The sequence below is a fragment of the Artibeus jamaicensis genome, unplaced genomic scaffold (assembly GCF_021234435.1).
Source record: "Artibeus jamaicensis isolate MK-2021 breed Jamaican fruit bat unplaced genomic scaffold, CSHL_Jam_final contig_233, whole genome shotgun sequence".
Taxonomy (NCBI): domain Eukaryota; kingdom Metazoa; phylum Chordata; class Mammalia; order Chiroptera; family Phyllostomidae; genus Artibeus; species Artibeus jamaicensis.
This window is the reverse complement of record NW_026521486.1, coordinates 22,903,459-23,025,410: the sequence shown is the minus strand read 5'-3', so window position 1 is coordinate 23,025,410 and position 121,952 is coordinate 22,903,459. Positions and strand designations below refer to the sequence as shown.

General features: G+C 36.3%; 2 protein-coding genes across 3 annotated transcripts; both read left to right on the top strand.

Moving 5' to 3' along the window:
* Positions 1-13,503: 13,503 nt before the first annotated feature.
* On the top strand, positions 13,504-56,285 carry LOC119065753 (pregnancy zone protein-like). Its single transcript, XM_037167909.2, has 36 exons — positions 13,504-13,653; positions 17,569-17,752; positions 18,417-18,570; positions 18,733-18,785; positions 19,353-19,373; positions 19,833-20,001; positions 20,733-20,817; positions 22,880-23,000; positions 24,873-24,987; positions 25,385-25,494; positions 26,948-27,109; positions 27,848-28,075; positions 29,179-29,242; positions 33,462-33,604; positions 36,500-36,649; positions 38,864-39,040; positions 40,693-40,798; positions 42,746-42,887; positions 43,299-43,527; positions 43,980-44,106; positions 44,250-44,371; positions 44,572-44,623; positions 45,741-45,824; positions 46,375-46,551; positions 46,841-46,928; positions 47,551-47,707; positions 48,091-48,165; positions 48,448-48,625; positions 49,133-49,356; positions 52,156-52,374; positions 52,764-52,894; positions 53,268-53,358; positions 53,917-53,985; positions 54,582-54,684; positions 55,510-55,551; positions 56,138-56,285. Exons 1-36 carry the CDS (start codon positions 13,571-13,573, stop codon positions 56,158-56,160), a joined length of 4,458 nt encoding a protein of 1,485 aa, XP_037023804.2. The 5' UTR covers positions 13,504-13,570; the 3' UTR covers positions 56,161-56,285.
* Positions 56,286-68,267: 11,982 nt separating this feature from the next.
* LOC119065691 (pregnancy zone protein-like) lies at positions 68,268-112,405 on the top strand. 2 transcript variants are annotated; one of them, XM_053661624.1, is made up of 36 exons: positions 68,268-68,413; positions 72,887-73,070; positions 73,867-74,026; positions 74,192-74,244; positions 75,540-75,560; positions 75,830-75,998; positions 76,439-76,523; positions 79,190-79,298; positions 79,604-79,718; positions 79,869-79,978; positions 80,905-81,066; positions 82,347-82,574; positions 82,844-82,907; positions 83,328-83,464; positions 84,017-84,166; positions 86,820-86,963; positions 87,313-87,424; positions 91,680-91,827; positions 92,495-92,723; positions 93,554-93,680; positions 94,026-94,147; positions 94,645-94,696; positions 95,819-95,902; positions 96,163-96,339; positions 96,631-96,718; positions 97,903-98,059; positions 100,196-100,270; positions 100,613-100,793; positions 103,500-103,723; positions 105,052-105,270; positions 105,378-105,505; positions 106,927-107,017; positions 107,737-107,805; positions 108,844-108,946; positions 110,330-110,371; positions 110,920-112,405. In XM_053661624.1, the coding sequence occupies exons 1-36, from the start codon at positions 68,328-68,330 to the stop codon at positions 110,940-110,942; spliced, it is 4,428 nt and encodes a 1,475-aa protein (XP_053517599.1). In that variant the 5' UTR covers positions 68,268-68,327; the 3' UTR covers positions 110,943-112,405. The 2 variants fall into 2 exon arrangements, with proteins under 2 accessions (XP_053517599.1, XP_053517600.1); XM_053661625.1 differs by lacking the exons at positions 68,268-68,413; positions 73,867-74,026 and having other exon boundaries at positions 72,982-73,070; positions 74,085-74,244.
* The last annotated feature ends 9,547 nt before the right edge of the window (positions 112,406-121,952 follow it).

Sequence of the window (121,952 nt, the reverse complement as noted above, 5' to 3'; positions counted from 1 at the left end):
CAGGCGTGGGATTGCAAAGGGCCAACCCAGTGAGCGACCGGAGGATCCGCTGAGGGTGAAGGGCAGCGGGTTGACTGTGCTGGTGCATTCCTGTGCAGATAGACGGGTGAGGGAGTGGGCAGTGAGACAGGACCAAGTGGGCCCCATGGAGAGAGGCAGCAGAGAGGGCTGCCATTTCCCTGATCTGACCCTGCCCCCACATACAGCATCACAAACCAGCGACCCCACCCTGGTGGCCCCGCCCTGCCCCTAAGGCTCTGCTCCTCATACTGAACAGGAGTGAACAGACCAAAAATGGCTCAAGATCTCAAAGCCCCAGAGCCCATAACTCTAAGTGATGAAGAAATAGCAAAACTTTCAGATGCACAGTTCAAAACACTGGTGATCAGGATGCTCACAGAACTGGTTGATTTTAGTCACAAATTAGAGGAACATATGAAGGCTAAACTAATTGAAATGAATGGAAATGCACAGGAAACCAATAGTAATGGAAAGGAAACTGGGACTCAAATCAATGGAGTGGACCAGAAGGAAGAAAAAAATGACCAAACAGAAAAATATGAAGAAACAAGAATTCAAAAAAAATGAGGAGAGACTTAAGAACCTCCAGGACATCTTTAAATGCTCCAACATCCAAATTATAGGGGTACCAAAAGGAGGAAAGGAACAGCCACCAGTGGAAACCTTATTTGAACAAATAATTAAGGAGAATTTCCCCAATCTGGCAAAGGAAATAGACTTCCAGGAAACCCAGGAAGCACAGAGAGTCCCAAAGAAGGTGGACCCAAGAAGGAACACACCAAGGCACATCATCATTACATTAGCCAAGATTAAAATGAAGGAGAGAATCCTAGAAGCAGCAAGAGATAAGGGGACAGTCACCTATGAAGGAGTTCCCATCAGACTCTCAGCGGATTTCTCAAAAGAGACCTTACAGGCAAGAAGGGGCTGGAAAGAGGTATTCCAGGTCTTGAAATCCAAAGACCTACAACCAAGATTGCTCTATTCAGCAAAGCTTTCATTTATAATGGAAGGGCAGATAAAGTGCTTCTCAGATAAGATCAAATTCAAGGAGTTCATCATCACCAAGCCCTTATTATATGAAATGTTAAAGGGACTTACCTAAGAAAAAGAAGATAAAAAAGATGAACAGTGAAAGGACAGCAAATTCACAGTTATTAACAACCACATCTAAAACAAAAGCAAATTAAAAAGACAGCTAGATCAGGAGTGGAAACATAGAAATGAAGATCTCAGGGAGGGTTAGCAACAGGGGAGTGGGAGAAGGAGAAGGGGAGAGAAGGTACAGAAAATAAGTAGCATAGACGGTAGGTAGAAAATAGATAGGGGGAGGGCAAGAATAGTATGGGAAATACAGAATCTAAAGAACTTGAGACACATGGTCATAAATTAAAGAGGGGGAATGGTGGGGGTGGGGGTGCAGGGTGGAAGGGAATGAAGGGGGGAATAGAACAACTGTAATAGCATAATCAGTAAAATAAAATTTTTTTAAAAAGTAAATTTTCCGGTTTTAGAGTGAAAAAATTTTAGAAAAACAGTGTCATAGACTCTATCAATATTCAACAAATTTAAAAAATAGTGTCTTCATAGATGTTTAGACATTTATTTTTGTAACCTTTCTGCCAGTATATACTTTAAATAATACCTAAATTACAATTGGCCCTTAATAAATCTTTATTCATTGGTTTCTCACAGATGAACTGTGAAGCTCAAGTCTACACCTGGTGCTACAAATGTTTATTTCACTGTGTTAATATCTTCGTGCCATCTTAACTCTCTTATTTTATGCAAATATGATGCATCACATGTGTAGATAAGATACCAGTATTCGTATTTTTTAAAAACACCCCATCTCTGTATCTATTCAAGTATTCAACTCAAGGAAAATGTGACTCTTCTAGTACAGTTTTTGCTAAAGGGTCAAGAAAAATGAAGGAAATTTACTTTGTGATAAATAAGTTCTCTTAGTAGGAAGCTTTTCTTTTGCCAAAGTAAGTAATTAGTTCTTAGCCCTCGTTTTACCTGACATGTATTCAGTATAAGTCTGCTCAGATAATAAAATTAGTTCTCAAATTATAAGCAGGCAAGGAGGGTATGCAGAGTCAACTATTTGCTATACCTCAAGACACAGAGAAAGTCCGGGACTTATTGTTTATTATATTTGCAAATTTTCATGGTGCCACAATGAATATTGGAGGTAAAAGGAACTGAGATCGAAATATCTTTGAAAGAATTGAAGACTGTGGATGAATAATACAGCTCTTTTACTTAACCTTTTCATTGAAATCCCTCTTCACTGTTTTTGGACAAAAGAAAATAGTCATTGCCCTGGTTCAAATTTTAACAGAAAATTGGTCATAAAGTACATTCCAGTCTAGAAGTGCTGCATAAGAAATGCCAAGCTTCAATGTGATTTTGTGTGTTCGCACTTAAGAAGAAGTCTTTAGCAAATTAGACCACCATGTAATATTTCATGGAGTATTTATGGTTCTGATTCAGAAGAGGCTTGTGCTATCAAAGCATCATCTGGTACTTGTTCCTCTTCTTCTTCACACAAAAGTACTTTGGACAATGGAAATTCATTCCATCTGTCATGTTCTGACATAATAATCACACTGTTTTGCATTTTGAAATAATTTATACATATGTTTAATATCTGAAATACTTAGCATTCCTTTTACTGTCTTCTAGAAATCCCATTCTCTGACCTCTTCATTTAATTTCATCAATTTTGTCTTCTTTCTCTTTTCTTTAGTCTCAGTTTCTTTTCCTTTACTTTTTCTTCCCTCATCACTTAAAGACTTTTCTTTCTTTCCCATAATATACACATTTTGCTTCTCACTTTCTGTAAACTTGTTAATAGTTTTGGTTCCACCTTTTTCCAAAACATTCAGAAAGACCTCTGCTACATTGTTCCTGAAAAATATTGCTTTGCTTGTCTTGCATATGTTCATAAAGAAAATATAGCAATGCTATTTATAATAACCAAGTGATAGAAACAGCCCAAGTGTCTATCAGATAAGTGGATTAAAAAACTGTGGTACATTTACACAATGGAATACTACACAACAGAAAGAAAGAAGGAGCTCCTACCCTTCATGACAGCATGGATGGAACTGCAGACTATTATGCTAAGTGAAAGAAGACAGTGGGCAAATGACAAATACCATATGATCTCACTTACAAATAGAACCTAACAAACGAAATAAGAAAAATAGAACCAGAGACATGGAAACATAGAACAGACTAACAGCTATAGAAGGGGAGGTGAGAAGCAGGGAATGGTGGAAGGAAGGAGAAGGGATCAGTCAAAGAACATGTATGAATGAATGGTCCACAGAGTGGCCTATGAATGCAATTGACTGTGAGAGGGAAGGGTGGGCTGGGTGGGGTAGGGCAAAAGGGAAAAAATTGGGACAACTGTAATAGAATAAACACTAAAAAATTGTAACATAAAAAATAATAAACTTAAACTTGAAAATGAAGAAAAAAGTAAATTTGGGTGGAGTGAATCCTTTGTGGCTCATGGTTTTCAGTGTTTGTTTGAACCTAAGGTCACAGTTGCTCATCAAGTCAAATAAACACTGCAAAAGAAACACAAAAGGGTATTGGGAAGTGAGAATGATTCCATGACTACAGGGCAGATAGAGAAACAGTATTCACGTAGCTCTTCCCTTTTTTTTCATTATTTCATGCAGCATTTTCAGATGTCTTTTCCCTTTTTTATGGAGCAGGGACATCTTCATTAAAATACATTTAATTTTATTTACTAATAATCCTATATTTTAAAAGTTAGAACATTGTATTACTTTAATGTTCATTTTTAAATCACTGAAAAATTGTCATGTTTGTGTACTCTCTGGTTAGCAGAACTTTGGGAAATTTCAAGTATTACAACTATCTTTTACTTCTTAAATGTTACCAAGTTGAGAAAATTTTTTTCAAGGGCACCTCTTCTGACATAGAAATAGATGTAGATTTTAAGAGATGCCTCTGGCTCACAAATTGCTGTTGGCCTTGCCTCTTTTCTAGAACAGTGGCAGGTTTTCCTTACTATCTACTCTGTTCTTGGCTCATTCACTCCATCTTGGTCACTCCCAGAATGCAAAAACGTCTTTTTCACCTCTTGGTTTTCCAGCATCAAGTGTGACTCATGAACAAAAAGCCCTAAAGGGGAAATCTCAAGTGTCAGTTTTTTCCTTACTCAGTGATATTTGAGATCAAGACCCATACATACAGGAATATATATATGCATGACCGACTTAATTGATAGAGGCTAGAAACCTGAAATGGGTTCAAATAAAAACCGGAAACCCAGAACAAAATGCATTGTCTCTCACATTCCATCTAGACCATTTTACCCCAACCCAAATGTCCTTCAAAACCTCTTGTAGAGTGAGCTAAACTGGGTGAAATAGCTTCAGGGACATCAATCACTGCTGCCATTTCTTTGCCTCCATTTGTTGGCATCCCCAGTAACATTGGACTATCTTCTTGAATTTCATGGTTTGGTAACAACTTTTCCAAAAATTAATAGGCAAGGACAAATTTTCCTGATAAGAGGGAAAAAATGCTGGAAACTGGAGACTTCTAAGTAAGTATATTTCACCAAAGATTATATCTCATACTCAACATGCAATAATTCCCCCTCCCCGTCATAAATTAGAGCTATGGTACCAATGGGGTGGAATGGGGAACAAAGGAGTAAAACAAAAAGAGGAAGGAGAATTAAGTTTTTTAAAAGAGAGAGCGAAAGATTGCTGGGCATAACCTGAGAGAGATGAAAGGCACAGGAATCCAGATCTTAGAATAAAACAAATGTAGCAAGGATTTAAATTCACACAAGGCTAAAAACTCTTTTTTAAATCATTTATTTGTTTGTTTTTATTTATTGTTAAAATTGTCTGAAAACTCTTAAAATTAAAAGATATACACTTGTCTTCACTTTGATTTTTAACCTTTTCCTTAACCAGAATAGAAAAATGTTGAAAAAGTCAGAAGTCAAATACTAAGAATTCTAAAGGCAACAGCTAAAACAATAATAACCACAAATTCTGAAAAGAGAAGCAAACTCTCACAGAAGGTATCTCCTCCTTCATGTGGATTTAAATAAATGCCCCATGAATGATTCTGGAAGATGAAATTTAGGAGACTTTTACTTTGATGAGTTTTTGAGCATAACGTTGCCATTCAGATTTATTGCCATGGTAGATAACTAAATCTGGTATTTGCATGAGACTCTTTTTTTTTTTTTTGCTAAACACTGTTGCCCAGAAGATAAAGTAAAACTAAGGCTACAGTTATCCCCACAGATTTAACAGTGTGGTGATGGCGCAGGGCACAGGTAGGGGGTATAAATGGTCATGGAAAATGCGATCAAAAATAAACTACTTAAAATAAAAAGAAAAAGTAAATAAATAAATGTTATCCAGTAATTTTCAGTTGGAATATAGACAAACAGCTAGATTATAGCAGTTCAGCTGGAGAGTTTTATAGTCTGTGTCTTTCCCTCAATCCCTCAGTGGTCTTGGTGCCTACCTAGTATTGGGCTCATGATAAATCCAAAATGGCTGCAGTAAACTCCTGCTTTATTCTTATACTATTGTAGTCCTCACAAGTCCATTTACAGTTACACTCATCCAGATATTAGGTAGCAAAGAAATTCACACAACTAACATTTTCTTCCTGCAATATTTCTTTTATCTAAAGCTTGCCCTGAACATAGTTACTAGCACTTTTATCATCCAATGTGAATTTTCTGTTGGCATCTCATGGATGCTTGTTTGCCCCTAAAAGAATTATACAACCTTGATAATAGCTTTCTGCTAATCCAACATACCTCTTGTTTTGGGGGTATAGGATAACTTACCTAGGATGGCAAGCATTGTATTTCCAAAATCGAGGAAAGGAGACTTCCACCAGGAGGTTGTGCTTTTTAAGGGCAGCAAATTAAATCAATGCAAATGGAGAGATTAAATCAGATGTAATCAAGTAATTGAAATCAGGCATGCTCAGCTCACACAGCCCTGATAATCCAATGAAAGTTTCAGACATTTAAAAATTTCATGTGAGTACCTAAATTTTCTAGAGGCTTATATAATTCCTGAAGCTAATTTATGGAACAAATGTTCAAAATCCCTGGATAATTGAATTTCCCCTAGAGAACCTAGTATCTACACTCAGTCATGTTTATCCTGCACCAAAAATTTAGGAAGACCTGTACTGGTGCAGAAGATCGAGGGATTAGCCAAAAAAAGAGGTCTTCCATTTAAACTCTATGTTTTTCGCTTCTAGAATTTGAATTTGAAAAATAGAATATAAATTTTACCTCCTTCCTTTCCCTCACTCTGTACATTAGGAACTGTTGGTATTTGGAAGATTCATTAATCTTAGTATCCTATTCTCAACCTTTAAGTTACAGTGAGAAATTACTAGTATGTATTTTTATTAAGCCTTAAAACTCTTTTATGTGTATTTGGTGCATTTTTTCAGAGCTACACAAGAAACAACAAACCTGTACTCAAATCACAATGTGATCTTGATACAAACTTTTTAAAATTTTCATAAGGCACAATTTGGTATAATAGTTGTTTATAATTATATCCAATAGTAGCAAGCATTCAGTGATTATTTGTTGAGAATCATGTGCCCTCAAGACACGACATCACTTCTCATTGAGAAGGACAAAGGTTTAAGGTGAAGATGTTAGCTATCTATGTGAACATTTAAGGGTAAAGAAATGCTGGAAAAGGGAACAGAAAGCATAATGTCTTTAAGGCAGGAAGTTTCCCAGCACTGCAGTAAAGCAAGGAGTTCAGTATGGCTGAAACAGACAAAGTCAAGGGGTGAGCAGGTTGGTGGTATAGGGAGTGGAGATCATTGTGGGGAAGGCAGACAAACTTTCCACTGATGACTCAGAGGAAGAACATTAGGCTGGATAGAACATTATTTTGCAGTTTTTAGTGATGTATCTGAATAAAATATTACTGCGGCCTGAACAACTCAGCTGAAAAGCCCACTTGCGTTCTTTTCTATCACTGTCCTGACTCTCAGCATTTGTTCCAGGAAATTTTTAAAAAGCGAAGATGTGTTTCCTCAAGTCCCAGAATTTTCGAGCCTGCTCTCTACCAGGCCAAGTATTGAAAAGGAGAAAACATATACAGAAAATCAGCAATTTATCATGAAAGACAAATTATCAAAACCAGAATTCCTTCTTCTTTTACTTATTAAAAACATTACTATAAATATCTCATGTTAATATGAACTTTAATTTCATTCTACATATGTTAATGATTCTAACTCTACCTCCCCCAATGTACACAGAAGTGGCAAGGACACATTCATTCTTCCCACTAACAGTTGCTCAATTCTCTGTAAACATATTTTTTTTTGGAAGTACCATTGGTTTAGAAATATGTTCAAAGGTAATGATGTCTTTCATAGTTTTTTTAAATAGCTATATTTAGAATTTTTTTAATTTTTCATACAATTAACATTGTATAAGAATTATCAGCAACTATAAAGTCAAGTCTTCCACATTTCATTATTCCCTAGTCTTTGTAAGCACTATTATTAAAGTCAGAATTTAGATTTTGGTCTGTTTTTTTCATAGAGCAGTAAGTAAAGCTTTTGATGTTGTGAAAAATCTTCATGTTTATCACTTTTAATAGATTTATAATATTTTACCAAGGCAATATACAACATGTATTTTAATTGTAATTAAACATTTCTGCTCATCTAAAATTTACTAGTATTAAATTTTGCTTTAATAATGATTTAATATGTTCATTTTTATACGTTGTGTAGGAATTTCTTTACTGAGTCCATTATACTTGGTGCTCAAAACCATGGATCTCACATATCAATTATGTATAGCAGATATCTCCCACACAAAGAAGAGTTTCTAAGTTAAAAATCAATAATAACTGGCACTTGTATAACACTCAACACCAGAAAGTACCTTACAAACTCAACATCAAAAAAAAAAATGGGCAAAGGACCTCAGTAGACACTGCTCCAAAGAGGACATACTGGTGGCCAATAGACATATGAAAAGATGCTCAATGTCACTAATCTTTAGAGGAATGCAAATTAAAATCACAGTGAGCTATCACCTCATACCTCTCAGAATGGCTATCATCAATAAATCAACAAACAACAAGTGTTGGTGAGGATGTGAAAAAAGGGAACTTTTTTGCACTGTTGGTGGGAATGTAGACTGGTACAACACTTGGAAAGCAATATGGGAATATTTCAAAAAAATAAAAATGGATCTTCCTTTTGACCCAGAGATCCCACTTCTGGGAATATATCCAATGGAACTCAAAACACTAATTCAAAAAAAACCATAAGCACCGTTCACTGCAGCGTTATTCACAATCATCAAGATACAGAAGCAGGCCAGGTATCCATCAATAGATGAGTGGATAAAACAACTATGGAACATTTACCCATTTGAATTCTACTCAGCCATGAAAAAGAAGAAAAGTTACCCTTTGAGACAGCATGGATGGACCTGGAGAACATTATGCTAAGTGAAATAAACCAGTCAGAGAAAGGCAAATACCATATGACTTCACTTTTATGTGGACTCTAAAGAACAAACTGAACTAACAAGCAAAACACAGAGACAGAGTCACAGACGGAGAACAGATGACTAGTTCTAACAGAAGCTAGTGGCATAGGAAGATTAGAGGGTGGAGGAATTGAGCAAAAAAGAAAAACTACTCATGGACATGAACAAGAGGGTATTGATGGCTGGGAGGAGGGGAAAAAGGGGGACTAAATGGTAGTGGAAAAATGTAATAAAGATTTTATATATATGGCCCTGGCTGGTGTAGCTCAGTGGATTGAGCTCGGGCCTGTGAACCAGACAATCGAGGTTCGATTCCCAGTCAGGGTACATGCCTCGGTTGCAGGCCGGTTCCCTGCAGGCCAGCTCCCAGCAGGGGACGCACGAAAGGCAACCATACATTGATGTTTCTCTCCCTCTCTCCTTCCCTTCCCCTCTAAAGATAAATAAAATTTGTAAAAAAAAAAAATTAAAAAAAAAAACAAACAAAAAAAAGATTTTATATATATGTGTGTGTGTATATTTTTAAAGTATGGCATTATAAATGGGTACTCTTGACCCATTTTGGAATATTCTGCATTTTTGTATGTTGTAGGGGTGGATAGCAGAAATAACAATTATTTAAATCACCTTCCAGACTGCTAGAGACATGTCTCCATGGGGACCATATGTGACTCCCTGGTGTGCCCTTATTTATAGTTCCAGATGTGAGAGGAACTCTAAGATGAGGGTGGATGGGGAGCTGGTGCAAGGCCATAGGGAAGTTTGATGACATGGGATGTTTCATGTTCTTCCTGGTGAAGCCGTCTTCCCTCTAACTAGGTATCTAGGAATCATTAACACAACAGTAGAAGAGTTTGAATCCATTGAAAGAAAACCCAAAACAACCTACCTATTGCCTTGAGATAGTGGACCAAGGTGTAAGCTCAAACACTAAGTGGTGTGGGGGGATCTCTGGATAAACCACCCCCTCACATCCTAATGCCATTAGCCTTCCATGGATATATGGTTTCCCCTCCTGGGACTACTGCTGCTAATGCCCAATGCCTCCTTTTCACTTCAGCCTTAGAGTATTGTTCTTCAGTCTTTTCTTGAAATACCTTAATTGCTTTCCCTTGAGAGCTGTCAACAAAAAACAAAAAGTCCTATGCTCTACGGAAGGATTTGGTACCCTCTGAGCCGCCTCATTTCTGCCATCCAAACCCTAGGCCAGATCTGACACAGAGATCTCTGCCTTTCATTCACAAGGAACTGGGTTTGGTCTTCACAAGCTGGTTTTTCTTGTGAATTGTTTCCTTTTTTACGCATTAGCCATAAGTCTAGGCCTTTGTTCTTCAACAAGGATGTAGACAGTTCCCTTCACAAGCTACACTCTTTCTATCAAAAAAATTTTTGCCAGGCCCACTTGTTGGGGTTATTCAAATCCTTCAGACGTCTTACTTTATTTATGTCAGTGGGGAGAAAAGATGTTTGAGAATCTTGGGTGCTTAGGTTTGAATTATTTAATATCTAAAGAGCCATTCTAAAATACCAGCTTTATATAAGTGACTATTGACTCTGGTCTGCTTCTGACACCTTTGTAGAAAAAAGTCAGTTGCTCAAGTACACCTAAGGGAAAGAAAAGTTTGCGTAGGCCACCTTTTAGAAAGCTTTACAGAGCCTCTGGACCAGATTCACAGTTTCCAGAGTTTGAGACTTTAGGCCAGGAAATTAAGTGGTTTGGCAGCGAAGTCTCAACTGGGGCCAATTCTATGATATTTGCCAGCAAAGATAATGGGCTGACAAGAGTCGTGTTGCGTTGATCTGCCAGGCAAAATTTCTTCCGTGGCACATTGAAGGCATCTGACCACAGTTTTGTCAACCCGACAGTTTTCCCCTTTCAAATGCCCTGCTGACTTTGGAGCCAAGAAATGCTCATTCTCTGTGACTCTATCAAATAATTTCTGTCTCCGTTCTTCAAGTGGTTGTTTCTAAGAAAGTTATATGGAATTCAGAGCACTTTTCCTCTTTAAAAAAATGTTATAAATGGGAATGAGCTTTCAAGCCCAAATACACTGACTGGCTTAACTGAAATTTTCTAATGATAGAAGTGAACTACTACTTATAACTATGTTGAGATTTTTTGTTTTTGTTTTTGTTTTTGTCTTTCAATATACAAGATAAATAATTTATAAATTCAAAATTAGATTGTCAAGAATTCTGACATTTATTTCAGTGCTAGCCCTTGTGGCTTTATCACCCCCTCTCACTGTCAGCCAATTAGAAGAGCTCTCTGGTTCTGTCCACTGGCAGGAGTTCTGAAGTGTAGACAGGGAAACCAAAGGTGGGAAGAGAATCCAGGAGGAAGGAGGAAACCATGAGTTCTGGGCAGCAATGGCAAAACTCCCTGCCTTAGCTTCCCACTCATCTTTCCCCCAACTCTTTTCCCCTTCACTGAGGCTGTAGGAGTGGCTTTAAAGTATACTCTATACATCAGAGAATGCTGGTATTCAGAAGATTCATTAATCTTAGCCTCCTACTCTGAAATTTTAAGCTGTGTTGAGAAATTTCTATATTTTTATTAAGCCTTAAAACTTGTTATGTGGACTTCCGCCAAGATGGAGGCGTAGGTGGGAACACTTTGCATCCTCCCACAACCAAATCTAAAAGCAATAAAGTTTTAACAACAATAAACGCAACCACATCTTGGCTATTGCAGATGATGCTCCAGTGAACATATGAGTATTTCAATGCTTTACTTTCAACAAAATTCAAAAAGATGTATTTGATTTATCAGCTGATAGATAATTACCATTACTTTTTATGATGATTATAATATAACTTTGCCTGATAACTTAGGTGCCTAAATAATTAAATGATACATAATAGTGGATCTCTTCCTGTGTGCCTACTCTTTGTATTTGTGCAACTCATAAAATAGTGTTGTTGTCTCATAACTTTGTATTTTTTATTACTCACATATTACATGTTCACTGTGGTGAATCAGGAAATGCAGTTAAAAAATAATTTCACTCTCCAGAGGTAATCACATTAATATTTAAGCAAATTTTCTCAGATTTTTTGCAGGTAGAAATATGTAAATGCAATAAAAAATATATTACATCATATATAGCTGCTCTATCTTATTTTCACTTAATATTTTCACCTCTTTATCTACACACACAAGAAATATGTAATATATTTTTGTAATTCATACTATTTCACTGAATGATTAACCCAAAATCAACTTCTTCATAATGGAAATTTAGGACGTTTTCAACTCATGAAAACTGGATAATCACCCTCCTATGCATATCTTTATGCAGTTAACCTCCCTTTATTTTGACTAAGGTTGACCTGACCATCATTTTGACTTTTAATTGATTTATTCCCAACTGCCTGTTCCCACCCAGGGAACATATATACACATATATAAATGGGCTCAAATCTAAGAAAATCTTCTGTACGTCCCTTTACACCATCACCTCCATTCACAATCACATTCAGATTCACACAGAAATCCAATAAGCCTAGGGGTTCATATATACACTTTTCTCTTTCACCCAAACAAAGGGGGAGGCTGGGATGGGGCTAGGGGTGAGTGGAGAAGGGAGTGAGGAAGGAAAGGAGTTCTGAAGGCTTGGGAGGAATGAAAGTCAGGTTGGGATTCGTCAGAGACATAAGAAAGTAATAATGGGTTTAAGAAAGTGGCACCTCCAGTTATGGGAAAAGAAATCGGTATTACAGCCATCGGCTAGGAAAGGTGCCGAGACTGGGAGGCTGGCAGTGATATTTGTGCCCCGAGGGTATCATGCAGGCAGGAGGAGGGGCCACATCATAACCTTGCACAGCCCCGGCTGAGGCCGTGAGAACATGGCCTCTGAGGGATGTTGAAGGAGAACAGAATACTAGATGGAGGAGAAAAGCACAGGCTGCTGAAGAGAGACAGGATTTGATCCCTGCGAACGGATTTGCTCAAATGGCCAATCAATGCACATGCTGCTGCTGCCCAGCATCTCTCGATGACTCGAAGCAAATACGGACACAACCAGCAGATATTTATTCTGCACTCATCTATTTTCAGAAATGTGCTCTGGTAATGTCTGCAGCATCACGGTCCTTCTTGGATATCGCACCATGTCCCAGTGCCATCCCAACCCCTGAGAAGCATCCACATACCCACCGAATCTAGTTCCCCGTGTCTCTAAATCCTACCATCGCTGTCTCCAACTGAACTCCCTCCCTGCCACTCACGTTCACCCTCCATGTATCCTCATGAAATTTCCTTTCTCTTCACTTCTGTATCCATGTCTCTGTGAAATGGTCATAAAACAGCATGTGCCTCATCGCGCTGCTGTGAGGTTAAGTGAATGACCACATGTGAAAGGACTTAGAACTTTGACATACTGTGAAAGCTCAAAAATGCCAATTTTATTAAAATTATTTCCTCATTTATAAATAAAATTGCATATCCCTGATTCTTTCATTCCTCATCGCTTACTTTACCAAATTCTGAGAAGCCAGTTTCCTTCTGCCTGACAAATAGTACCAAGTAACCGATTTCAGTGGCTACATTCACAACTGAGACCTGTTTCGACTGCTCCTCTTCTAGTGCCCAGGTGTGTATTTAATTTAATAGTTCTTATTTTAAAAAAAGAAAGAGAAATCAAAATTACTGATTTCATCAAGTTATGTAATGTATTTCATTTTGCCTCAAAAATATTTAAACTAAGGATTAATAACCAGAGCCAGTGTAGCCTCAAAGCACTATTTTTCAAATTTCTAAAAAATTTTGTGGAAGAAGGTGAAAGAATATTGATAGTTGTGGAAATTGATTTTTTTATACTGGAAGCAGTTAATATGTTACAAAAAATAAATGGTTACCAATTTACTTTCCTTGAGCATCAGGTAAAATAAAAACCAGTGATTCTGGAACAGCAGCAGAGTTCACGGCGTCAAGGGCTCAGACTCTCTTGATTTCCTTTTCCTCTCCACACCATGAGGGGAGGTGATTTGCCCAATCCCGCCTTAATTCTGTTTCTCCTGCTCCTTCCCAGAGATGCCTCAGCTACTGCAAAACCGTAAGCAACATTTCCAGAACAATCTACTGTCCTTCTTTTTCCCATTTCGTTATCTGCTTCTTAATGTCTATCTTTTTATTTTCTGATTCCCTGTGAGATGATCTGTTGTCAGAAGGGCTTGGAAGGGTCACTAAGCTGTTATGACATTCCACTTACATGTGGAATCTAATGAATGAGATAAACAAGCTAGAAACAGATTTATAGATACAGAGAACTGACTGACACCTGTCAGAAGAGAGGAAGATTTGGGGGCTAGGTGAAAAGTTGAAGAAATTTTTTTAAATCTCACAGACAAGAGTATGATGATTACCAGAGAGAAAAGGAGGAAGTAGATAGAAGTAATGGAGGAATAAATGGTGATGGAAGGAGACTTGACCTGGGGTGGTGAACACACAATACCATGTGCAGATGGTGTATTACAGAATTGTACACGTGAAACCTATAGAATTTTATTAACCAATGTCACCCCAATAAATTCAATGAAAGTTTTTTTTCAAAGTTCTTATTGCACATGTGGAAAAAGTATAGTCTAATTTTAGAAAACTCAGGCATAGGGCAGTAACATTTATGAAATATTCACCAAATAAAAATTTAAATTTTTTAAAAACTAAAAATTAAAAACTATAGAATTCTATAGCACTCATAAAATATAGAAAACATAGAATTCTGAACTCTTCACCCCCCCAAAAAAATAAATTTAATATTGGCTCATGAAAAGGGCTGCAGTGTCATGGTCATTGAGAAGTGACTCGATTGTTTGCCTTTCCTCAAGTCAGGGCTTGAGAAGATGGATGCAAACCTACAGACAAGCCAGGATTTGTGTATCAGTTCACTCAATCCTTCAGCAAAACTTTCGTGGCTAGCATTAGATGTTGGTACTAACAAAGATTAACGAAATTTGGATTCTCTACAGTAGAGATAAGAGAGTTGGTGCACAGAATGAAATGCAGTGCAAAACCAGAAATAGGCCTTGCAGGATTCTGGAGAATATTTACAAAAGAAACTTAACTCGTTATGGGAGCTGGAATAAGGGAAGGGGCATCACTGAAGACTGCATAGAGACAATTGTTTTCAAGATAAGTTTTATGAAACAAATATAAGTTTTACAGATAGACAAGGGGCCCCCAGAGTATGTTCACAATAAAGTCTTTCCTGTAAGTCAGCCGGGCAACTGCTGGGCTAGTTGCCTGCTGAGCAACCCAACACCAAGGAAGAGACAAGAGCCACACAAGGTAACTATGCTATTCACTCAGCTTTTATTGAATGCAGGTGCACTCAAAGTAGAACATCAACATACATTAATATCCTACTCATACCCGAACAATCTAAAAGAAATATAACATACACACAGCAGTCAATGTGTAACATACACACACAGAATCCAAGAATCTCAATCAACAGAAGAGGGAGACAGTACGGTGGACAAGGGATCCATCAGTGTCTTGCAAGGAAGGATCTCTGGAGCCAGGTGGGCAGCAGGGCAGATAAAGTCTTCAGTCCATCAGGGCAAAACCTACAGCAGCTGATGCCAAGGTAGATCAGCATGGTGTGGAACAGCACTCTAGTGTGTGGAGCTCAGCTGTCTCAGCAGTAGTCTGGAACTTGCCTCATTTATTCCCTTGAGGGTGGTGTACCACCCTTCTGGGTCTCTTGATAAGTGTCTGGGCACCCTTGAGCCAAGTAGGGAATTTCTCTAGGAACCTATCTATAGGTGGTCCCGCTCTGCAGACACAGCTGTTCTCACCACATGTGCAGATATCTTAGGTGTGTCTCCTTGACAGATATGTCTAGCATGACTTAGGTAGTTTCCTCTTGAACCTAAGTGTCATGGCTGACTGGCAGCCATCTTGGTTGACATAAGTAACTCCATTTTGTTTTATATACTTTATGCTATTTTCACCAGACCAATGACATTTTATTGGTCTGCTCTTCATACAAGGACCCTCTCAGAAGGACAAAAGGCATGAGCAAGCAGAGCTTCTGAAAATGCAGCATATTTGGGTGATTATAAATAATAAGCAAAGAGCCACAAGAGAGTGATATTTTATTCTGGGTATATGTGATAATGTGGTAATTAGGCTAGCTTGTCATGGCTTTTCTTTAATTACCAGAGAATGAAAGATAGAAAAGAGCTAAAGTTGCTTCTAAAATAGTAATAAAAAACAAAAGCAAGGGTTGAGAAATGGGGACATCTGTAATAGTGTAAACAATAAAAATAAAGTAAAATAAATAAATAAACAAAGGTAGTGAAAAGCAATTCAAGTCTTCCTTATGTATTAAATGGTATCTTTTTATTATTCCCTGGAACAATGAAATTTCTTGATATCTTCCATATGAAACAAGCCCAAGACTACAAGAAGAGAGGTTTTTATGCTGTCAGTGATGATTAATTAATTAATCACATTTTGTTTTTGTTAAAGAAAATAGTGTTTTTTCTGCTTTGTTGACAATCGATGAAAAAATTATAAGATATTGAAAGTAGCCAGTGTGATGATTTGATATATGTATATATTATGAAAGTAATCCCCTTGTTGAGTTAATTAACACATGCCTTTTTCACATATTTACTATTTTTTTTTCTGGTGACATCATTAAGTACTACTCTCTTAGCAAATTTAGGTTATACAAAAGAGTATTATCAACTATGGCCACCATGTTTTATAGTAGATCCTGAGGCCTTATTCATCTTATAACTGAAAGTCTGTACCCTCTTACCAGCATATCTCTATTCCTCCCACATCCTACCCTGGCAACCATTTGTTTATTCTGTTGCTATTAATTTGATTTTCTTTCATTCTTTTTTTATATTTTACTTAATTAATTTTAATAGTTTTTTATTGTATTTTTTCCATTAGTATTTTTCTGCCTATACCCTCTTCTCCCTCCATCCACCTTCCACCATTACCATGCAATTGTCAGCGTCCATAGCATCCATGGCTTCTTTATCTTTTTTGCTCAATCCTTCCGCCACCCAAGTCCCCTGCTCAGAGCTTTCAGCCTGATCTCTATCTATGAATCTGTATTTATTTATTTTTAGATTTCACATGTAAGTGTTATCATGCAGAGTTATTCTTCCCTGGCTTATTTCATTAAGCATAATGTACTCAACGTGGATGGCCATTGTTGTCACAAATGGCAGGATTTCCTTCCTTTTTTAAAATATATTTTATTAATTATGCCATTACAGTTGTTCTATTCCCCCCTTCATTCCCCTCCACCCTGTACATCCCCTCCTTTAGTTTATGACCACGTGTCTCAAGTTCTTTAGATTCTATATTTCCCATACTATTCTTGCCCTTCCCCCTATCTATTTTCTACCTACCATCTATGCTACTTATTTTCTGTACCTTCTCCCACCTTCTCCTTCTCCCACTCCCCTATTGCTAACCCTCCATGCGATCTTCATTTCTATGGTTCTGCTCCTGATTTAGCTGTCCTCTTAGTTTGCTTTTGTTTTAGGTGTGGCTGTTAATAACTGTGAGTTTGCTGTTCTTTCACTGTTCATCTTTTTTATCTTCTTTTTCTTAGGTAAGTCTCTTTAACATTTCATATTTAAGGCTGAATAATATTTCACTATATAATCACATTTTCTTGATCTATTTCTAAAGTTGTAAATTATTTGTCCAAAATACATAATATTCATGGATTGCTTATCCATAGCTTATAAATAGGTTTACAAATATCCAGGGCAGATGTTTCTAAAAGAGAGGGATATACATGTTTAGCTTATTGGGTTTCTGAGTTTCTAAAATCTTTTGAATAGGCTTTGGATCGAAGAATATGCTCCTCTACACTCCTGATGAAATCTGGCTTTGTTCTGATTGGTGACAATAACAAAGATTATCTTGGAAGCAGCCACAATAATGATGTCTTTGTAACCCCTCCATGCTTGAGCCGGACTCTCCTTCTCCACAGGCAGTACCTGGTGGTGGTCCCATCACAACTGTACAGTGGAGTTCCTGAGAAAGCCTGCATCATGCTTAATCATCTGAATGAGACCGTGACACTGAACATGATTCTGGAGTATGGAGTACACACCCAGGCCCTCCTGTCAGACCTGGTGACAGAGAAGGACTCCTTCTACTGCAGCCCCTTCACTGTCAGCATCACTCTTCGGGATAAGGGAGATTGTTAATGAAAGCACAGATCAGTTGAAGCCTTGTGTTCTGACCCCCAGCAATAGAAATGCATGATGAAATGCTACTGAATGTGCTTAGATAATATTTACAAACAGATCTAGTGGAATATACAAAAGCTAACTGTAGACATAGGAAAGATTTTGTTTGCTCTTAAACTTCTAAGACAATATTTATGCCACCAGACATATAAATACTAAGACTGGTCAGCTTAAGGGACTTATCTAAGATCTCACAGGTGGCTGATGGCTAATGTATTGCCCTAGTTACCTTCTATTACTTAAGGAATTAAATATTTAGTTAATCATACTGTCTTACTACCAATATAAGATATAATTGCTGTGAAAATACAAGCATGTTATTTCCTCACTGTCATTGCTGGTTGAATGTGATCGCTGATTGAAGATTGTTTTTTTGCCATGCTATTTCCCTTTAATTGAACCAATGAATTGTTACTGTACTGTTATACAATCATAATAATCTATAAAACAGGGGAAATAATCCTTTACCATATCCCCTACTAATTCTCTTGGAACTAACCAGAAAAATGAGAATATCATAAAGGCTGAAACACTCAGAAGCGAGTCAATCTGGGCAGATCCCTCAGCTCATATTTCCGTTTTACAGATTCCAGAGTTGCCAACTTCCTCAGCATTCATCACTGTGCAGGTGAAAGGACCGACCCAGGAGTTCAAAAAGAGGAAGGCAATGCAAATAATGAAAGTAGAGAGTCTAGTCTTTGTCCAGACAGACAAACCTGTCTACAAACCAGGACAAACAGGTATAAGGAACCAAATGAACAAGGGCACCTTAAGCAGCTGGGGATTGGGAGGCGAGATTCTTTGCTACTTTATTCTGCAGTCGTGGAAGTCCTGGCATGTTGTTATCTGTGTTATTACTTTGGTTTCCCCTGAGGGTTTCATGAGGAAAATCTCTGTTTCAGTGAGATTCCGCATCGTCTCTGTGGATGTCAATTTTCTCCCTTTGAATGAAACGGTGAGTCTCATAATGATGGGTGGGGTTTGGAGAAGCATGCAGAAAGTTAAAAGCCTATTCTTTTGGGGAACCTAAGACCAATATGAGATACTTAACCCTATCACAGAAAACGTTCACAAAAGTACAACTTCTGAAGGATAAGTCAGTTCATCAATTACATTCTTAAAATAAATCAAAGACTGTTTAAATGATATTCTTAAAGATACCAATTACTTTTATTGAAAAAAGGAAAAATAACTGTATTTGAATATTGTCTTAGAGAAATGGAGAATTTCTTAGAGATAAATATCATCTGCAAAATAAACTTACTATTCGGGCTTTTTAAAATCTAAGTATAAGTTTCCTCAACTTTACATTATTTCATAAAGGGAAAGGTATGACTTCCTAAGAGATGTATATCCCAAACTAAATATGTAGAGTCCTGTGAGGCAAATTGGGGCACAATTCCTTGCCTGGACAAGGAATACACAGATTCACTTCCTCTGACCCAGACACTCTATTAACACTGATATTGCAGTTTTCTCTTTGTAGACTCTATCTCACACCCTATTATTTCTTTCTTTTCAGTTCCCAGTGGTTTATATTGAGGTAGGTAATATATCATTGTACCTTAATTGGGATGAGGACTTACTACAAGTTATGTTCAATTGACTCTCTCCGCCTCTTCTGTACCCACTGGCATTTCACCAAAACTAAATAAGCACTGTTTTTTTCTGTTTTTTCTTAAATCTTTTGAAGAGTGGTTAAGATGTAAATGAAGGAACAAAATTCTCTGGGGTGATGCAATTTAGTGACTCTTCCAATATTTTTGACCACAATAAATATGGCTACTCTCAAAAGGAGATACTATAATCTGTAATATCTCATAGCTGATAAATTTATTGCCCTTTTCTCACTCTAGAATTCTCATAAAACCTTGCTAATGCCTTTGGTGCCAATTTACCCACCATCAATTATCCAACTCTCAACATCACACTCCCCAAAGTCTATTTATCAAAAGTCTGCATATTCATTGTTTCTATGAACTCGTAATATTTTTACCTATAGAATCCTAAGAGGAACCGAATTTTCCAATGGAAAAGCCTCGAATTGCCAGGGGGACTCAACCAGCTCTCTTTCCCACTCTCAGTGGAGCCCACACTGGGTCCCTATAAGGTCATCGTGCAGAAGGAGTCGGGGAGAAAAGTAGAGCATTCCTTTGAGGTGGACGAATATGGTAAGAATTTTGCACGTGCCCTAGACATTTATAACATTAGAGTATTTAAGCTCAGCTAGCAGGGATTTATTATCTGAATAACTAACTTTATACAACTGTGGAAAGGGCCAGAAAAGTAAGTGTCCAGCAGGAATTGATGGATCAGAGGAAATTGCTAATAGTTCTCCCAAAGCAATGATGGGGACAAATAAATCAGACCTGGCAAGGGCACGTTCAGCTGCCAGAGTGAACCACGAAGAAAAACTGATAGAGCCATCTTATGAAAGGCTGTTACCGCTTCATTGCAACCACTTCAGTGTTTCTGTAGCCGAATGTCTGGGGTGGCTCTAGGGCCTGTCAGCAGGGCTAGCAGTTCAGGAGAAGAACTGGACACTGAGGGAAAGAATAAGAACAAATGGAACCTACCGACCTCACTGTACCTGTTACCACATCTAACCACGACAATCTTCAGAAACCTAAGGTGCTGCTTTTCTTCTACCTTTGAAATACTGAACAAATTCAGGACAAGAAGATTCTAGGAAATGTAGTGCCAGCTTAACCAAATTAATGTGACACCAGCTGTCCATGATTGTGAATGACATCTCCTTTCTCAGTAGTGTCCCTGCTGTTCCAACTTATAAATGAAATCATTTCATGTAATCTTACGATAAAGGTTCTCTAATACAATTATTAGTAACACCTGCAAGATCTCCTGCCCATGCTCACCTCTTTTTTTCTTCTACTGACAACAGTTTTGCCCAAATTTGAGGTCCAACTGAAAATGCCCAAGACTATTGGTTTTCTAGATGAAGCATTTGAGGTAACCGCGTGCGGCCTGTAAGTTACATTTCTCATCTCCTTTCTACTTTCCTCCTTCACTTGTATTGCAAATAATTGTTAATGGACTTGGAAGTATTTTAACTACAGAAGGAGCGACTCTCTTTCCCACTTGGCTGAGCCCTGATTAGGGAGCAGGAATGGTAGCATATGGCACTTTTACTAGTAATATTAAAATCATTTACTGAGCACTTAAAATGTGCTACACAATGATTAAAGTGCCTTGCACTTATTAACATTTTTAGTCTTACATTAACCCTGTGTGATGGGGATAGTTAGCCACAATTTACAGATGAGGAAACTCTAACACATAAAGGATTTTAAAAAAAAACTTGCTCAAGCTCCAACAAGTGGTAAATGGCAGACTGGAATTTAAATTCGATAGTCTGGCTGCAGACACTAAACTCATCACCAACATTCTCTCCTCTGCAATTAAAAATAAATCTAGCTTTATAAGCATTTATGGTTCCTAGGCACTGTGCTAACTTGGGCCTAGACTGTCCAACCCTGGAGCTCATGCTCATGACTTCTGTGTTATTCTGTGTTCTGCCAGCCCCATTGTTTTTATTGCTCCGGAATTCTTAAACTACCGAAATTTAGAAGAAGCTAAACTGGCCCTTTATTTTAAATGCTGGATACATAATGTAGAATTCAAAATATGTGTCATAGTTATTTCTTCCCAGATTGCCTTTTGGTGCAGTAGGACATCCCCACACGCACCAAGGAGAGACATCGCCCCTTGCTTTTGAAAACAGAATGAGAAACATGTTTTCAATCTTCTTACTAGTTTTGATGCTTTAAATTTTTCCAGCATAGGAAATACCTTTTGATTCAGACTTAACCATGAGATTCAACAAAGTGATCAAAATGTACTAAATAACTTACTATTTTATTAGTACTTATAGAAACTGGGGGAAATTTTATTTTTTAAAAAAGAGAAGTTTGGGGACACTGAGCCCAAATCTCCTCTTCCTCACAGTTTGGCCAATAGGTTTCAAACTTAAATGTGCATTAGAGTTTGTGGAGGTGCTTAGTTAAAATGTAAATTCCTGAGCCTCATCTACAGAGAGATTCTAATCATGAATCTTAAGAGAGATTCGGGATTCCGAATCTCAATACGTATATCTCAAGTGGTTTCAACATAGGTGGTGTGTACAGCACAGTTTGAGAAACAATAAACTAAATTTGACTTCACATCATGTCTTAGTCCATTCAGGAGGCTGTATTAAAATACCACAGGCTGGGTAGCTTACAAACAACAGGAATTTATTGCCCACTGTTCTAGAGGCTGGGAAATCCAGGATTGAGGTGAGAGCATAATCAGGTTCTGGTGAAGGTCCTCTTTTTGGTTCCAAGTTGGTGCTTTCCCCCCTCGTCCTCACATGGTGAAAGAGGCCAGGGATCTCTCTGGCACCTCTTGTATAAGAGCACTAACCCCACTCATGAAGGTTCCGCCCTCTTGATTTAAGCACCTCCCAAAGGCCTTACACCCTAATGCTATCCTCTTTGGAGATTAGAATTTCCAGATATGAATTTGGACACACACAAACCTGCAGACCATACCACATTATATCCTTCTTTCTGATTTGGCAGAACCAGAATTAGTCATTATGATAATATTTACTGATAACACTTTTGTTTTATAGCTAGTGCTTTCCCATTTAACTTCTCTTTTATCCCCTTAAAATACATAAAAGTTAAGAGGTATTTTTCAAAGCTGGAATCATAACCTAGGTAGTCTGACATCAGAGAAAAACAGAAATAAAATCAGCTTATAATAAAACCTCACCTTGGGGAGGAAAGATCTGAGCAAAACCACATTGTCAATTTTTTATGTGGAGGTGTTTCAAAAGATTCAGTATTTTCTCCATATATTTTATAGATGTATGCTTACTCAGATAATTGTGACCGTTTCAGAATAAGTGCTTTTAAAGTACAAATGCTGTAGAAGGAAATACAACTGCTCTCAATGAACGAGATGGATATATGAATGGATCAAGTCATGGGAAAAACAAGTTATTTATATTAAATGTATTTTTGTATGACTGCTTTATTGTTATAGATACACATATGGAAAGCCTGTCCCTGGTCTGGTGACAATTAATGTATGCAGAAAATATCCACATTCCTATTCCTGTACAGGAGGACATTCACAAAGTATCTGTGAAGAATTCAGTCAACAGGTATATGAAAACCATTCTCCCCAGGATATTAAAACCAGATCTTTATGGGGGGGGGAGGTGGGCTGGGATGGGAGTAAAAGACAGAAAACTATAGTTGAAAAATAATTAAATTAAAAAGAAAGAAAGAAAGAAGGAAAGAAAGAAAGAAAGAAAGAAAAAGAAAGAAAGAAAGAAAGAAAGGAAGGAAGGAAGGAAGGAAGGAAGGAAGGAAGGAAGGAAGGAAGGAAGAAAGAAAGAAAGAAAGAAAGAAAGAAAGAAAGAAAGAAAGAAAGAAAGAAAGAAAGAGAAACAGGTCTTTGTTTTCTCCTAGATTATAATATTATTAGGAATACAGTAGAATACTGTGCTCTGAATATGATACAATAGAGAGTAGTGTTTGAAATAGTCACTTTGAAAAATTGTGAAGTAAGGGAAACATCATAAAATTGTGTGGTAACATTCAGACCCCACTTGAGGGTTAGGCTCATTAATTTATAGTGATATTTGTTTAACTAATTTTATAATTTTCTTCCAACTGCAATCAACACGCCAGGTATAAGGCCATAAAAGGATGTAGAAGTATCTAAAATTTGCTAGATAAGTATGAGAGAAACCTAGCAGCCAAAATCTTTAATATATCAGAGAAACTAAGATTAATTTTTATTTCCAAGTGAGTCATGACCTCAACATATAATTAAATATAATTAAATTTGATTATGCAGCAATTATTTTCATGTAACTACAAAAACAAAAATAAATCTTTATTAAAGCATGGCTCTCAGTGTTTAGTTTAGAAATCTGATTATAGTCACGTGCTGCATTAAGATGCTATAGCCAATAATAGGCCTGGTCCACTCCTCTCTGTAATATCTCACTGCAACACATTACTTACCTGTTGTGGTGATTCTGGTGTAATCCATCCTAATGCTCTACCAGTCCCATAAAAGTATAGCACATGCAGTTAGGTACAATTCATAATATTCGGTAATCAATGACTATGTTGCTGGTATAGGTATTTACTATGCTATATTTTTTATCATTATTTTAGAGTGTACTCTTTCTACTTATAAAAAAATTGTATTTTTTAAAGCCATCTACCACATCATGCCAGCAGCGCCTCATACAGCTCGCGTTTACTATGTCTCTCTTAATTGCAGCATTTTCTCTTATGTTGATTTACCCTCATGTTGTTTCGTACAGTAACATGCTATACAGGCTTGTAGCCTTGGAACAATGGTCTACCCCATACAGCCTGGGTGTGTACTAGGCTATGCCATCTAGGCATGTTTAGATACACTCCACTCTATGATGTTTGCACAACTACCTCAAGATGCATTTCTCTGAATGTATCCCCATTGTTAAGTGATGCATGACTATGTTATAATAATTCATCTACTCAGTGAATATATTTGTTTTTATTAATTTTTGAGACTGAGGAAATGCAGTTCAGAAAATATAATCCTTAGCCAATATTTAGGTGGAGATGGTTACAGAGGCTTGTTAGTTGTTGTATCTGGGTTGTGTTTGGAAGAGTAATAACTGTTGACCAAGAAATGAATGGGAGAAAGAATGTTATCAAATGAGGAACGACACATGCAAAAATTTAATTGAAAAATACTGTGTCAAATTTGGACAATCCAGGAAGTTTAAAAAGGCGAAAATGAGGTAGGCTCTCAAGAAAAGAAAGGAGGCAAAGATTGGCAAGAGTAACTGAATGATTAATGAAGACATTTTATGACATTTTGGGGCTTAAAAAAGGGTAAGTGACTAAAAGATGATCAGAATATTTATGAAATTTTCTTCCATAGCCAACAAAAAAACTTCCATAGGTTAATAGCTAACTCTTTTGCTAGCAAATCACAAGATCTAGGAATTCTCTTTCTCTCTCTTCAGGCAGACAAGAAAGGCTGTTTTACACAACTCGTAAAGACTAAAGTATTTCAGCTGCAACTGAAAAGGTATGGCATGGAGTTAAAAGTGGAAGCCAAGATCAGAGAAGAAGGAACAGGTTAGTATTATTTCTAAGTATTAATTCTTCATTTATTAATTTTTTAACTTTTGTCAAAATTTTATTCCATATAAAATACTTTATTGTTTGTAGGGACTGTGAAAATAGCAAGATCCCAGTTCTCGAGAAATTAGAAATCTAAAAAGAATTTATACGTGTGTGTGTGCATGCGTGCACAAAACCTGGCACAAAACACAGCCATGTGCCCTGACTTGTAATCAAACCAGTGACCTTTTGGGTTAATATCCAATTGCATGTACTTTGTATGTGCAAAAAACCCGGAAAGATTAAGAAAAAAAGATATGGATGGTATTTTATTGTGATGGAGTGAAGCGGGGATGAAGGTAGGAGGTGAATTGAATACATAGAACTATTCAAATGCGCTTATTTTTTTCAGGGTTGAAATTAACTGGGCATGGATCATGTAAAATCACCAATACCTTAAGCAAACTGGTATTTAAAAAAGTGGATTCATATTATAGACGTGGGCTCCCTTTCTTTGGGCAGGTAAAATATCTTTAATATAAGCATAATTTGGGGGTGTGGCTTTTAATAAAATGAATTTTCATATCACAAAATCAAAATGTATTATGTAAATTAATATTTATGTGTAGTAAGAAAATAAATTATAGCAAATTACAAACTTAAAAGGCAATGTCATCACAAAACCCAGAAAATCGAAGCACAATTTTATCAATCAACTTTCTAACATATCTCTATATTAATTTCTTCTGAGTAGTTTAGGCTGCATATTCTTTTAAACAATAATTTTATAATATAATTTTCTAAATAAAAAATAAAGTCTTTCAACTAGATGATTAATTTTTTAAATTATTGATAGTTTTTAATCTTTCTCAAAAAATATTTTTATTTGTTTCAAGTCTCAATACTGCTAGTAATATTGATAAATTTTAGGACCAAGATGCAATTTAGTAAATAATCAATTTTCTTTTATATAAGAAATGCAAGATTTCTGGGCATATTTGCTTTGTAGTCACTAATCTTTGAACTGACAGTATATAGCCAGTTTCCTCATTTCGGTGGCATAATATGAATTTTATATTGTCTTCATTTATTCCAGTATTTCATATTAAATTGACAAACTAATCAATACATAGATATGATTAAACAAGATCATTTCAGTTTGGTAGAAAAGCATGAGGAAACTGAAGACCTGAAAGATTAGTGTGACTTGGCCAGAAATTTAAGAAAGGTGGGAGAATGTCCAAAGCTCTAACTGTGAAACAGCTTTTCAAGAGCAAAGAATTAAGAAGTAGCCAGTGTGACTGGCTGACTTAGAAGGTATAACTATATTGACTGACTAGCTATAGGTAAGCTAAAATGAGCTTTAAGGGGCTTTGTAGTATATGTTTAGAATTTTGAGTTGAGAAATTACTGAAGATTTTAAGAATAACATGATTTAAAGCAAGGAGGAAGCAGCAAGAAGATGGACTGCATAAGATTAAATAGAAAGCTAATGGAAACCATCTGGGGAGAAATGTTGTGTTTTTAACTGGAATGGAAGCAATAGATTTGGAGAGAAGTAAATAGCAATAAAATATGTTTTACAAGGGAAGAGATAGAATTTGGCAATGGGTTAGATATAGGCAGTAATAGAGAAAATGACAGGAAAAAAAGACCTCAATATTTCTGCATAAACTACAGGATGGATAGAAGTATCATGTACTAAGATAGAGAACACCAGACATGAAGAAAATTTAGAAAGGTAACACCATGAGTCCACTTTGGAATATTTTCAGTTGAATGCCCATGAATTATCTAAATTGACATATCAAAAGTAGCAATAATTCAGAGGCCAGAAAGCAAATCTTATTTCTAGATTCTAAGATCTGCAGTAAATGACAGTGACCAAGATGTCAATGGTGAACACAACAAAGAATGGATGATGATGTTATAACTGTATTACACTAGAAACCACCTATCACTTTCTTATTTCCAGGTTCTTCTAGTTGATGAGAAGGATCAGCCACTCCCTAATAAAACTCTAACTGTCCTTTTGGATAACACTGAATACCATTCCCACTTTACTACGAATGAGCATGGGTTGGCAACTATTTCCATTGATACCACCAACCTCACATCTTCTTCTATTACAGTCACAGTAAGTGGAAAGCGCATCGGGAACCAAAAAGATAGAGATCACTAGGGCTACATAATTCGAGGACATGTGAGAAGCACGAGTCGAGGAATAAAACAAAAGATGATAAAGAGTAAAATGGAAGTTCAGCAATGTAGAGACTTAAATTTTAAGAAACAAAAAAATTCTTTGTTTTATTGTTGTCCAATTAAAGTTGTCCCAATTTTCCCCCGTTGCTCTCTCTCCACCCACCCCACACTCCCACAGAAACAAAAAGATTTTTGTCAGAATTTTATAGATTGGCTCTGTTAGGTTGGCTTTGTTAAATTGACTCTGTTTATAACATCATCTAGTTTCAGGAGATATTTATTAGATCACTTTGATATTCTCTTGAAAATTTTAATATTTTTACAATTTTATAATAAAATTACATTTTTCTTGGCTTCTTCGGTATACTACTTTTTGTCTTGTATTGAGTGTTCAAATGATCCTGTGTGATTTACAGCCATAAGGGTATTAAGAAAAACTAATTGGTCTTGATCGTGAGTGAATAATATCTACTAAATCAGTACAGTATAATCTAAAATAAACTTAAGGGAAAGTCATTCATAGATTATGTTTTATTTGGGAAAGAAGCCTGTAATAGAACAAAGCAAACATGGTTTATATAAAATTTTCAGCAAATTATAGAAAGTGACTAACAAATACAATATATAATACATATTAAAATAGACTATGTAAGACTTTTATTCCTTCCATTAGGTCATTTACAAAAAGGATTCCAGCTGTTCTAATAGCCATTGGCTTGAAGAAATTCATTCACGAGCACATCAAACTGTAAAGCATGTTTTTTCTCCGAGCAAGAGTTATGTTCACCTTGAACTTGTTGCTGGTACCATAGCCTGCGGGAAAACCCAAGAGATCCGGGTGCACTACATTCTGAATGGACAGACTATCAAAGATGAAAAGGAGTTAACCTTCTATTATTTGGTGAGAATGAAAGCCACTGTAGCTCTTCTCAATTGTGTAGATCCCAAAAGATTGAGTTCCTATCTAAGTAATGCCCTTTATCAAATACCAACATAAATATGTATATTTTTTGTTTTTATGCTTGAAGAGAAATTTTTAGTATATAAGTAAACACAAGATAAGAATCAAGAATACGTTCAGCAAGATATAAAATGTTAGACAATAATCTGGAAAAATAAATTTTGACAATAGTGGGAGAAGTAAAAATTAAAACAATAAAGTAGTAGCATTGCATACTTATAAAAGTTTGAATAATTGATGAAGTTTATGACTGGTATAAGTCCAGGGAAAAGTACCTTCACAGACATATTATAAATTAGTGTGATATTTTTAAGGCCAATATACCTATTTATGTCCCCAAATTAACATACTCAAAGCTAGTAGTTACCCAAGTAAGTCTTTACTACAAGAAAAATGTTATGTATAGAAAGTTCTGTATAGAAATATTAACTATAACATTCTCTAAAATTTTAGTAAAAAATTAAAAGTTGACAGTAAGTTACAATCTTAGCTTTATTGTTTCCTGCTTCTGTAGCTTGGTCAATGTACCAACTCTCATCTATGAAGAGAAAAGTCAGTCATCTCACTCTAATACTGGAGTTGGCATTTGTAAGACTTTATAAGATTACTATGTAAATTAAATATAATCCTAAAACTATTGAGTTCAGTGCATGGAACCCAGAGAGTGTCAATACATTTAGTTTTGTGGCTTTCTAAATGAAGACTATAGACAATGTTATATATATTTTACATCTGCCTTCATTATAGGTTGCTTTGCATATAATAGATGTTAAAATATTTTTTAAAGAATATGTAAAGTTGAGATAATACTTATAATGCAAAGTAAATATTAAGAAAAATACAAAAACCTTGTATAAGTATATGTTTGTCACTTAAAGCACATTAATTATATGTATAGGAATATATTAGAAGGGATATTTGAAGATCAAAAATAACTTCTGGGTTAAAGTAGTGAAATTTTTGTTTATTTATATGTTACCATTTTGATTATATTTAATATGTGCCCTTCAGAATAATATTGAGCACATTTCTCTCTGTCTCAGATTAAAGCAAGAGGAAGCATTTCTCAGTCTGGTATCCATGTGTTGTCCATTGAACAAGGGAACAGTGAGTACTCTCAGGATTTCCTAGTTTTTCTCTCATATTGTCAAAGCAAGATTTTATCAAGAATAAGTTATTTTTACATTAGGGAAAATTGTCTGCAATTCTCTTTCATAAACCAAACATGAGAAAACTTACACAAAAGTTTCATTTTAGTCTACTTAGTATTTTTCTTCTTTTTTATAGCATGTCTATATTTTATTTTAGAAATAAAATCTCTAAATTTTATTTAGAAATTTTCCTAAATCATAGGAAAGTTTCTATTATAAAGTGAGTATAATCCTAAAATAAAACATACTCACTTTATAATGATTTTTAAAATTCAGAAGATAATTGAAATGCAGAAAATCACCAAAGGAAAGTTTTACTCTGTATGTCTTTGTATTAGTTTCCTATTTCTTCTGTAATAGGCTACCATACACTTTATGACTTAAAACCATGCAAATTTATCATTTTATAGCTCTGTAGGTCACAAGTCTCACTGGGCTAATATCAAGGTGTTAGCAAGACAACTTTCATTCTAGAGCTTTAGATGATTATCTGTTTCTTTGCCTTTTCCAGCTTCTAAAGAACTTTCTCTCTCTCTCTCTCTCTCTCTCTCTCTCTCTCTCTCTCTCTCTCCCTCTCTCTCTCTCGGTTTAAAGGTAAATATTTATTAAAGTGGGAAATCGGATCAAGATAAATTGCCAATGCCATAAAACTATGTATACTAACTTTATTGGGATGATCACTTAGTACGTTATATAATATCTGATCACTAAGTTGTACACCTGAAACTAATATTGTATGTCAACTATAATTTAAAAGTTTAAAAATTATATAAAATATTGTATAGAAGAAAATAAAGTATTTCTAGTTCCTCATCCTTGCCTTTCTCTTTTAAACATTATTGTGATTATACTGGGTCCGCTTAATAAACCAATATAATCTCCCCATCTCAAGGGAAGATTATATTGAGTTAATCACATTTGCAAAGTCCCTTTTTCTATATAACATACGTAACATATACACGTATTTTTGAGATTATGACATGAATATCTTGGGGGATACATTGTTCTGCCTCTGGTCCACCCTCTGGTCTGAAAGGTTCACATCCATCTCACAGGTTAATTGCATGCACCTCATTCCAACATACCTAAATGTCTCAATACCTTATACCATTAACCCAAGCCCAAAATCTCATATAAATCTCATGAACTCAAAAGTCCCGAATGTCATCATCTGCATCATCTACATTAGATGTCAGTGGGGCCTTAAGTGTAATCAATTCTAGGACAAAAAGTGTTATCAACTCTCAAGAAAGTATGAAAGCTGCACAAACACTAGTTTTCAAGATTTAGTAAAAATCTTGGGTTCCTATTTCCACCCTCTGAGCTCAAGGCTTTACTCACAGAATCGTTCTTTCTCAGGAAGTATAGCATATGTTTGCAACTTAATATTTTAATCAGCTGGTTTCTTGTCTATAGAATTTGATGAGTCAAATATCCTTCTTTCATTTTATGCTGCCTTTGTCCTTTTTGGCCCACGCTGGTGGTGTTTACCTGCTGATACAAATTTCTCAGAAATTCTGAGGCTCTCCCATGTGTCATGTGGACTCACTCCTTTAAACAAGAATCTTCTCCACAGATTTTTCTTGAATAATTTTATCTCCCTGTTCAGCTCTTGGTGAGATAACTTAAGGGATCTGTGGTCTTTCTCTTCAATTTTCTGGAAGAATTTATTCAGACTTGTTTTTTGATTCCTCTAAATATTTGATAGAATTTATTAGTGCATCGCTCTGGGCATCAAATTTTTTCTGTGAGAAGGTTTTAGCTAGGAATTCATTTTTAAGTGAGTTGGTGCTTCTTTATTTAAAATAACAGCTAATCAAGTGAAAGCTAAAATCTGTTGTCTTTTCACATTTTTCCCCATAAGACACAACAGTGATAAACATAGCTAAATTAAAATGATGCTATGTTCTCTGTCAGAGCAGTTTTTAGCCCTAGTGTGAAATTGGAGATTATCATCTCAACTTTGTTCTTTAACAATTTTAAAATGTTATATTTTGCTATTTTTAATACTGGAAAACTGCATATGATTGATTTTTTTAAAGTCTCCATGCATGGTATCTCTTGACTAAAAGGAATCTGAATTGGTAAGTGCCCAAATACTAATATAGAGCCAAATAAAGAAAGATTCACTCACTTGAAGCTAGGGGTAACCACTTAGGAGTGTACAGTTTATATACATATGTGTGTGTACACATATATATATATATATAATTTTATTGTTGTTCAAGTACAATTGTCTCTATTTTCCCCCACCCCACAGATCCCCACCTCCCACCCTCAGCTTTGTCTGTGGGTCTTTTATACATGTTCCTTGATGACCCTTCTCCTTCTTCCCTCTGTTATCTCTCTCTCTCCTTTCCTCTGATTACTGTCAGTTTGTTCTTTATTTTCATGTCTCTTGTTCTATTTAGTACACTTGTTTGTTTCATTGATTAGGTTCCACTTATAGGTGAGATTACATGGTATTTGTCTTTTACTTCTTGGCTTATTTCACTTAGCACAATGCTCTCCAGTTCCATCCATGCTGTCACAAAGGAAATTCATTTGCTTTAATAGATTCAGTACAGTATAGGTTAGCTATTACTTCTTGAGTGAGATTTGATGGTATATACCATTCAATGACTTTGTCTACTTGTCTAAATTGTCTACTTTATTGTCATAAAACAGTCCACAATATTTCTTATACTTTTAATGGCTGTAATATCTATAGAAATAATACCTCTTTAAGTCAAGATATTGATCATTTCTATCTTCTCTATTTCTTAATCAGTCATGTTACAGGTGTATCAATTATGTTGATTTTTCTTAAACAAGTGGCTTTGGTTGAATTGATTTCTCTCTGTTTTTCTACATTTATGTCATGATATCCACTGATTTTTGTTATTTATTTTTTTCTTACTTAGCATATAATATACTCTTCTCAGTTTCTTCATGTGTAAGCTGAAGTAATTGATTGAGACCTTTCTTCCTTTCTAATATAATTATTGGTGCTATTCATTTTCCTCAAAATACTGCTTTAAATACATTCTACAAATGCTTACATGTGAATTTAAGATTGTTGCTAAGAGCATATCAAAGCCCAAAGTGCCTCATAAAGCAATTTCTTCCAAATTATTTGTTGTAATAGAGTTTGATTTGTGTAGGCAGTAAGTACCCAGAGGGGTGGAATGATAAAAAAAAGTATTTCTTTAAGAAAATAAGTATTTCATTTTATTTAATTGTATGAATGGTTGTTTTTTAATTTTCTGTTACTTGTAAAAAAACTCAATGCTAAATTTAAGTACTTTAGTGTATAACCATTTGTTAATAAAATTATTAATAAAATTAATTTCTGCCTATGTTTAATCTGGCTCCAGAAATCCACCTTCATACAGTTTCAGTATTATTATTTCAAATTTATATTGACCCTGCTGTTTTTTATATTTTCACTGCCAGCTGCCTTCGAATCTTTTGGAAGGCTATATTTTGTAAAGAATATTGTGCTACAAAAATCAAACTTAAAACATTATTTGAGAAAATTAAGCAGATACATTATATAAGTACTATGCAATTCACACAGAAAACAACCACTAAGATAAATGCAGAGAATTCTTTTATAAAGATGAGAGGCACAGTTTGTTTTATATGTGATTATTTGTACCTGTATCTCTGCTCCTTTGTAAATGATCTGAGGGTAGCGACTGTATTTCATTCTTTGAATTGTCCTCATGCATATGACAAGAATTGTGCTGATTTAGGCCATAGACAGCGATAATTAAAGATATCTAGAAGTTCTCTCTTAGCTTCTTTCTTAATAAATATTTTCTAATTTAAAAACTGAGACATGCACTAAATGTTTTTTTCTACCTAAGCAGAAAAAATGAACAAATTAACCTAAATCTTTAAGGAAAAATGTCGTTAGTTCAATGTATATCTATTGAACACCACTACATGCACGATGGTATAAATGCAAGTCTTTTCTTACTTTAGTATACTCCAAATATAAATAAGCTAAATTATTGGAGAAACTCTTCTTTACAAAAGTGAGAACTCTTCCCTCTTCCTAATCTATTTTCTTTTTTAAATTTATTTAATTATTGTTCAAGTACAGTTTTCTGTTTTTTACTCCCACCCCAGCCTACTTCCCCCCAGTGCTCCCCACTAATCTATTTTCTTGAACTTCCTTTATTCTCCAGTGAATGGAGTATTTTCCTTCTCCTTTCAAGTGGAGTCAGACATTGCTCCTACTGCTCAGTTGTTTGTTTATACTATTTTACCCGATGGAGAAATTGTTGCAGATACACAGGAACTTGAGATTGAAAACTGTTTTGCCAATAAGGTAGGTGTTTTGCTTAAGCCCTGTCCTTTTATCCAACTCTCTTTTTGAAGTGTGTAAAATAAGAACAATTGTACATTAAAAGACCGTCATATAGTGCTCCTAAAACTTGCCTCCAAAGGTCCTCTAAAGGCAGGGAATGATGCCATACCTTGAGAGATCTAGTGGGGTAGTCCAAATCAGATTGCCATTAGTGCAATTTTTTAAGTCTCTTGTTTTATCCTAAAACTTACATGAAATTAAGAATGTATTTTATTATAAACTTTTAATACCTTTAATTTTGAAATGTTTTGTTCCACATTTTTTAATTAAAATTGATGTTTCACAAGGATGTATCAATTTTATCTCATCATGCCAGCTTGACACACCTCCATGTACTACTACAGAAACCAGTAACTTGTGAGTTTAAATTTAGTTTGATAATACAGAACAAGGGGACATGTATGTACCCCATTTTGAGAAACACAGCCTGAGCACTCTAATAATGACTACAGAATAAAAACAACAGCTGCAAGTGAGATCTTCATATATTTCATAAAAACACATAGCTTTAAAGAGAAGCGTACTGAGGTATAAATAAGCACTATCCCAACAGACTGTGGCACTGTAATCTTAACATTAACAATCACACAGGATCCACCAACTTGAGGTATCTTTTAAAATATATATCTAGAAGGGCTTTTTAACATGGTTTTTTGGAGATTAAAACAATATGCATTTATAGCAAGTGAACATTTCTGTAATCAGAACTGTAGTTCATCTATATCTTAATATATATACTATGATCTAAAAAATACAGAAGGGATTCTGGTATAAATGTTCAATTCCACCTGCCTCGGAGAATGGAAGAAAGGATTCTATACTCAATTTGGAGGGTGGGGCGGTGGTCAGTCCCAGCCATCCTACAAAGGATGCCATTAAACCAGAACAGGTGTCCAAGAGCATAGTTTCTGTCCTGTTTAGATGTTCTGTGTGTTTTATATGAGCCAGAAGAAATTTCTGCTTTGAATTTCAATGCCCTCATTGATAATTATAGACAGTTAGTTGTTAAACCTTAGAAGGTCTGCGTTATGCTACAATTTCCAACACTCATGGTCTCTCTAGCAATGGTCTCTCTGTGGTGCAAGTCACATGAAAACTCTTCTGTAAAACCACAAACTTCCACGTAGAAGCTAAACTCCATACACATTTTATTCAATCACTTATGTCAAAAGTCTTTTAACTTATCATTGATCAGACATGGAGATCAGTTATGAAAAATAAGTAATTATAGATGAATATTTTATACTAAATATTTATACTAAATAGATGAGTATTTAGAAGAAAGTATAGCTTTTTTATTCACCACAAAAAAATTCTAAAAAGAGAACTATTAAAGTTAACAATTGAGGCCCCTACAAGTCAGACACTGACAGGACAAAGAGCAGAGTAAAGAGCGGGCTGAGAATGTGAAGAAGGATCCAGGTCAGTGTGAGACACCTGTTCCACCAAACCAATATACTTTCAATATTTTTTTCAATTTTGGTGGAGTAAAGAAAAACTGTTTTCTATTCAAAATATTTACCTTTTTTACCTCTATTCATATACCCCTTTTTTACTTTAAAAATAACAGATTTAGTATAAACATTACTTAATATGTAACAGTTTAAATTGCCTGTCATTTTTAGCTAGATGTAATTATTCATTGAGGATAACATTACTTAGTATAGGTTGGTACAGACTCTCAAAATATAAAGTCTTTTTTGGTTCTCATGTCCACAAAACATCTTATGTTTTCTAACATATCCACTTCTTAGCAAAATGTTTTTCAGTTGATTATAACTCTAAATAACTGACTTCATATGAGCATCCAAACATATTTTAATGAACTTAAGTTTTATAAAAATAAAAACACATGTTTAAAACAGAATTCCCCATAAGTAGCATTTTCATAAATAATGAACTATAGAGATGACTACTATAGCATCTTGAGGAAAAATCTGTTGCTTATTTTTTCATATATGTTTCATAATACATAAATCCCAACTATTACATTAATTCAGTAGATGGCATAACAGGATTATCATAGTTAAATTCAGCAACACAAGTCAAATATTATTCCATTAGATACACTGACTTTTTATTCCAATCCAAATCAGCTTTGAGTTCAAGAACCTAGGTTACCTGATGCCACTTAGTAACTATATTTTTAATTATTTTATGTTTTGACTATAAAAATCAGATTTTACCCAAACATAAGGAACCAACAGATTCACTTACCAATGAATCTCTTCCAGCCAGAGCAGAATCAAATATCTGAAAAAAAATTGTGTATGGACTTCCCATTATTTTATAGTTCTCATTCTTTATTCACTGTTCTTTGGATTTCTCAACCAATTAACTCTAAGGATAAATATTAGATGTTTCAGTTTTAAGACTCAATAAACCTCTAACCCTGATAAACATTATTACACTTCTTTAGAATGTCAGATGACTAAGACTGTCAGTGAGGGAAGACTTGAGTTGGCTGATCTCAGAGGTAAAGTGCAATTTTTCCCAGCATCTGCAAAATACACATATTCATCACAAAAACATTGCATAGAGAAAAGTCATCTGCAAGGTATTTTCTTTGGCATGTGTATTCTTGTCCCCATTCAGGATTCTAGTTCATTGTGATCAAAACCAATTTCTATTTCACCGGTTATATACGGAGTGGGAAACCTGCCTTAACTAGAGCCACATTTTCGGTTTACTCCAGAGATGCTTAACTGGTCATCCCTAGGTGGATTCACTTCTTAATCCTGCTCTAAAAAGGATGAATAGGAAGGAAGTATAGAGAGGACTAGGCCTAGCCTGAGGTAGAAGAGAGTTTGGGATTGTAATGGAAAATTTGCTGCTATAACCATATTCTCTTGACAGGTAAATTTGGGCTTCTCCTCAGCCCAGAGCCTGCCAGCCTCAGACACCAATCTGAAGGTCACAGCCACCCCTCAGTCCCTCTGTGCCCTTCGTGCAATAGACCAGAGTATGCTGCTCATGAAGCCTGAAGCTGAGCTCTCACCTCAATCAGTGAGTCCTATTTCTGTCTTGAATATTAGAAAATGCACATATGATAAGACCATTTTTGGAATTTGGAAGTTATAATTGCAAAGGACAAGTCCTTCAGCATGTCAGGTATAATGTATTGTTATGAATGAGTTGAAATTCATGCAGTTCCACAAAAGATAGTGCACAAGGGGCTCATGTATCATCTCATTTCATTCTCTATTATAATATATTCTCAGTGAAGGAACAGTCTTGCTCACCACTATATTCCCTGTGCCCAGCACAGGCCCTTATATATGAAAGATGCTCAACATATTTTAATGAATGAATAAATATATAATAGTTCTTTAAAGTAGGTTTTATTACCTCAATTTTATAAATGAAAAACAAAGCTAGGATCAACTAAGCAACTGTAGAAAGAATATGCCACAAACATATTTTAAAGGTGGAATTCAGACCTAATTTCACTCAGTGCCATTTTCACTGCACCACATTTCAAGTTCATATGTGAAATACCAGCTTTTTAAGCTTCCTCTAAAATGCAGGCACTTACTCACTGGTTTTAATTATGGACAAAAGAGAGTTTTCACTAAAACTTGTCTTTTAAAGATGTCTTTCATAATAAAACATTTTCAAAAGGGCCCTACAATTTCCAGGTCTCACGGTCCAATTTATTTAATTAACAGATATTCATGACATCTTGACTATAGGGTGGATAATGTGTTAGAAATCGTTCTAATGGTAAACAATCAGATGTTGTCTTTTACCATTTTAGACTTACAGTCTTGTGAGGTATTAACCAAACAAACAAGCCAACCACAAAAACATATAGAGATACCCAGTTTTGATAAGAATAATAAAAAAGAAAGAAACAGGATATTGAGATAAAGGAAAAAAGAGCTGAACAATTTTTGACATAGTGACTAAGGGTGTCTTCTTAGATGGTCAGATAATGAAAGGACTGGGGCAAGCATTACACTGAATGAAAGTAGTATGCCTGAAAGTGTTCCAAAACAGGATATGGCAGTCACTTGTCATGTAGTTGTGACAGAGGGGGATGGTAGAGACCATAGGTGGAATGGAAAGTAAGGAAGAACGTGACAAGTTCTGTCCTTGGAGTGCAGATTGGCATCAACAATAAAAGCAGTAGTAAATTACTGAAAAGTTCCAAGCAGGAGAGTGACAATTTACATTTATCTATTAAGAAGATCCTGTTTGCTGCTGAAAGTATGAGAATGAAAGAATAAAAAAATTGAAGAGGTTGTAGCTCAAATAAGAAATGACAGTGACCAGAGTAGAAGGTCCACATGGGGTCCAGCATGTGTTTAATGGCCTTTACACTATATACCTGCACAGGTGGCCTTATCTGGGGCAAAAGCTGAACTGAATTGATTTATTTCAGAGACAATAAGATGCACTTATTTTTTTTCTCAATTTAAATGTGGTCCTAAAATAGTAGGCTTTAAAGATTTTTTTTAAAAACTTGGTAAGAACTTAATCATATAAAGTGGGAAAGAAAAATAAATCAAGTATTTACAGACATTATTCCTGGATGATGGAATTATAAGTGGCTTTTGTTCTCTTGTCACACTTCTCGGTACTCGCCATATTTTCTGCTTTTTTTTAAAAGGAAGCATCTGGACTGTCAGACAGGTGACCTGGTTGTATTGTGACACAACCAAAATGGGATCTGAGACTGATCGATTAATTTGGTTTCTTTTTATATTAATTTCTTTTTTCTTTTTTATACTCATATATTTGTTTTTCTATTATATTTTGTTGCTTATGCTATTACAGTTGTCCCAATTTTTCTTCCTTTGCCTCCCTCCACCTTTGCCCCCACCCCACACTCCCACTGTCAGTCCCCACACCATTGTCCATGTCCATGGTCATACATACACATTCTTTGTCTAATCCTTCACCTTCTTTCATCCAGTCCTCCCCTCCCCTCTCCTCTCTGACAGCTGTCAGTCTGTTCCGTATTTCTATGCCCCTGATGCTATTTTGCTCATTTGTTTATTTTGTTCATTAGATTCCATGTAAGATCAAATGCAATTAGTTTTTTACAAAAGGCTTAGGATCCATAACCTTTAATATCTCTCCATGATTCTTTGTATTGTTTTTCATAATGTTTTCATGGGAGTGTTAAACACTACGATCTTTTAAATCCCAGACTGAATAGTATCAATTTAAAATTTTAAAAAACTACACAAAAGTTTTCTTTTCTCAATTTTTCAGGTCTATAATTTGTTACCAGTAAAGAAGCACTTTAATGCTGGATACGAAAGTAACGCGGATGGAGAGGCTGAAGGATGCATCAGTGTGAAAGACATAATTCACAATGGAATCCTTTACTCTCCAAGGCAGGTCTTGGATGGCGGCTGGGATGACGATGATGTTCACAGTATCTTTCAGGTAATTCTTTGTCCTAAAAACATAACCAAAATTGTTCTCTAGATCCTCATAAGCTGGAGAGCAAATAGACTTCTGAGCTGTAGAATCTGATCCTGAACCTGCCCCTGTTCCCAAACAAAACAATGATTAACTGAAAAACATTAAAACCTCAAATACATAGCCAACTTTGTATGGATACAGATATTTAATCATGAATTTTGGGGCACTTTAAATAGTGTATGGTATACTTTTAGGGCCCACAGCTTTAATTAAGTTGATCCCAAAGCTAATTTCTCACCACATGTGAGGAAGACATTTTCCATGGTGCCTCTGATACCTCTGGAAAGGTGAATACTCAATGGAAGCCATTATAGGAGTCATTTGCACAATAAAGGCATGTGGGATGAATGAATACACAAACTACAATACTTGAGCCATCGCCCTTGGTGCAGTAAAATTTCAGGAAACCGAAAGTAACCTTTCGTGAAGAAAAGATCTACAATACTTGGGGTAGAGATGTTAGCATGCTTTAGGGATATTAGATAAAATGAATGTCTTTGGGATTAACTATAAGTAGGTAGAGTTATAAAAGGGAGTTTATTCAGGTTGTGAGACTAAATTTGATCACTTCCAAAAAGGAATAAAAGGTCTCATTATGCCTGGAGGGAAACATGTTATTGATCCGTAGAGGCACAACCTAGCTGTGACCAATTTCAGCTTCCTCCTTCCGTAATCTTCAGAATCATAAGGTGGTGGAAGAATACAAAGAGGACTCTAGATTGATTAGCTCATTGTTTCATCTTTAACATTTATTTCTTTCTCCTTGTTCATATTGCTACCACCACTGGCCACTGTGCCTCAGAGTCCCACAGTTTCCAATATATTCTAAGACAGGACAGCTAGTAATATTTAACTGTGGCTACTATTGAAGAAAGAGGAAGTTGGAGACAGGTGGACTCTACAAATAAGGCTACTGCAGGCATGTGTGTTTTGGATGCAGAGGTTCAAGACAGTTTAAAAAATTGAGAAAGAAAGGAGGAAAAAATGAATTAAAGAAGGGATGAGTAAAGCAGAACCATTCAGGGAAAGCTATATTTCCCAATAAAACATAAACAAAGCAAAGTTTACTAAGACTGAAAAAAATCTCCAATCCTACAAATTAAAAAAATTAAAAATTACTCTCTGCAATGAAGCTATCAGGTGTGTATGTTTGTATACATATACACATAAATGACACATATATGTGCATGTGTTATACATATATAAACACATGCCTGTGTGTTCATTTGTATGTATATGTTATATACATATATATGTTATATTTGTTTGGGGAGGGAGGGAAGAAAACAACCAAGGCTAAAATACTCAGTTTCCTGTATACAAAAGATAATTAAAGAGGCATCAGCTGAGAGTACACAAAAATTTAGAAATAAGAATCAGAAGAAGTGGTTTCTAATTCTAATTTCCATTCATGAACTGGATACTCTGAAGTTTTTGTATCTTTATTTTTACTTATAAAATAGCTCTCTTCTCTATTATGTAGAATTTTCATGATCCTATGAGCTATATATATATAAATATATATATATATTAGTGAAAGTATACTGCAAACTTAAGAAAATATTCCAGTCTTAGGACTGGATTAGCAATATGCTCTAATAATTTTCTTCTAGTCTGCAGGATTAAATATTTTTACCAACTCAAAAATCCACAAGCCATATTTGTGTCAGCAGCTTGAAGGATTTCCAGTCTCATATTTGACCAATGTATATTATTCAGGTAAGATTTACTTGTCTGCTAGAATAACAGAACATTTTGTTATGTTATATTGTTCTTATAAAATAATAGAAAACAAAACAACAAAAAAGAAAAATGATTCTTCACTAGGTTGAGTGGGCATAAAAATTGTAACTAGTTTTCTTTTTTTCATTATTAGAAAATTTTATTATTCACTTTTCCTTTAAACATGTGGAATACCATAAATCACGTAAAAATAATCTTTAAAGTAGATGATCAGTTATATATATAAACTATCTTTAAATATTCTATTTCATTCTCCCCAACCACATTATTTTCTATTGTCATTCATTTACAGTTGTCCCAGTTCTTCCCCTTTTGCTCTCCTGTGTCCTGCCCATGCACCCCCTCCTACAGTCAACACCCACTGTGTTGTCTCTGTCTATGGGTCCTTTATATATGTTCCTTGACTTGGCCCTTCCTCATCCTTCCCCCATTATGCCCTTCCCCTCTCCTCTGGTCACTGTCAGTTCGTTATATATTTCCATATCTCTGGTTCTGTTTTGCTGTTGTTTTGTTGATTAGGTTCCACTTATAGGTGAGATCATTATCTTTCACCACGTGATTTATTTCACTTAGCATAATGCTCTCCAGGCCCATCCATGCTGTCATGAAAGATAGAAATTCCTTCTTTTGTTCTACTGTGTAGTACTCCATTGTGTAAATGCACCACTATTTTTTGATCCACTCATTTACTGATGGGCACCAAGGCTGCTTCCGGCACTTGGCTATTGTAAATCGGAGAACCATCGTTCCATTTTTACCCCAAATACTCAGCAATACTCTATACAAATTTTACATTTTGGTATTTATTACTTATTCTTTAATTCTCAGTTATACCACCTTACTCCTGTACCTTATTATTCTATAACTAAATTATTACTTATAAACCACATTAATTTACTTTCTTTGCCTCTGGTCTTTCTCTACTTTGGTCTGTTCCATTTACTGTGAAGGGATTTGATCCTTGAACACTGCTTTTATCATGTCACTTATCTCTCTATACATAGTACCTACTTCCAGGATTTGCAGAACTATTATACTTAAGGTTTTAAAAGGCCATGTCTAGCTCTATTTTATATATAACATATATTTTACATTTTATATATATTATACATATTATCTTTATACATCTTCTGATCTATGGAATAACACTTTTTAATCAAGCTAATGTCTGCCCTAACAAATCTAATTTATTTGTCCTAATCTTCATGGTATTTTATTATATAATTATACCTACTATTTACTCAACTATGTTAAACACAATCCCAAAACAGACATTTCTACTCCTAGGGGTAAGTTGTTTGGACCATCCCTTTATATTTCTGTGTGCATACTGGGATAGCCATTGCCTTGGAACACCTTCTCCATCCTCCTGTTTCTCCTCCTTCAATGATCATTCCAATGTCTGCTTTGAAAAAGTCTTTTTTGGCCAATCTAAAGACCATTTTCTGTCCTTTATTGAGTCTTTGTTGTCTATAAAATACTGCAGTATATCCTATTTTTATGTCTCCATATCTCATTCACTGTTGCTTTTTTTTAATCATCCCTAAAATCCTCTTGCAGAAGCTACTATCAAGCCTTCTAGTTTGAGTCTTACCACAAATGGAGAACATGCGATCATCAGTTCAGTGTAAAAGCAATGTTTGGTGTATTAAATTACTTGTTATTCTTCCCTCCACCAGTTGAGTAATCAGCTCAAGGAAATATATATTTGTTTTCATATCTAGAGAAAAATACATTCACCTCTATACTGAGGAAGTAATAGGATAAGCCTTCCTGTATAAGCAACAAGTTTGTAGGTTAAATTGTTCCAGTAATAAATATTCACTGAGCAGCTGCCCTTATTCCATTTGATTATTAGGCAACTATAAAAAACTAATGATAAAATGAGGTTTACATTGGGCCCTGAATGTTGTCTTTTCATAGCGCCTTCACCAAGCATTTCTGTAAGCTATGATGCTCCAATTTACCCTGTGATGGTAGGAGGAGCCCCTCCAGCAGAGGGAGTACAAAAGACAGTCCGGAAGTATTTCCCAGAGACCTGGATCTGGGACTTGGTGCCACTTGAGTAAGTTGAGCATTGCCTGGAATTTAGTTTAAGAGAAGATCTGCATTTTCCTCTGTGATTCCAGTGTTATCATTTGTTCCCGATCCTTTTAGTTCTACTGTGTTCCTTTCTGATAAATATTTAGGTTAATTGTTCGTTGCTCTTGTGGTGAAACAACGCAACTTTTTGTCTAATTTGGTCTTGAGGTACCTAAAATAATAGAAAGCAGGAAGCTAGTCTCATGCCTAAAAAGAAACAAAAAACTTTCAGAGACTTCAGTAATAGTGACAAAATTTATATAGTTTAATATTTACCACACTAGGTTTCTAAGTTATCATGCTTTAGGATCAGCCATGGTACATGCAAAAAAAAAAAAAAAAAAGGAGGGGGTGGGGATTCATTCACTGTCCTCCTCTTTTTATTTTCATTTAGTTCATCAGGTAACAGTGAGCTGGCAGTAAAGGTCCCTGACACCATCACACAGTGGAAGGCCAGTGCACTGTGCTTGTCTGGAAAAACAGGTCTTGGCCTCTCCCCCATCATCTCTCTTCAAGTCTTCCAGCCCTTCTTCCTAGAACTCACTCTCCCCTACTCTGTGGTGCGAGGAGAAGCCTTTACACTTAAAGCCACTGTGTTCAACTACTTGTCCCACTGCATCCGGGTAAGAACACTTCTCAGGAGATGAGCAAAATTAAAAGGAAGGAACACAATCACCTAGGTCTCCTAGGTAATATCTGTAAATCATAAATGAATGTGATGGAACTTAATTTTGGAATGGAACTAAGAGCAAACTACCTGACAGGTCCACGGCAGTAAGGTTATATTCATTTGGGGTTCTATATTATCTGTGTATTCCTAATTTCAGGTATTATTTCCACTTGATTACTCCATTTTTCACTCTACTAAAAAAATATTTTCCTTGTGTTGGTACAACATTTATCCTAATTCCTGTCAGTTTTTAATTCCATTATTGTAAACATCTAAATGACAAAGTATTTGACAGGATTTCCCATTTGAGCAATTTCTCAAAGCCTCTCGATTAGTATGCATTGTCCTTTTAGGCTTCAGTCCCCTATTACTGACCCCCTGCTTGTGGGTGGGTGTGGGGGACAGGTCAGCATAGAGCTGGAGGAGTCTCCTGCCTTCTTGGCTGTCCCAGTAAACAAGAATGAAGAATCTCACTGTATCTGTGGAGATGAGCAGAAAACTATATCCTGGGCTGTGACCCTCAAGTCACTGGGTAAGTGGTAATAATTTGCTTTCCTCTCTGACCCAAATAAATGTCTTTTTTCTTTAACAATGATCAGTTGAAATAAAAACATTATGTATATTGAGGAAATTGAAAAACAAAAGAACATTCACTATAGTGTATGTTCTCCCCAGGAAAAGTGAATTTCACAGCAACTGCGGAAGCCCTGCAGTCTGCGGAATTGTGCGGCAATGAGTTGCCTCAAGTCCCAGCGCTTGGACACAAGGACACAGTAGTCAAGCCCTTATTAGTTGAGGTATGCAGGTATACTTTCTCAGATGTTTATTATGTAATAGCATACTATCTAATATGTATGTGACAGTGACATTTAATTCCCATACGGATGTATCCACAACTCAATTTTATACTAAGATTTTCTCCTCTCCTAAAGGGTGACTGATTTTTCTCTTATATATCCAGTGTCACTTAATCTTCTTTATTTTTTTTCATGTAAAGCCTGAGGGAATAGAAAAGGAGGAAACTTTCAACTCACTCCTCTGTGCAACTGGTAAGTGTCAAAAATAAACAAAATTCTCATGTTTCACCACTTGCCAAAGTATGCGGTTATAGAATGCCCTTGGGAGAATGTTGTCCGTTGGGGAAGAAAACTGTATACTTTTCCATGTACAAATCTAAGGACATTTGATGAAAAACAACTTTTTTCCTGATGAAAGCATAGGGAAGTTAAAAGGCCCAAAAGGTCTTGGCTAATATTAAGGACAAAAGCTGACGTGTGTGGGACAGGATTTCTGCCAATACAAAACTGTGTCTTCCATACTTCTCTCTAAACGATTTTCAAAATACTGAAATATCTGTGTGACATTAACACTATTATTCAATTAATTGTTTAAACGTACTCAGATTTTTGTTAATTTAAACACTAATTATAAGAAAACCTTTAGGTCTACTCTGCTTTTGGAGCACATCCAGCACACTCTATTCTCTGGAGTCTTTTCACTTTTTGTTTCTTTTTCCTGGAAGTCTTTTCCCCAGATAGCTATAAATCTTACTCAATGAGTTACTTTAAGTCTCCAGTCACCTATGATTTTTTTTAATCAATGAGCTTTTTAGTAGGCAGTCCCCTCCCTCTACCCTGCACTTCCTGATTTGACTTTTCTTATTAGCTTACCCATATAAACACTCTACTTTAATTTTCTCTTTAATAAAACTTAACATCTACCATATTAAATATTGATTTGTTATTGCTCCCATTAAAATAAAAATTCCAGGAATTCAGGAGATTTGTTTTGAAAATTGCTGTATCATACTTAAAACAGAACCTATATTTGACACACACTTCCTACATATCTATGGCATAAATGTATTTTTTCTAAAAACTAACAATATTAGAAATTAACATAAACAATGAAGAAAAGGGAATAACTATACCATATGATATATGCATCAGAAATCTATAGAAATTTAGCACAAATATATATGCTTAATATGAACTACACTATGAGAAGAATCGTGGCTTTAGGAGAAATTTGGATTGCATCAAAGAAATTATGTAAGAAACAAGAGAAATGAGAGTTTAGATCTTGATATATAGAAGGAAAATATTCAAACAAAAACAGAACATATCTCTCATGTTTAACTCCCTTATATATGTCTTTTTTCATTAGAAACTGGAGCACCTGAAAAGTTGTCACTAAAAGTTCCTTCAAATGTGGTTGAAGGATCTGCCAGGGCCACGTATTCAGTTTTGGGTGAGTCTCCCAGCCCAAAGGAAGCGGCTGTCTATCTCCGTAATTCTACTGCATGGGGCCTCACCATCCGTGGTTAATGAGATTACTGTCTCTAGTCACTGGAGTGAGAAAAAAAGCACTAAACTAAGTATTGCATTGTGTATTCATCAGAAAGGGGATGGAATAGATGTTGTGATATATATATCTTGATATATTTTTAAAAGTATGAAGGGTCACCTCTCTGTGTCCTTATTGTCAAAGGATTGAGTATGTGGTGGTGCTTCTTAATATATTGGAACATAGTTGGTTTATACCAGACACGTCTGTCATCAGGAAAGATGTATCCTGTTATTCAGTTTTCCTTGTTTTATTCCTCCGTTCAACCATCTACTTTACTTTTCCTCCTCCTCTCTTTTCTTTCTACTTCTTGTGTTTCTTCACCTCCTATGCTTTTGTGTCCTCCCCTCCATTAAGTGAGTTGATCTCTCACTTAGCTAGTATCTATCTTCCCATACAAAAAAAAAAACAAACTTGAAGTTCTTTTGATTTTTCTACACCTTTCATTCCCCAGGTGATATACTAGGCTCTGCAATGCAAAATCTTCAGAATCTCCTCCAGATGCCTTATGGTTGTGGGGAGCAAAATATGGTCCTTTTTGTCCCTAACATCTATGTTTTGAACTATCTGAATGAGACACAACAGCTGACAGAGAAGATCAAGTCCAAAGCCGTTAGCTACCTCATTAGTGGTAAGAGATTACCCCAACACGAGAAATGTTAATTGAGTCCCAAAATATCTCCTTTAGGGAACTCAAATCTGTATTTCTTTGGTTAAGATTTGATCATTATCATTGCTGTAATATCCAATAAAATGTCCCACTATAGAATCAGAAAATTCATTAGCATCATTAAGTCTTAGAAATATCTTGATAAAAATAACAGTTGAGTCCCTATGACTCCTCAACAAGTATTGAGAAAAAAACAGTAATCCCCCATTGTCTCTGCTGTTTCACAAATCTATGAAAACTTCTTTTTCAGGGTATCAAAGACAGTTGAATTATAAACACAGCGATGGTTCATACAGCGCCTTTGGGGATCATGACGGTACAAGTCAGGGAAATACTTGGTAAGACAATTATTTCTATGTGCTCTTTGTAGATCCATAATATTTCAGAATTATGGAAATAGTTTTTCTCTGGTACTTGGAATTCTTTTTACGGAAATCTGTTATCCTTTAAAGACCTGTATGTGTGTTATCACACTGGGTGATCTCACCATTCATCTGTGAAAGCTTACCTGATCTGACAGCACAGTACATAGCAGTGAAATAAGGATCCCCCACAATGGCAATGTAAGGCAGAAAGTGTCATAATGAGAAGTGATCAAGGAAGAAGCTTCTACATTATATAGTAAGAAAGGGGACCCTGGAGAAGACAAAAGATTGTAATGTAGTAAAATCATTCAGAAAATGGGAGTTTGGGTGGTGAGAAGGCTTGGAGTCTCCAACAAATATTTCATGAGAAAAAGATAAGGAAAAAGCATCAACTCTGGAGAAACCAACAAAATTGAGAGATTTACAAAAAAAGACTTCGAGTTTTGGGAACCAACAAGAGAATATTCAGTGTTCTAGTATCATTTTGTCCCCAAATCGCCCCCATTGATCTCCTTCACTGAATTATGAAAATCGGTGTCTGGAGGCAGTGCACAGAGTGAGCTGGTCCTGATGGCTCGTCTTCTTTGCTGAACAGGCTCACTGCATTTGTGCTTAAGTCCTTTTCTCAAGCTCGGTCATACATCTTTGTGGAGGACTCACACATCACGGATTCCCTCACCTGGCTCTCACAGAAGCAAAAGGAAAATGGCTGTTTCCAGCACTCTGGATCACTGCTAAATAATGCCATTAAGGTGACGCCTTTAACATTGTTTCAGTCCTAACGATAGTAACATGTCAGAGGAATTATGCTCTATTCATTCCTCAAGTCTTGGAGACAGAGCTTTGAGGGAGGATGGTAGGCTCTAAAGCTTCTTAAATCTAGCAATTAATTAGCAGCTTTTTTATTGAGTAAGAACAGTGTGCAAAAAAAACCCCAATATATTACTAAAAGTTAGGGAAAAGGATTCAGGGCAGATCTGAGAATTTTAGGGAGGGAGGAGAAGGTGAAAAATCAATAATATTACTCAAATAAAGATACTTTCTAGTGAAGATGCCCAAGATGAAATATAGAGTTAGCTGACTCTGGCTACTTAATATTGAAGTGCTTCAGTGTCTCTGCCTCTGACTCTTACAGGGTGGAGTAGATGACGAGGTGACACTCTCTGCCTACATCACCATTGCTCTGCTGGAGATGCCACTGCCTGTCACTGTATGTACTAGCACACACCCTGTACCTGCTTCTCACAAATGTTAAGGGGGAATAATCATAAATCTCTGAGAAAAATGAGTTGTGGTTTTGTGTTACTTAATTTTGGTATATTGCACTGGAACATAAAGAACTACATCCATTTGGATGCTGCAGAGGAAATTATTCTCTGGTCCAAACTGTGAGGTTGCACGGCACGTTTGGGCTTTTAATCAGGGATTAGCCTGGGAACAGTTCATTATCCTAGTTCTGCTATCTTAAGATGTCCTTTCATCTTCTTCACAGCACCCAGTTGTCCGCAGTGCTCTATTCTGCCTGGAAAGTGCATGGGCATCCACTTCAGAAGCCCAAGGAAGTTTTGTCTATACCAAGGCATTATTGGCCTATGCCTTTGCCCTAGCAGGAAACCAGGCCAAGCGAAGTGAGCTGCTTCAATCACTGGACAAAGAGGCTGTAAAAGAAGGTGAGAGCCACTCCTGAAAAATTTACTTCCAAAAATCACCAGTTATCAGAAGAAGGGAGAGGACCTATTGAACTCACACTTATTATTCTATATTATTCTAATTATATTATATTTAGTATATTATAGTATATTATTTATCATATATGTGATGTTATATTCATTACATTATATTATATTACATTGTGATATAACAAGAATAATTATCATTGATCAAAAATAATTCTCTAGGTAACATGAATCATTCTGCCAATTCATACCTTATTGACTTTATACAGCCCCAATTCTAATATCATACAAGTATGTAATGAACAGAAAAGCACAATGGGATTTACTGGGAACTTAATTTACTTTCTTGGCAAAGATTTGATAGATCAGTGATTACTTACTGATTTTTTTTACTTCATTTATATCAGTTCACTAGGTAAGCTCTATAATGATTTCACTAATTAGATTCTGAAACCATTCTCTAAGCTTATGATTCTTTTTTTTTTTTTTTTCATTTCAAAGAGGACTCAATCCACTTGCAACGTCCTAGGAAACTTCAAGAAGCTCAGACATTCTATTATCAACCTCGGGCTCCTTCTGCTGAAGTGGAGATGACATCTTACTTGCTCCTTGCCTATCTTACCTCCCAGCCTGCCCCATCTTCAGAAGACCTGTCTGTAGCCTCACGTATTGTAAAATGGATAACCAAGCAACAAAACCCCAATGGAGGCTTCTCTTCCACTCAGGTCTGTGGAGAGACTCTAGGAAGAAAAGATACCTATATAGATACAAACATATTCTGAGTTGAAAAATTGTAGAGTGTTTCTGATTCATACTTTCTTTATTTCTCCATCACCACAAAGGTTCAAGCCTCGTTATTATATATATGGATTACTGCTCTGTCCTCCATACAGTCCCCTATCTTTTCTTTTTGGTTGGACCCTTAACTGTAAAATAGACCAATCTTCCTAATGTAATGTTTTTATAACATTACTTTCCTGATAACATAAATATTTTTTATTTTTTATTTTAATTGTAGTTCAAGTACAGTTTTCTGCCTTTTCCCCCACCCCAGACCACCCTTCCAGCCTTCCCCACTTCCCTCCTGTTTCTACCCCACCCTGTTATTGTCCATCTGTCCTTTATACTTGTTCCTGTAAACCCTTCCCCTTTTCCCCTGAAATTCCCTCCCCTCTCCCCTCTGGTCACTGTCAGCCTTTTCTCTATTTCAGTATCTTTGGTTATATTTTGCTTGTTTGTTTGTTTTTGTTGATTAGGTTCCTGTTAAAGGTGAGATCATATGGTATTTGTCTTTCACTGCCTGGCTTATTTCACTTAGCATAATGCTCTCCAGTTCTATCCATGCTGTCATGAAGGGTGGGAGCTCCTTCTTTCTTTCTGCTGTGTAGTATTCCATTGTGTAAATGTACCATGGTTTTTTGATCCATTCATTTACTGATGGGCACATAGGTTGCTTCCAGCACTTGGCTATTGTAAATTTTGGTGCTATGAACATTGGGGTGCATAGCTTATTTCGAATTGGTGTTTCAGGGTTTTTAGGATATAATCCTAGCAGTGGAATTGCTGGGTCAAAAGGCAGATCCATTTTTAGTTTTCTGAGGAAATTCCATACTGTTTTCCATAGTGGTTGCACCAGTCTGCAATCCCACCAACAATGCATTAGGTTCCCTTTTCTCTGCAACCTCTCCAATACTTGTTGTTTGTTGCTTTTTTATGATGGCCATTCTGACCAGTATAAAGTGGTATCTCAGTGTGGTTTTAATTTGCATCTCTCTGATGGCTAGTGGTACTGAGCATCTTTTCATGTGTCTCTGGAGCCTCTGTATGTCCTCCTTGGAGAAGTGTCTGTTCAAGTCTTTAGCCTTTTTTTAAAAGATTTTATTTATTTAATTATTTAGAGGGAAAGGGAAGGAGAGAAGGAGAAAAATATCAATGTGTGGTTGCCTCTCATGTGTCCCTTTCTGGGAACTGGCCTGCAACCTAGGCATCTGCCCTAATTGGGAATCGACCCCTGATCCTCTGGTTTGCTGGCCCACACAGACCCACACAGGCTCAATCCACTGAGCTACACCAGCCAGCCTTTGCCCATTTTTTTAATTGGGTTGCTTGTCTTCTTAGAGTGGAGTCATGTGAATTCTTTATATATTTTGGAAATTAAACCCTTGTCTGTGGTATCATTGACAAATGTTTTCCCATACAGTTGGTCCTCTTTTTATTTTAATACTGTTTTCTTTAGCCGTGCAGAAGCTTTTTAATTTGGTGAGGTCCCATTTGTTTATTCTTTCCTTTATGTCCCTTGCTTTAGGGGAAATATCAGTGAAGATGTTGCTGCATGGAGTGTCTGAGATTTTCCTGCCTATGTTTTCCTCTAGGACTTTTATGGTGTCACAACTTATATTTAAGTCTTTTATCCACCTTGAATTTATTTTTTGTATAGTGTAAGTTGGTGGTCGAATTTCATTTTTTTTGCATGTAGCAGCCTAGATCTCCCAATGCCATTTGTTGAAGAGGCTATTTTTACTCCATTTTATGCTGCTGCCCCCTTTGTCAAAAATTAATTGACTGTAGAGATTTAGGTTTATTTCTGGGCTCTGTTCTGTCCCATTGGTCTATGTGCCTGTTCTTATGCCAGTACCAGACTCTTGATTACAGTGTCCTTGCAATACAGTTTGGTATCAGGTATTGTGATCCTTCCTACTTTGCTCTTCTTTCTCAAAATTGCAACAGCTATTCGGGGCTGTTTATGGTTCCATATAAATTTTTGAAGTGTTTGTTGTATAGCTGTGAAATATGCCATTGGTACTTTAATAGGTATTGCATTGAATCTATAAATTGCTTTTGGTAGTATGGACATTTTGATGTTAATTCTTCCAATCCATGAACATGGTATACGTTTCCATTTGTTTGTGTCTTCCTTGATTTCTTTCTTCAGTTGATAACATAAATATTTTTATCCAAAGACTAAAATTATGTAATGCTTTACCTAAAATATTTCTTCTTTTTGGTGACATGAGCATTTCTTTCTCCTTAGGCTGACCCCTTTACTTTTTCTGGAATTGGCTCACTCCCTTTTCTGTGTCTTCACTTAGAACACTTCCCACACTTGATGCTCCTCTTCTGTCTATATAAACTTTTCTTCTTATTTTATATAATCATATTTCTTGCCTTCTTTATAGTTTTGTTAGTATTGTAGCCCCAATTTCTTCAGCCTTCTCTGAATTTTTACAACAAATGTTGTTATATAAGTTTATAAACTTTTGAAATAACCTCTGCTTTGTGTCAAATATTCGAGTCTTATTTCTATATGTACATTGCAAGTTATTGAATGAGGACTCTTCTTCATTTTCCCCCAGATTACCTAGAATAACTCATGATTAATACCATGACTGAGCTAAATTGAAATTCAGTTAATGAACTGTGTTTATAAATGAATAACTATGAGAGAGAGTAATATTGGTATGATTTACTTCTAGTATAATGTTGTAACCTTCCTCTCCAGTGATTTCTACACCCATTTTTTTCAGGATACAGTGGTAGCTCTTCAAGCCCTTTCCAAATATGGAGCAGCAACTTTCACTAAAAGGGAGAAAGCAGCTACAGTTACCGTCAAGTCTTCAGAGACCTTCTCAGAAGAACTTCAAGTAGATGAAGGCAATCGCCTATTGCTGCAGGAGGTTGCATTGCCAGAGATTCCAGGGGAGTACAGCACAACAGTGTCAGGGTCAGGATGTGTGTACCTCCAGGTGAGACTGCCAGGGTTTAGGGGATGTTACAAATGGGGAAAAAAGTCTCAAGAATTAGGTTTGAATTGAAAAATAGAAAGGAAATGTGTGCTAAGGGAAAGTATGAATCACATGGAAGAGATAGACTATTTGAGTGCAAAAATAAATAATTCTCTTTTTTATTTTATTTAATTTTTATTTATTTATCTTTAGAGGGGAAGGGAAGGAGAGAGGGAGAGAATGTATCAATGTATGGTTGACTCTCGTGCATCCCCTGCCGGGAACTGGCCTGCAACCCAGGCATGTGCCCTGACTGGGAATCGAACCGCAATCCTCTGGTTCGCAGGCCCACACTCAATCCACTGAGCTACACCAGCCAGGGCTAAATAATTCTTTTCAATTTGTTGTAGACATCCCTGAGATACAATGTCCTGCCCAAGAAAGAAGGGAAAGTTCCCTTCACCCTGAATGTTGATACTTTCCCCAAGAATTGTGATGGAGTAGATGCTCGCAAGAAATTCTGGATTCACATCAACATTAGGTAAATTCTAAATCACTACCACAATTTTTGTAGAATATGATCAATTGATTTTCTTGCGTGGGAGAATGCTATTATCCAATGGCATACGTGATGTAGATGGAATTCTTGCAATATATATTAATGAGAAAATATTCTTCATTCTTACTGAAAAGATTTAACATTGAGAATAAAATGTTGCCATAGCTGCAGAGTGCAATTTCATAAAGATGGGTTTTTCAAGCAACCATAGCAGAGGAAAATAAAATAGATGGAGAAGCTGAGTGGTTGGTAGGTATAGGGAACACTAGAAATAAAGGAGAAGGAAAGATTTCTATCTTGATGAATTCTGAAGAATTTTATTTGAATACCTTGTCCCTGTGCTTTCACTCCACAGTTATACTGGGGAACGACCCAGCTCCAACATGGTCATCATCGATGTAAAGATGGTATCCGGCTTCATACCTGTGAAACCATCAGTGAAAAAGGTAAACCCTAAGTCCCTTATGGATAGAAGAGTCATGATAAATGTTGCCATTTATGCTTATCAATTTTCTTTTATTGATTCAGTTTTCAAGAGGTTTACTCCCTTTAACTTGCTTTTCTAGAAGATGTTTCCATCATTTTAATAGTGGATATCATTGTTATGTGGTCTCAAATATAAGACGTAGTTCATAAATATGGTTTATAGTATTCCAGCAGGCCCTGAGACACTAGGGGTCTGTGGAAAGGTATCAAATTACCTTCCACATATTATATATGTATATGCATACACAGTGGGGCAAAAGTGGGTTTGCAGTTATGAATACATGAAACAGTTTATTCTTATGTTATTAATTATTAATTATTATATTATTTTCCATAAAAACAACAGTAAACCAACTTTTGCCCCACCCTCTGTACTATATATGAAATAATATATTCTGAAGAAATCAAAATGAGTAGTTGGGTGTTTCTGAGCAACCATTTGGATTTTAAAAACCTGAAAACTGTGGTCAGGCTAAAATTTCTTCATCCTGTGCCTGTCTTATCCTCCTGGTCAACAGCTCCAAGAAAAACCTCAGATTCAAAGGACCGAAGTGAGCATCAACCATGTCCTGATATACTTGGAAGAGGTAAGATTTCGCTGTAACTCTGCTAGATCTGGGAGAACCACTGGAGGTTCCAACAAGCTGGTACAGAGTCCAAATAGTGTTTTTCAAATACACAGATGAAGGAGAACATAATTACTTATGGAGATGAAGATAGGAGTGGTCAACAAGGCTCAATTTACTACATTGGACTGTCCATAGAATTGTCTCTTTTGCCCTTCTTTTATCTGTCACTGAGTGTGTTTTGCAAGTCCCCAAATGTCCCATTCTTTCCACAGTTTTCGTTACAAATAAATAACATAATCATAGGGTTTGACAATATGTTAAGAAGAGAAGATGATACTCTAGCTGGTGTGATTCAGTGGATTGAGCACCAGCCTGCAAACCAAATGGTCACTGGTTGGATTCCCAATCAGGGCACATGCCTGGGTTGCAGGTCAGGTCACCAGTAGAGGGCATGTGAGAGACAACCATACACTGGTGTTTCTCCCCCTCTCTTTCTTCCTCCCTTCCCCCTCTCTGAAAATAAATAAGTAGAACCTTTTTTTTTTTAAGAAAAGAGGATGATAATTGGTAACTAAGTAATTCTTCAACTGTAATTAGCTTTTCTGTTTCTCCAGCTAACCAAACAAGCCCTGAGTTTCTCCTTCTCAGTGGACCAAGACATCCAAGTAGAGAATTTAAAACCAGCCACGGTAAAAGCCTATGATTATTATGAGACAGGTGAGTGAGATTCACACATGCTACACTTTGATTTAAAAAAATAGACTAAACTAGCTAGCAAAGGGTTATTATAATGAAAACAAAACTCCTCAGTTTGTCACCGTAAGAAAAAGTGAGTTCATGGTCATCAGACAATCATGTTCTTATGTATTAACCTTTCATTTTTCTCCCTAAACAAGTCTTGGAGCTATATAAATTGATCTTGGATCAATAAGGGGTTGATTCTAAATTCCTTTCTAAATTCCTTTCTAAATAAGTTGTTTGCTCTGGAATGAATTATTCCAGGAAGACAAGAAGAATAACAATAACTGAAAGACCACATCTCAGCACTGATTATGTGATATAAGATCTAAAATTGGATCTGTTTTTGACTCGGGCCTTGGATAGTCTCACAAAATCTGGTGAATTTGTAAACATATCTAGAAATTCTTTCATTTACTCATACCTTTGAACTAGAAACTTACCAACATTTCAGCATGCTAGTAGTGTTAAAACTTTACTCTTCTTAGATTAAGTGAAGGTTCAGAGAGGAAGGAACTATAACTCAAATGACAAAAACACAGCTGTGATAAAAGGTGGTACAGTGTTCTATAAATAGAAAGTTTTCCATCTGTGAAACCTGTGCCTTCATTCTGATCCAAGCCGAACTTTCTCTTACTCACCCCTCCAAATGCTTTTGTACAGAAGGCCATCACTTTTACTGGCTCCGTGACTGTTTTTATACTTTCTTTCTTAGCTTCCATTGAACATTTTGCTTACAATTCACTGCTCATGTGCCTGTTACTGAATATCTTCACTCTCTGTTTCATCATTTTTGTGTTTCAGATGAATTCACCATTGAAGAGTACGGCGCTCCCTGCAGTGCAGGTAAAGTATAAATGGAAAAATCTAATGCCAACGGAAAGCAAATAAATAAATATCTGTTGTCTGCATGAGGCAGCTTCTTGAATATATCCTTATCATATTATAAAACTTCTTGGGTTATTATTTATGAATTAAGAAATTTCAAGTGTATTGTAGAATTTCTCAGTAGAAAAAAATGCAAGTCAAATAGAATTACTGGCGTCTGGGGTAGCTTCTTTGAAGATGAGTTCAGTAATTTGCCACATATAAAAAACAAATCATCTAACATTTTGTTTTATTCCGTACCTAGTGGTAATACATTTATCACCTATGACATTTCTAGAATGCTTCTAAACCTATACTAGTTAAGATGAGGAAACTTTTCACTGTAATTATGCATATAGCATAGCATGAAAGATGTTATGTACAAAACCTTCCTCTGGACTGTCCTTTCCACTTTAAAAGTTATTTTTTAAAAACCGAGAACAGCTCTATCATTAAAAATAATTTAAATACATTAAGTTCAAATATTTACAATTAAAATATGAGAAATTTTTACTTTAGATCACAGAATTTCCCAAGTATTTCTACCTTTCCTTTTACTGTTTAGAATCTAAACTTGGAAATGCTTGAAAATGGAAACTTATGGACCTCATCAGATGAAATTCTCCAAAAATGAAGAACAAAGACCTATAGGAGAGAAGACAGTGGGAGAGGGGACCAAAATTGGAAATAGATAATATTTGTATGTTGAATAAATTTATAACATTTACAACTCTGTTGTTTCTTTTGTACTTTTTAAAAATATATATTTTATTGATTATGCCATTACAGTTGTCCTATCCCCCCTTCATTCCCCTCCACCCTGCACACCCCTCCCCCACCATTCCCCCTTTTAGTTTATGTCCATGTGTCACAAGTTCTTTAGATTCTATATTTCCCATACTATTCTTGCCCTCCCCCCTATCTATTTTCTTTCTACCATCTTTGCTACTTATTCTCTGTACCTTCTCCCCCTTCTCCTCCTCCCATTTCCCTGTTGCTAACCCTCCATGTGATCTTCATTTCTATGGTTCTTGCTCCTGATCTAGCTGTTCTCTTAGTTTGCTTTTGTTTTAGGTGTGGTTGTTAATAACTGTGAGTTTCTGTCCTTTCACCGTTCGTCTTTTTTATCTTCTTTTTCTTAGATAAGTCCCTTTAATATTTCATATAATAAGGGCTTGGTGATGATAAATTCCTTGAATTTGTTCTTATCTGAGAAGCAGTTTATCTGCCCTTCCATTCTCAATGAAAGCTTTGCTGTATAGAGTGCAATCTTGGTTGTAGGTCTTTGGATTTCATGACTTGGAATACTTCTTTCCAGCTACTTCTTGCCTGCAAGAATTTCTCTTTTGAGAAATCCGCTGACAGTCTGATGGGAACTCCTTTGTAGGTGACTGTCCCCTTATCTCTTGCTGCTTCTAGGATTCTCTCCTTCATTTTAATCTTGGCTAATGTAATGATGATGTGCCTGGTGTTTTCCTTCTTGGGTCCAACTTCTTTGGGACTCTCTGAGCTTCCTGAATTTCCTGGAAGTCTATTTCCTTTGCCAGATTGGGGGAGTTCTCCTTTATTATTTGTTCAAATAAGTTTTCCACTCGTGGCTGTTCCTCTTTCCCTTCTGGTACCCCTATAATTTAGATGTTGGAGCATTTAAAGATGTCCTGGATGTTCCTTAGCCTCTCCTTATTTTTTTGAATTCTTGTTTCTTCATTCTTTTCTGTTTGGTCCTTTTTTTCTTCCTTCTGGTCCACTCCCTTGATTTGAGTCCCAGTTTCCTTTCCATGACTATTGGTTTCCTGTGCATTTCCCTTCATTTCAATTAGTTTAGCCTTCATATGTTCCTCTAATTTTTTACTGAAATCAACCAGTTCTGTGAGCATCCTGATCACCAGTGTTTTGAACTGTGCATCTGAAAGGTTAGCTATCTCTTGGTCACTTAGATTTATTGGCTCTGGAGCTTTGAGCTCTTTTTCTGCAGTCATAATGTTTTGGTCAGGTAATGCCTATTACGTATGAGGGGCAGAGCCTTAGGTGTTCACCAGGGCGGGGCAACCCAGTCACTGGGTTGTGACGCTGTATGTGGGGGCGGGGTCAGAGAGGGGCAATGGCGCCTGTTCTGCCCTCTCAGATTTCTGTCCCCTCTGCTGCTTCTCACAAGCAAATTGGGCCCTTCTGGTGCTGGTTCCCAGGTGTGTGGGCTTGTACACCCTCCAGGACCCTGTGGGTCTCTCCAACGAACTCTCTGTGAACTTGGGAGCTTCTTCCAGCACCTTGACCCCAAAAGTCTTTCCAATTGGTGCTTTCAAGCTGTAATTCCTGTCGCTGGGGCCCTGGCCTGAGCTGTTTGTCTCACTGCTTGCTCCTTCGCTTGGTTTATCTGCGTGCGAACGTGTGGCTGTGGTCAGCCAGCCACCTTGCGCCCTCACTGGGTTCACCCTTTGCCACCCCATGCCTGGGATCCACCAACCACTGCCTGTGCTCCTGTGCTCCTGAGCTCCTGGGTTGGTCGGCTGGTCTTTCCTGCCGGACCCCACTCTGCTGCTGGCTCCGCCCCTCTTACCAGTCTGGATGAATGGTTCATTGTTGTCAGACCTCCCTATAGTTCAATTTTTTGTGTTTTGGCTGCATTTTTGTTACTAGAACTTTGTTGTCTTTAAACTCGGTTGTGCAAGGAGGCACAATGTTTCTATACCTACACCTCCATCTTGGCTGGAAGTCTCTTTTGTTCTTTATTAATGTTATATTTCCCTCCTAAAATATGTTTCTATTCCTCATAATGTTTTTAAAAACACTAAAATACTATACAAACTGTTGTATTCCAAAACACTAGTGATAAAATGGGGTTGCAAGAAGTGTTCAAGTAACCCACAGGAAGGTAGAAAACAATGTTTCCAGTATTGAGACAACTAAAATGCCCATCAATATGTGAATGGTTAAACTACCTGTGGTACATTTATACCACGGAATACTACTCATCAATAAAAAGGAGCAAACTTGATATACACACTTGTGTGGATTTCAAAAACAATATGCTAAGTGAAGTTAAAGCCAATTTCAAAAGCTTATACTCTATTTTCTTTCATATAACATTCTCAGAATGACAATATTACAAAAATGGAAAACAAATTGGTGATTTCCAAGGTGTATGGATGATAGCGTCAGTATGAAGGGCGTGCCTATAATGGGACAGCATTAGAGATATCTTTGTGGTGATGAAATTCTGCATGTGTGAGAACAGAAGTCCCAGTTCAAGTTTTCACATTTAATTCTTTCTCAAATTATTTCGTTGCCTATTGTGTGGCAAGTATCTAAATGGACTTTTTTCTGAGGTAGCTTTCTAATAATCCCATTATCATTTATTGACCAAGTATATATTTCCCAGATAATAAAAAGTGCCTCCTTTATCACACTTTATTGTATATTTGAAAGCTTGTTTCTGAGTGATTTATCCAATTCCATTGATAAGCTAGTCTATTCTTTCACAGACACCTTGTGTCTCTCTGTTCATGTTTTCTTTGCACTACTAAGCCCATTATTCATTCCAGGTAAAGCATTGAAATCCATTTATCAAGTTAATTATCCCCTTAGTCACACTGGGTATTGTTTAGTACAACATTGAATATGAATGAATTTATAATGATTGTGAATGTAAACATTTTATAGTATTTTAGCCACCCCTATTTAGACATATTTTATCTTTATTTATTTAAGTCACATGAAGTTAAAATTAAAATTTAACTTAAGAAATAGAAGACCAAAGACATACAGAATATTCAGAGACACATGAAGAGATGCTCAATATCGTTAGCTATCAGAGAGATGCAAATTAAAACCACAATGAGATACCACTTTACACCAGTCAGGATGGCTATAATAAACAAAAAGCAACAAACAACAAATGTTGGAGAGGTTGTGGGGAAAAGGGGACCTTAGTTCACTGTTGGTGGGATTGCAGACTGGTACAACCATTATGGAAAACAGTATGGAATTTTCTCAGAAAAATAAAAATCGACCTGCCTTTTGACCCAGCAGTTTCACTGCTAAGATTATATCCCAAGAATCCTAAAACATCAATTCCAAAGAACCTATGCACCACAATGTTCATAGCAGCACAATTTACAATAGCCAAGAGTTGGAAGCAACCTAGGTGCCCGTCAGTAAATGAATGGATCAAAAAATTGTGGTACATATACACAATGGAATTCTATGCAGCAGAGAGAAAGAAGGAGCTACTACCCTTTGCAACAACATGGATGGAACTGGAAAGCATTATGCTGAGTGAAATAGGCCAGGCATTGAAGGACAAATACTATATGATCTCACCTTTAACAGGAAGCTAAACAACAAAACAAACAAGCAAACAGAATAAAAACAAAGACACTGAAATAGGGAATAAGTGGGCAGCGACCAGAGGGGAGAGGGAAGGGAATTTAAGGGGAAAAATGGGGAGGGATTTTGAGGAACAAGTATGAAATACACAGGGATGAGAACTGGGGAGGGGAATGGGAGGGAGGTGGGGAGACAGGGTGGGGGGGGCTGGGATGGGAGAAATAGACAAAAAAACTGTACTTGAAAAACAACTAAATAAAAATTAAAAAAAAAAGAAATAAAAGACCAAAAACGATGAGTAGTAAAATGACAACAAACACACAACTATCACCAACTGAACCTAAAAAACAAAAACAAAAACTAAGCATACAACTAGAACAGGAATGGAATCTCAGAAATGAAGATCACATGCAGGGTTATCAGTGGGGAAGGGGAGAGTAGGGGGGAAATGTGCATGTAATAAGAAGGATAATAGGTAGGCACAAAATAGACAGGGGGAGGTTAAGAATTGTATAGGAAATGGAGAAGCAAAAAAAAACTTACATATACAACCCATGGGCATGAACTGGGCAGGGGATGGTGGAGGGTGGTGCAGGAAGGAGAGGAGTAAAGAAGAGAAAAAATTGGGGCAACAATAATAGCATAATCAATAAAATGTACTTTAAAAATTAACTTTATGAACATATATAGTAAGATAAGTTGAAAGCATAAAGTAACATATACATGGAGAAAATTTTAAAGATATAGACAAAAATGAAATTAAAAGATAATGAAAAACTAAAACACTATTTCCTATTTGTTGGTAGAAACTTGAAAAAAATTTAGCAACAAAATTTAGCCTCATTTGGCAATGATGTGAAGAAGAAAGGGAGTTTTTCGCTGATTTCCAGATACACAGACCATTTGTGCAGAACTGGGGTGTCTTCTTCAGGCTGCATCTAATGTTTTAGTGCACGTATTTTCTCCCATGCTTATACAATTACACACTTTTAAAATTTATTTATTTTCCTCTTATTCATAGTCTCGAATCTTTTTAAAAGCCAAACCTGTGTCTTAATCATGTCTATCGCCCCCTCACTCAGCACAGTGCTGGTCAGTAAAACAAGAGTGTCATTAAATGGGTTGGTGCCTAATGAGCATATCCCTGTAGGTAAAGAGAAGACAAATAGAGTAATAAAAGGGTATTGGCATATACTAATGCAGAAAACGAACTGCTAGAAAGATCATTTTCATGGAAATTTAACTTGTCACTTAATGTTTTACAAATGGCCCATGGAAACCATTTGCATACTTTTTCAAAGCCAAATCAATGAGGGAAAATATATTTGGTTATTTATTAGAACTTTAAGCAAAATATGTTTAAAAGTACATTTTATGCATTCATGAAACTCTAAGAGGAAAATTATTGCCTGTATCTTGTAAAACTAGCTGTCAGCAATCATCAAAAGGATAAATACAAATTATCTCTGTTGTGGGTTGAATTATATCCCCCTGGAAAGTATGCTGAAGTCCTAACCCTGCTACCTGTGAATGTGACCTTATTTGGAAATAAGATCTTTGCAGATACAATCAAGATGTAGGTTAAATGAGGTCATACTGAAGTAGGTTGGGCCCTTTATTTAATATTAGTCTTGTCCTATAACAAGAGGAAAAGACACACAGAGACAGGCACATGCAGAAGGAAGACAATATCAGACATGCAGGGAGAATGCCATGTGACGACTGAGAAAGAGACAGGAACACCAAGGATTGCTGGTAACCGAAGAAGCTAAGAGAAAGGCGTGGAACAGATTCTCCTTAGAGCAGGGCCCCGCCAATACCTTGATTTCTGACTTCCGGCCTCCAGAACTATGAAAAAATAAATTTATCTTGTTTTAAGCCACCCAGTTTGTTATGACAACTACTGTAATATCCAATTAAAATAATATATTTTCACTCACTTGCCCAGTTTACTTAGTTCATTCTTTGTCTTTTAAATCAGAACAAATAAATGAGAAAGTTCCAAATGATTGGGTGGATGAAGAAGAAAGCAAAAAAATTTCATTGTGTTTTATGTATTTCTGCATAGTTTTAGTCAACAATAAAAATGTCTGTCCTATAACTAAAAACAAATAAACATATAAAATCTGAGATATGGGGTATAGTTTTTCACTTCTAGCACTCTGCCATACTTTAGCTTATCTCAAAAAAATGAATCTCTTCTTGTTGTTAAAGTCCTCCAGGAAGAATTTTCTTGTTCATTTCTCCTGTGGTCATAAGAACAATGTAATAATTCATAATAAAAATAAATAAATCCATGAATCATTATGGTCCCTGGACTTCAGTGCACAATTGGGTGAAAACGTATTGATTTGTATATTTTTATCTATTCTGGTACATGCTTTCAGGAACGTTTGATTAGTATTTTTTAAAAGACTTTATTTATTTTTTAGAGAGGGGAAGGGAGAGAGAAAAAGAGGGAAAGAAACATCAATATGTGGTTGTCTCTCATGTACCCCTTACCAGGGACCTAGACTATAGTCCAGGCATGTATTCTGACTGGGAATTGAACCCACAACCCCTTGGTTCTCAGGCCAGCACTCAACCACTGAGCCACACCAGTTACAGTGATTACTATTTAATACAAAGCAGAAATATTATTAAAGACCTTTCTTCTTAGTCATTTTAAAAATCTAAAGGAGTGTAAGAAATATCTTTATGCTTTTCACTTAATATTCTCAGGTATTTTTCTTTTAAAATTTAAGAATCAGAATTAACAAGGCATCAAATTAAAGACATTAAAATTCATGACACCAAAGGCAAACATTGTGCAAGGACTCAAGTAATTGTTGAACAAAGTGTTGCCTGAGAAAATCTTGCCAAGGTATATTTAATCTAACAAAAATGAAACTTGTCATGTCCAGTAAATGATCTGATTACTCAAAGTCTGTTAATATACAAACCATGCAAAAGACTTTCATCATCAGTACACTTGGATAACACATGACCCCAAAATTCTCTCTTCACTGGCACTGGGCAGCTGAATATAAAAGTAAATTTCTTCTTGGTACCAGTTATAATAAAATTGGAAACAAAAAAGGGAAATGTTTTTATTAAATTGTTTAGAATAGGACATCCAAGATAGCAGAAGAGTAAGTGGAAGCTACACTAACCTCCTCCCAGGACCAATCTGGAATTACAATTAATTGCAGAAAAATCATCCTTAATGACCAACTGAACACTAGCTAGAGAGAAGTCTTATAACCATGACAGCACAGAAAAACCCACTTCACCACAACAAGACTGGTAGGGAGTATGGAGGAGGTACAAGAGGGCTGGCTGGGCTCCTGTAGATAGAGGCTAAAGTTTTGGAGGGATATTTCAGTGGCCAGGAGGGTTCACCTGACAAGTGTGGGGTCTAAATCCCAACCTAGGCTCTCCAGACTACAGCACCAGAGTTGGAAAGGAACCCAGATAACATCCAGCTGCCAAAGCAGCATGGTTTCTATCTGCCATGGAGAGAAGGCTGGATACTCGGAGAACCTATAAAAGGGCCAACACACAAAATTTCACTTGCAGCCACTTCTCTGGGCTCCAGCAGAGGGAAGGCAGAGTAGGCTAGAGACATTTGAGAAGAGGATTGGTTGGTGGCTCTGGGGAGGGAACTGAAAGAACAGCCACCAGGATCCCTGTGCTGAAGTATTCTGTACTGAAGAGGCCACCTTTTTCAGGCAGAGCACTCCTCTCTGAATGGCATCAGCCTGAGAGAAAGCAATAACCTGCCAGCAAAATTACTTTGCCCCACCCTGTGAAGTTTAGGCCAAGCTACTGATTACAGCTTGAGGCTATATCATTGATTATCTTAACAACTTCAGCAGATCTCTGGGAGCTGTATAAGACTTCAGCTGACCCTCACTCGGGTGGGTGCTGGTAATAGTTGGTCTTGGTGCACAGTGTGGTTCCTTTTGTATACAAACAGGCCTAGCAAAAGAGCTACACACTATGGATCACTGATACCTTCAAACAGGTTGACCAGGGCCAGTCATAAGCAGCACCTGACAAAGGCCTACACCAGAGTTTTTGCAGATCTACCAAATACATAGAAACAAATAAAAGAAGCAGCCAAAATTAGAAAACAAATAAACAGACCCAAATGAAAGAACAAGAGGATTCTCCAGAAGAAGAGCTAGATAAAAATGGAAGCAAGCAATTTATCAGATAGAGTTTAGAGTAATGATTATAAGGATACTCAACAGAATAGAAAAAATGACATAGAAACCATAAAAAGGAACAGTCAGAAATAAAGAATGCAATGTATGAAATTGTTAATACATTGAAAGGAATAAACAGTAAGTTAGATGAAGCAGAGGATCAAATCAGTGATTTGGAAGACAAGGCAGAAAAAATTGAGGCAAAGAAGCACAAAGAAAAAAGGAATTTTTTAAATGAGGAGAGCTCAAGAAACACTTTAGACAACATGAAGCGTAACAACATCCACATCATAGGAATACTGGGAGGAGAGGAGAGCAAGCAAGGAATCAACAAACTATTTGAAGAAATAATAACCAAAAACTTCCCTAATCTGGTAAAGGAAAAAGACAAACAAGTCCAGGAAGCTCAAAAAGTCCCAAACATTTGTATCCAAAAAGGCCTACACTAAGGCACATCATAACTAAAATCGCAAGACTTAAAGACAAGGAGAAAATCCTAAAAGCCATGAGAGACAAACAGGTAGTTACATACAAAGCATCACCAATTGGACTGTCATCTGACTATTCATTAGAAACATTTCTGCCAAAAGGGAGTGGCGTAAAATCTTCAAAGTAATGAAAGCAAGGACCTACTCTAAGGCTACTCTACTCAGGAAAGATATCATTTAAAATTGAAGGAAAAATAAGGAGCTTCCCAGACTAGAAAAATGTAAAGGAGCTTGTTAACACCAAATCAGTACTGCAACAAATGTTAAAGGTCTTGCTTTAACATGAAGAAGAAGAAGGAAAAAAAAAAGAAAAACAGTCTAACAATAAAATGGCACTAAGTACATGTGTATTAATAATCACCTTACATGTAAATGGCTTAAATGCTCCAACCAAAAGATATAAGATAGCAAAATGGATAAGAAAATATATATACTGCCTCCAAGACACACGTTGTAGATCAAAAGATACATGCAGATTAAAAGTAAAGGGGTAGAAAAAGATATTTCATACAAATGGGAAGGAAAAAAAGCTGGGGTAACTGTACTTATATTCAACAAAATAGACTTTCAAACCAAGGTTATGTATAGCAAGAGACAAAGAAGGACACCACATAATAATAAATGGAACAATCCAACAAGAGAATATAACCCTAGTAAATATTTGCATACCTAATATAGGAGCACCTAAATATGTGAAGCAAATCTTGATGGACATAAAGGGAAAGATCAACAGAAATACAGTATAGTTGGGGATTTTAACATGCCATTGACTTCAATGGGTAGATATTTCATACAGAAAATTAACAGGGAGACAACAGCCTTAAATGAAACATGAGATCAAATGTACTTATTGATATCTTCAGAGCATTTCATCCTCAAACAGCAGAATATACAAGTGCACATAAAAGGTTTTCTAGGGTAGCCACATGTTACAACACAAAACCAGTCTCAGTAAATTTAAGATGATTGAAATCATGTCAAGCATCTTCTCTGAACACAATGTGATGCAACTAGAAATCAATCACAAGAATAACACTGAAAAACACACAAAAACATGGAAGCTAAATAATATGTTATTTAACAATGAATGGGTCAAAAACAAGACCAAGCAAAAAATCAAAAGATACTTTGAAACAAATGAAAAGGAGAACACAACAGTCCAAAATTTCTGGCATATTGGTAAAGCAGTCCTAAAAGGGAAATTCATATCATTACAGGCTTATCTCAAAAAACAACAAGTAGCTAAAATAAACAATCTAACTTTACACTTAATGGAACTTGAAAAAGAACAACAAACAAAGCCCAAAGTGAGTAGAAGGAAGGAAATAATAAAAATCAGAGTAGAAATAAATGAAATAGAGTCTTAAAAACTGATACAAAAATCCGTGAATCAAAAGCTGCTTCTTTGAAAAGATAAACAAGATTAACAAACCTTTAACCAGACTCATCAAGAAAAAAGGAGAGACAACCCAAATAAATAAAATCAGAAATTAAAAAGGCAAAATAACAACTGACACCAAAGAAATACAAATGATTTTAAGAAAATGTTATGAATAATTATATGCCAATAAATGAACAACCTGGACAAAATAGATAAATTACTAAAAACATATAATCTTTCAAAACTGAATCGGACAAATCAGAGAATCTGAATAGACAGATTACACCTAGTGAAATTGAAGCAATGCAATATTGAAAGAGAAGGACAAAGAAAGAAGATTCACACTTCCTTATTTTAAAACTTCCTATAAAACTATAGGTAGTCAAAACAGTATGGCACTGGCAAGAGTAGATGTATAGATCAATAGAGTAGAATTGAGGGTTCAGAAGTAAAACGATGCATCTATAGTCAACTACTTTTCAACAAGAAGCCAAGAATGTCCAATAAGGAAAGAATAGTCTTTTCAACAAATGGTTCTAGGACAGCTGAATATCTACATACAAAAGAAGGAAGTTGGGCCCCTGACTTAAGCAATATACTAAAATTTACTTCCAATAGATCCTAGAGTTAAATATAAGAGCCAACATGATAAAACTCTTAGGAAGAAACATGTGTAAATCTTTGTGACTTTAGGCAATAATTTATTAAATATGACATGAAATACAAACAGCCAAAGAAAAAATTGATATATGTTACTTTATCAAAATTAAAAATGTTTGTGCATCAAAGAACAATATCAATAGAGAAAAACAAACCATATAATGAGAGAGTATTTAAAAACCATTTATCTAATATGCATCTAGGACCCAGAACATATAAAAAACTCTTACAACTCAACAATAAGAAGACAACTGAATTAAAATATGGTGAAAGAATTGAACAGAAACCTCTCTAAATAATATATACAAATGGCCAATAAGCTCATAAAATATGCTAAACATAATTAATAAAAGAGACACAAAATCAAAACCACTTCATTTCTACTAGATTTGGTGTAATGAAACAAATAAAATAACAGGGAATGGCAAGTGTTGGCAAAAAACGTGGACAAAGTAGAAACCTCATAACATTGCTGGTGTCAATGTAAAAATCTGCAGCTGCTGTGGAAAACAGTTTAGCAGTTCCTCAAAATTTTAAACAAGAGTTTCCATATGACCTAGAAATTCCACTTCCATTTATATACCCAAAAGAATTGAAGATGTATATTCACACAAAAAAACTTACTCAGCTCTTCATAGCAGAGTTATTTATTATAGCCAAAGAGTGAAAACAAACCAAATGGTTTAGCAATTGATGAATAAACAAAATATGGTACAGTCATACAACGAAATAGTTGTCACTCATATGAAGTACTGATACATGCCACAACATAGATGGACCTTGAAAATATAATGGTAAGTGAAAGAAATCAGACACAGTAGGCCACAATGTGGTATTGTGCTATTTATTTATATGAAATATCCAGAGAGACAAATCCATAGAGACAGAAAATAGGTTACTGGTTGTCAGGGGCTGACAGAGGAAGGAACTGGGAGTAAGCACATTTGTTTTGGAGGCAATGAAATGTTCAATACTTAGATAGCGATGATGGTTGTATCACACCATGAATATACTAAAATAACTTAATTGTACACTTTAACATGGCGACTTTTATGTTATGTAAATTATATTTAAATTAAAAATTGCTAAACATGTGCCAGCTATGGGAAAAGTTGTCTTTTTTTCCAGACTCAATGTTTTAAGGGGAGTGGGAGGAGGAGAAGGGGGGAGAAGGTACAGAAAATAAGTAGCATAGACAGTAGATAGAAAATAGTTGGGGGGGCAAGAATAGTATGGGAAATATAGAATCTAAAGAACTTGAGACACATGGTCATAAACTAAAGGGGGGTAATGGTGGGGATGGGGGGTAGGATGGAGAGGAATGAAGGGGGGAAATAGAACAACTGTAATGGCATAATCAATAAAAATAAATAAATTAAAAGGAAAAATTCACTTCCTGCAGACCTTATTCTATCATCATCAGGTTTTTCTTTCACTGTTTTATTTCACACTTTGAAAGAACCAGGAACTTTAAAAGGAAATTACTCTCTTTTCTTCCCTTGGAAAGCAAGTATGCAGCCTTGAGGGTAATGAGGCAATCACTGAGAGCAATTACCCTTTCAGGGAATCTGAGCCCAACTCTGAACTCTATTTTGAAGCCTAAGGGTGGGGCTTTGCAAATAGCAGCCATATAAAAGTCTGGTAAATGCGGGAGATATCAAAGATCTGGCTGAAGGGAGGCATAATAGTCTTCGAGTTTTGCCCCTCACTATGGGGAAAGGCAGACTTCCTCACTCAAGTTTCATGCTACTTCTCCTTGTCCTGTTTTCTACCAATGGCTTAAACTCTGCAGAACTGTAAGTCTCACTCAAAGTCCTTTCCTCAATGGTCTGTTCTTTATTTTAATCTCTCGTTTATATCTTTGCTTTCTTTTTCCTATTAAATGCTATTTTTTTCATTTCTTAAGATACCTTCTAATTATAAGAAATTAATTATAAATGGTTAATACATTTTTCCATTTATTTATTTCATACTCTTAAAATAATAGTCATCAACACAGTAAGTCAACACTAAGAAGCATGTTTTCGTTATAAACTGAAACCTCAGACTGCACATTCACAGACCCATCTTTTTGGATAGAAAGCATTGACTATAAAAATATTTAAAGTGTATAGTGGGGTGCAGTTTAACTCACATTGTAGATCACATGCATAGAAAAATACAGCTCCTTCATTTTTCAATAATTTATTGAGTCTTTATCAAGAGCCTTCAGTAAATAGTCAATGCAGGGGAAAAGTAATTTTAACCTTACTTAGTTATAAAGTTGGTGAAATCCAAAAACTAAGACTTCTCTTCCACTTGTCTCCAATTTCTCTCCAAGGAATGTGATCTTCATTAATTACTGATCGAGAAGAGGGGTCAGGGTCCTTTGTCGCAGAGTTCTCTGTCTTCTTGGCCACTGTCAATCTGGCTTCTCCTTGTCTGCTAACATTTATCATTTGAATCTTTAACCATCTAGTTTGTCTCAGTTTGGTCCCTTTGCCAAGGAGTGCCAGAAGTTCTCTCTAGCTGATTTTGACTCACATTAGCTCTTTCTCGTCACATAGAACTACCAACTCTCTACATCATTCTGCCTCCAATTTTATGGCAGTTGTTCCAACACAGCCTATGCTGTACAATCACCTTTGCCAGTCACCCATTTGAGACCTCTGACCTCAACCCAGCTGCCTTTACATTTCTTCTGGAGGGCTGCGCAATTCTTGAATCCAACAGCAACATGTAGGCACTAAAGTATCCAGGAAAGATTAAACTTCTACGCCTCCCTTGCCTACCCACACTGTACTCCTAGATGACTCTGATGTAGCTACATCCCTGATTGATACAGGGTAGACTCAAGTATACCAAAATGGGGAGAGAAGTAAAGAGACCTTCTGTTCAGTGTGTTACCTTTATCCACTTATCACAGTTAGTCCTCTCCAGGTCAAAGTACAGGAAGCAGAAATCAGAACTCTGACCAACTGAAGTTCTTTCATCCCTCAGGCTTTGTCAGTGCACAATTACTTAGTAACCAGAAGGAGCACGTTTCTCTTTCATAATTCTTCTACCTCATCTACAAGTGTGGATGGTTCCATCTTCCATTGATTCCACACACAGAGCACTTGGAAATATGTAGGGGCTGTTTAGTTTTCTGAGTACAGGCTGAATAGAAGGAGCAGGTGGCGTGTGGGGGAGTCTGGAAGTTAAGCAGTCTGGGTTTTCAGTCCAACACAACAGGGAACTACTCTGCCCATTGAAAACCATTACTTTACATCTTTCTCACCATTTAACCAAGACTGAGCCCTGTGGCCTAGTTGTCAGCATGTGGAAAACCTCACCTTAACCCTCCAGCATTAGCCCTTTGATGTGATAAATGAGAGCTATTGCCTAGAGATGGACTTCTCCCCTCCCTTCTGTCAGTAACTTCAGAGAGATAGAGGGTACAGCAAAACATGATGAAAAAAGAAAACTAAAAGTGATCAGTTTAATATCTGCAGAGTTTAATCACCCCTGCAAAGGCAAATAGTTAAAATTCAAACATTTGTGATTAAGTAATACTTTAAAAGATTTGCTCAGTTCAAGTGAAACCTTAGGCAAATGATTCAACCTTGATAAGTCCCAATTTCAATATTTGTAGAATTAATACGAACCGAACCTTTGTGAAATAGTTGTCTGAAATATCAAACATATGTGAGATAAATTTTTTAACTGCGATCTCAATTGGGCTAATAAAAATAAAAGTAGCATGTGAAATAAAATTATAATACACTAATGATTTCTTTTTTATTAATATCAAAGAAATAAAAGGGGGAAGGAGATGGGGAGGTTAAACAGTAATTATTATTTTATAGAGCCTATAATTAATACTAATCTGCAGACTTAAAAATTGCTAAGAGGATAGATCTTATGCTATGTCCTTATTACAATAATAACAATAATAGTTGAAGAGGGGGAACTTTTGGAAATGATAGATATGTTTCTAGCAAAGATTGTACTGATGATTTCACAGGCGTGTATACTTAACTACATATTAGTCAAGTAGTACACACTATGTTCAACTTTTTATGTGTCAATCATACCTCAGTAAAGTGATTTTAAAATATGTAGAGAAAATAACTCTTTGGAAATGAAGGGTTAAGGTAGCCATAACTTTGGTCTATATGTCTCTTATGTAAGCAGAGTCCAGAGAATAATATTACAATGCAGTTTGGGGAGATGGAGGAGATACAGCAATAGGCCAGTGTGTAAGCCACTCAGGTAAAAACTGGTGATCATCTATTTCCTAAATATGGTCAGGAGTTACTAACAAATGAGGAGTTTAATTAGGAGTTTGAGGGAAATAGAAAAACTTGCAGAGAAATATCTTAAAGTAATCATCCTAGAAGTTTGACCCTAGTTTGTTCTTCCTGAGTTGGATGGAAAGAGCTCAGGACACAATTCAGAATAGGAGAAAGGTGTATAGAAATGGACACTAGAACTGCCTACTCCCATATTATTGTTTTTACCATTGTCAATGCAGTAAGGCTTGTAGAAGGCTGTTGTTGTTGGAAAAATTAAAAATTTATTATTTATCACATCTTAGGAAGAGCAGATGTTCAGTTGATCAGAAATATTCAAATGCAAGAAAGGGATTCAGTGACAGGTGCTATCTGAATGGCCTTGGGTAGTTTATTTAACTGCTCCGAATCTCTCTGCTTTAGAACAAAACGTTAGTATTTATGCAATAAGCGATCTGAGGTTTTAATGATTTAAGAGTGGCTCTAAAGATTCATGGCATACAATTTTGCCAAGGAACAATTTAAAACATATACAGAAAGACCGCTGGACCAGACTATATGCAGACTATACTTGACTTCCAGATTCAACAAGCAAACGGTCTTCGTTATTCTCTCCTCCTAGTCTCACTCCTATTAACTTTGTAAAGTACTAAAATTGTGTTTCACATTGGCGATAGAAAGGAAAGGACAATAAAATAATAGAAAATAGTTATCTTAATTGCAAAGAGACTCTAAATAAATGGCTTAAACCTAAATCAATAGAGTTTTGAAGATTCACATTTTATGTATAATATACTGATTTAGTGAAGGGGCAGAGATGTTATCTCAATGTAATATGTATTCAAACATGGGAATTAATGAGTATTACATGTTTTAGCTCTCATAAACATGAGAATATATTGCATGTACCTTATAGGATTGTTGAGAGAATTAAATGGCTTAATACAGAGACCGGTTAACACAGTTCTTGGCAAGCAGCAAATACTTAGGAAACACAGATTCTCTTTCAGCCAATGGAGGTTCAGAGTACAGAGAGATTATATGGAGCCAAATGCTGCAGGAAAAGCATCACTGAAAATGGATCCTGAAGAATGGATGAAACTGTGACAGGGAAATATGAGTATGTCATAGACAAAAGAAACTCATCAATGAAGTCAGGACGAAAAGGCAAAGCTCACACAAAAAACTTCTCACATCTCTGAATAATTAAATACATTCGAGAATTTAAATAAGATTTTGCAAAATAATATAGATTACAAGAACTTGCTTTTTAATAAAAAAGATAATTTACCTATTGATAAATTCTTAACACAAGCATGTATTTATAAACATAGAAATATTAATACTGAGATACTCAGATTGATTACCTCAAGAGAATGAGAATGAAGGAGAATGGGAAGCGAGTGCTCTGTGGACTTGTATGACATGTACATGAGAATAAAAATTATTGATAAAAATTAAAACTTGTTGATTTAAAAAACTATTGTTTTTTGGTAGGCTTTATCTGAGGAACCTAAAGAAACAGCATATATGTTCTTTTTTCTGCATTAAGAAAATTATTTTGCAATATACATATGTATTACTTTATACAAAGAATATATGGTCACTGAAGTTTTTCCGTTGAATTTATATAAATCCAGTCATGGTGTTCATGCACATGTGATGTTACCTTAGATAGATTTTAATGTAAATTATTTTATAAAGTGAGCAATCACCCATCGTTTATTATATATGTGTACTTTTACGAGTATATAAAAGAAAATAATTTAGATAGTAAGACTCTTTAAAACAAAAAAAATGCCTGCAAAATTGAAACATCTTTGATGTCAACTTCCAGCAGACTGTGTGCTTAAGGAACTATTGAACAGTAAAAGGTATTCTCATGCTAATAAGATGGAGGTCACAGTATAGAATTGATTGAAGAAATAAATATATATTGTTATGGAAAACACAATTATGGTTGAAAATGCTTGCTATCTTGTATTTTTCTCTGATTTGGCCTTTTCCCCTTCCCAGGCAGTATATGGTGCTGGTCCCCTCCCTGCTCCACACTGGGACCCCTGAGAAAGTCTGCCTCCTTCTGAGCCACTTGAATGAGACAGTGACTCTAAGTGCTTCCTTGGAGTCTCTCAGGGAGAACAGGAGCCTCTTTGCTGACTTGGTGACAGAGAAGGACTTATTCCGCTGTGTCCCCTTTACTGTGAGTACTAGCTGCTTGTCCCTCAATATGATGTTTGGTACATCATATTGAGTCATGGTGGTGGGCAGTTAGTGTTCAGTCCCAAAGGATGACTTTAGAATGTTAGTGAGAATTTTAGAAAGAGCCAAAGTGAATGAGTTTTTAGCTATTGAGGAATGAACCATGAATTTTTTTTACCAGAGAAGGGGAGAAATATTTTCATACATGCTAAAGTTTAATTTAATTCCTAAAAAAAAGTAATAGTTGTATTAGCCACAGAAATTGTATAATTAGAGGAGTTTTCTTGCTTTGTTATATAACCATCTCTGTTGCGCCAGAGTTGGGCAATGCCTGGAAACAGCTTAAACAAATACCTCATTATAGGGCAGCGTGTAACAGAACTTCTCTCTTACCGAGGGACATTAGGTGTTTTCGTCCTTGGAATATATAAATGGTTCAAGAGTCTCCAAGCAAATATACAGTACCTCTGTGAGGTTGCCCAACTTAGAATACTTAGCTCCTATATCGTCCCATACTTTTTCAGAGATATTTCTCTCCATTTATTCAGAATACACATTGTCATTTAAAAGGAGTACGATGTAATAAGTAGAATGCCAAATGAGCTATATGAGGTTCCACTGATGGCTGCACTTGCTGATATAGTTTTCATATTAATATCTACACTCTTGTACCTGGAGAAATATTCATACTTACCTAGACCTTGATGAAGCTGAAGAAGAGAGAGAAAGTAGTCATGGTTGAAGGAGTCAGAGGGAGAAGATTGAGCTGTTCCTCCGTAGCATCCTTTGTTCTTTAGCTCCCAAGGATCTCATCCTCTTCAGAGGTGGTTTTCTTCACTGTCCACATAAAGGGACCAACACAAGACTTCAGGAAGAGAAAGAGAGTATTGGTAAAGAATGATCAACATCTGGTCTTTGTCCAAACAGACAAACCCATCTATAAACCAGGACAGACAGGTATGTAGGGAAATTCCACCATCTGGGGCAACACTGAGCAGAGCCACCTCCTCAACAGGTTTTCCAGCCAAAGTCACCATTATCCTGATCTCTTGGCCCTCTGTGTTATTACCCAAATTACCTGCTTTATCATGTCTGAGACTCAACAGGGAATTTCTTTTCCAGTAAAATTTCGTATTGTCTCTGTGGATGAAAATTTTCACCCCCTGAATGAACTGGTAAGTATCTCAATATTTATAGTTTGGGTGGGTAGTGGGTGGTGGGTGGGGACATGACAGCACTCACCCAAGGCGGGATGGGAATATGCAGGAAAAGTGAGATGAAAGACATTCTTTTGGGAACCTAGATTTCAACTTTACCACAAATCTAGAGTCTTCTATAAGGCATAATAGAGGGGTAGGATGTGAGGAAGCTCTTTCCTCTTATAACAGTATTTAATCAGTCTGGAAATAGCTACAATTATTGCTCTCAAAACACTACATTAAGCAAAATGAAGATGCACAATAAAAAAGTTATGTGCTATCCAGATCCATACTCTGAAGGAGCTTATGACTAATTAAAATACCAAAGAGTTTCACTTCTTCTAAGTATATATATATATATATATATATATATATATATATATATATATATATTACACAGTCAACCCAGGTTCTCCAATGTCTTGGTTCTCAAACAATTCAGTTCTTGTCCATGTTGTTCATGAAAAAAAATGTCTCGGTTGTCTAACAAAATTGTTGGTCTTAATTCTCTACCTGACAACACTTTCATGCTGATACCTGTATGATCTGTCACATGTCTCTTTAGTAACCAAGAAGATTTAGTTTTTAAACAAATCACTTCTTAAACAGTTTTTCAGAACAAATTAAGTTCAAGAACTGAGGTTCCACAGTATGATATATATTTATACATATGTAATATACATTATATATGAAGTCTTCACTTATGTAAATTGTGTGTTCCTTCCTTTAACTAGCTTTCAATATGAAGGCAAAGAGCAAGACTACTTTTAAAAGTTATATATTAAACAATTTTTGAATTAGAAGAAATATTCTTGGTTTACTTTTAACCAAATAATTCTGGGAACTCTTTCCTATTAAGGCTAAATCATAATGATATATAACTCTATGAATATCCATTTCTAATTTATGTAAGTAAATGGTATGATTATATTCTTCACAAGGAGGGTTTTTAGTACCTAAATAATACTATTGGTGAATAATATTAATAAATTGACAAGTATTATTTAACAATAACATTTTTCAGGGAAATGATAACACAATGATTTTTAAAGAAATATATCCATGCTTTTTCAGAACTGTTTATTGATTTCCCTAAACAATTCCACTTACTTTATGTTTCAGGTTAAATTCTGATATTACAGAATTCTGATAAATTCTGTAATATCTTATTACAAATATTATTTTTGCTTACTAAGCTGTTTGATCATAAGTCTAAAATTGTAGTCTTTGGTGAAATTCTAATTATATCTCTTCTTTCATTTTTCACATAGATTCCACTGGTGTATGTTGAGGTAAGCAACAGGAAGGGTATCTTATAAGGAAGTCAGTGCATTTAAGAAAAAGGAAGTTCTGATAGTATTTTAGACAGACATACTGCTGTTAAAACAACTTTCAGATCTGCATTTTCTTATTCTCAGATGTCAGGTTCATTGTGGTTCACCTTCCTTCTGTGTGTCTTCCCTGAAGGCAATGTCAGTTACCAAAACAAAAGTCATGTATTTTGTCAAGGGCTGTCATGATTAATATTAATATTATTCCCATGCTCTTTTCTTATCTCTAGAACCCCAAAAGGAGTCGAATTGGACAATGGGAGAATCTCAAGTTAGAGAGTGGTCTCAAACAATTAGCCTTTCCCCTCTCATCAGAGCCAATTCAAGGCTCCTACAAGGTGGTGGTAAAGAAGGGATCGGGCGAATTTATACCGCACTTCTTCACCGTGGAGGAATTTGGTATGGATTCTGAAAGATAAAAGGGTCATAGCTTTTTGGTTTGTAGTATGAACTCACTTAGATCCTTTGACTTTTCCACAAGTATGTTTAACTTGGAGTAGAGTCAACTATATCTTATTCTAAGGCCATCATCATTCTGAGAACTCAGAAGTTTGCAACAACTTGCTGATTTTCAGTAGCAAGTTATACTTTGCCAAATATTAAAATTCTTATTTCAGTGGAAGCATCATCATTTGTTAACATTATTGAGATCTGTGGTGGCCACAAAGTCAACTTTTGCATAAATTGTTAAACTTAATCATTTTGAAGTTGATACTCTACATTGAAAAAGGAATATAACTTTCTATGGTATTTTTGTGGAAAAAATTATAGGCATAAAAATATTTGTACTTCCATTAAATGTTTACTAGCCTTCCTATTTTTGTTATCTCTGTCAACAGTGGTTCCCAAGTTTGAGGTCAAAGTTCAAGTCCCAAAGATAATCAGTATTTTGGATGAAAAAGTGAAAATATCCGTATGTGGAATGTGAGTTAACTTGTTTTTGTCTGAAATTCTATTTTGACTCAATTTTGAGTGATTATTTACCTACATACACAATTATAAGTTACTCTTTCCCTCAGCACTTTTTAAAACTATTATTTCAATGACTCCTCTTTATTTTTAGCATTCAATTTTTTAAGTGCACAAGAGTAGAAACACTCATAATCATGACTTAACAAATACCATCTTTCCTTATTTGCCATATTTTTTCTTTTTTTTTAATTTATTTAGTTATTTTTTAAGTACAGGTTTTTTTTGTCAATTTCTCACATCCCAGCCCCACCCCTGCCCCGTCTCCCCACCTCCCTTCCATTCCCCCCCCCACAGTCCTCATCCCTGTGTCTTTCATACTTGTTCTTCAAAATCCCTCCCCATTTTTCCCCTTAAATTCCCTTCCCTCTCCCCTCTGCTCACTGCCCATTTGTTCTCTATTTTAGTGTCTTCGTTTTTATTCTATTTGCTTGTTTATTTTGTTATTTAGCTTCCTGTTAAAGGTGAGATCATATGGTATTTGTCTTTCAATGCCTGGCCTATTTCACTCAGCATAATGCTTTCCAGTTCCATCCATGTTGTTGCAAAGGGTAGTAGCTCCTTCTTTCTCTCTGCTGCATAGAATTCCATATTTTTTTCTTTAACAATCTAGGATAAATTATAAAAATTGTGACATTTTGACATAGCTGAAACATGGACTTCTAAAGATTAGTAATATTTTATGTGTTTGGTTTTTTATTTTTTAAATGTTTTTTCTTTTTTATTGTTGTACAATGACAGTTGTTCCCATTTTCCCCCCATTACTCTCCCCTACCCTACCCATCCCCCACCTCCCACATTCAATCTCCCCACTCCATTGTCTTTGTTTATGGGTCCTTTATACATGTTCCTTAACTTGACCATTCCCCTTCTTTTTCCTGTTATACCCCTCCCCTCTGGTCACTGTCATTTTCTTCCATATCTCTGGTTCTATTTTGCTTGCTTGTTTGCTTTGTTGATTAGGTTTCACTTACAGGTGAGATCATATGGTATTTGTCTTTCACTGCCTGGCTTATTTCACTCAGCATAACACTCTCCAGTTCCATCCATGCTGTTGCAATAGTGACATTATGTAATCATGATGCCATTATCACACTTAATAAACTTAAAGGTAATTATTCAATACTAACTTTGAATTTATACTCAAGGACCCTTGATTTTCATAATAATGTCTCATATTTTCCTAAAAATGTCTTTACACATTGCTTTTGGTTATTATGACTCATATATACCTTTTCTTTTCAAGACTCTACAATGGAAACAAATAAGCAAAATAGAGCCAGAGGCATGGAAATAAACTGACAGTGACCAGAGGGGAGGAGGGAGGAGAACAAGAGAAAAAAAGGGAAGGGTCAAGTCAAGGAACATGAATAGAGGACTGTGGACGTGGAGAATGGACAGGGATTGACTGTGGGAGTTGGGGATCTGGGGCAAGGGAGAGAAACTGGGAAAAAATCAGGACAACTGTAGCTGAACTACAATAAAAAAATTTTATTGTATTCTTCCCATTACCATTTAGTTCTGCAATCACCACATCGTTGGTCATATCCATGAGTCCTTTCTCCTTTTTGCTCAATGCCTCCACCCCTTAACCTATCCCCAAACTTAGTGGAAATTTTCAATTGCATACAAAAGTTGACAGAACAGTAAAACATAACTGCATATGCCCATCACTTGTTATAAAAATTATAAAATTTGCCAATTTTGTTCCATCGATTCTTTTCCTAAAGTGTTGTCCTAATATTTTTAAACATGCCTCAGGAAATCTATAAACACCTCAAAGTTTTAAAACTCTAGAGCCTCCTTTTCCCCATAGCGTTAGCTTATTGAAAACAATGGGTCCACCAGCCTTAAATGTGCCACTTGTTCCATTTGCCTGATTAGTCCCTCGTAGTACATTGATTTAATTAATTTTGCTCTCTCTTCTAGCCAGTTTTAAAAAGAAAGGTTTGACTGTTTTGCATGGATCCTCTGGGTGCCATAAAAGAACAAATTTTTAAGCACTAAAATAATCTCTATTTTTAATTTTTGGAGGAATTTCCATACTGGTTTCCATAGTGGTTGTTCAGATTATATTGTTTACTTTAAGTGATAGTGGAAGCATTTTCAAATAGGAAAGAAAACTAATGATTCCCCCCAAAGAATTATCAATTATTTCAGTTGTATTAAAAATAAAGAGAAGTGACAAATGTAAGTATAGAGTGCACACAAACAAACAAAAATTTATATGCCCCATGATTGGTTTTTCAGGACTTTTTTTCTCTCTCTCTCTCTGTTGTGTTTGTTTGTTTATTACTTATTTTTTTATTTGTCACATAATTTCTGTTTGGTAGAAAGAGCAAGTTTTGATTTATAATGACAAAATAAAAAGAATAAGAAAAATAAATAGGCTAAAAGGAAGAAATAAAAATATCCCAGAGCAACTTGTTGTATATTGAAGTAAAGTTTCAAACGTCTTAATGGGTAATATATTGAGGCATTTTCTAGACATGTTTCTACTTGATATGTGTCTAAAATAAACAAAGTTTATTTTAACTGTAGAGAATAATTGTGCTGTACTGGGCTGGTAGTGAACATGTACATACTTTTCCTCAGTTCCTGATTTATTTCTTATGTGACAGATACACCTATGGGAAACCTGTCCCAGGACTTGCAACTGTGCGTGTGTGCCGCAATTTATATCAATCTTTTAACTGTAAAAAAGATTTCTGTGAAGAATTCAGTCAACAGGTTAGTATACAGTGTTCTCTCTAGAGACTGTCATTGTTGGCAACCAGTGAGCTACCCCATTTTACTGAAGAGCATCAGTGTAAGCCGATCCCCAAATATTTCCCACCAAAAATAAAATATTTACTCTTAGTCAACAAAATTGTCATTTTGATGACTGATTACAAATCAAATCTGAACATTAAATTTCTAAAGGTCAATTCACATGTTTAACCCAAAGTTGTCATGGCACCAGAAAGAAAAATAGCGGATTAGTGACTATTGGCCTGAATCAGTATGACATTTACCAATTCTTATATTCTTCTCAGCTCAACAGCAATGGTTGCATCACCCAAGAAGTAAACACAAACTTGTTCCATATTAAATCTGCGGGTTATGAAAAGACACTTAACGTGGAAGCCAAGATCAGAGAAGAGGGAACAGGTTTGAGTACCAAATTAACATGGGAGATAAAGCAATAGACATTAACTTGTTTCCCATAATAAAACAGGGGTCATAACAGAAGTGCCAGAAAATTAATTTTAGGACTAAAGTAACTTCAAGAGTACTTACTCTTTTCTACATATTTTTTAGAACTAGAGTTCACTGGACATGGGACCAGTACAATCACAAACACTGTAACCAGACTCAAGTTTGTGAAAGTGGATTCACACTTTAGAAGAGGAATACCCTTCGTTGGACAGGTAGAGTATATTGCAATTTTACAGGTAAATGAAGCATCTAGTTGTACCTAGGCCAAGGACACACTAATGTAGTCCATACCTGGTTAGTGTTACCAATTAATTAATATGACCAAAATCATTGAACCAAACAAAAGTAAATACTTTCCCTCATAATATCACTGATAAAATGTACAAACACACAATCCATTATTATGAGAATCAGAGGCACTGTTTCTTTGTTGAACATGTACTAATGTTCAACATTAGTAATCAAATCAAAATAATCAAAATAATTCATGTCATGTAAGTTAGTTATGTCAAACTCTTTGTGCCTCCCATTTCATAATAAGTAAGTATATTTCTGCCATTATCCAGCCAGTATCAGAATTTTAATAGCCTTTCTAACAAATGACTCTCAAGTTATGGTTGTCAGTATCTTTCTTTATATCTTTTATTCTGTTTAAAATAAGTGAATAAGTGGTTTTCATTTTAAACATTGGAATTATAATAGCGTACAGTTTATGGTTATTATTTGTGTATTATTTTCACATTCAGGGTATACTTTAAGAATAACAAAATAAACAGTATGGGAGAAAGTGGGGGCAAGTGTAATCAAACAACACTAAAAAATAATAAAATAATCATTATTTTATTCATATTAACTGTTCATTTTACCAGTTTTATAGTTATTTAGTTTTTCTCAAAAGAAATATTTTGTGTGAATTTGTTTCAGAAAATAAAATCAGGATGAGAATCCAAATTATAAAAAGGAGATGGAAAGACATGACATTCAATGCAAGGAAATAGCTTTGCAGTCAATGTAGAAAGTCTAATTCTTGGTCTTTGGTTTTTTGTGCTCAGTTAGGGCAGCAAAGAAGTTCGTTCCCATGAGTTCTACCCTCTCTCAGTATTATCCACATAACTTAGCAAGTACTTTTCTTCTTTAGGTGCTTCTGGTGGATGGAAATAATGTGCCCATCTCCAATAAACTCGTCTCCATCTCCTCAAATGTAGCCAATTATTTTTTCAATGCAACCACTGATGAACAGGGTCTTGTACAGTTTTCAATCAATACTACCAACATACTGACGAGCCAATTTTATATTACCGTAAGTATGAAAGGAAAAAAAAACTTGAGGACAAAGAAAACTCTTAATAACAGTCATGCATTCAAAAGTGAGGACGTACACAGATTAAAAAGCTGTCCAACTTGGGATAAACTTGAGGAAAATTTACTTGAAAATAATAAAGATATCAGAAAAGATATTGTAGATGTGCTTGATAATTGGATTAGAATTATTTTTAAAATTTCATGTATTATCCAGAAAACTATTGGATTGTTTTCCTAAACAATATCAGTTCTTCAATGGGTGACTCACATAATTTGTTCTATGTTCCTTTTCCACATCTACTTATTTTTTAAATAACTAGAATCCCCCTACACATACACACTTATATATTGCCTAATGAATATGAGAAAAAGATTTCTATAGCTAAAAAGCCTCCATGCTTTCAATTTCAAGCCAAAAATGGTAAAAAATACTATGATTTATTAATTCTAGCTTATATAAATGGTGTATACATTTTTTGCATTTTCCAAGATTCATCTGTTAAGTCAATTAAAAAATATATAATGATGTTTATTTTCTGTGTAATAGTTACCTATTCTTCCCTATGATTGAAGAGGTGAATACACAGTGCCCCTTTACTTGAAAATTTTCTACGAAGTTAACAGAACTGTAAATTATTAGTCTGATTTATTTAAGTGCAATAATTTTCAAAATAGGAACTTTGTTATGAGAGCAAATAGGGTCCACAAAATAAACCTAATAAATTTAGGAAAAGTATAAGTGCATCCAGAAAAGATCTGAGGAACAACTGCTGCAGAGGAAATAAGTAGAAATATCTGCTAAGCAATATCTTCAAGATTTATAGGTCCATAAACTACATAGGCCTTAAAAATAAGAAGTCACAATAATGATGAGTCATAGATGCTAATTTGCTAAGGATTATTTGTAAACAATTTTGAGACCCATAATGCAATAATATATTTGGTTTTTATATCCTCTGACTTTAAATTAAACCAATTTGAAAGAAACTCCCATTATCTGAAGATTTTATCCTTCTAATTGGGGCATTATTTTTCCTCCGGCTCTGAGCTACATGAGAGTCAAATGAGTGATGAGCTGGAAGAATCAGGGCAAAGGAGATATATTTGTAGATAACTTTTTTAATCTGTGCAAATTTAGAGGTTGACAATATGTTTAACTATTCCTTTTGGTGGGAGGCTAACATGAAGAACTTCAAGACAACAGCATAATCAATAAAAAAATTTTAAAAAAAGAACTTCAAGACAATATTAATTCTTCATTCTTCTGTTTTTAATCAGGCCTACCATGAGAAACCTGACATGTGTATTAGCTATGCATGGCTACGAGAAGAGCACATCACAGCTTTTCACATTGCACATCAAGTTTATTCTTTAAGTGGAAGCTATGTTCAGGTGGAGCCTGTGGATAGTACCCTGCCCTGTGGCCAAACACAGACTATCAAGGCACACTACATACTAAGAGGGTCAGCCATTAGGGAACTGAAGGAGCTCACTTTCTATTACCTGGTAAGATTAAAACCATGGAATGTATTTGGAATTTATCAGTAGACAAAAGTGGCGAATGGGGTTAGTAATGTAAAAATTACTTGTGCACTAACATCTTGTTTCTCATCCTTGTTTCCCTTGATTCTTTGATTTTCACGGGGTTGATTCTCTCCAGTAGAGACTCAACAACCAAAAATAGGTTGTGTGGGGAATAAAGCTGAAAACTGTCAGGCTCAAGAAAAGGTTTTGTTGGGTTGGTTGGTTGGTTTGTTGACAATTTTTCATTTCAGATCATGGCTAAGGGAGGCATCATCAGATCAGGAACACACGTGCTGCCCGTAGAGCCAGCAGACGGTGAGTACCTCCCAGTCAGTCTCCCCATTTCCTTCCCCACACACCCACCCTTACATCTCAGTGAAAATTCACAAATGAGGAAATTATTTCCATTCTCTCTATCTACTAAGAGGACATAAAAGAAATTACATATATATATACCAGCAGAATAATTTTCAGTTATTCAGATTTAAGTTGGTTTAGGTATCAGTTGGTTGTAAAATCAGATAAAGAAAAGCATGAGTGTAAGGAACTTTAACTTATTCTACAATTGAACTTGTGAAGGGAGACCTTGGCCTATTAATTTTACCAATTAACTAGAATGACATTCAAGAGATTAAGCCTTTGAATGCATAAGCATAGTTCTAAATTGGACAAGACCTCCTAATAGCATCCTGACCTATGACCATATTGTCTCATTCTCTCCATGCTCCATAAAAGGCAGTTTTTCCTTGTCCTTCCCTGTGAAGTCAGACATTGCTCCCATTGCACGATTGTTTATCTTTACTGTTTTACCAAACGGAGAAGTTATTGGAGATTCAGAGCGTTTTGAGATTGAAAACTGTCTAAACAACAAGGTGAGTGTCTTGAACATAAAATAAATAAATAGTACTATAGGAACCACCTATTTCACCTCAGAGGAAAAAGAAATGGGTGCAGAAAAGTAAAATCAATTGTCCAAAGTTTCTCACCAAATTAATGGCACAACCAAATCTCTAGTCAGCTAACACAATAATTTTTCAATTACATAAAATTCCTTCCAAATAAAGTATAATTTAATGTAGTGTCCATGGTGCTCTGCTCCATTGATTCCATTGTGTGAGGTATGTAAGATGCTAGGACTCACAAGTCTCAAAAACCTGAAGAATACAAATGCCTTATCATGAATTAGGGGTAAAAATGGACTTCTAAAAGTCAAACAAGTTATCTATCCCTGACAATCATCCATTGTCTCCTTAGGACAACACAGCTTTTCAACAGCAAAGGAAAGATGAGGAAAGAGGTTGCTTCCTGACTGACTCCCAAACATAATCATTTAAAGCAGAATGTTAGGATGACTCAAAAAATGTGGGTTTCTGCAGGATCACACAAACAAAAGTACTGGATGACTTTTACTTCATGTCTCACAGGTGGATTTGAGCTTCAGCCCAGCACAAAGCCTTCCCGCCTCACTCGCCCACCTGCGCGTCACCGCTTCCCCTCAGTCCCTCTGTGCCCTGCGCGCAGTGGACCAGAGCGTGCTGCTCATGAAGCCAGAGGCAGAGCTGTCCCCGTCCTCGGTGAGTTCCCCCAGCGTCAGGGCTTAGAGGCATCTGGTCGATGTTTCTCTCTCACATCAGTGTTTCTCTCACTCTGTCTTTTTCCCTTCCCCTCTCTCTAAAAATAAATAAATAAAATCTTTTTTTACAAAAAGAACCTTTGCGCTCACTTAAGAAAAATTTAACTGTGAGATTGCTATATCAAGGATCACAATCCTGTTTTTAATAATCAAAATTAATGTTCTTCAGAATGGAAGGTTTTTACCAAAATTCTCTGTAACCTTAATAAGTATTTTATTAATAGGTCAAAATATCTCCTCATAGCATAATAACTACACAGAAGAGAATGACCATATTTCTCTATTTGAATTAGAAGATGGCATCAGGAAGTTAACCTGAAACAAGGGAATCTTCTCTGTAGGTGACTTCTTTGGAGACATGCCTTGTTTTTCACACTCCCTATTTATGGTAGTCTATTCTAAGCTAGTTTTTCAGCTTCTATTGAGGAAATTTGGCCTGCTGCTTAATATTTTATGTCTACAATATTCTGTTTAGTAGGGTAAACATAAGTTTAATAGTTGTTCCAGGTGCATCATGAAGCTTTGAGTGTTATAGAAGTGGGAAGGAATCATGAACAAAATGGAATATTTGGGCTCTTGGAGTTCTAAAAATCTTTAAACTCGCTTGCTTTGAAGATAACTGGAAAACACAGGTTCTGCTAGTAGAGATAGGACATGCTCATTTATGTACCAGTTTGACTCTTCTACTCAGGAACAAAGATTAATAAAGAAGTTTAAAGGAGGTTTTTGTTAGCTATCTACTGATGCGGAACAACTTCCCTCCAAAATTGTTGGTTTAAAACAATAAACGTTTATTACCACAAGCAGTTTCTGTGGATTAGGAATCCAGAAGTGACACACCTCGGTGGCCCTGGCTGGCGATCTCTCATGAGACTGCAGTCCGCATGTTGGCCAGGGCTTTAGTTATCTGAAGACTTGATGAGGTTGGAAAATCTACTACTAAAATGTGTTTCTCCTACAGCTGGCGGGAAGCCTCAGTTCCTCACTAAACAGACTTCTCCATAGGGCTGCCTGAATGTCCTCATAACATAACAGGTGATTTTCTTCAGAACAAGTGACTCAGAGAAGTTAAAGCATCTTTTGCGAACTAGCCTTGGAATTCACATAATATCATTTCCACAAAAATCATATTAGTTACAGATGTCAGCCCCACTCATTATGGGAGGAACTACCAGAGGCAGAGATTATTGGGGGCTATTTGGAAGGCTGTCTGCACAGTCTACCCTCTGACTTCCAGTGACTCCTGACCCTGCCACACGTGACCCCTACCCTCACTTTTCTCCCCCAAATTTCTAAAAGGCTCATTTCAAAATAGCAACAGCTCAAAGACAGAACCTCATTCTTTAACTTGAGTCTAGGTACATATGATGTTTCTTGCATGTAGATCCTCTAGTATGGTTTCTCTAGCTATGAAGACCTTAAAAAAAGTATACTTAACAAAAGTATACAAAAGTTATTTACCACCCATCCCCCCCCAACATACAATGGTAAAAGTGGCATATTGGCACTCCTAGAATGTTTTTTTCTTTTCTTTTTTCCTATTTTTAATTAAATTTATTGATATAACATTAGCTAATAACATTATATAAATTTCAGAAGTACAACTTTAAAATACGAAATCTGTATACTCTAGTAACACCCCATCCAAAGTTTATTCTCCTTTTGTCACCTTGTAATTGGCCTCCTTTATCCTCTTCATTGTCTCCCCACCTTCCTTCCCCTCTGGTAACCACCATTCTGTTTTCTGTATCTATGTGTCTAGTTTTTTCTTTGTTTGTTTACATCATTTTTTGTCTCTTCGTTTATATCAACATATGAGTGAAATCTTACAGTCCTTGTCTTTTTCCTCCTGACTTACTTCACTTAGTATAATACTCTCAAGATCCACCCATGTTGTCACATATGGCAACATTTTATGGTTTTATATGTCTGAGTAACATTCCATAGTATATATGCCCCACATCTTTTTTTATCCAATCATCTGTTTAAGAACACTCCTGTTTTTAAAAGTGGGGGAAACAGGAGGTGCACAGGAGTTACTGATCCACAACAATTCTGAGATCCAGTCAAGGAAATGTTGGAAGTTCTTTGATTAGAACTTAGTCTTACTCTGGAAGGAATAAATAACCAGGCCTCTTTCATTTGTCATCTGTTCTATTGAATAGAGATGATATATAGTCACTTATGCACCTATGTGATTCTTCTATCCAAGAATAAAGCTAAATAGAATTAGAAGCTTAACAGATGCCAACAATTCCTACCTAAATTTCTCAGGGCCTTAACGATTCATCTAACCCAGAAGCAAGTTAGGTCTCCTTGCTATATCTGGTCTAGTTTTATTTCTAAACTTTACAGTGAAGTGTTCATTAATCCTTGGTAATTTAAGATATTGTTCAATGGAAGTATTTTCCTAAGTATGTTTTACATCTTTAGAACAAAAAACACTACTAAGCTAAACAAATGTTTTATCCTGAGGTACTAACTACATGAAGGTACTCAGAAAAGAGATGACAACTATCATTTTTCTCAGTTCACTAAATTTTTCCAAACAAAAGCAGGTAAAAATTCTGTTTTTAATCTCTCCACTGCTACAGGTATATAATCTGCTCACTACGAAGGACCTTACTTATTTCCCTGAAAATTTGGAAGATCAGGAAGAAGGACCAGAACGCTGTGGTTCTCCTTATATCATTGGTCAAGCAATTTACACTGAAGAAGATATCTATAGCTTTCTAAAGGTAAAATCCTTACTAGTTATTATGAGACTCTGAATGTTAGTAAAACTTTATACATATATATAATTTTTCAAATTATTTAGCCTGACAGTAAGTCAGAGCCAAGGCAAGATGTAATCTCTGTCATTTCACTGAGATACTTTAGTTATATTGAATTATGGAATTTTTAAAAGGTGATAAATTACACAATTTTAATAAGCCATAAAGCACTATAATCTTACCATTTTATATTTCTTGTCCATGGAGCTAATATAACAATAAGGCTATTGGAATTACGTAGAAAATTCTAAGGAAAATATATTTCATGCCATCTAGTCAAGTTTACAAATTTATTGAATTGTCATTTTTACAGGGCATGGGATTAAAGGTGCTCACCAACTCTAGAGTGCAAAAACCACAGTCGTGTTCAGAGACTTACCACTTTGTAACAGCAAGAAATCCAGGACAGCCTGTGTTATATAGAGGTAAAAAGAAAAAGTTGCTTTTAATTAGGTGTCACATACAACAATAATACTTTTTGAAAACAAAAAAAAGTACCATAAGATATGTATACTTACAATGCTTCTTGCGGAGATCAGTTAGCTGGGAAATAACATGGCCAGAACTGATGGGAGTTTTTCTGTCTGTCTGTTTTAGATGAGTCAGATATTTCAGGGCACAGAATCAGCTGAAATACAAGATTATAATACACTATGAGGGAGGAAAAACAAGTTTATAATAGAAAAATGCAATAATTCTAATTATGAAATCAGAAAAGATATTCATAGAGATGCTTTACCTAACAGAATAGAAAGGAGGAGACAAAGCATCACTGGTGAAAAGAAACAATGTAAACATGGCAGAAATATCTTATAACCCAGGGCCAAAAAACACCAAAATAAAATATCAGTGAAGAAGCCCTTTCCTAGGCCCTTCAATTTCTGCTTAGACACATTTGTCCAGTCTCCAGGTAAACTTGTAGCAGATCAGCCAACACTTTTTCATCCCTCTCTTAGGGAATTCTGGTTATCCTTTTCTCTAAAATATCCCCCATGTCTCTCTGTTAGTAAATATTAATATCTTTTGAGTTTGGGATTATGAGTCAGAGGTACTATATGTGACGTGGGTGTGTCATGCCTTTTTTCTAAGCCTCAAATCCTTCATTAATAAATCAAAGCAATTTAAAGGCACTGCAAGACATTTCAAACTATGCACTAAAATAAATACCAGGTATAAAAACAAATAAAGAATTTTAACTCTTTAAAATTTGTTTTTCACGTTCCTTGACATCGAGTTTATTATACTAACCATGTGATGTCAATACCCATCTACAAACCAATCCTATCGTGAAGAAAACAATGCTATTAGCTCACTTTTAAAAGACCTCGGACAGTTGTCTCCAAGTATAACCTTCAACAGCAAAACCAATTCCAAACAGTTTCTTAGTAATGGTAAATATGATTTTTGTCAGGCAACCAAGATGTTTTATAAATAAGAGAGATTAAGGAAAAAATAATCATGAATGTTACACATAAATAAATTTGAGCTAATACCATGAAAGTTTAAGGGAAAAGAAAATTTTCTGGAAGTTGATAAGAAAAGAATTTTAGGTATATAATATAACTCAGAAAAAATAACTTCTAAAATGTATGATGAATACACAAAGGACATTGAAATGAGTAGATATATAAATGACTCAGGTCTATGAAGCAATGGAAAAGCCAAGAAAAATAGGATATTTTGTGAAAGTTCTTGAAAATAATTTGAAGAACATAAATCTATTCCCATGACTATTTGGGAAGTCATCTTTCACCTTCAAAGTGTTTGATGGCAGCCCTGGCTGGTATAGCTCAGTGGATTGAGCGTGGGCCTATAAACCAAACAACCGAGGTTCGATTCCCAGTCTAGGGCACATGCCTAGGTTGCAGGCCAGTTCCCAGCAGGGGACATACAAGAGGCAAGCATACATTAATATTTCTCTCCCTCTCTCCTTCCCTTCCCCTCTAAAGATAAATAAGTTAAAAATCTCTTTAAAAAGGTGTTTGATGGCAAAGAACAGTAAATATGGAGAATATAACTTTAATAATGAGTGAGAGAGAGACAGAGAGAGAGAATAAGGAAAAGGCAGGTGGATCTAAAAAGAGTAAAATTATGCTGGACAATGATAGAAATCATTAGTGCTTGGAATGGTAAAAACTAAGGTACGAATATGAAAATTATTATTACTCATGTGTTCAGTAAATATTAATTGAATACTTACTGGCCTAGTTTGTGGACATATAACAAATATTGAGAAGAAAAATCTTCAGTTGTATGAAAGTTATATTTTAATGGGCATAAAGAGAATGTAAATAAAATAAGCAAGTAAATTATACAGTTTATTAGAAAGTGATAGATTCTATGAAGAACATTTAAACAGAGAATAGAGTGATCAATGAATGTCTCATTCAAAATTTAATAAAAGAGAATAAAATTTTAGCAAAGATTTGAAGAAGGAGAGCCAACTAAATGACTACTTGGAAGCAGAATACTGCAGCCATAAAAGGCAATTCCAGTAATAGAAAATACCTGCAGAGTGCTTGTTAAATTTTAAGAGATTAGATTAAATAGATAGATGATAGATACATACATAGATACATAGATGGACAAGATAGATAATAGAATTTTCTTAATTCTTACAACAAACCTTTAAGGTAAGTGTATATTTTTATCACCATTTTTTGTTGTTTTTTCCAGCTTTATTAAGATATCATTGACATACATTGACACTAAATTGTGTAAGTTCAAGGTGTACAATATATCCATTTGAAATGTGTTGTGAAACAACTACCACTGCAGAACTAGCTAACATCACCTACAACTGTAGAGCTCTATCACTTCACCTATCACCATGTCTTTTTGTGTGGTTATCAGCATTTTTGAAACAAAAAAAACTGAACCCAGAAAGATTAAGTAACTCAGCCAGTAAATACACGGAGGAATGGGGATTCCGATCAAGTGGACTCCAGGTCCATGTTTTTTTAACTACCACACTATTCTGCCTCTCCAAGGCTCTAATCTATAAGGCAAGAGATTGTCTGGAATATAAAAAGTGTGAAGAAGCCAGTTTAGGAGGAACCCAGTAAATAAAGTGAGAACACTTGGAGAGAGAAACCAGAGGAATAATTAAGGTCAGATCTCGTAGGGCCTTGTAGATCATTCATTGTAAGGATTTGACTTTTTGCTGTGAGTGAGATGGGGGGACTTGCAGAAGAGGAGCGACATGATCTAATGTTGCTACGAAGGATCATACTAGACACTAAATGTAGAAGAAAATAACTTTTATACTTTTTGCCTCAGAATAAAAAAGGTCAAAAATGAATGCAACTATTACAGAGCTAGATTAGATGCTTCTTTTTTAAGCCGTGAACAGAACATCCAGTTGAATGTATTTTGTCATCAGCAGTGGAACAGATGGTAAGTGGGTTACTCCAGGGATCAACCCATTTTAATGAAGTCGGATGGGAAAAGGAGGGGGAAAAAGATTTTGTTTTGGCAAATGAATTTGAAAACATTTAAAGTGGAATTTATTATTGTAGCATGAGGAAGACTCAAATTTAACATAGATACTGTAAAAGAATAGGTAGAGAGTCAAATTGACATTGAGAATAAGAGACAATAAGGGGGAAATAGCTGTCAACCAATAACTGAAGTTAAAATAACACATCCTGCCATGGTTTGTTAACTGTAATAGCTGGAGAAGTTTGAGAGTCTTTGATGTCAAGGGGGTGAAATGGGAAACAGTTCGATTGCATGCATCATCCTCTTATATACTTATAATTAAAAATAAGAGTAAAGACAGAGATAATAGACCATCAGTGAGACATCAAAGTCAGGCACAGACATGGCTACCATTTGACATAAAGGAGATGAGGAACAAGGACCTGATGGGAAGAAACTGTGATATTTATTAAAGAAATTACCATTGATGTTTTTAACAGTTGAGAAATATTCAGGGGAAATTCCTGGAAATATGCCTTCTCTTATCAATATTTTTCACAAGGTAATTCTGAAATATAAGAGGGGATACTTGAGCAGAGAACCTAATCAATACTCAATTTATAAGAATGGTTTTGGGCACAACACGAACCAGTAACCTTTATGCTTAACCTCTCCCTTTTGTAAGTATTTTCCTTGCCTCATCTATAGAGCTATTCCAAATGGAAATATCTCTTTTGACATCTTGAATTCTTCATTTCTCCTTTCCATCAAATAAGTAGAATAAAATCTAATGATCTAGCCTTGTTACCAAGAGAGCAATGAATTTACAAGCTTCAATATAATATACAGAATTGATATTATTAAATTCTATTCACTTCATTGGTAATTTAATTTCCAATATAACAACCACTCGTGTTGCCCAAAGAGAGTTTTACCTTTTATGATCAGCTTTTCTATGCAGAAAACAGTACTCTCTGAAAACCCGCCATTTCCACCACAAGCGAAAATACTATCTGTAAGTGATCTTGTTCTTCCAGCCTCCATTCACATAAAATTATGCTATCTCTAGGATACATAGAATTTCTACCTTTAAAAAAAGAGTGCTCTCTGCCCAAATAACATGGATTCAAGAAATTATTTTTAAAATTCTACAATTCTTAGGAAAACTGAAAATTTGCTCTAAGTCTCACAGACACATACACCATAAAATAATGGATGCTTTTTCCCTAACTAGATTATTATTTTCTCTTATTTTGATAGGTTCAGCAGGTGTAGGGGGTCCATATAGTCCTCAACCTGCTGCATATGGTATGACGCTTGAAAATAGTATTCAAAGTCCAGAGCCAGTCTCTGAAACAGTGCGGAGTTATTTTCCTGAGACCTGGATCTGGGAGTTGGCGGTGGTGGAGTAAGTAACATTCTCTCCCCCATTTGCTATGGGTGAAGCTATATGGCCCCTCCAGCATTTTCAACTCTGAGATAATCTGTCTTGGAAGTTTCACGTAATTGCTTTAACCCTTTACCCTTTCATGGGAGACCTAAGAAAAACATATTTATTGTATAAGATTGCTAGTATAATTATCTCTCAGAGCTGAACAAGTCTAAAATAATTATTCCTGCCAGAAAACAGACAAGGGGGGCTATAATATTCCAATTCTATACTGCCTAATGCCATCCAGAAAGCCTTTCATAAACAAGATTAGAATAAGCCTATAAACAAATCAGGTTATATAAGTACGATGGTTTATTTGTTGGATCATGAATCTTAAACACGCTTTATGGGATTGTCCAATAATGAGGGTATCTTAAGGACCAAACTGAATCACATTCAAATATTTCTTTTTAAAATACACACATGTAATGTAGCCATAGACTGGTAAGGGAAAGGTATAGATCTATGCCCATTTAATCCCTTTCCGTTTCCCACCTCAGTCCCCAGTATACACATGCACCCTTGCACGGGAATCCCTGAGTGGATTTCATTTAACAGTCCCTTCATGCATATTAATTCTCATTTGAAAAAAAAGACATTTTACCTGCTTACTTTCTGTTCCTCTCTTTGCCGTCCTCCCCAGCTCATCGGGTGTGGCTGAAGTGGGAGTAACAATCCCTGATACCATCACTAAGTGGAAGGCAGTGGCCCTCTGCCTGTCCAATGACACTGGACTTGGTCTCTCTCCTCCCGCCTCTCTCCGAGCCTTCCAGCCCTTCTTTGTGGAGCTCACAATGCCCTACTCTGTGATCCGTGGAGAGGCCTTCACACTCAAGGCCACTGTCCTCAACTACCTTCCCAAATGCATCCGGGTAAGCAGAAAATGAGGGTGAGTTGAAAAGGCAGATGGAATTTCTTTAGTCAGTCAACTCCTGATTTGCTCCCAAGACTGGAGAATTGGATAATTCTAGGAATTATGAGCTAGCACTGCAAACAAACAGTGCCAAACAACTCAAGACAAGATCTGAAAGATAACACAATGACACGTGAGCTATAGGTACTGAAAAACCATAAATCTCCAACCCACATATATTTTTTAAGTATCCTGAATCTTGCAGAATCCTGACACAAGATAAACTTCTTGGTGGAGAATTCTCGATGTTGACACAAAGATCAGTTTTCTTAATTTCATTGGTGTCATTCTTTAAGCCCTCATCTCTGCACTCCCACAATATGTACCTTTAACTTCTCTTATAACACTTGTAAAAGATGTCATATTTTGTGAGGACATTATCCCTTTTGTAATACAATGCCCTCTAGGTAGGAACCTTCCCTTCAAAATGTGCTATGTCTCATATAGAACAGACACGACACATATTGGAGGAAGTAGGAGAGGTAGGAAGAAAATCTACAAGGAGCTAAGAACCAGCAGATAGAACCCAGGACACAGTGCTCCCGGGGGCAATATCTGCAGATGTCCGTGATCTTCCCTAATCTAAGTGCCAGCTCCTCCTACTAAAGAATCAGTCTTGATTTGTGTCATTCCTATGTTCATGCTTCTCAAAGCATACATGAAAGTCATATTTTTTTCTTCCAAATTCTAGTTTAGTGCAACATCTCAGATGTTGCCTCACTTCTGTGCATTCAGTGTCTCTCCATATTCTGATAACACCTATCTTTATGCCTCACTTGTGGATGATAGGTCAGAGTGCAACTGGAAGCTTCTACAGCCTTCCTAGCAGACCAAACCACAGAGGGAAAAGAGTCCTACTGCATCTGTGTAAATGAGCGGCAAACCGTGTCTTGGGCTGTAACTCCTAAAACTCTGGGTGAGTGAGGTTCCTCCAAACTGTTTGCCAATCAACAAGGGTGCTGGATCTCTCAATACTGCTTACATCACATTCTCTCTTTTGCTACCCAAATCGGCCCCCTCCCACTACTCCCATGATATCTGGGCCCCGCAATCACTCCACTTGAGCATTGGCTATTCTGCATGCCTTAGCTTTGAGTTTTTTGTTTTGTTTTGTTTTCAACTTTCTTTCCTATTACAGCCAACTGTAAGGTTAAAGTGCAGCCCTTTAAGATCATGACAGAGCATAGTCCTTTTCAGCTATTAGTGATGGCTTGGACTGCTGCCAAGATGAATGCTCATATTTTCTACATTCTTTTTTTAGGGAATGTGAACTTCTCAGTGAATGCAGAGTCAGTGCAGTCCCCGGAAATTTGTGGGAACGAGCTTGCTGAGGTTCCTGAGACAGGGAGGAAAGACACGGTCATCAAGACCCTGTTGGTGGAAGTAAGTCAGTCTTTGTCACTTTGACATAGTTTTCTGAGCCCCTAACAGTAGTAACAATAAAACACAGTATGGACATCCTTGAGATAGCAACGGATAATTATTATCATGTTCACACAATTCATCTGATAAGACCAATGGAGTTTCCTACCATAAAAGTATGTAAGAAACCTTGCTAGATAAACTTGTTAGCTTATTGGAAATAGTTATTTAATACATTATGTGGACCCTTTCCCTTTTGTTGATCTCTACCTCTCTTGTAAGGTCCATATATTTCTCACACCTATATTACATTTGATTCTCTGCTCTTATTACGTGTCATTTTCCTCTCAGCCAATATCCCAGGGTGTTCAATGCTTCATATATTTAGAGTAATTTGATAATAAGGATGTTAAACATCATTTAGTGTAAATACTGCTCTTCAAAGCAATGAACCTATGGTTGTCCCTCAGTCCCCTCGATGTTTATCCCTCTTCTCCATTTTTTTCTTTTCACCCAAGCCTGAAGGTATTGAGCAAGAAAAGACCTTCAACTCTTTGACCTGTGCTTCAGGTAAAAGTCCATCTTCATAATCATTGTGAGAACAACCCCTCACCAGGGTATATATTTCAAGTGACCATGCATGTTTATATATCTTGTCTCCCATGATTTTCAGAATGTTTTATTCAATTTGGCATAATACTGAGTATTTTTATATGCTTTTTATAAATAGGAACACCAAGCCCAAGAGAGTGGATTAACATGGCTTGTGGGTACAGAAGACTAATATTGGGACTTGCCTGGTTCAGTTTTAGGCTCACTGCCACAGCCCTGTGGCTGCTCATTAACAAACCAGGATATAGAAGCTTAGAGAATAACAGGACTAGGTAGAAAGAAAGCAGAGTCCTGATAAGTTCAAATCACAGTTAATATTCTTTAAAATAGTTAACAACAAAACATACAGTGCTTCCTATGCATTTTATTAAAAATGTGTTTCTCATGGCAGAAAAAAACAATAAACAAAAAAAACCTCCACTTTGGACTGGGACTTCACCATATCATTAAGAAACAGTTGTAGCTTTTCAGTTACATTGGTACATTAGGACTAGTTCTATGTCCATAGTATATACAACAATGTTATTGTCATTTGAGAAGGACCAATTTAAGGCATAAAATCAGACACTAATAAAGTCAGAGAATGACACAATCGATTCAGAGAACTACAGATTCCCACCAGCTCGTAGCATTCTTTTAGGGAGCTACTGTGCACAGCAACCGAATATGGCAAAGTGAGAGGAAGAAGACTCAGAAAGTCACATCGTGCCAGGAAAAGCTGGGCTGTTAAAGGCAATCTCACTGCAAGTCAAAATTCTTATTCCTTGAATACAGGTTTCCTCCAAAAGACATAATAATGCTACTGCTAAATGTAATGGTAACAATAATAATAATTGTTCACATGTTTTGAGATTAAAGATGTTGCAGAGGCTTTTCATATTCATATGTGTTCTCTATGTCTTATTTCACTGAATCATCATATGAGCAAGTTAGACCAGGAATAAGTTAAGCAATCTCTCCAAGGTCTACAGCTAGTAGGTGGGAGGGCCAGTGTCATACTGAGGCCATGTGGCTCTAAAACCCCGTTCCTAACCACTGCATTATATTGCTGTAACAGATGGAAATTGTCTGTTTCCAAAGGTACTGAAATATCTGAGCAATTATCCCTGAAGCTCCCAGAAAATGTTGTCAAAGAATCTGCCAGAGCCTCTCTGTCAGTTTTGGGTAAGTCTTCTTGCATCTAAGAAACTTGGGACAAAAGAACTGCCACCATGCATCTTACCTATATATTTATGTTCCAAATATCAACTTATTGATAGTGTCTATTTACATAGGGTCCTGGAAGGCCCAGTCTCTCTAAATACAAGTTTTTCCTTACCTACATGTTAGAGTATATGATTTTCAACATAAAAATTGTTTGTCTTTAATAATGTTGGCTACATATGAATTTAAATTACTCTGATATTTAATCTCACGTTCCCCAGGTGACATACTAGGTTCTGCTCTGCAAAATATACACAATCTGCTCCAGATGCCCTATGGCTGTGGAGAACAAAACATGGTCCTTTTTGCCCCTAACATCTATGTGTTGAACTATCTGAATGAAACCCAACAGTTAACCTCGGAGATCAAGTCTAAAGCCATTGGCTATCTCAACCGTGGTAAGTGAGACAACAAAGTTTACTGTGTTACTCTAGTGAGTTTTCCTCACTAAGTGTGTGATCTATCACCAGATTTTAAGCTAATGTGATGATTTTCGTAGAAATTAAAAGTTTTTCACCATCTAATAGGCTGTTGCATTCTGACATATCCATAATAGCCGTGAAACTGGGACAGATCCTATACGTGAACCTGTGAAATGTCAGTGGCATCTGGATACATCAGCCTGCACCTACAGATATACCCTGCCTTTCTATAATACTTCTTAAATTATTTGAACCTTTTTTTTCCAGGTTACCAAAGACAGCTGAACTACAAACATCAAGATGGTTCCTATAGCACCTTTGGGGAGAAACATGCCAAGGAGCAGGGCAACACTTGGTAAGAAAATAAAATCAGTCTGAGTTTCAACCATGAGTTCAAAGTATGTACATAGAGAGGGTAGGGCAAAAAAGTAGATTTACACTTATTTGTATGGAAAATAATACAATAATTAAGAATAACATAAGAATAAACTTTTGTGTACTCGTTACTGTAAATCTACTTTCACCCAACTCTGTATATTAGCCTATTTAACTTTTATGACAATCCTGTGAAGTGAGAACTATTAGCTTCATTTTACAGAGGGGGAAATGACATCCATTGTGGATAAATAAATGTCTCTAGTAGAAACAATGAGTAAGTGACAACACTGAAGAGACTTTGAAGTTGATTTTTTTTATAGCCAACATACCAAGCCTGTCTTCTTTCTCATGTTGCTGAAGAGCCATAATAAGTTTGTGATCTTCCCTCACAAGTTGTTGATCAGTGCTGAAAGATGATAAAATTGGCTAGAAAAATATCAGCCATTACTCACAGTGTGTATTTTACCACCTTCTACTGGATGACCCTCTGTCTCTCTATCTATCTATCTATCTATCTATCATCTATCCACCCATTATTTCATCTACCTATCTACCCATCCATTCATATTTTTATCTATTCATCTTTTTATCCATCTATTTTTCTATCTGTCTGTCTATCTATCTATTGTCTATCTATCTTGACTACGTGTGACCACACACACACACACACAAAAAGAAAAAACCAAGAGTAAACCAAGGACCCTAAAAGTACTTAAGAGGCAGGATGATGTAGAGGAAAATATTTACTGAAGCAGAACATTAGAAGTCAGTCCAATAGAAGGATAGCTGCAGAATACAAAGTAAGACATCAGTGGAAAGGAATAAATATAGAAAGTACAGAATGTGAGAGCAAATGTCTTAACCACCCAAGAGAACTGGGAGAAACCTAAATCTCTAAAGTGGTGCAGGAATGCTTTCAAAAGCAAGAATTCTTGGCAGTGCATTTAACAATGTGCCACAGGAAAACTATATATGGATACAGATGATAGAGATAGAAATAAAGATAGCCAGGTTAACAGAAAAAGTTTCCAAACTGAGTAACAGCTTTTTGATTCTCATGAGGGTGAATGGGGAGGAGATGGGATCTATGTGCTCAAAACAGAACATTAAGGTGCTGTATGAAAAACGTGGTCTTAGCATTCCACTCCTCTTCACCCTCAGGCTCACAGCTTTTGTACTGCAGACTTTTGCCCAGGCTCGAACTCACACCTTCATTGATGAAGGACATATTATCGAAGCCCGCACCTGGCTGTCCCGAAAGCAGGAGGACAATGGCTGTTTCAGAAGTAGTGGGTCGCTGCTCAACAATGCCATGAAGGTAAAGAGTTGTGAGTACTTATCCTAAACTTCACCATACATCAATATTAACATTTCTCCAAGAGCGAGGGAGAAAGACAACAGAGAAATTGCAAAGATGAAGTCTGAGGTAATGTAAGAGGACATCCAGGAAGGAGTATTAAACCTGAAAAAAAGAATTATAAAGATAAAGAAATGGTGCTTTGCATGAGGGTGTTACTTTGTTTGATAGAAAACATACTGAGGACAATTTGAATTAAAAAAAAACAGGAGAGAATACACTAAAATTCAGAAGTAGAATTAGGAACTTCCTCCAAGATGAAGACATAGGTGGAGGAACCACCTTGCCTCTGTGCACAACCAAATCTAAGAACAACTATTTTTAACAACAATCACAAGCAAGCCACACGGAAAATCGACAATACGGAGTCCAAAGACAACTAAATGCTCGGCTAAATCGGTAAGAGAAGCGAAACCAGCAGCGGAGCAGGTTGGCAAGAAAAAAATCCCTGAACAGTGGTGCGCGGCGCTGATCGCGGGCTGGCTACGCACAGGGAAGAGGCGCGGGGGCTGTCTCAGTCGGTCGCGCACATCTGCATCTGCGTGCGGAGAAACCAGTGAGAAGGGAAGCCTGCGCGGGGCAGCAGGCTCGCACAATTCCGATCGGATAAACAAGCCCAGGGCGAGTAGTGTGACTGGACGGGCTGGGCTAGCAGAGAGGACCGCCATTTCTCCCTCTCTGACCCCGCCCCCACATATAGTGTCACAAACCAGCGACCTGGGTCGCCCCGTCCTGGTAAACAACTAAGGCTTCGCTCCTATTACTTAACGGCACGAATAGACCAAAAATGGCTCTAGGACAACTCAGAGCCCCAGAACCCATAGATCTAAGTGATGAAGAAATAGCCGGTCTTTCAGATGCACAGTTCAAAACACTAGTTATCAGGATCCTTACAGAACTGGTTGATTTTAGTCACAAATTAGAGAAACATATGGAAGCTAAACTAATTGAAATGAATGGTAATACAAGGGAAATCAATAGTAATGGAAAGAAAATTGGGACTCAAATCAAGGGAGTGGACCACAAGGAAGGAAAAAATGATCAAACAGAAAAGAATGAAGAAATAAGAATTCAGAAAAATGAGGAAAAGCTTAGGAACCTCCAGGACATCTTTAAACATTCCAACATCCGAATTATAGGGGTAGCAGAAGGGGGAAAGGCACAGCCACCAGTGGAAAACTTATTTGAACAAATAATAAAGGAAAATTTCCCCAAATTGGCAAAGGAAATAGACTTCCAGGAAATCCAGGAAGCTCAGAGAGTCCCAAAGAAGTTGGACCCAAAAAGGAACACACCAAGGCACATCAGCATTACATTAGCCAAGATTAAAATGAAGGAGAGAATCCTAGAAGCAGCAAGAGCTAAGGGAACAGTCACCTACAAAGGAGTTCCCATCAGACTGTCAGCTGATTTCTCAAAAGAGACCTTACAGGTAAGAAGGGGCTGGAAAGAGGTATTCCAAGTCATGAAAACCAAAGACCTACAACCAAGATTGCTCTACCCAGCAAAGTTTTCATTTAGAATGGAAGGACAGATAAAGTGCTTCTCAGATAAGACCAAATTCAAGGAGTTCATCATCATCACCAAGCCCTTATTATATGAAATGTTATAGGGACTTACCTAAGAAAAAGAAGATAAAAAGATGAACAGTGAAAGGACAGCAAACTCACAGTTACTAACAACCACACCTAAAACAAAAGCAAACTAAGAGGACAGCTAGATCAGGAGCAGAACCATAGAAATGAAGATCTCATGGAGGGTTAGCAACAGGGGAGTAGGAGGAGGAGAAGGGGGGAGAAGGTACAGAAAATAAGTAGCACAGACAGTAGATAGAAAATAGATAGGGGGAAGGGTAAGATTAGTAGGGGAAATACAGAATCTAAAGAATTTGAGACACGTGTTCATGAACTAAAGGGGGAAATGGTGGGGGAGGGGCATGCAGGGTGGAGGGGAATGGAGGGGGGGAATAAAGCAAATGTAATGGCATAATCAATAAAAAAATAATAATTGAAAAAAAAGAAGTAGAATTAATCGAGTACAGTTAATCAAAATTCTCTCTCTCTCTCTCTCTCTCTCTCTCCCCCCCCCCGTTTACAGGGAGGAGTGGACGATGAAGTGACCCTCTCTGTCTACATCACCATTGCTCTTCTGCAAAGTGCTCTTCCAGTCACTGTAAGACCCACCTCATTCCTATTTCCTGCCTTGAAAACTCCAGACCTGATGTTTGGAATGCTGCCCTAATAAAAGCCAAGTCTCTTTGCTCAATCATGAGGCATTTCTCAGCTAGATGAGCTCTTCGGTCAGTCCATTAAGGGGAATTTATACTCATGCAGTAATGCCCTTGGACTATGTACTAAAACTAATCTAAAACATGGGTTCTCCACCCTTATTTTTTGAGAACTAACTATAAAGGTAAGAGATTTAAAATGTTTCTCAACTTAAGTGCAGTGGATACGTGCTTGCTCCATCCTCTGCTTACCCTAGTTTGACACCATCTCCTCTTTGTCTTCACAGCATCCTGTTGTGCAAAAGGCCCTGCTCTGTCTGGAGTCTGCCTGGAACACAGTGAAGGAGGGGACCGGAGGAAGCCACACTTACACCAAGGCGTTGTTGGCCTATGCTTTTGCCCTCTTGGGAAACCAAGATAGGAGAAGAGAAATACTGAACTCTCTGGATAAGGAAGCTGTGAAACAAGGTGAGAGCAAATAGTAAAAACAATTTTTTCTTCCACTTACATGGGTTCTTTAAGAAGAGGAGGAGCATATTCCTGCTGAAAGCAACAAGGTTTGTCTTGAATTCTTTAGCCAAGTCATGTATTTTGAGATCAGGACACCTTTTATAAAAATATCTTGTCTGCAATTGCATATGTTATACCATACAGATAAAATTCTGCAGCCAAATTATGGAATTTTGTTCTTACCTGCTGAGACCAAAATATTAAACAAATATTTATTAGATATGCATAGAAAGAGACAGGGAAACCAACACCGGTACTGACATGGGCCGCCTGTCTGGCAACACATGGAGCTCACCCAGCTGAGAGAGCAGCTGTGTGCCCCAGGCACTGGGTCTCTGGGGACCCAGTTCTCTGAGCTCCTCCTTAGCACCCCCCTCCACCCATCAAACTTCACATCTTACTCCAGACTTGCTCGCTGCCTTGGGAGGCCCCGCTTCCCTTCTCCTCAGGCAAGATGCCCGTCTTCAAGCTGGTGACCAGCACAATGCAGTCCAACAGCCACTGGCACCTGGATCCAAGGTGATCAGTGCCCTGCTGGGTGAATTCTGCCACACCATGCATGTGGGCCAGGCAGAGGATGCCTTTGGGGACGACACCTCTTTCCTCATCAACAAGGTTAGTGAGCTGGACAATGAGTCCCTGGATGAACAGGAGTCCTCCTTATCATTCCAAAGTAGCTGCCTGTCTCAGAAGTTTCTGGGCAGCTAGCTGTGGAAGTTGGTGCTTCCCCAGAAGATAAGGGTAGATAAAGCGCTTCCCAGATAAGGTCAAGTTAAAGGAGTTCATCATCTCCAAGCCCTTATTATGTGAAATGTTAAAGGGACTTATCTAAAAAAAAAAGATCAAAACTATGAATAGTAAAGTGACAACAAACTCACAACTATCATCAACTGAACCTAAAAAAAAAAAGTAATGATAAGCAAACAACTACAACAGAAACAGAATCACAGAAATGGAGATCACATGGAGGGGTTATCACCAAGGAGGGGGAGGGGGAGGAACAGGGGAAAAGGTACAGGGAATAAGAAATATAAATGGTAGGTACAAAATAGGTATGGAAAGTGGAGAAGGCAAATAACTTATTTGTACAAGCCATGGACATGAACTAAAAGGGGAGTGCAGGTGGGAGGGTGGTGCAGGGTGGAGGGGGAAAAGGGGCAGAAAAAAATTGGACAACTATAATAGCATAATCAATAAAATATACTTTAAAAATATTTTAATAAAAAATTTAAATAGAAAATATAGAAATATATTTTTACATAAGGGCCTACACACTTATATAAAAAATGGTTGAACAAAAACCCATACTGAAGAAAGTGCAATACATTTTCAAAGTGATTCTATCTCATTTTTGTGAGATAAATTATTGCAAAAGTCCTCTGAGATTAATATATGTTTTATTTTTATTTTATTTTCCAATTACAGTTTATATTTAATATTACTTTATATTAGTTTTAGGTGTATAGCATAGTAATTAGACAGTCATATACTTTACAAAGCAGTCCCACTGATATTTCAAGTGTCCTTCTGGTACTGTACATAGTCTTTAAAATATTGACTATGTTCCTTATGCTGTACTTTACTACCCTGGAACTATTTTGTGACTAAAAATTTGTAGTTATTAGTAGCTTCATTTTTCTCACTATCCTCTCAACACCCATCTCCTCTGGCAACAATCCGTCTGTTCTCAGTATCTATGAGTCTGTTTTCATTTTGTTTATTTGTTTACTTTGTTCTGTAGATTCCACATATGAGGGAAATCATACAGTACTGATCTTTCTCCAACTGACTTATTTCACGTAGCATAGTATTCTCTAGGTCCATCCATGCTGTTGCAAATGGTAAAATTTCATTTCTTTTTATGGCCGAGTAATATTCCATTGTATCTATGTACTACAGCTATTTTTATCCACTTGTTTGTTGGTGGACACTTGGGTTCCTTCCATATTTTGGCTATTGTAAATTATGCTGCAATGAAAATAGAGATGTATATATTCTTTTGGATTATTGTTTTGGTTTCTTCAGCTATACTCCCAGAAGTGGAATCCCTGGGTCATAAGACAGTTCCATTTTTAATTTTTTGAGACCCCTCCATACTGCTTTCCACCATGGCTGTACCAGTCTTCATTCCCACCAACAATGCATAAGGGTTCCCTTTTCTCTACATCCTTGCCAACATTCTTTTGTTGATTTATTACTAATAGCCATTCTGACAGGTTCAAGGTCATATCTCACTGTGGTTTTGGTTTGCATTTCTCTGATGCATAGTAATGTTGAACATCATTCCATGTCTATTGGCCAACTATATGCTCTCTTTGGGGAAATGTGATGAGTAAGCTTTATATCAATTTATACTCCAATTCCCAGGAAATACAACAAACAATTAAAGAATGCTGTCTGTCACTTTTCTTTTCTACCAATCCAATATATAAAAAAATTGAGAGATTGATCAGTGTGCACTATGGTTATTCCTCCAACAGCAGTCTTCACCTTAGGCCCACAGGACTAAACCAAGTTCAGCAATGTAACGTAAGCTAGTGGGTTTTAAGGACTTATGACAGAGAGGACCTTACTTTATCTTGATATTGTTTTCTATATGATATGAATGCATATTCACTTATTATCTACCAGTAGTTATAAGTCTCTCTTTTTCTTACCCCCAAGATAACTCAGTCCACTGGGAGCGATCTCAAAAACCCAGGGCAACAGAAGGTTATTTTTACCAGCCCCGTGCACCCTCTGCTGAGGTGGAGATGACGTCCTACGTGCTTCTTGCTTATCTCACTGCCCAGCCTGGCCCAAGTTCAGAGGACCTGACTTCTGCATCACACATTGTGAAGTGGATCACAAAGCAACAGAATTCTTATGGGGGCTTCTCCTCTACCCAGGTTTGTGCTTCCCAAGTAATCTCTTCCAGGTTCACCTGGCAGTTAGGAAGCTTGAAAACAGTTACAAAGGAAAGAGAAGATATTAAATAAATTATTAAAACTTGGAAGAATTATTTAGATATTTGCAACCAGTAGGAAAATAAAGGAAGAAGACCTGAGACATTCTCCCAAAACAATTTTCACTAAGCTCTATGCTATCCTATCACTTTGGCTATTTAACCATAAACATCATTCCTCTCTAAAGCTGTATTATATCATTAGCACACATTGGTTGATGGCCATGCTACAGACCAGGGTTTCTAAATATCAACACTGATGACATTTTGAATAATTACTGTTGTGAGGGGCTGTCCTGTCCATTGGAAGATGTTTAACAGCCTCTTGGTCTCTCCCCACTAGATGCCAGTAGCACACTACTTCCAGTTGAAACAAGACAAACACCAACTCTTGTCTTGAATAAGTGTTCTAAAGACTACCTCTTTAGAGTCCTGCAAGAGACTCTCTAAGGTGGACCAGAACATTGTATGGTTAAAAGGAAAGTGGTCACATAGACCTTATTTTTATCTTCATAGAATGATTAACAAGTTCTATTCAACCACTCCAAGGAATTCAGACTTTCCACTCTTTTCTAACTACCCTGAGACCTCCCTTTTCACTCCCCCTTTAAATTGATTGCTTTTAAGCTGATGCTTTTAAATTATTTTTCCCTACCACAATTTTGAAAATATTTTGTTGAGTGTAAAAATGTGTTAAACATCCATAGAATCTGAGTTGTTCCTCTTATACATCCTCTTTCAATATTTAGGATATAGATAATGAAACTTGTTTTTTTTAGGGATATTACATGGGACAAATAAAAAAACTATATAATGGGAAAAGGAAACTTAGGAAAGTGCAACTTGTCTTTTACTACACTTTTTATTCACAGCCAATTTTTCTCATTCTCCCATCTAAACAACCATCTAGTAAATGACAGTCACTTTTTTTGTCTTAACTTTTTCATTGTAAACCTATACTTTGAAAGATGTAGAAAAGAGATCTATTGATGCCAAAGAGTAGGGCACAACTGGGTACAGAAAAAGTCCCAAGGACAACACAAACACAAGTGAAATTAAATTGTGAGGTTAATTTACATCAATAATCCCTTACTTCATTTGGAGAAACTATAGCATGACTTTGATTATGCCTTAAAGGCAGAGAAAAAAGAAAAGCAATTAAGGGGGAAAAATAAGTGTCCCCTTGTGATAGCTAACGCAGACTTTTGAGGAAAACCCCAGCCACCAAAAACTTACGTACTGGGTGTGGGGTTCTCCACTCCTCTCTTGCAGGACACAGTGGTGGCTCTCCACGCCCTGTCTAGATATGGAGCCGCCACTTTCACCAGGAGTCAGAAAACTGCTGAGGTGACCATTCGTGATTCACAGACGTTTTCTACTAAACTCCAAGTGGACAGCAACAACCTCCTGTTACTACAGCAGGTCTCCTTGCCAGAGGTGCCTGGGGAATATGTCATAACAGTGACTGGAGAAAGATGTGTGTATCTTCAGGTGAGACCCTGGAGTTATATGGAAAAAAGTCAACTTTAACCTCTTCTGTCGAAAAGGGAGTAGCCCAAGACAATGGAGAAACTAATGGTGCCCTTGGTGCTCCACAGACATCCATCAAATATAATGTTCTTCCTGAGAAGGTGGACTCCCCATTTGCTTTGGAGGTGCAGACTCTGCCCCAAACTTGTGATGGACACGAAGGCCACACCAGCTTCCAGATCTCACTGAATGTCAGGTAAGACCTTCTCTATGTGAAAAAAAATTTAATTCTGTAATTATGATGATAAGTGTTCATTTAATTTACTGTAGTGATCATTTTGCAATATATACAAATTTTGAATCTTTATGTTGTATACTGGGAACTAATATAATGTTGAATGTCAATAATTTCTCAATTAAATTTTTATTTAAAAAACAAAAAACCTTCTGATTGAATCTTCTAATCCTGAGATCTAAAAGCTACTTGGAACCATCAGTAATTAATAATGTGTTTGGAAGTTATTAGATAAATAAAAATTCATATACCTATTAAGGAAGTTAGTTTTTTATCATTGAAATTATCTTTTTCTCTAGTAAAATGTTTGTTAAAGTTTCAATAATTCTTGAAAGTATTTAAAAGCAATGTCTAAAGTTTGTCAATAAAAAATTTTTATATGTTCTAATCGATTCTGACTTATCTTTTACACTAATTTTTATTAAACATTGATAAAGAATAAATTACTTTCCTCAAATATTTTTATTTTAAGTTGAAATAAAGCTTTCTTACCCCTTCTGAATTATTATATTCTATTATTTTTAATCAAATGCTATATAATAAATGCTAATATTAAATACAGAGTATAAGTTATGTATCACATATAGAGGTTGCTCTATCATACACCATCAAAAAAACTTTACAAGGGTCCTGAGAAAACATAGCCCAAATGATATTGCTTTGTATGTAATACTGACATCAATATTATAAAACAAATGATATTTCAGACAGCCAAACCAATTAAACATCAGTTTAATTGAAGTATAAAGCACAAAAATCTATCTAACCTCACATTTTGGAAGACTTGATACGTTCTGAAGTTAACTGAAAATATAAATTAAGATATATCAGCCCTGGTTGGTGTAGCTCAGTAGATTGAGCACAGGCCTGAGAACCAAAAGATTGTGGTTCGATTCCCAGTCAGGGCACATGCCTGGGTTGCAGGCCAGTTCCCAGCAGGGGCCCATTCCCAGCAGGGGTTGCATGAGAAGCAACCATACATTGATATTTCTCTCCACCTCTCCTTCCCTTCCCTTCTAAAGATAAATAAATACAAATCTAAAATAAATAAATTTATTTTTAAAAAATTGAGATATATCAAATAACAAGTAAGAGGAGAAATGTATTCAAAAGCAGATTAGCAAGCTACACACTCAAAGATTCTGTTTTGATGGTCTGGGACTGAGGCTTGAACACCTGTGACTTTAGTGAGCTGTAGACCTGATGCACATACAGGATTCTAAATGTCAATATCGCACCTGTCCAGGAAACACAGATCCCTGTACGTAATGATCTCAGGGAAAACTTCATGAAGATGGACAAGTTTATGGTATATCTTGAAGGAGGGTATCTGGCTTCTTTCACATGATAGGTCCTAACGCCTTTTTTCTTTGGCACTACAGTTACAGAGGGAGCCGCTCTGTCTCCAATATGGTGATTGTGGATGTAAAGATGGTATCTGGTTTTAGTCCCTTGAAACCAACAGTAAAAATGGTAGGTGGATTTTAAGCCTAATAGGTCTCATATAAAAAGATGCTCTGTATATTTAAACTGAGACCATACCAATATCAAATCCCTGTCAATAGCACCTTGCCTCAAAAAGTATTTTTCCCCAAACCCAGAAAATTAAATTCATTAACTATTTATTTGGCTCTAAGCTAAAGGACCTCTGTGAAGCTAAAGGACCTTTGTGATGCTAGAGAAATACAAGGGGAGTCCCTATCTTTCAGCCACTCATGGTGTAGCTAAAAAATTAAAGCACATGGGCACAAGACAGCAAAATAACAAGCCAGAAAGATAGACTAGGATTCAGTACCAAATTGATATTCACAAAAAAAATTGTCAGCAATAAAACTAATGTGAGCTAGAATCATCAAAGATGCTAGAAGTTATAATAGGTCACTTGGATATTGAAACATAGTGAAAATCTTGACCTGAAAATATCTGGCTTCCTTCTCTTGATAGAAAGCCAAGTTATGCTTTTCACAGTCAAGACATGACAATGATGAAGCTCATTTGCAAAATGTGATTCCTTCTCCTCACCCATCTTTTGCATGGTTAATGCACCTTGACTATCTAACCTTGAAGATGACACATAGACATCCTAGCCCTCACAGTATTTAAACAGTAAACATTTGTTCCTTATTACTCTGTCCTAGGTCTGTGTTCTCATATCTATTGTCTAACTTTCTGAGTTCTCTAATTTTCTTCAGCTTGAAAGATCTGCCCATGTGAGCAGGACAGAAGTCAGCAATAACCACGTCATCATTTATGTGGAAAAGGTGAGAGCAGCTCTGGCATTTCAGCCAAGACTACACACATCGTGGTCTTTCTAAGTGGGTCTCTTCACTAAAAGATAAGTAATGTGAGCAAAACAATAAGTAGAAGCTCCATTGCAGGAAGTTATTCTATTCTAAAGAGAATAAAAGGTAAATTTCCTTTTAAATCTACAAATGTTCTGCTCTTTTTTAATTATGTTGCAATTGGAATATGAGTATTTCTATGATTTCTGGTATAAAATCAATAGAATAAAATGCTATCATGTGTGTTATTTTAAAAGACCCACTACAAGCCCTGGCATATTTGGCTCAGTAGATTGGGTACCAGCCTGTGGACTGAAAGGTTACCAGTTCCGTTCCCAGTCAGGGCACATGCCTGGATGGCAGTCCAGGTCACCACTTCAGGTGTGTGAGAGGCAACAATCAACGTTTCTCTCCTTCTCTTTCTCCCTCCCTTCCCCTCTCTCTAAATATAAATCAATAAAATATGTATATATATAAAAGACCCATTTTAAAAGAATAAATAAATATACCACTGTGGTTAATTAGTGATAGTGTTAATACCCTAATATATTACAATATAAAATTAAATTAAATGTAGATCTCATGAATATCTTCAAATTCAACTGGAAAGCCAAGGGAATGGCTTTACACAAACAAAACACACACACACAAAGTCGTTTGGTATTATAATTACAGACAGTACAAAGCCAAGTCTCTGCATCTTAGAAAACATTCACATAGACTCAGAGAGTTAATTTCTTACAGAGGACTGCAATAGCATATGAATTGTCTCAGTTGTTTGGGAGAATATCTGGGAGATTTTGTTCACTAAAGAGTTTCAAGGTTGCCTTTTAAACCCATCTTGACACCCACAAATGTTTGTTTACCTGAAAGACACAGGTGAATAAGAGTCAGAGAACAATAAAGAATATGTTTTACTCAAGTGAATAAGAGTCAGAGAACAATAAAGAATATGTTTTACTCAAGGAAGAAGGAGGAGGATTTCTAGCCCCTTTATTACTCCACTTTTCCTTTTAGGTGACAGATGAGACACTAAATTTTTCCTTCACGGTTCTTCAAGACATCCCAGTAAGAGACCTAAAGCCAGCAATTGTTAAAGTCTATGATTACTATGAGACAGGTAAGTGAGAGAAAATGTAGACAAATAGTCCCAACCCAGAACCAAGAAACAGATTCCATTATGACAATAAATCCTGGTTTTAGACCATTCAGTCAATATATCTATTTGTTTCTTTCCTCCAAGATACATACAATAGAAACTACCTATGAACAAAGTTATCAATTACTATTTATTGAGTCAGAAACTTAATAATTTTATTTAAAGAAAAATATCTAGTGACTGCTCTCAAGTAGTTTAGAGACATGGAGAACATAGTACACATGGAAAGACAGTTAATGATGAATGAGTATTAGGGAGCTAATGGGTAAGAAGTTGGGGAAGTGAAAACAGCACAGAAGGCTAGTACTTAAGATGGACAAACAAAAAAGAAAACAGAAAGCCAAACTAAGGCAAAAAGATCTGCACTGGATCCTAACAGATGAGAACATCTTCTAAAGTAAATAGAAGTAGGAAGTATTTTAGGCCAGAGCAATCATCTTGGAAAAAGGATTCAGAAAACAAGCTGGACAAAGTGAGTAGAAGCAGAGTTCGTGGAAGAGGAGAGCTACAAGCTAATGCTTAGGGCATCTCCCTAAGAATTTAAAATTTGAATAGTTGCTCTCTGAACAGGCTTCAATCCCTTTCCTCCACTCCAGAGGAGGAAAAATATAGATATGTAAACTATTCTGTTCAACTCTGGTCTATTTAAATGGTGTTTTGACAATCCTGGTATGGATATAGATTGTCAAAACTCCATTTGAATAGACCTAAGAATCCTGAAACACCAATTCAAAAGAACCTATGCACTCCAATGTTCATAGCAGCACAATTTACAATAGCCAAGTGCTGGAAACAACCTTAGTGCCCATCAGTAAATGAGTGAATCAAAAAACTATAGTTCATTTACACAATGAAGTACTACAGAGCAGAAAGAGAGAAGGGGCTCCTACCCTTCGCTACAGCATGGGTGGAAATGAAGAGCATTATGTGAAATAGGTTGGGCAGTGAAAGACAAGTACCATATGATCTCACCTTTAACAGGAACCTAATCAACAAAACAAACAAAGCAAGCAAAATATAATCAGAGACATTGAAATAAAGAACAAACTGACAGTAATCAAAGGGAAGGGGGGAGGCAATAATGGGAGAAAATAGGGGTAGGGCCATCAAGGAACTTGTATAAAGGACACATGGGCAAAGCCAAAGGAAGTAGGTTTGAGGGTGGGAGGCAGGGATGAGTGGGACATGGAGGAGTTGAGGTGGGGGGGAAATGGAGACAATTGTACTTGAACTACAATAAAAAAAAATCCTGATGCACTTTTTGTCAAGAATAAAGTAAATAGACCTAATATGGCCTTTGGTTTATAGATTATTTTTGTTTCTCTCTCCACCTAATTCTTTCAGATGAGTCTGCTGTTGCTGAGTACATTGCCCCCTGCACCACAGGTAAGGGGTCACATGCCATAACCAACATCATACCCCATTAACTTCGCTCCCTAAACATTCTTCTAAATTTAAAATTCTTTACAAGTCTCCTCCTAGATCTAGAGAGCCCTGAAGAAGAGTACTTATTCTGTAGGTGGACTCTCCAACTTAAGATATCCATTCTGTTATCAGAAAAGTCACTAAGTTTTATTTGTTTGTAGGATTGCCATCACTAATGAGCAACATTTCACATCACAGCTAATTGGTTTTCTTCATCCCAAGGGCCAACTGTTATGATTCCTTTGCTTAATCTAACCCAACACCTATTTTTGTAAGTGAAGTTCTATTGGAACAGAGCCCGACTCATTATATCACTAGTTTCTATGGCTGCTATCATGAGTTGATGATATAAACCATATGGTCTGCAAAGCCCAAAATATTTAGCATCTGGCCTTTCACAGAAAAAATTTGCCGACCCCTCCTTTGGCCCACAGTCACTATCCTGACTCAACTAAGGGAGTATTCCTGATAAAGGCCACGTCCCTTTTATGTTTCTTTTCCCACCATAGGTGCAGAACAAGGAAATGTTTGAGGACCATATTTAGGCGGTTTCACTGTCCTGTGCTTCTGTTTAGAAGAAATCAAGTTGTTCTTTTCTGTAAAGCAGACATCAAAATGGCTTATTGAATAAATATATATTTCTGGTCAAGCCATTATTTGTTCCATCATTTATTCATTAAACATTAATTGCATGCTTACATAAGAGTTATGTTTTTTAAATAAGGTATATAAAGAGTACAAATTTGTAACATATCTGCTTGTATTCCAGCTGTGAATATAACATATAAAGTCAAATAGACAATAACAGAAAATAACGTATGCTCTGAAAGACCTTAGGGAAAAAATCATTCAATAGTCTAGGAAGCTGGGGAGAAATGTGCTGACTAGAAACTAGGGAGGCAACTTCCGGCCAAGATGGAGGCATAGGTAGACACACTGTGCCTCCTCGCACAACCAAAATAAGGACAGCAAAAAATTAGAAACAAAATAACAACCAGAACTAACAGAAAATCAAACTGTATAGAAGTTGGACAGCCAAGGAGCTGGAATAGACACTTTCATCCAGACCAGTAGGCAGGGCAGAGTCAGGCGGCTGAGGGAGAGGGGTGGTAGCACAGGAAGCAGTGACACCGGGCAGGCACACAAGGCACCCCAGGTCTGCAAGTGGCGGCTGGCAGACCCTGGGCACAGGGTGGCAATGGCCAAACTCAGCAAGGCGGCGATTGTGAAGCAGGGAACCATGCACAGGGCGGCTGGCTGACTGGGCGGCAGTCCCACAATTGTGCGAAGATAACTGGGGAGCGAGACAAATCGTGCAACCCAGGGTCCCAGCACCCTGGGTTGTAAAGCCTCAAAACACCAATTGAAAACACCTGTGGGGGTTCAGGTGCAGGGAGAGACTTCCAGCCTCACAGGAGAGTTCATTGGAGAGACCCACAGGGTCCTAGAACATAAGCAAGCCCACCCACATGGGAATCAGCACCAGAAGTGCCCAGTTTGCTTGGGGGAAGTGGCAGAAGGGACTGAAGTCCAACAGAGAGCAGAGCAAGCTCTATTGTACCCTCGCAGACCCCACCCCCACATACAGCATCACAACCCAGTGATGTGGGTTGCCCTGCCCTGGTGAACACCTAAGGCTGTGCCCCTCATACATAACGGATGGGACAAGACAAAAAAAATGGCCCAAACAGAAGAACAGATCAAAGCTCCATAGCAAATACAACTAAGTGATGAACAGATAGCCAACCTATCAGATGCACAGTTCAAAACACTGGGGATCAGGATGCTCACAGAATTGGTTGAATTTGGTCACAAATTAGATGAAAAACTGAAGGTTACACTAAGTGAAATGAAGGAAAATTCACAGGGAACCAATACTGATGGGAAGAAAGCTGAGACTTAAATCAATGGAGTAGACCAGAAGGAACAAAGAAACAACCAAACAGAAAAGAATGAAGAAACAAAAATTCAAAAAAAAAAAAAAACGAGAAGAAGCTTAGGAACCTCCAGGACATTTTTAAACGTTCCAACATCTGAATTATAGGAGTACCAGAAGGGGAAGAGGAAGTGCAAGTAGTGGAAAACTTATTTGAACAAATAATAAAGAACTTTCCCAATCTGGCAAAGGAAATAGACTTCCAGAAAGTCCAGGAGGCTCAGAGAGTCCCAAAGAAGTTGGACCCAAGAAGGAACACACCAAGGCACATTGTAATTATATTACCCAAGATTAAAATGGAGGAGAGAATCCTAGAAGCAGCAAGAGATAAGGGGACAGTCACCTACAAAGGAGTTCCCATCAGACTGTCAGCTGATTTCTCATAAGAGACCTTACAGGCAAGAAGGGGCTGGAAAGAAGTATTCCAAGTCATGAAAGGCAAGTACCTACATCCAAGATTGCTCTATTCAGCAAAGCTTTCATTTACAATGGAAGGACAGATAAAGTGCTTCTCAGATAAGGTCAAATTCAAGGAGTTCATCACCACCAAGCCCTTATGAAATGAAATGTTAAAGGGACTTATCTAAGAAAAAGAAGATAAAAAACGTGTATAGTAAAATGACAGCAAACTCACAATTATTAACAACACCTAAAACAAAAGCGAACAACTAGAACAGGAACAGAACCACAGAAATGGAGATCACATGGAGGAATAGCAACGGGGGAGTGGAAGGAGGAGAAGGGGGGAGAAGGTACAGAGAATAAGCAGCATAGATGGTAGGTAGAAAATAGACGAGGAGGGCATGAATAGTATGGGAAATGTAAAAGCTAAAGAACTTAAGACACATGGACATAAACTAAAGGGGGGAATGTGGGTGGGAGAGGGTGTGCAGGGTGAAGGGGAATGAAGGGGGGAAATGGTACAACTGTAATAGCATCATCAATAAAATATATTTAATTTTTTTAATAAAAAAAGAAACTAAGAAGGCATAAATATTTCTTCAGAGAAAACAGAAAGCATTTGTCTTTGTCCCTAAGCTAATAGAATAAAATGGACTTCACAAGAGACTAAACTGATTAAAGTTAAACAATGTGTTGGAGACAGACAGCATTATGCAGTGGTTTAAGTCTAGACACTGGAGCCAGACTGTCTAGATTCTAATGCCGACTCCATCCCTGTCTCACCAGTTGAATGACTAGGGTGGTGACTTAGACTTTCAGCTTCAGCTTTCTGACAAAGAAATGGGGATAACAGACCCTATCTCAAATTATTCTGAGGACAAACTATTTTATTGATAGCAGGGAAAGAGAAGAGCTAGATCAAGCAATGGCGCTTAAAGCTTCAGCTCAGATGAGATGTATGTCACATCCATTTACAATTCTATTGGCTAAAGCAACTCACATGACCAAGCCTGAGTTCACTATAGGTTTGGGGCAGTGTGACTCTTCCCACAAGGAAATACACAAGCCTCATAGCAATGTAAAGAAATATATAGTTCTCTTACAGGAACAATAGTAAATAATTAAGAAAAATAATACAATCACAGACAGGTAAAGTACAGATATAAATCTATTCAGTTGTCCCAGAAGCTTTTATTAAGCAGTTCATCTCTGGCACACAAATTTGAAAGACCACTCTTATCATACCCTACAGCATAAACCACATTCCCACATGTTCTCCTGGGCACTCCTGGGACCTTCTAGTCAGTTTCTTTGGTCTCTCTGTGTGTTCATGTACTAGGACCACACTTTCAACTATCAAAGCTTTACAATGTATCTTAACATCTCAAAGGACTAGTTCGCACTTACTGCGTGTATTTTTCTGAGTTTTCTCTGCTATCTCCTTATTTATTTTTCTATGTAAACTTTAGAATCAGTGTCTCTAAAACAAAAGTTGTATAAATGGTAATGGAGAGAGACTTGGGGTGGCGAACACACACTACAGTGCACAAATGACGTGTTGTAGAATTGTGCACCTGAAACCTGTATAATTTTGTTAACCAGTATCACCCCCAATAAGTCAATAAAAAGGAAAGAAAATTAAAAATATATAAAAATAAAACAGAAGTTGGATATTTTACTGGAATCTTCAAAAATATATACATTAGCATAGGGAAAACTGTCAACTGTTTTAACATTGACCTCCCTGTCCAAGAACAAGGTGTTTTGTTTTACTTTTAATTTTCATTTTTTCAAGTCTTCCTGTGTGTTTCAGTGCTATTTTAAAGTTTTTTTCATATAGAATATACACATTTCTTGTACTCTTTTTTAGGTAGTTCATTGTATTCTCATTGAAAATGTATGCGGGGGTCTCTTTATAAACAACTACTTATGAAAATATTTATTATGGACTTCTGTTTTATTAAGATATAACTGATATACCAAAATATGTACAAATATTGATGGCACAGCTTGATGAATTTTTACTTAAGATTAAACCTTAGAAACCATTTTCAGAATCTTAGGTCCTTGCATACCTGTTCTCAGTCAATATTCATCTCCACACCCAGGGTAATGAATATATTCTGACCTGAACAGCCATAGATTAGTTGTGCCCATTTGTAAACTTCATACAATAGAATCATGCAGAATGGATGATTTCCACAAAACCATGAATTTTGGCCTGGGCCAAAATTTAACTTTAAAAACTATAAAGGAGCTAGAAGAAGACAGAATAGACATATTGTATAACTTATTATTTTACCTAACTATGAGTTTTTATATTGTCAATTGAAGCAACACAGTTTTTAGTTATGAAATGAGTTTTCCGGGATAGAGGAGAGGCTGGAGCAATAGAGGGTATGCCTACCATGTACTTTATGGTGGAGATGACTAGATTCAGTAGAAGAAGCTTTGAGAATAGCCATTATTGGAGCTAGAAAGCCAATTTGTGAGTCTTGATGGCTGAGGGTAATTGGACACAAGTACTCTTAAAATGAGGGGAGGATATTTTGATAAATAGAGGTAGAACAGTTTCAATTGTTTTATAATATCTGAATGAGTTCACCACTCAAATTATATGTTGGAGACAGATCATTTGTGTTTAACTAATGAACTACAATCTAATCATGACACAAACACAGACAGAGTAAGGAGTGTGGGGGAGCAAACACACATGGATGACACATCTCCCCACCCCTGAGGCCAGCAGTGTGGAAACTGCTCTCCTCGGTCTTCTTGTAGACCAGAGTGAAATGACAGAGCACTTCACCATGAAAAACTTGAGAGAAATCTTTAAAGATAATCCAAGAAAAAATCCAAATTAGAATGTGAGAGAGAATTTGATAAGAAACAAGGGGTTACTCAATCATAGGGATTAGATGGGACAAGAGGAGCCACAGGAGGCCCGGTCAGCCAGAAGCCTAAGAAATGCTCTCCCTAATCCTGACCATGTTTTTATTTCATCTTCATGTTTTCCAAAGAAAAGAGAACAAACTGTGTACTATTCCCCTTTCCTCCAATGATGTATGCAGTACCACTTATTGTTATGCATTTTGATCCCTTTATCATAAGATTAAGTATTGCTGATCCATTTTCACAAGAGAAATTGAAAAAACAGGAACGGAGATTAACATATTTTTCCAATATCTCACTGCTTCTAGGAAAGCAGTCGTCTCTTAATGCTAATGCTCTTGGTAGAATCCTGGGATTAAAATTCCAGATTTCCAGGACCACATTTTTACTTGCACAAACAGAAAAAAAATTACCTGCACAGGGTGGTAATGACATTAGCATTACGGACCAAAGAAGAAATTGAGGAGGAGGGTGATTTTATCACTGTCCTATAAGAAAACCATGACCTGGGATCCTACCACCAGAAAGGTCTGCATGTTTTTATTCAGTAATGTGAGGTTGCAGAGATAGCTGAGAATGAGAATTCCCAAAATTATAGTAAGACCAGCCTGTTCTTCCCCCTCCCTTTATCTTTTTCTTTCTTCTATTTTTTCAAAAAAAAGAACAAAGAAAAAAGTTACAAACTATAATTTAACTAAAACTACACATGCTCCTGTTTCTTTTCCCAAAATAAGTGAAATATTTGTTTTCTAAGCTTTCGTCCTTGACTAACGTGGAAGGATAAGGTATTAAAACATTGACTGGTGTTTTGTTTTTACTGACGAAAAGGATTTGGAAAGAATGTGATCTGTGCTGATTCTGATCCTCTGGTATTTTTCCCTTTCCTATTTCAAAAACATAGCCAAGCCCTTGTGTTCTTTTGCCTTACAAATTTTCTTTTTTTTTTTTTTTTTTTTTTTTTTTTTTTGCCTTACGAATTTTCAAGGTTAGAAGCAGAGATAGCTTAAAAATAACTTTGTGAAAGCCCTGGTTCCTTGAGCAAATTATTCTAAGCTCTCCTGAAAAATGGAAAGAAACCCTTTATAGGGAACGAAGAATGGAAGTCTCAGTGGCAGGAAGAATCCCAAACCAGGAGGTGAATGGAGGTTTGTAGGACCTGGGATCCTGGGGTCTCCTTCATCATTGCACCCGGAGGACATAACAGGACCTCCAAGTTAAATCACTGTGTGAGGCAGACTCTGGGTCAAGAACTCCCAAAGAGGGCAAACATTCCTGTGTCCAAAAGAAGCCATGCAACCAGATTTCAAAGTAGTCAACAGGTTGGACAGTGACATGGTGATATTAGGAGTAACTCGTTTCAAGCAAAGACTAAAGCAATCTTACAAAATGTTTTGCTTTACAAACGCAGTGTGAGGAAAGCTGTAATAAAACCTAAGATCTAGGCACCGAGACAAAGAAATATGGCCCAGATGAAAGATCAAATCAAAGCTCCAGAAAAGGAGCTGAGAATCTAAGAATTCTCTAAAGTCTAAAATTGTTCAGTTAACCATGTTTTCAGATCATCTGAAAATGGAAAGGACTCATCCAACTTTTAAAATCACCTTGTTTTCCTTAAAATGCTTTGATTTATGGGGCTTTTTATGGTTAGCAGTCACAAGGCTCAAATACAAACATACACAGTGAAAAACCATCTTCTCACCCTTGACCCTAATTTACCCACTTCTCACTCTCACTGACCAACCCCCCATCCAACCAGGCAACTTTTTCCTTAGTGTTTTACATAACTTTTTCAACTTTCTTTGTTGACACCCCAACAAATATTATTAATTTTTATTTCTACCATAACATAAAAGGCAACATAAACATACTTTTTATTTTCACATAGTATCCTTAGACATGCTTTCATGTCAGTGCATGAAGATTTTCTTTTTTTTCCAGAGTTTCTCAGCATTGCATTGTATGAGTGTCCTATAATTTATTAACCAGCTCCCTATTGATCTAAATTTGAGTGTTTCCAGACTATCGTACTACAAACAACTGAAATGAATAACCTTGAACGGAATCTTTTCATAATGTGCTAGTATGCCAGCAAACTGAATTCCTAGAAATGTAATTGTTGAGTCAGATGATTTGTGTAATTGTGGGATTTTTCTTTTTTTCTTTTTTTGTTATTGAGTTTTCATAGGTTATATATTTTATACATATTGACATATTGCCAAATTTTTTTTGTACAGCTGACTTACTGAGTTCTCTTATTTGACAAAGTGGTTTCTTAGTTGATTCTCTTATATTTTCCATGTATAAAATTACTTCATTTTCAAAATCATTTTACCTTTTCCCTTTATACTTAATATCTCTATTTTATTTTACTTTTATTGGTAGAAATCTGTTGAACAAACTTAAAGAGAAGTGAAGATAACATTTTTGCCCTGATTTATTATACATAATGTTTCCTTATTAAGCACATTACTCGCTTTCAGGGGAAGAATATATGTATATATAAGGTACTACATAATTATGAAACTAGCCATTGTTTACTCTTTTGCTGGGTATTTTTATGAAGAACAGATGTTTAATTTTGTTAAATGCCTTCCTACATCTATTAAAATGAAATCAATTTGGTCACAATGCAAAGTTGGTGATTCTGTCATGTACCACTGGACTATGTTTACTAATGCTTCATTTAAGATTTTATCAATATTTATAAGTGAGATTAGTCTCTTCATGTTACCTTTGCCAGGTCTGGATGTTGATGCTACATTCAATTCATAAAAAGAATTTTGAGTTCCTTTCTTCTCTGTGCTCAGACACATCATTGATATTACTGGAATTGGTGTTGGTGCTTTGCTGTGAGAAATTACTCCACCACGCCACCTTGAGTGTATTGTTTATTCAAGTACAATGCTCTGCGTATACCAATAATGTATATCCATATGAGTTTACAAAGAATGAAACTCACTGTATTTTGAGGAAGAATTGCTCATCTTGAACTCAATGCATGATCAACCAATGTTGTAGATGGGTAAATGAAAGGAAAGGAAAAGAATCAATCACTAGTAGTATAGATAAAGAGGCAACCACTCTCTAACACAATATTGGCAAAAAATCTAAAGAAATTATGATATCTTTATGCAAAATAAGAAATGTGAGTCACATATTTGTTAGTGAGTTCATAGCCTGATTTACAATCAAATTACTTGAAAGGAAATGAAGTCAGAGGACTGAACTTTGAGATACAGCAATGTTTAAGTGTCAGGAAGATCCATTGTCAGCAAAGGATCCTGAAAATAATTGACAGAAAATCAAAGGAGTATAGGGCGTTGAAATCCAAGAAAAGAAATTTCTTCAAGAAGGATTTCAAGAATCAGAAAATATGTCAGTTGTTTCTGAAAGACAGACTAAAGAGGGAACTGAGGATTTAACACTGAAATTAGTAACATAGAGATCATTTGTTTGCCAAAAACTGTTTAGGTTCAATGGAGAAGATAAAGCTTGATGGGAGTGGTTTAGGAAATAATGGGGGGAAAAGGAAGCAGAAGCAACAAGTTTGGACAAATACTGTGACAAAAGGGGCAAAAATAGTAGGTGGTACATAGAGGAAAATGTATAGTCAAGGATTTTGGTCTTTCCTGGATGAAATATATACATTTGTACACTGATGAGAATAATAAGGATAACAGGAGAAACTTTTTGGTGCAGTAGAAAGACGTAATTGAAGAGGAGGTAATTTCTGAAGAGGTAACACTTCAGAAATTTTAGTTCTGAAGTGTTTGAGCATGCAAAAAAGTGATAAGGTCCAGTACAGAAATAAAAATCATGGTTTGGATTTAAATGCACAGACAGCTCATCCAAGATAATACAAGAGAAGGCAGAATACCCAGGTACTGATGCAGAGGAGCTGGTAGTTTCTGTATTGGGGGAAGATCAGAACTTTGATTTCTGATTGTTTCTATTCTTGCAGTGAAATAAACAGTGTCATTAGTTGAAAGAAAGCAGGAAAGAAGGCACTTAGAATATAGAAGAGATAATAAAGGGTGTAAAGTACCGACCTGGGAGAATGGGAGAACAAAGTTATTCCAACCATACAGTAGTAGCATTGCAGGGAGGCACTGTGTTTATACCCAAGTTTGTAGTCATGAATTTGAATCTGTCAGCACACTCACATGTCTCTCAGTAGCCATACTCTAATTTTGATGGAAGTGAATATATACTCCCCAATGGCAGAGATATATGGTTTTTGTGAACCACAAAACAGTGTCTGTCACAAAGTATGCATTAAAATACATGTGGACTGAGTAAATAACACCCATCTTCTCAACTTGACTGCTTTGCTTGTCATACTATCTCCAGTACCCAATACAGAGCCTAATTTATAGCATTTCCTTAATTATTGACTAAATAACTAAATGACCCAATCATTCAGTCCTTTTTCCCCTTAACTTCTGAACTTTATACTCAATTTTCTACTGACTCCCTATTGAACAGCTCCACTGGTTATTATTTTAAGATAGCCTCAAATTCAAGGTATCTAAGACTATTTCCTACTTTTTCTGCACCTGTTATTAGCATTATTATACATGCATTTGCCCTAATGAGAAACCTAGAGTCATGTTCTGTTTATCATCTCTAAAATGAAAAAGCATATAACTATTTCATAAGTTTTTGAGAACATTAAGTGAAATAATCAAAACATATAGTATCTATAAAATTAGCTATCACTAGCTTTCACTGATTCTAAGATACACATTTTTTTAATCAGAATGTTTCTGACCATTGGTCATGTATTGCAATTTAATTAGATGGGCTATTTGATAATGGTGTCTTTTATATCAATGATGTCTTGGATGTGATAAAGTGCAGTAATATAATTTCTCTAATATACCCATTAATATTAAACCCATGCACAGTATACTTCAAATCCATTTTTTTCTCTCTCTCCACTATTGCAACCTTAATTTAAACCCTCATTTCTCTTACCCAGTCATTGAAATGGGCTCCTGAAAGATCTCCTTACCTCCTATATCACCTTCTCCCAATGTTATGCCATGCTCCTACCAGAGTGACCATGTTTCTCCCATGCCTAAATGCCTAAGGAATAAAATCTAAATTCTTTCTTATAACACACAAGGTTCTAATCCTCTCTCTCCCTCTCTCCAGTCTTACCTCTAAGTCCCAGCCAAGCTTAACTTCCACACTTGCAGGTCACCTGCCACCCCCGTGCTGTTCCACAGTCCCATGTCTTTGGTGTCACTGAACTATCTATTTAGAATACACTTTGCAAATGTCTGTGTATCAGCTAAGAACCCCTCTGGCAATAAATAACAGAAAAGCAGCTAACATTTACTTAAACAAATAAGGAAGGAGTGCACAGGTTGACATTCCAAGGTTAGTGAATGCAATCGCCCAATAATGCTGGCCGAGACTAAGACCCTTTCCATCTTTCGGACTGGTTTAGCACGCAGATCTTCATCTTCCTGGTTGTTGTTTCAGCATCTCAAGATGGCCATTGAAACTTCAAGCATTACATCAATTTTCTGTGCTGGAACAATGAAGGACGCTCAACAGTGTGCCACTGAAACTTTCTCTTTTTATTAAGAAAGCAAAAGTTATCCATAAGCCTACTCAGAAATTTTCCATTTATGTGTCACTGGCCAGAGTAGTGAAGTAGCCACCCATACCTGGATAGAGAAAAGAATATTGCATAGTTAGTTAAGCCAACATCATTAATCACCAGAGAAATACAAATGAAAACCATAAGAAAGCACTACCTCACACTTGCCACAATGGCTATCATCAATAAATCAATAAAACAAGTACCAGCAAGTTTGTGGAGAAAAGGGAGCCCTAGAACACTGTTGGTGGGAATGCAAATTGGTGCAATGACTATGGAAAAGAGTATGGAGTTTTCTCAAGAAATTAGAAATGAAATTGCCTTAGGACCCAGCAGTTCCACTTCTGGATATATATCCAAAGAAATCCAAAACACTAATTTGAAATAACATATGCCCCTCATGTTCAGTGCGGCATTATTTACAACAGCCAAGATATGAAAGCAACCAAACTATCAATAGGTGAGTGGATTAAAGAAGATGTGGTACATTCATCCAATGGAAAACTAGTTGGCCATAAAAAAGCAGAAAATCTTATCATTTGTGACAGCATGAATGGCCCTAGAGGGTATTATGCTAAGTGAAATAAGTCAGACAGAGAAAGACATATATCATATGATTTCGCTTATATGTGGAATCTAAACAACAAAGTTAATTAACAAAATAGACTCTAGTTTCATAGAGCCGTAGACATAGAGAATGA

Bases quoted from the DNA above. Each gene is read 5' to 3' on its own strand.
- LOC119065753 (XM_037167909.2), top strand. From the start codon at position 13,571: ATGAGGGGAGGTGATTTGCCCAATCCCGCCTTAATTCTGTTTCTCCTG. The intron at 42,888-43,298 runs GTAAGTTGAGCA...ATTTTCATTTAG, and splicing joins TGGGACTTGGTGCCACTTGA to TTCATCAGGTAACAGTGAGC. The intron at 46,929-47,550 runs GTAAGACAATTA...TTTGCTGAACAG, and splicing joins ACAAGTCAGGGAAATACTTG to GCTCACTGCATTTGTGCTTA.
- LOC119065691 (XM_053661624.1), top strand. From the start codon at position 68,328: ATGGGGAAAGGCAGACTTCCTCACTCAAGTTTCATGCTACTTCTCCTT. The intron at 68,414-72,886 runs GTAAGTCTCACT...TCCCCTTCCCAG, and splicing joins GGCTTAAACTCTGCAGAACT to GCAGTATATGGTGCTGGTCC. The intron at 87,425-91,679 runs GTAAAAAGAAAA...TTATTTTGATAG, and splicing joins ACAGCCTGTGTTATATAGAG to GTTCAGCAGGTGTAGGGGGT.